Consider the following 144,179-nt stretch of genomic DNA (forward strand, 5'->3'; position numbering starts at 1 on the left):
GGCGTGTGACGTCAGCTGAGCCGGAGCTGGCCAGGTAAGATCAGGACCGGACACTAGTCTGGATCGACTAACGCGTAGGATATCCACAATGTGATAAATTTGCTCCGTGAGCAGTAGCTAGAGTTCATGAAGAGCATAAATGCCAGTGAGCAAGACTAATGTACAGGACTAGACGCGTTTCAGGGTTTCAGGTAAACGTGTCTAGTCCTGTACATTAGTCTTGCTCACTGGCATTTATGCTCTTCATGAACTCTAGCTACTGCTCACGGAGCAAGTTTATCACATTGTGGATCTCCTACGCATTAGTCGATCCAGACTAGTGTCCGGTCCTGATCTTACCTGGCCAGCTCCGGCTCAGCTGACGTCACACGCCATATACACGAGGCAAGTTCCATCTACCCAGCGTGTGGTCTCCGGCTTCTTCCAAGTCCAGCGGTGAGGAGATCGATATCATCAGCGCCTGCCAGCGCTTGGTCTCCTGACAAACATACCATCGGCGCTTGCCAACGCACGGTCTCCCGGCGACTCTACCATCGGCGCCTGACAGCGCCACCAGCCTGGGACGATCATCACCGCGTAACACCTGGACCTTGAGGGTTAAAGTCACAGCACCATCTAAGACCGCTGACTGTGATATCTAGGCACAGGAACAACTATATTGCCTCAGCGGGAGCTGACAGAGTCACACCATCCAGGACCGGTAACAAAGTATCCAATTTGATATACAATTGTCACACAAAAGGACATTTATACTGCATCTTTATAATACCGTAAAGACATCATATGAATTTGTCTATACAGAGCTATCTTATATGCCAGTGTCACTTTTTAATATTTGCCTATTTTTACATTTACTATATGTGTTTTTTCTCACAAGGGCCCTGTGAGGAGTAATGCACTATACATTTTAAATAAATAATTATTGAATTATTATTGGAGTACGACCCAGTTATCCATTGTTTATTTAATCAATCACACTACCTTGGAAGGTCCGGGCAATATTTTTCTAATTTACAAATATGTTTAACTTTCTGCCACCAGTTGATTTAAAAGAAAAAAGGTTTTCACCGGAGTACCCCTTTAAGGCGAAAATGGGCTTGGCCCTTAAGGGGTTAATGCTTAATGTGATAGTGGTCAGATGTGCAAAAGATGCTCTGGTCCATAAAGGGGAAGTCCAGTGGTGAAAAACGTATTCCCTATCCTAGATATCTCTGTATGGGGCCCCGGCTCGCTGGCCAGATAGCGCATGTTGACCACCTCACGAAGCGGCGCCGACACGCCCCCTCAATACAACTCTACGGCAGAGATGGAGATTGCCAAAGGCAGCGCTTCGGGTCTGCCATAGAGTTGTATTGAGGGGGCGTGTCAGCCACCGCTTCATGCGGTGGTCAACATGCCCCCTTCCCGCGGGCTGTCAGGGCCTCGTACAGGAGATCGCGGGGGCCCCAGCGGTCGGACCCCCAGTGATCTGAAACTTATCCCCTATCCTTAGGGTAGGGGATAAGTTTTTCACCAATGGATATCTCTTTTAACCCCTACAGGACCCATGACGTAACGGTACGTCCCGACACCCTGGGTCTTAAGGACCAAGGACATACATTTACGTCATGGGCAGTTCTGGTCCCCGCCGGGCGGGGATTGGACCGGGATGCCTGCTGAAATCATTCAGCAGGCATCCCGTGCAAATGCCCAGGGGGGTCATTAGACCCCCCCATGTCAGCGATCGCCGCAAATCGCATGTGAATTCACACATGCGATTTGCAGCTACTCCGGCGATGCGGGTCACGTGGGACCCGCTGACCCGGAGATACAAGGTGATCACCCACTGTATCTATGGGGAGGTGGCGATTTCGCCAACCCCCCCCCCCCCCCCCCCCCCCCCAGGATCGCTGCTATTGGCTGGACAATCGTCCAGCCAATAGCAGACGGCAGGGGAGGGGTTAACAGCATCTTCCCGCAGCTCCCGCCGCTGGCTGAGTTCAGTCAGCGGTCAGAGCTGCTGGAGGAAGACCAGGGACCCCCCCCCCTCTGCCAAGATCGGAGCCCCCAGAGAAGAAAAGAAGCCCCCCATAGATCAGGGAAAGCATACAGCCCAGGGAAAGGTAGGGTAAATAGTAAAAAATTAAGTTAAAAAAAGTTTTTAAAAAATTTCCCCCCCTGACCCCCTAATAGGTCCCCAAGGGTCTTCTGCAGTTTTTCAGTGTGACCCAGGCCCTATTAGGGGTTCAGGGCGCTGCATTAGCCCCCCCCCCCCCCCATTTTTTTTTGGGCTGCAGCATTTTTCTCCCCCCATATAACAATGTGTGATTTCTAATCACACACCGTTATATATAGTATACACCAAGCACACACACAGTGCATAATCCCCCACACACATGCTACCCCCCCCGCAAAAAGCCAAATATGACTCCTTCTCTTCTGAGCATTGTAGTTTTCCCATAGTGCACTTCAGGTCAACTTATGGGGTACCTCCATACTCAGAAGAGATGGCGTTACAAATTTGGGGGGGGGGGGGGGGTATTTTCTGCTATTAACCCTTGCAAAAATGTGAAATTTGGGGGGGAAACATACATTTTAGTGAAATTTATTTTTATTTTTTTACATATGCAAAAGTCGTGAAACCCCTGTGGGGTATTAAGGCTCACTTTATTCCTTGTTACATTCCTCAAGGGGTCTAGTTTCCAAAATGGTAGGCCATGTGTTTTTTTTTTTTTTTTGCTGTTCTGGCACCATAGGGGCTTCCTAAATGCGACATGCCCCCCAAAAACCATTTCAGAAAAACGTACTCTCCAAAATCCCCTTGTCGCTCCTTCGCTTCTGAGCCCTCTACTGCGCCCGCCGAACACTTTACATATGAGGTATGTACTTACTCGAGAGAAATTGGGCTACAAATATAAGTATAAATTTTCTCCTTTCACCCCTTGTAAAAATTCAAAAATTGGGTCTACAAGAACATGCGAGTGTAAAAAATGAAGATTGTGAATTTTCTCCTTCACTTTGCTGCTATTCCTGTGAAACACCTAAAGGGTTAAAACGCTGACTGATTGTCATTTTGAATACTTTGGGTGGTGCAGTTTTTCATAATGGGGTCTTTTATGGGGTATTTCTATATGAAGACCCTTCAAATCCACTTCAAACCTGAACTGGTCCCTGAAAAATAGTGAGTTTTAAAATGTTGTGAAAAATTGGAAAATTGCTGCGGAACTTTGAAGCCCTCTGGTGTCTTCCAAAAGTAAAAACATGCAAATTTTATGATGCAAACATAAAGTAGACATATTGGAAATGTGAATACATTTTTTTTTTTATTTGGAATATCCATTTACCTTACAAGCAGAGAGCTTCAAAGTTAGAAAAATAAAAATTTTGGGATTTTTCACCAAGAAAGGATGCAAGTTACCATAAAATGTTATCACTATGTTAAAGTAGAATATGTCACGAAAAAACAATCTCGGAATCAGAATGATAACTAAAAGCATTCCAGAGTTATTAATATTTAAAGTGACAGTGGTCAGATGTGCAAAAAACGCTCTGGTCCTGAGGTGTAAAATGGCCTGGTCCTTAAGGGGTTAAAGGTCATAATGGGCTGTGTCATTAAGGGGTTAAAAAAAAACCTGTTGACACGTTGTAGAGACATGGCAAAAGTTTCCATTGTTAAAGGTTTGAACCCTCAGACCCCATCCCGGTGTTTCTCAACCAGGGTGCCTCCAGCTGTTGCAAAACTACAACTCCTAGCATGCTGGGAGTTGTAGTTTAGCAACAGCCGGAAGCACCCTACTTCGGAAACACCGACCCATCCGATTAAAACTTTTGACTCGTTTATAGGACACGTATAGTAGCTGAGTGATCTGAAACTGCCATACACACTTTGAAGGTAAAGTAAGGCGCCTCATGATACATGTGGGCACTACACTGCTCTGCCTGGGTAAAAGTCTGTATACATGTATCGCGATACATACGCTCCAGACCGCACACATATTGCAACTCACACGTGACTGGAATACTCTTTACATTTTGCTCCAAGTTTAAACCACGCCCAGTGCATTAGCCACACCCGGTTTTAATTGCGGATCGTAGGGAACTTTCACGTATCGCGTTGTCTATCGTCAGTCTGCGTCTCACGTTTCGTGTCGCGTCCCGCCCTAGCGCCTGATAGGCTAAATCTGAGCACGCTCTAGAACGGAGCTCCGCCTAGCCTGGTAACCAAGGTGACGAGACGCTGAGACTACAGCAGGTGATTTCGGGGATCTGTATATAGATATATCTGTATATATATGGAATCTTAGGGAACATACAGAAGGAAATTATAATAGTGGCTATGTATTATACTCCTATTAATGCTTCGAGGCAGTGTTTCCCAACCAGTGCACCTCCAGCTATCGCAAAACTACAACTCCCAGCATGCCAGGACAGTGTTTGCCTGTCCGGGAATGCTGAGAGTTGTAGTCTTGCAATAGCTGGGACCAACCTGACCTAAAAAATGGGGTTTGTTATTCCTATGGAACTGCAAGTCCCAGCATGTTGACATTCTATTATCAGTAGGTTCCAAGCTTTCCTGGCATTAGAGCTGATACTTCTTCTATTCCTTTCAGCATCATTAGGATTGTCACTATGGGAAAGAAGACAGATAAGAAAGACAAGACATTGAAAGACATCAACGATGATGATGCCAGGAGCACAGGTAACTGCAGGGGAGACATGGAGGTAGCAGCATGTGCTTGTCTGCTGTACTGTAAGCAGTTGTCTCTCTCTCTCTCTCTCTCTCTCTCTCTCATATTTATATATATATATATTCATATATATATATATATATATATATATATATATATATATATATACAGCCCTTACATGAATCACTCCCTGTATGTAAGGGAAGCAGCTTCTTGGATGTCTCTAGAAATGGCTCTTGGTTCTTGGAGGGCAGTGACAGAGAGCTTGATCCACCCGTCACAACTCTTATTTGTTGACGGATATTTTTATGCTTTTAATGGGAGCAATTCAGCCAAAACAGGGCACAGAGACCTTTGGGCTAACTCTGGTCCCAGTAGAAGGAGGAGATTCCGGCTCCCAAGCTGGGTAAAATATCAGGCTTTATTCTTTACATGTTAAAATCCAGTGCACGAAAAATATAAAAACATGGAAAAGAAGCAAGACACAAACGCACCGACGTGTTTTGACTTAACAGTAAGTATTAGTCACCTACAACAGGAGTCCACTTGACGGACATTTTTATGCTTGTAATGGGAGCAATTCAGCCAGGTGAAGTGTTACAGTGTAGGTACTGCATATGTTTGCACACTGTATGCGGTGGTCAATAGCTGTGCAATTTATCTGGGAAAATGTTAGAATCAACCGCAAAATCATTAGCCCATTTGCCCCCTGTAATCGGACATATTTTACTTACTAAGGTTAAAGGGGTACTCCCCTGGAAAACATATATTTTTTTTTATGAACCAGTGCCAGAAAGTTAAACAGATTTGTAAATTACTTCTATTTAAAAATCTTAACCCTTCCAGTACTTATGAGCTGCTTTATCCTCTACGTTTAGAGGGGGCATCCTCTACGTTTAGAGGAAAGAAGGTTTCTACACCAGCACAGATTGGGGTTCTTTACTGTAAGAGCAGTGTGACTGTGGAATTCTCTGCCTGAGGAGGTGATCATGGTGAACTCTGTAAAAGAGTTCAAAAGGGGTCTGGATGCATTTTTTGAGAATAATAACATTGCTGGTCATGTATATTAGATTTATAGGGACAAAATGTTGATCCAGGGATTTATTGTGACTGCCATATTTGGAGTCGGGAAGGAATTTTTACCTCTAGTATGAGGGTTTTTTGCCTTCATCTGGATCAACTCAGTAGGGACTCATTAGGGTTATAGGTTGAACTTGATGGAGTCTGATCTTTTTTCAACCTTATGAACTATGTTACTATGTTTCACAGGAAGTTCTTTTCTTTTTTAACCCTTTAATGACACAGGACGTATATTTACGTCCTGCGCCGGCTCCCGCGATATGAAGCGGGGTCGCGGTGCGACCCCGCATCACATCGCTTCGGTCCCGGCGCTCATCAACGGCCGGGACCTGCGGCTAATACCACACATTGCCGATCGCGGCGATGTGCGGTATTAACCCTTTAGAAGCGGCGGTCAAAGCTGACTGCCGCTTCTAAAGCGAAAGTGAAAGTATCCCGGCTAGTCAGTCGGGCTGTTCGGGACCGCCGCGGTGAATTCGCGGCGTCCCGAACAGCTTGCAGGACACCGGGAGGGCCCTTACCTGCCTCCTCGGTGTCCGATCGGTGAATGAGAGATCAGTGTGTGCAGTGCAGGATGAGAGATCAGTGTGTGCAGTGCAGGATGAGAGATCAGTGTGTGCAGTGTTAAAGGGCCCTATGGGACCTATAACACTGCAAAAAAAATGTTAAAAAAAAGTGTTAATAAAGGTCATTTAACCCCTTCCTTAATAAAAGTTTGAATCACCCCCTTTTCCCATAAAAAAATAAAACAGTGTAAATAAAAATAAACATATGTGGTATCGCCGTGTGCGTAAATGTCCAAACTATAAAAATATATCATTAATTAAACGGCACGGTCAATGGCGTACGCGCAAAAAAATTCCAAAGTCCAAAAAAGCGTACTTTGGTCACTTTTTATACCATTAAAAAATGAATAAAAAGTGATCAAAAAGTCAGATGAAAACAAAAATCATACCGATAAAAACTTCAGATCACGGCACAAAAAATTAGCCCTCATACTGCCCTGTACGTGGAAAAATAAAAAAGTTATAGGGGTCAGAAGAGGACATTTTTAAACGTATACATTTTCCTGCATGTAGTTATGATTTTTTGCAGAAGTACGACAATATCCAACCTATATAAGTAAGGTACCATTTTAACCGTATGGACCTACAGAATAATAATAAGGTGTAATTTTTACCGAAATATGCACTGCGTAGAAACGGAAGCCCCCAAAAGCTACAAAATGGCATTTTTTCTTCGATTTTGTCCCACAATGATTTTTTTTTCCGTTTCGTCATGAATTTTTGGGTAAAATGACTGATGTCACTGCAAAGTAGAATTGGTGACTCATTAAATAAGCCATAATATGGATTTTTAGGTGGAAAATTGAAAGGGTTATGATTTTTAAAAGGTAAGGAGGAAAAAGCAAAAGTGCAAAAACGGAAACGGAGTCCTTAAGGGGTTAATTTCCTTTCTGTCTTACCACAGTGCTCTCTGCTGACACCTCTGTCCCTTTTAAGAGCTGTCTGGAGCAGGCTATAATATAGACTATTGTCCTGTGGATTCTGCAGGACATTAGTAAGACCTACCATACTAAGGGCAAGGGCAAGCCCCCTCCACTTAACCACTCACTCCACAAAAGCTTTGTGTGCCACACGGCATTGAGCATCTGTCGAAAAGGTGTAAAGGCCAGTTACTTGGTCCTCTCATTACACATTTTACAGGGTGCATCTGTAGATGCCTCAATGGGTCGTCAGGTCTTGGAAGTCGCAGTGCCCTAGCTGTTTTTGATTTGTAAAGAATAGCAAATAGGGTCTGCACTGAACTACACTTATGGAGCACTATGCAGACTTCTGATTAATTCCAGCAGGCGGTATGGACAGGGTGTTACGGATATACTGCACAAATAGTGCGGTGCTCTTTTCGTTGAAGTAAGACAAATGCAGGTCTATGATATATAAAGTGAAAGGCACTCACGATTAGTAGTTCTGTGCAGATTTCTTTATTTTCAAGGGCTTAAGTCAATAGCGGCACAAAAAAAGAGAAAGAGATACGCAATATAATGCACACCCACAGTAACTGTAATCCAAAAAGTATATCTTTATTACATATAAATAGTACAAAAAGCAGACAATACAGTTAAAACCAATTAAAAAAGGCCCAATTGGCCACTGCACAAACGAGGGGGGGGGGGAAACCCCCTACCAAAAACAAGGGGAGAAACCCCACCCAGGGCACCTGCCTCCACAAATACACAGGTTATCAACCTATCATACAACAAGAATGTTAAATCAATACAGTCTTGTCCCCACAACACCAATAATATGTATACAACCTGAGTGTCCTTAACCTCTTCAGGACCCATGACGTATGCATACGTCATCACACCCTGGGTCTTAAGGACCCATGACGTATGCATACGTCATGTCTTTTCCTGGTCTCCGCCGCTCACCCGGCGGAGATCGGAAGCGGATCCCTGCTGAAATCCTTCAGCAGGGATCCAGGGCAAACGCCGAGGAGGGCCCTGTAGGCCCCCCATGTCGGCGTTCGCCGCAAATCGCAAGGGAAATCGCCCTTGCGATCTGCGGCGATACCGGGCTGATCGGGTCTCTGGGATCCGCCCGCCCGGTAATTTCGCATGATCCCAGCTGTCACAGACAGCCAGGACCATGCTAAAGCATAGGAGCGAGGTGGCAAGCCTGCCACCTCCTCCGATCCCCTGCGATTCTTCGGTTAGTTAACCAACCAATCGCAGGTGGGGGGGGGGGGGGGGGCGATTACTTCCTCCCGTCCTGCCCGGCCCCTGGATGTCCGGAGAGGACGGGAGGAAGACCGGAGGACGCGGCGGGGGACGGGGGAGTGCTGGGGACCGGCCCCGGTACTTACCTCGTCCCTGAAGACCCGGAGGAAGATGGCGGCGGTGGCGACAGGTGAGTAGATCTTCAGCCGCGGTCGGGCCCTCTACAGCAATGCACGTCGCCGTAAAGCGACATGCATTGCTGTATTGGGACCCTATATACTACAACTCCCAGCATGCCCAGACAGCCCTTGGCATCTGGGCATGCTGGGAGTTGCAGTTTTGCAACATCTGAAGGTCCACAGTTTGGAGACCACTGTGCCCTTCCAGATGTTGCAAAACTACACATTCTCAGCATGCCCTTACTGTCCAGGCATGCTGGGAGTTGTAGTTCTGTAACATCTGGCCCTTCAGATGTTGCAGAACTACAACTCCCAGCATGCCTGGACAGTTTTGGCATACTGGGAGTTGTAGTTTTGAAACATCTGGAAGGGCACAGATTGGGAACCCCTGTATTAGTGGTCTGCAAACTGTAGTCCTCCAGATGTTGCAAACTACAACTCCAAGCATGCTGGGAGTTGTAGTTCGGCAACATCTGGCTCTAAAGATGTTGCAAAACTACTACTCCCAGCATGCCTGAGAATGTTTGGGAGTTGTGGTTTTGCAACAACTGGAGGCACACTGGTTGGGAAACATTGTCTGTTTCCTAACTCAGTGTTTCCCAACCCGTGTGCCTCCAGCTGTTGCAAAACTATAACTACCAGCATGCACTGATAGACTGTGCATGCTGGGAGTTGTAGTTTTGCAACAGCTGGAGGTCCCCCCCTTGTGAATGTACAGGGTACATTCACATGGGCAGGGGGCTTACAGTGAGTATCAGGCTGCAAGTTTGCGATGCAGCAAATTTTGCGCGGCAGCTCAAACTCGCAGCGGGAAAATCGCTGTAACCCCCCCTGCCCGTGTGACTGTACCCTAAAAACACTACACTTCACTAACACAAAATAAAATAAAAAGTAAAAAACACTACATATACACATACCCCTACACAGCCCCCCCTCCCCTCCCCAATAAAAATGAAAAACGTCTGGTACGCCACTGTTTTCAAAATGGAGCCTCCAGCTGTTGCAAAACAACAACTCCCAGTATTGCCGGACAGCCGTTGACTGTCCAAGCATGCTGGGAGTTTTGCAACAGCTGGAGGCACCCTGTTTGGGAATCACTGGCGTAGAATACCCCTTTGTCCACCCCTATGCAAATCCCTAATTCAGGCCTCAAATGCGCATGGCGCTCTCACTTCGGAGCCCTGTCGTATTTCAAGGCAACAGTTTAGGGTCACATATGGGGTATCGCCGTACTCAGGAGAAATTGCCTTACAAATTTTGGGGGCTTTTTCTCCTTTCACCCCTTATGAAAAGGTGAAGTTGGGGTCTACACCAGCATGTTAGTGTAAAAAAATAAATTTTTTACACTAACATGCTGGTGTTGCCCTATACTTTTCATTTTGACAAGAGGTAAAAGGGAAAAAAGCCCCCCAAAATTTGTAATGCAACTTCTCCCGACTACGGAGATACCCCATATGTGGGCGCAAAGTGCTCTGGGGGCGCACAACAAGGCTCAGAAGGGAGAGTGCACCATGTACATTTGAGGTGATTTGGACAGGGGTGGCTGATTGTTACAGCGGTTTTGACAAACACAAAAAAAAAAAAAAAACACATATGACCCCATTTCGGAAACTACACCCCTCACGGAATGTAATGAGGGGTGCAGTGAGAATTTACACCCCACTGGTGTCTGACAGATCTTTGGAACAGTGGACTGCGCAAATGAAAAATGTTGTACAGCCCACTGTTCCAAAGATCTGACAGACACCAGTGGGGGGGGGGGGGGGGGGTAAATGCTCACTGTACCCCTTGTTACATTCCTCAAGGGGTCTAGTTTCCAAAATGGTATGCCATGTGGGGGTTATTTTTCTGTTCTGGCACCATTGGGGCTTCCTAAATGCGACAAGCCCCCCGAGCAAAATTTTCTCTCAAAAAGACAAATATGACTCCTTCTCTTCTGAGCATTGTAGTTCGCCCGTAGTGCGCTTCAGGTCAACTTATGGGGTACCTCCATACTCGGAAGAGATGGGGTTACAAATTTTGGGGGGTATTTTCTGCTATTAACCCTTGCAAAAATGTGAAATTTGGGGGGGAAACACACATTTTAGTGAAATTTTTTTTTTTTTTACGTATGCAAAAGTCGTGAAACCCCTGTGGGGTATTAAGGCTCACTTTATTCCTTGTTACGTTCCTCAAGGGGTCTAGTTTCCAAAATGGTATGGCATGTGGGTATTTTTTGCTGTCCTGGCACCATAGGGGCTTCCTAAATGCGACATGCCCCCGAGCAAAATTTGCTCTCAAAAAGCCAAATATGACTCCTTCTCTTCTGAGCATTGTAGTTCGCCCATAGTGCACTTCATGTCAACTTATGGGGTACCTACATACTCAGAAGAGATGTGGTTACAAATTTTGGGGGGTATTTTCTGCTATTAACCCTTGCAAAAATGTGAAATTTGGGGGGAAACACACATTTTATTGAAATTTTGTAAAAAAATGTTTACATATGCAAAAGTCGTGAAACACCTGTGGGGTATTGAGGCTCACTTTATTCCTTGTTATGTTCCTCAAGGGGTCTAGTTTCCAAAATGGTATGCCATGTGTTTTTTTTTTTTTCCTGTTCTGGCACCAAAGGGGCTTCCTAAATGCAACATGCCCCCCAAAAACCATTTCAGAAAAACGTACGCTCCAAAATCCCCTTGTCGCTTCTTCCCTTCTGAGCCCTCTACTGTGCCCGCCGAACACTTTACATAGACATATGAGTATGTGCTTACTCGAGAGAAATTGGGCTACAAATATAAGTATACATTTTCTCCTTTTACCCCTTGTAAAAATTCAAAAATTGGGTCTACAAGAACATGCGAGTGTAAAAAATGAAGATTGTGAATTTTCTCCTTCACTTTGCTGCCATTCCTGTGAAACACCTAAAGGGTTAAAATGCTGACTGAATGTCATTTTGAATACTTTGGGGGGTGCAGTTTTTATAATGGGGTCATTTGTGGGGTATTTCTAAGATGAAGACCCTTCAAATCCACTTCAAACCTGAACTGGTCCCTGAAAAATTGTGATTTTGGAAATTTTGTGAAAAATTGGAAAATTGCTGCTGAACTTTGAAGCCCTCTGATGTCTTCCAAAAGTAAAAACTCGTCAATTTTATGATGCAGATATAAAGTAGACATATTGTATATGTGAATAAAATAAAATAATATTTGGAATATCCATTTTCATTACAAGCAGAGAGCTGCAAAGTTAGAAAAATGCAACATTTTCAAATTCTTCATCAAATTTTGGGATTTTTCACCAAGAAAGGATGCCAGTTACCAAAAAATGTTACCACTAAGTTAAAGTAGAATATGTCACGAAAAAACAATCTCGGAATCAGAATGATAACTAAAAGCATTCCAGAGTTATTAATGTTTAAAGTGACAGTGGTCAGATGTGCAAAAAATGGCCGGGTCCTAAGGTGTAAAATGGCTGGGTCCTTAAGGGGTTAATATATAGCACAGGGGACTGGTAGTAGAGAACAATAGATGGAGGAGTAGTACGGCAGGTGCCCCCCTAAAGACCCCACGCGTTCCGTTGCCCATCAGCAACTTCCTCAGAGGTGTAAGTCAATAGCGGGACGCCAGAGCAGGGTCAGGTTTGAGCCATGGTTACAGCCATATCGCGCCTCGTCTCCGGCGCTTCATCAGACCACACCTACCCTCAGGTGAGTAGCCAGGTAAATACCATTTGGCCTCTGATGCTTCAGGGTAGGGGCGTTAACATATTCTTTACAACCAAAACATAAGATGTGAAAGTTAAAATCGATAAAATTCAAAAATAACAAAAACCTCTTACTTTTTATCGTAATAGAGGGCATTAGATTATAATAGAGTGCAAATATTATCTAGTTTGTAAGGAGGTACGTAGGAGTGGATGGGAGCGCTCCTATACAAAAACGCTCATATGTAGGCGGTCGTTCAGACCGAGTCCCCTTTGAGCATCCATTTTTAGTATCCACTTAACTTCTCTTTTTAGGAGCACTCTCCGCCAATCTATTCCTTCAACTCGTGCAACTTTATCCAAACCAAGAAAAGAAAATTCAGCAGTTGAGCCTCCGTGTGTTTCATTAATGTGAGCAATAAATCTGGGGGAGCCTTTTCCAGTTTTTACCGAAGAGACATGCTCCCTAAAGCGGGTATGGAGGGCTCTGATTGTCTAACCGATATATAATCTTTTACAGGTACAGACTATAGCATGCACAATATGATTCCATCTACAACACATTACATCCTTGAAAGTATGTGATACTCCACCAATGTTAATATTTTTATCTGTGCAAATATACTTGCACCATTTACAGGACCCGCAACGGTAATTACCTGGATTAAGAGTTTTACCTAACCAATTCTGTTTTTTCTTAGATTTTAATTTACTAGAAACAAGGTGATCTCTAATAGTTTTAGTTTTTTTTAAAGGTTATAAGTGGGAAGTTTTTTATATATTCCTTTAGGTCATTATCGTTTTGTAATAGAAACCAGTTATTCCTAATAGATTTTTTAATTGTTTCAGCCATCGGGCTATATTGAAAGGAAAAGCAGAGCCTTAGGCTCTCAAAATCTCTACCCTGTGTGCAAGAAGGTAGTTCTCTTTTTTTTTTATATTTTACTATAGTTTTTTTCCCTTTAAAAGCTCAGTACTGCTTTTGCTTTTAGCTCGATCCAGAGCTCTATCCAGTACATCATTAGGGTAGCCCCTCACTCTGAGACGATTTTTTAGCTCATTCGCCTGTATCAAAAAATCTTCTTCTTTACTATTTATTTTTCTCAAGCGCAGAAACTGCCCATACGGAATTGCAGTCTTTACATGATCCGGATGGTAGCTACTATGATGCAGCAGTGCATTGCATGCTATTGGTTTACGATAACCCTGTGTTATAACTTCAGTATCTTTTATCTTGACCAAAATGTCTAGAAAGAAACTCCCGTTCATTCGGGCCTATCTTGTAAGTAAATTTCAAATTCATATTATTTTCTCTGTTAAAAGTAGTGACAAATTCCGTGAACGATGCCTCAGTGTCTGTCCAGACCATAAAAACATTGTCCACAAAACGACGATAACAAGAAATGTATTTAAGATAGGGGTTCTTTTCTGTGAATATGAACCTTTTCTCAAAAATTGCCACGTAGAGGTTGGCAAGGGTACACGCAACAGGTGTACCTATTGCCACTCCTCCTATTTGGGCATACCATTCTTCCCCAAAAACAAATGCATTGCCCGTTAAAACATCTACCATCTCAGTCCTGTCTAAGGGACTTAATTTTTGCCTAACTGACCAATTTGATCCAGTGTCATTCGAAATAGATTTGCATCAGTCACTGCGAAAAGTAAATCTAAAAAAAATTTCCACAATATGTCTGGGAATACTATGCGCACGGAAGGGGAAATACCAGTCAGTATTGGATCACTAGGTTTTTCAGTACTGCAATCAGCCCCTCAGACTGAATTAGAAGCGCTGGATTCCCTTATAGACCTATTGTCCGAAAATGATACATCCTCAAATGTTGTTCATGACGTTATCTCCGTTCCGGAGTTCACTAGGGGAGTAAAATCAAATTTTTGCCCCCAGTGAATCCCGGTAGCAGTATTGATTTATTTTCCCGATGAGTATTGGAAGATATAAAAGCCCTCGGATCCCCCATTGCCCCCTCAAATCTGACACTACAGGAAAAATCTGCCTTAGAAAAATTAAAGATGAGGGAAAATATTATTATAAAAAAGTCAAATAAAGGGGGCAATGTGGTCCTGATGAACAGAGATTATTACTTATCTGAAGCAAAGAGGCAATTAGACTACCCTAGGTACTACTGTAAACTTAGCTCTAATCCAATACTTAAACTTACCAGTCAACTCAGGTCCTTGCTAAGATGTTACGTTGAAAAGAATGTGTTATCTAATAAAACCGCGGAAAAGCTATTACCCTTGCAGCCAAAAATACCAAATTGGTATTTTTTACCCAAAGTGCACAAGACACTTGTGTCCCCACCCGGGAGACCTATTGTCTCTGGGGTGGGGTCACTTACAGAACTTTTGTCAAAGTTTCTGGATTGAATTCTGCATCCCCTGCTTGCAGAGTTACCAGCTTTAGTTAAAGATACAAATTAATTCCTACTTACTCTAGAAGGCTTAAGCTGGCCGGAAAATTGCATACTCGTATCAATTGATATTGAAAGTCTCTTTACTAGTATCCCACAGAGGGGGGCAGTTGAATCTATAAAAGAATGTCTTGCGTTATCTGACAAAAGTCCAGGATACTATCAGTTCATATGCGATGCGCTCAAATTTGTTTTAACGGGCAAAGCATTTGTTTTTGGGGAAGAATGGTATGCCCAAATAGGAGTGGCAATGGGTACACCTGTCTCGTGTACCCTTGCCAACCTCTATGTGGCAATTTTTGAGAAAAGATTCATATTCACAGAAAAGAATCCCTATCGTAAATACATTTCTTGTTATCGTCGTTTTGTGGACAATGTTTTTATGGTCTGGACAGACACTGAGGCATTGTTCACGGAATTTGTCACTACTCCTAACAGAGAAAACAATATGAATTTGAAATTTACTTACAAGATAGGCCCGCACGAACTGGAGTTTCTGGACATTTTGGTCAAGATAAAAGATAATGAAATTATAACACAGGGTTACTGTAAACCAACAGCCTGCAATGCACTGCTGCATCATAGTAGCTACCATCCGGATCATGTAAAGACTGCAATTCCGTATGGGCAGTTTCTGCGCTTGAGAAAAATAAATAGTAAAGAAGAAGATTTTTTGATACAGGCGAATGAGCTAAAAAATCGTCTCAGAGTGAGGGGCTACCCTAATGATGTACTGGATAGAGCTCTGGATCGAGCTAAAAGCAAAAGTAGAACTGAGCTTTTAAAGGGAAAAAAAAACAATAGTAGAATATAAAAATAAGAGAGAACTACCTTCTTGCACACAGGATAGATATTTTGAGAGCCTAAGGCTCTGCTTTTCCTTTCAATATACCCCGATGGCTGAAACAATAAATAAATCTATTAGGAATAACTGGTTTCTATTACAAAACGATAATGACCTAAAGGAATATACAAAAAACTTCTCACTTAAAACCTTAAAAAAAACTAAAACTATTAGAGATCACCTTGTTTCTAGTAAATTAAAATCTAAGAAAAAAGAGAATTGGTTAGGTAAAACTCTTAATCCAGGTAATTACCGTTGCGGGTCTTGTAAATGGTGCAAGTAAATTTGCACAGATAAAAATATTAACATTGGTGGAGTATCACATACTTTCAAGGATGTAATGTGTTGTAGATCGAATCATACTGTGTATGCTATAGTCTGTGCCTGTAAAAGATTCTATATCGGTTGCACAATCAGAGCCCCCATTCCCGCTTTAGGGAGCATGTCTCTTCGGTAAAAACTGGAAAAGGCTCCCCCAGATTTATTGCTCACATTAATGAAACACACGGAGGCTCAACTGCTGAATTTTCTTTTCTTGGTTTGGATAAAGTTGCATGAGTTGAAGGAATAGATTGGCGGAGAGTGCTCCTAAAAAGAGAAGTTAAGTGGATACTAAAAATGGATGCTCAAAGCGGACTCGGTCTGAACGACCGCCTACATATGAACGTTTTTGTATAGGAGCGCTCCCATCCACTCCTACGTACCTCCTTACAAATTAGATAATATTTGCACTCTATTATAGTCTAATGCCCTCTATTACGATAAAAAGTAAGAGGTTTTTGTTATTTTTGAATTTTATCGATTTTAACTTTCACATCTTATGTTTTGGTTGTAAAGAATATGTTAGCGCCCCTACCCTGAAGCATCAGAGGCCAAATGGTATTTACCTGGCTACTCACCTGAGGGTAGGTGTGGTCTGATGAAGCGCCGGAGATGAGGCGCGATACGGCTGTAACCATGGCTCAAACCTGACCCTGCTCTGGCGTCCCACTATTGACTTAAGCACTTGAAAATAAAGAAAACTGCACAGAACTACGAATCGTGTGTGTCTTTCACTTTATCTATCATAGACCTGTTTTTGATTTGTTTTTGTTTTTTTGGGCTACACCTTCTTTTGCATTCCCATTGTGCCTGTGTCCACCATTGACATGAGCGAAAAAAATGGATTTTGTGAGTGCTCACCGTAAAATTATTTTCTTGATGAGTTCATTGGGGGACACATCTTTGTGATTGTGGCTTTTTGCTTCTCATACTTTTTGCATACAGACTAGCTTAGCTAAATGTCTGCATGAGGCAAATAGTCTGGTAGGAGTAGCATTTTTATTAATATAGTGCTTACTGTTGCCTCTGAGTAACTTTTGCCAATACCCATGGGGCCTGTGTACCCCAATGAACTCGGTGAGAAAAGGATTTTTGGTGAGTACAAAATCCAGTTATCTGGTTTCCACAATATACTTTCAGACCATAGTGCACCAGCTGAGTACCCCAGCCCAAAAATTTCACCCCTGCTGGACCCTCTACAGTTACACCACTATGGTGCCTAAGCAATGTATCTAAGTCAGTCGTGTGTGAAACAGTTTACTGCACTGGTGTATCTGAGCTGATCATGTGTGATACTGTCTGCTGAGTTAGTGTATTTAGGCATGTTATGTGTGCTATCGTCTGCTGAGTTAATGTGTTTAAGCCCATCGTGTGGTATTATCTACTTAACCCATGCATCTACACTGAACGATCACTGCATTAAAGGGGTATTACAGGATTTTTTTTTTTTACTTTGACTATGCTACAGGGGCTGTAAAGTTAGTGTAGTTCATAATATAGTGTCTGTACCTGTGTGTGACGGTTTTCTCACAATTCTTCTGTGATTTTCACCCCAATATTTATTTTTACCAGCATACAAAATGACTGTTGTCCCAGCTTGCAATGCGCCCGAGACCTGACTCACTAGTCAGCTGATGACAGGGAGCCTATCTGCTTCAATGGGTGGAGGGATCAATCTGCAACTAATGCAACAGCTGTAGGCACCCTGATTGAAAACCACACTGATTTGAATGGATGCAGCTCATTTATGTTTCAATGGGTGGGGTGGCTGATGTGTGGGAGTGAGGAAGATGGAATTGTGATCCAACTGCGGACCAATATATGGAGGGTTATTTAAACCAATTCACCAAAAGATCACCGAGGTGATCCACTAATTCCCTATATTTCCCATATATTTGTTAAAAGGTATAATCTTTATTAATTTCAAAACACCAACAAAAAAGGAGTTAAAAATTGCAGTGTATCTCTCCTCCTGTATTATTAGTAATTGTCTGTGCCAACCAGGCATCACCTATTATCTACCTGTGTGTACCTGCAGTGTACACACGGTTGGTGGGGGAGTCCGCACTGTATATTAAAAACCTATCCTATGCTCCCCTCGACATGTTTCGCCGCAGGACGCGGCTTTGTCAAGAGGTTTTAGGGCACTGGTGCAGGTACACACAGGTAGATAATAGGTGATGCCTGGTTGGCACAGACAATTACTAATAATACAGGAGGAGAGATACACTGCAATTTTTAACTCCTTTTTTGTTGGTGTTTTAAAATTAATTAAGATTATACCTTTTAACAAATATATGGGAAATATAGGGAATTAGTGGATCACCTCGGTGATCTTTTGGTGAATTGAAGATGGAATTGTGGGATTTGTAGTCAAAAAAAGAAAAGTCAAAACAGGAAATACTAGTTCACAAACTGCTAGCCACAGTGTTATGGTAATCTCACAACATAGCCATTTAGCCCCAAGACAAGCGCATATCCTTCCTAAGCATGTCCATTACTGTCTGCCAGGTACGTACTAAAATCACCTTATGCTGGATAACCCTTTAAGGATAGCTGGCACCTGAAATCTTGTGACCAATAACACAATAACACAGTCAGATAATGTTTTGGCCTCTCCTCTTCACAGCAGAAGGAAACATTTGCCAGACATGGGTACATGTGACTGTTACGCCTAGCGCTCCGGGTCCCCGCTCCTCCCCGGAGCGCTCACGGCGTCTTTCTCCCTGCAGCGCCCCGGTCAGTCCCGCTGACCGGGAGCGCTGCACTCTCATGGCCGTTGGGGAGGCGATTCGCACAGCGGGACGCGCCCGCTCGCGAATCGCATCCCAGGTCACTTACCCGTCCTGGTCCCCTGCTGTCATGTGCTGGCGCGCGCGGCTCCGCTCTCTAGGGCGCGCGCGCGCCAGCTCTCTGAGACTTAAAGGGCCAGTGCACCAATGATTGGTGCCTGGCCCAATTAGCTTAATTGGCTTCCACCTGCTCCCTGGCTATATCTGATCTCCTCCCATGCACTCCCTTGCCAGATCTTGTTGCCTTGTGCCAGTGAAAGCGTTTAGTGTGTCCAAAGCCTGTGTACCTGAACTTCTGCTACCCATCCTGACTACGAACCTTGCCGCCTGCCCCCGACCTTCTGCTACGTCTGACCTTGCCTCTGCCTAGTCCTTCTGTCCCACGCCTTCTCAGCAGTCAGCGAGGTTGAGCCGTTGCTAGTGGATACGACCTGGTTGCTACTGCCGCAGCAAGACCATCCCGCTTTGCGGCGGGCTCTGGTGAAAACCAGTAGCCTCTTAGAACCGGTCCACTAGCACGGTCCACGCCAATCCCTCGCTGACACAGAGGATCCACTACCTGGAAGCCGAATCGTGACAGTAGATCCGGCCATGGATCCCGCTGAGGTGCCGCTGCCAAGTCTCGCTGATCTTCCCACGGTGGTCGCTCAGCAATCGCAGCAGATTGCCCAACAAGGACAGCAGCTGTCGCAGTTGACCGCCATGTTACAGCAACTTCTGCCTCTGCTACAGCAGCAACCATCTCCTCCGCCAGCTCCTGCACCTCCTCCGCAGCGAGTGGCCGCTCCTAACCTACGCTTGTCCCTGCCGGACAAATTTGATGGGGACTCTAAACTCTGCCGTGGATTTTTGTCTCAGTGTTCCCTGCATATGGAGATGTTGTCGGACTTGTTTCCTTCAGAACGGTCTAAGGTGGCGTTCGTAGTAAGCCTTCTTTCAGGAAAGGCCTTGTCTTGGGCCACACCGCTCTGGGACCGCAATGATCCTGCCACAGCCACAGTCCAGGCCTTCTTCGCTGAACTCCGGAGTGTCTTCGAGGAGCCAGCCCGAGCTTCTTCTGCCGAGACTGCCCTGTTGAACCTGGTCCAGGGTAATTCTTCCGTTGGCGAGTACGCCATACAATTCCGTACTTTTGCTTCTGAACTATCCTGGAATAATGAGGCTCTCTGCGCGACCTTTAAAAAAGGCCTATCCAGTCGCATCAAGGATGTGCTGGCCGCACGAGAGATTCCTGCCAACCTCCAAGAACTCATCCATTTGGCTACCCGCATTGACATGCGTTTTTCTGAGCGACACCAAGAGCTCCGCCAGGAAAAAGACTTAGATCTCTGGGCACCTCTCCCACAGCATCCTTTGCAGTCTTCGCCTGGGCCTCCCGCCGAGGAGGCCATGCAAGTGGATCGGTCTCGCCTGACCCAGGAAGAGAGGAATCGCCGTAGAGAAAAAAATCTCTGTCTTTACTGTGCCAGTACCGAGCATTTCTTGGTGGATTGCCCTATCCGTCCTCCACGCCTGGGAAACGCATGCACGCACCCAGCTCACGTGGGTGTGGCGTCTCTTGGTTCCAAGTCTGCTCCTCCACGTCTCACGGTACCCGTGCGGATTTCTTCTTCAGCCAACTCCTCCCTCTCAGCCGTGGCCTGCTTGGACTCCGGTGCCTCTGGAAATTTTATTTTGGAGTCGTTTGTTAATAAATTCAGCATCCCGGTGACCCGTCTCGTCAAGCCGCTCTACATTTCCGCGGTCAACGGAGCCAGATTGGACTGCACCGTGCGTTACCGCACAGAGCCCCTCCTCATGTCTATTGGACCCCACCTTGAGAGGATTGAGTTCTTCGTTCTCCCCAACTGTACCTCTGAGGTCCTTCTCGGTCTGCCTTGGCTCCGGCTTCATTCCCCCACCATTGATTGGACCACCGGGGAGATCAGGAACTGGGACTCTGCCTGCCACAGGAAGTGCCTCTCCCCCCCTCCCAGTCCCGTCAGGCAAGCCTCTGTGCCTCCCCATGGCCCCCGTCCTGGTGTCACACTGCCCCGTGCCAGGCCTCGCCCTCTGCCCTCCCTCCCCATCCCCACTCCTGCTGTACTGCCTGCCGTTGAGGAAACCCTCCATTCTTTCCCGGTGTCCTCATCCCAGGGGAGGCAGTTACCGGACAAAGAGAAGGGGAGACCTAAGGGGGGGGGGGTACTGTTACGCCTAGCGCTCCGGGTCCCCGCTCCTCCCCGGAGCGCTCACGGCGTCTTTCTCCCTGCAGCGCCCCGGTCAGTCCCGCTGACCGGGAGCGCTGCACTCTCATGGCCGTTGGGGAGGCGATTCGCACAGCGGGACGCGCCCGCTCGCGAATCGCATCCCAGGTCACTTACCCGTCCCGGTCCCCTGCTGTCATGTGCTGGCGCGCGCGGCTCCGCTCTCTAGGGCGCGCGCGCGCCAGCTCTCTGAGACTTAAAGGGCCAGTGCACCAATGATTGGTGCCTGGCCCAATTAGCTTAATTGGCTTCCACCTGCTCCCTGGCTATATCTGATCTCCTCCCATGCACTCCCTTGCCGGATCTTGTTGCCTTGTGCCAGTGAAAGCGTTTAGTGTGTCCAAAGCCTGTGTACCTGAACTTCTGCTACCCATCCTGACTACGAACCTTGCCGCCTGCCCCCGACCTTCTGCTACGTCTGACCTTGCCTCTGCCTAGTCCTTCTGTCCCACGCCTTCTCAGCAGTCAGCGAGGTTGAGCCGTTGCTAGTGGATACGACCTGGTTGCTACTGCCGCAGCAAGACCATCCCGCTTTGCGGCGGGCTCTGGTGAAAACCAGTAGCCTCTTAGAACCGGTCCACTAGCACGGTCCACGCCAATCCCTCGCTGACACAGAGGATCCACTACCTGGAAGCCGAATCGTGACAGTGACGTCTTGAATGTCTGTGACTGCAGACAGATTATCGGGGCCCAGGGGTGTGGTGCTACCATTTCTGAAGCAGCCACACTTTTTGGCTGTTCCTTAACCACGGTATCAAGATTGCACCAAAACTGGATGAACTATGAACAGACAGTGGTTGATCCAAGTATTGAGCATCAGTTGATACATTTGATATCTCAGCAACAACATACCAAATTAGACCAACTGACCCAGCAGTGCAGCAGTGGGCAAGTAAGACAAAAACCACTTGGCATACCTTGCCTGAAATGGAATTCAATAGCCGAAGATTGGCAAGGGTGCCTCTCACCACCCCGTATCATTGCTAATAGTGACAGATGAAACATGTCAATGGACCTTGAACACATGACAAAAGGTTGTCTGGAGTGACAAATCCTGTTCCCTTTTAAACCAATACGAATAGCTGGTCCACATCTGGAGGAAACACCTAGCCTTGTCCCGTAGTGCACCATTGATGTTCATCAGGCCAGTGGTGGTGGTGTCAGGGTCCGGGGAGCTTTTCCTGGCATGCCTTAGGAGCATTGAACCACAATCCTTAAAGGATAACTCTGGCAAAAGTAAACTTAATCCCTATCCACAAGATCGGGAGGTCCAATCGATAGGACGGGACCCCGGCTCTCTCAAGGAGGAGCTCGTGTTGTCTACTGATAGACGGCGTGCCCATCAATCATTTCTATGAGAGCGCTGATGATGCCTGAGTGCTGTACTCTGGACTTTTCGTTTGCTTCTATACAATTGAATTGAGCGCATGCCGCCTGCAGCACGTGCTCCTCACTGAGCGCCAGCTCCCATCCCAATGATCATCTACTTTTCTGTGGATAGGGGATACATTTTTTCCAGATTTATCCTTCTTCTTCTATTCCAACAAGAAAAAGAAGTCCAGCTCTTGTCAGATGTGGATAAAATTGTTTCTATATTCCAATTCCAATAAAATTAGCAAAACAATGCACATATACGTACCATGTACTGCTTGGCGCGTTTCATGGTTGCCGACTTTGTTAAAAGTATAACACAATTGTACAATGCTGTTTAAATAGCATACATATGAACAAGCATCATTCGATGCAGCTGACAGATTACTCATTAAAAACATACATCTCACAAGTGCAAACTCCAATGGAGCGGACTGACAAAATTAACCCTTCATTAACTTTCTGAAGAATTGATGCCTAATGCAATTTCTATGCTAACTTACTGCTAATACCATGTATGGATGACAAAAAGACTCTAATGAATAAAATTATAAGTAATTATATGATATAATACATATAATGACAATATAATTTGTAAAGATGTATCCCTAGATAAAAAAGATTACTAGTCCCATAATTAGGAAAAAACACATATTCAACCTATATGTTAGTGTGAATACTGCCTTAACACTGAGAAACGCAATTGATAAGTATCCAACATGTGTGTAGTAATCAATGTAAATACCACCTAAATTACAGAAAAGTCAAAAAGGCAAATAATATCTAATAATTGTACAAAATAAAGAAAACTGCTTAACCACCTAAGGACACATTTTGGCCTTAAAGGGGTACTCTGGTGCTCCGGCGTTCTGAACATTTTGTTCAGAATGCTCGGAGCCGGAGGCCGTGATCGTGATGTCAAGGCCATTCCCCTTGTGCTGTCATGCCACGCCCCCTCCATTCATGTCTATAGGAAGGGGTGTCGGGCGACATGTCCCCTCCTATAGACATGAATGGAGAGGGTGTGGCGTGACGTCACGACCACTCCTCCACGAACCCATCATTTGTTTTGAATGGCGGATGCTGCAGGAGATCGTGGGGATAGGGGATAAAATATCTAGCAGCAGAGTACCCCTTTAAGGACACAGACAATTTCATTTCTGCATATTTTTTCCTCCTCGCCTTCCAAGAGGCATAACTTTTTTATTTTTACATCCCTAGACCCGTACGAGGGCTTGTTTTTTGCGTGACCAGTTGCACTTTTTTAATGACACCTTTCATTTTACCATAAAATGTATGGCACAACCAAAAAAATATAATTTGTGTAGGGAAATTGATAAGAAAACCGCACTTTCACAATTTTTGGAGGTTTTAGTTTTTACTCTGTACACTTGGTACAACTGACATGTTTTATTTACTCTGTGGGTCAATACAATTAAAACTATACCCATGTATACATGCTTTTCTATTATTGTACTGCTTTAAAAAAAAAATTACCCCTTAAGGACTCCCCTTAAGCCCATTTGGGCCTTAAGGACAATTTTTATTTTTAAGTTTTCGTTTTTTCCTCCTCACCTTCAAAAAATCATAACTCTTTTATATTTTCATCCACAGAATAGTATGAGGGCTTGTTTTTTGCTCGACCAGTTGTCCGTTGTAATGCCATCACTCACTTTACCATAAAATGTATGGTGCAACCAAAAAAATACTATTTGTGTGGGAGAATTAAAAAGAAAACCCCAATTTTTCCAAATTTTGGAAAGTTTCCTTTTCATGCCGTACAATTTACGGTAAAAATGTGTTCTTTATTCTTTGGGTCAATACGATTAAAATGATACTCATGATAACATACTTTTCTATTACTGTTGCGCTTAAAAAAAATTGCAAACTGTTAAACCAAATTAGTACATTTAAAATCCCCCTATTTTGAAGACCTATAACTTTTTCATTTTTCCGTATAAGCGGCGGTATGAGGGCTAATTTTTTGCGCCGTGATCTGTACTTTTTATTGATATCATATTTGCCTATAATACATTTTAATACTTTTAATACATTTTTTATCAATTATTTTTAAATAAAATGTTATAAAAAAAAAGCAGCTATTTTGGACTTTTTTTTTTTTTTACGTTCACGCCGTTCACCGTACGATATCATTAACATTTTATTTTAATAGTTGGGATATTTAAGCATGCGGCGATACCAAATATGTATATAAATTTTTTTTACACTTTTTGGGGGTGAAATAGGGAAAATGGAAAATTTACGTCTTTTTGGGGAGGGGGTTTTTCAATTTTTTTTTTACTTTTTTACTTTTATTTTTACACTTTAATAGTCCCCATAGGGGACTATTTATAGCAATCATTCGATTGCTAATACTGTTCAGTGCTGTGCATAGGACAAAGCACTGATCAGTATTATCGGTTATCTTCTGCTCTGGTCTGATCGCAGACCAGAGCAGAAGACCCGTGGAAGGCAGCGAAGGCAGGTGAGGGGATCTCCGACTGCCATGCTGAAGGATCGGATCACCGCGGCAGCGGGCAATCCGATCATCCATTTTAGTGTCCGCAATGCTGCAGATGCCGTGATCTGTATTGATCTGAGGGGTTAGTGGTGGACATCTGCGCGATCGCGGATGTCCGCCATTACCGACGGGTCCCTGGCTGCTATCAGCAGCCGGGACTTGTCGTGCATGACACGAGCATCGCTCCAATGCTCGCGGTTATGCATAGGACGTAATTGTACGTCCTGGTGCATTAAGTACCAGCTCACCAGGAAATACATTTATGTCCGGCATTGTTAAGGGGTTAAAGAGGTACTCCAGTGGAAAAGAGGTTTTTTTAAATCAACTGGTGCCAGAAAGTTAAGCAGATTTGTAAATTACTTCTATTTAAAAATCTTAATCCTTCCAGTATTTATCAGCTGCTGTATGCGAGGAAGTTGAGTTGTTCTTTTCTGCTGAACACAGTGCTCTCTGCTGACACCTCTGTCATGGCAGGAACTGTCCAGAGCAGGATAGATTTGCTATGGGGATTTTTTCCTGTTCTGGACAGTACCTGACATGGACATGGAGGTGTCAGCAGAGAGCACTGTGGTCAGACAGAAGAGAAATTCAAAAAGAAAAGAATGTGGAGCATACAGCAGCTGATAAGTACTGGAAGGATTAAGATTTTTAAATAGAAGTAATTTACAAATCTGTTTAACTTTCTGGCACCAATTGATTTAAAAAAAATGTTTTCCACTGGAGCACCCCTTTAACCCCTTACGACCACGGGCGTAAATGTACGTCCTGGTTTGGAGGTACTATGCACACCAGGACGTACATTTACATCCTGTGTATGACCGCGAGCATCAGAGCGGTGCTCGCATCATACACGGCAGGTTCAGCAGCCGGGGACCTGCCGGTAATGGCCGACATCTGCGATCGCGCGGCAATAACCCCTCAGATGCCGTGATCAGTACAGATCACGGCATCTGCGGCAATGTGCCCGCTAAAATAGATGATCGGATCACCCGCAGCGCTGCCGTGGTGATCCGATCATCTGTAATGGCGGACGGAGGTGCCCTCACCTGCCTCCATCCGTCTCCCAGCGCCTCTTGCTCTGGTCTGAGATCGAGCAGACCAGAGCAGAAGATAGCCGATAATACTGATCAGTGCTATGTCCTATGCATAGCATTGAACAGTATTAGCAATCAAATTATTGGTATAGATAGTCCCCTATGAGGACATAAAAAGTGTTAAAAAAAATAAAAAAGTTGAAAAATGTAAAAATAAAAAGTAAAAAAAAAGTGAAAAATCCCCTCCCCCAATAAAAATTTAAATAGTCTGTTTTTCCCATTTTCTCCCAAAAAGCGTACATTTTTTTTTATAAACATATTTGGTATTGCCACATGTGTAAATGTTTGAACTATCAAAATATAATGTTGATGATCCCGTACGGTGAACGACCTAAACATAATTTTTTTTTTTTTAAAGTCCAATAATGCAGTTTTTTTGTCACATTTTATTCCAAATATTTTTTATAGAAAAATGATCTAAAAGTTTTATATATGCAAATGTGGTATCGATAAAAAGTACAGACTACGGAGCAATCATACCACCCTACAAACAGAAAAATGAAAAAGTTATAGGTGTTCAATATAGGCCAATTTTAGATTACTGATTTTGCACAAAAAGTTTTAGATTTTTTTTAAGCAGTACAAAAATATAAAAGTATCTAGCCATGGGTATCATTTTAATTGTATTGACCCACAGAATAAAGAACACATGTCATTTTTACTGTAAATTATACAGTGTGAAAACAAAACCCTCTAAAATGTGCACAATTGTGGTTTTCATTTAAATTTCCTTCCTTTAAAAAATATATTTTTGGGTTCGCCGTACATTTTATGGTATAATGAGGGGTTTCATTACAAAGTACAATTGGTCATGCAAAAAACAAGCCCTTATATAGGTCTGTAGATGAAAATATAAAAGAGTTATGGATTTTAGAAGACGAGGAGGAAAAAATGAAAACACAAAAATAAAATTGGCCTGATCCTTAACGACGCAGGATGTATATTTACGTCCTGCGCCGGCTCCCGCGATATGAAGCGGGATCGTGCCGTGATCCCACATCATATCGCGTCGGTCCCGGCACTCATCAACGGCCGGGACCCGCAGCTAATACCACACATCGCCGATCGCGGCGATGTGCGGTATTAACCCTTTAGAAGCGGCGGTCAAAGCTGACCGCCGCTTCTAAAGTGAAAGTGACCCGGCTGCTAAGTCGGGCTGTTCGGGACCGCCGCAGTGAAATCGCAGCGTCCCGAACAGCTTACAGGACACCGGGAGGGCCCTTACCTGCCTCCTCGGTGTCCAATCGGCGAATGAGATCCAGGCAGGAGCAGTCAAGCGCCGATAACACTGATCACAGGCGTGTTAATACACGCCAGTGATCTGTGCAAGAGATCAGTGTGTGCAGTGTTATAGGTCCCTATGGGACCCATAACACTGCAAAAAAAAATGTACAAAAAAAGTGTTAATAAAGGTCATTTAACCCCTTCCCTAATAAAAGTTTGAATCACCCCCCTTTTCCCATAAAAAAATAAAACAGTGTAAAAAAAAAGAAAAATAAACATATGTGGTATCGCCGCGTGCGTAAATGTCCGAACTATAAAAATATATCATTAATTAAACCGCACGGTCAATGGCGTACGCGCAAAAAAATTCCAAAGTAAAAAAAAGCGCATTTTTGGTCACTTTTTATACCATTAAAAAATGAATAAAAAGTGATCAAAAAGTCTGATCAAAACAAAAATCATACAGATAAAAACTTCAGATCACAGCGCAAACAATGAGTCCTCAATACCGCCCTGTACGTGGAAAAATAAAAAAGTTATAGGGGTCAGAAGATTACATTTTTAAACGTATAAATTTTTCTGCATGTAGTTATGATTTTTTCCAGAAGTGCGACAAAATCAAACCTATATAAGTAGGGTATCATTTTAACCGTATGGACCTACAGAATATTGATAAGGTGTAATTTTTACCGAAATATGCACTGCATAGAAATGGAAGCCCACAAAAGTTACAAAATTGCGTTTTTTCTTCGATTTTGTCGCACAATTATTATTTTTTTCCGTTTCGCCGTGCATTTTTGGGTAAAATGACTGATGTCACTGCAAAGTAGAATTGACGATGCAAAAAATAAGCCATAATATGGATTTTTAGGTGGAAAATTGAAAGGGTTATAATTTTTAAAAGGTAAGGAGGAAAAAACGAAAGTGCAAAAACTGAAAAACCCTGAGTCCTTAAGGGGTTAAAGGGGTACTCCGGTGAAAACCTTTTTCTTTTAAATCAACTGGTGGCAGAAAGTTAAACATATTTGTAAATTACTTCTATTAAAAAATCTTAATCATTCCATTACTTATTAGCTGCTGAATGCTACAGAGGAAATTCCTTTCTTTTTGGAACACTGATGACATCACGAACATAGTGCTCTCTGCTGACATCTCTGTCCATTTTAGCAACCATGCATAGCAGATGCATAGCAGATGTATAGCAGATGTATGCCAAGGGCAGCATGGTGGCTCAGTGGTTAGCACTGCTGCCTTGCAGTGCTGGGGACTTGGGTTCAAATCCCACTAAGGACAACAATAAATAAAGCGTTATTATTATTATTATGATAACGTCAGCAGTGAGATGTCATCAGAGAGTATTTCAAAAAGAAAATAATTTCCTCTGTAGTATTCAGCAGCCAATAAGTACAGGAAGGATTAAGATTTTTTAATAGAAGTAATTTACAAATATGTTTAACTTTCTGCCACCAGTTGATTTAAAAGAAAAAAGGTTTTCACCGGAGTACCCCTTTGAGGTTAAAATGGGCTTGTTCCTTAAAGTAAAACTGTCATATGTTTTCTCCTGCACTATCCACAGGGACCGATGGATAGTGCGGGAGACGCTGAACATTTTGAGTCCCACCTTGCCCGGATGCGCTGCGCCGTTTGCCCGTTATAGCAGTTTTTCTGTATATTTAAATAAGCTGCTAACTGGCACGGGTGGGGTTACTGCCTTCATCTGGCACTGTGACGTAACCGCCACCCGGCCCGCAGCACCGCCCGACTAATGAATATTCATATAATGTCTTACACTCTCCTTCTCATCCCGGCCGATACTGCGCATGTGCGGGATTTCCTACTATACCCGGAAGCGGTCTTCAGCGCTGCTTCATTATTTGGCTAATAGATGGTAGGCATGTTCATGCCTACAACCTTACTTCAGCTCTGCTCCGGACTAATGAAGCAGCGCTGAAGACCGCTTCCGGGGGTAGTAGGAAATCCCGCACATGCGCAGTATCGGCCGGGATGAGAAGGAGAGTGTAAGACATTATATGAATATTCATTAGCCGGGCAGTGCTGCTGGCCGGGCGGCGGTTACGTCACAGTACCAGATGAAGGCAGTAACCCCGCCCCTTGCCAGTTAGCAGCTAATTTAAATATACAGAAAAACTGCTATAACGGATGAACAGCGCAGCGCATCTGGGCAAGGTAGGACTCAAAATGTTCAGCGTCTCCCGCACTATCCATCGGTACCTGTGGATAGTGCGGGAGAAAAATATGACGGTTTTCCTTTAAGGGGTTAAAATCACTTTACTCTGACCACCTATAACTTCCTAATTTTTCCATTTACAGAGCAGTATGATGGCTCTTTTTTTGCGACGTGATCTGTAGTTTTAATTGGTGCGACATTTGCATATATATGACTTCGTGATCACTTTTTATTTAATATTTTTTCAGGACGTGATGTGACATCTTATTGTTTTACGTTTACGCCGTTCACCGTACAGGACCATTAACATTTTATTTTAATAGTTTTGATATTTACACATGCGTTGATACCAAATATTATATGATATATATATTTTTTTTTTTTTACATCTTGTTTGGTAAAATGGGAAAAGAGGGGAATTCAATTTTTATGGGGGAGGGGCTTATTCACTTTTATTAAAACATTTTTTACCCTTGTTCTTTTTAAACTGTAATGTTTAATAAAGGGTTTTTTCAGTACACAAATCCAAAAACAAGAAAAACAAGGGAATGGCAACAGAAGGGCCATAGCCCAATACAATCTGAGAAATACAGTAGAAATACAGGGGGCTAGCCAAAGAACACATAGCATGAACAAATTATAAGCAGGCAGTAGGTAAGGCCAAGGCAGGATAATAGAGGCATTAAGAATCACAGAAGGCCTCCGTTACCAAAATATAGCGCACCTGGGACTACCACAGTAATCTGTGAAGTGTCTAAGTCTGCGTGGTACCACGCGACACCAGTTTCAGACACAAAGGTCGGAAGAACCACATACAAGGGGGGGAGGGAAAACAAACAGTAGATACACAAAGACATACACACAACAACCACATAGGGCAGGGTAAAAAAGGAGAAAAGAAAAAGGAAGATATAAGGGGAAAAGGGAGAAAAGAGAGAGGAAATCAGGGTGGTTGCCTATCAGTGAAACGATCCCAGGGCTCCCAGACCGAGAGAAATAATGAGACAGAGTTATTGATGGAGGCTGTCAAGAATTCCAGAGAGCGTATCTCCCTAATACGGGCCAACGGGACTGGGGGGGGGGGGGGGGAGTGTTTTCTTCCAATACTTGTCTATAAGGGTCTTGGCAGCTAAGACAATATGTTGGAAGAGTTTGAAGGGTTTCTTAGATAAAGAAGGGTGAGAGAGATGGAGGAGATAAATAAGGGGGTCTAAGGGGACCAGGACACCCAAGACCTTATGCAGTAACCTCTGGACCTTATGCCCATACTCCATTAGAAGGGGGCAAGACCAGAATATATTTAATAGTGTACCCAGTCCCACCCCACAACGCCATCACTGGGGAGGTATATCAGGGTTCAGCCTATTCAACAGCTCAGGAATGTGATACCAGCCCATAATCAATTTATACTGGGATTCTTTATAAGCCGTACAGATGGATGGCTTTAGCCATGATGGCCTCCTTAACTTGGAAATCGTACACACAACAGATGAAATACCCCATGTGTGGACGTCAAATGCAAATGGAAAGCAAATGCAATGGAAAGCAAATTTTGCTGAAATGGTTTTTGGGGGGCATGTCGCATTTAGGAAGCCCCTATGGTGCCAGGACAGCAACAAAACATCACATGGCATACTATTTTGGAAACTACACCCCTCAAGAAACGTAACAAGGGGTACAGTGAGCGTTAAAACCCCAAAGGTGTTTGACGACTTTTCGTTACATTCGGATGTGTAAATGAAAAAAAAAAAATTCTCTGAAATGCAGTTTTTTTCCCAAACTTAACATTTTTACAAGAAGTAATAGGAGAAAATGCCCCCCAAAATTTGTAACCCTGTTTCTTCTGAGTATGGGAATTCCCCATATGTGGATTTAAAGTGCTCTGCGGGCGAACTACAATGCTCAGCAGAGAAGGGGTGCAATTGGGCTTTTGGAGAGAGAATTTGTTTGGAATGGAGGTCGGGGGTCATGTGCGTTTACAAAGCCCCCGTGGTGCCAGAACAGTGGACCCTGACACGTGACCCTATTTTGGAAACTACACCCCTCACGGAATGTAATAAGGGGTGCAGTGAGCATTTACACCCCACTGGCCTTTGATAGATCTTTGGAACAGTGGGCTGTGCAAATGAAAAATTAAATTTTTCATTTTTACGGACGACTGTTCAAAAAATCTGTCAGACACCTGTGGGGCATAAATGCTGACTGTACCCCTTATAACATTCCTTGAGGGGTGTAGTTTCCAAAATGGGGTCACATGTGGGGGGGGGGCATTGTTCTGGCACCATGGGGGCTTTGTAAACACACATGGCCTTCAATTTCAGACACATTCTCTCTCCAAAAGACCAATGGCGCTCCTTCTCTACTGAGCCCTGTAGTTCGCCTGCAGAGCACTTTACATCCAGATATGGGGTATTTATATACTCAGAAGAAATGGGGTTATAAATTTTGGGTGTGCTTTTTTCCTATTACCCCTTGTAAAAATGAAAAATTTGGGATAACACCAGCATTTTAGTGAAAAAATAAAAATTTTTCATTTTCACGTCCAACTTTAACGAAAATTCCTCAAACACCTGTTAAGGCTCATTATACCCCTTTTTATGTTCCATGAGGGGTGTAGTTTCTAAAATGGGGTCACATGTGGATGTTTTTTTTTTTGTCAGAACCGCTGTAACGATCAGCCACCCCTGTGCAAATCTCTTCAAATGTACATGGTGCGCTTTCACTCCTGAGCCTTGTTGTGCACCTGCAGAGCATTTTACGCCCCCCATATGGGGTATTTCCGTACTCAGAAGAAATTGCGTTACAAATTTTGGGGATCCTTTATTCCTTTTACCTCTTGTGAAAATTAAAAGTATGGGGCAACACCAGCATGTTAGTGTAAAAAAATGTTAAACATTTTTACAAGGACATACTGGAGTAGACCCCAACTTGACCTTTTCATAAGGGGTAAAAGGAGAAAAAGCCCCCCCAAAATTTGGTAGGCAATTTCTCCTGAGTACAGAAATACCCCATATGTGGCCCTAAACTGTTGCCTTGAAATACGACAGGGCTCCGAAGTGAGAGAGCGCCATGCGCATTTGAGGGCTAAATAAGGGATTTGCATGCGGCGGACCCGGATGCAAGAATTACACTTGCCTCCAATACCAAAAATACCCTATAGCAGTGTTTCCCAAACACGGTGCCTCCAGCTGTTGCAAAACTTCCAACATGCCTGGACAGTCGAAAGCTGTCCGGCAATACTGGGATTTGACTTGCAACAGCTGGAGGCTCCATTTTGGAAACAGTGTCATACAAGAAAGGTTTTTTATTTGGGGGGGGGGGGGAGGCTGTGTAGGGGTATGTGTATATGTAGTGTTTTACCATTTATTTTGTGTAAGTGTTGTGTAGTGTTTTTAGGGTACACTCACATGGCTGGGGTCTACAGCGAGTTTCCCGCTGGGAGTTTGAGCTGCGGCGGAAAATTTGCATCAACTTGTAGCAAGAAACTTGTAGCAAGAAACTCGCTGTAGATCCCCGTCCGTGTGAATGTACCCTGTACATTCACATGGGGGAGGGGTGGGGAAAACCTCCAGCTGTTGCAAAACTCTTACTACCAGCATGCCCTTTGGCTGTCCGTGCATGCTAGGGGTTGAAGTTATGCAACAGCTGGAGGCACACTGGTTGCAAAACACAGAGTTTGTTACTTAACTCAGTGTTTCCCAACCAGTGTGCCTTCAGCTGTTGCAAAATTACAACTCCCAGAATGTGCGGTCTATTAGTGCATGCTGGGAGTTGTACAGGGTGGGCCATTTATATGGATACACCTTAATAAAATGGGAATGGTTGGTGATAGTAACTTCCTGTTTGTGGCACATTAGTATATGTGAGTGGGGAAACTTTTCAAGATGGGTGGTGACCATGGCGGCCATTTTGAAGTCGGCAATTTTTAATCCAACTTTTGTTTTTTCAATAGGAAGAGGGTCATGTGACATATCAGACTTATTGGGAATTTCACAAGAAAAACAATGATGTGCTTGGTTTTAACGTAACTTTATTCTTTCATGAGTTATTTACAAGTTTCTGACCACTTATAAAATGTGTTCAATGTGCTGCCCATTGTGTTGGATTGTCAATGCAACCCTCTTCTCCCACTCTTCACACACTGATAGCAACACCGCAGGAGAAATGCTAGCACAGGCTTCCAGTATCCGTAGTTTCAGGTGCTGCAGAATGGGCAAAACAAAAATTGGAACGGAACCCTCAGTTTACGCAGAAGATTTTGTTCAGTGATGAGGCAAACTTTTATGTGAGTGGTGAAGTTAACAAACAAAACCACCGCTATTGGTCTGACACTAACCCACATTGGATAGATCCCTCCAAGACTGTTGGAACACAAAAATTGATGGTACAAAGATAGTGGGGCCATTCTTCATCAATGGAAACCTCAAAGCCACTGGATCTGCGAAATTGCTACATGATGATGTGTTTCCCTCTTTATGCACTGAAGCTGGCACGTTCCATGAGTTTTTCTAGCAAGATGGTGCACCACCACATTATGGGTGTCAGGTCCGATCAATCCTAGATGAACAGTTTCCTGGAAAGTGGATTGGTCATCGTGGGCCAGTTGAATGGCCCCAAAGGTCTCCCGATCTGACTCCCTTAGACTTTTATCTTTGGGGTCATCTGAAGGCAATTGTCTATGCTGTGAAGATACGAGATGTGCAGCACCTGAAACTACGGATACTGGAAGCCTGTGCTAGCATTTCTCCTGCGGTGTGTGAAGAGTGGGAGAAGAGGGTGGCATTGACAATCCAACACAATGGGCAGCATTGAACACATTTTATAAGTGGTCAGAAACTTGTAAATAACTCATGAAAGAATAAAATTATGTTAAAACCAAGCACATCATTGTTTTTCTTGTAAAATTCCCAATAAGTCTGATGTGTCGCATGACCCTCTTCCTATTGAAAAAACAAAAGTTGGATTCAAAATGGCCGCCATGGTCACTACCGATCTTGAAAAGTTTCCCCCCTCACATATACTAATGTGCCAAAAACAGGAAGTTAATATCACCAACCATTCCCATTTTACAAAGGTGTATCCATATAAATGGCCCACCCTGTAGTTTGCCACAGCTGGAGGCACACTGGTTGCGAAACACTGAGTTAGGTAACAAACTTCGCAACCAGTGTGCCTTCAGCCATTGCAAAAACTACAACTCTCGGCATGCAGTGACAACTGAAGGGCATGCTGGCTGGGACTTGTAGTTATGCAACAGCTGGAGGCACACTGGTTACAAAACACTGAGAGAGTTTATTACTTAACTCAGTGTTTCCCAACCAGGGTGCCTCCAGCTGTTGCAAAACTACAACTCCCAGCATGCCCAGACAGCCGAAAGACATGTTGGGAGTTGTAGTTTTGCAACATCTGGAGGGTCACAGTTTGGAGACCACTGTGCAGTGGTGTCCAAACTGTAGCCCTCCAGATGTTGCAAAACTTCAACTCCAAGCATGTCCAAACTGTCCAGGCATGCTGGGAGTTGTAGTTCTGCAACATCTGAATGGCCAGATGGTACAGAACTTCAACTCCCAGCATGCCTGGACTGTCTGGGCATGCTGGGAGTTGTAGTTTTGCAACATCTGGAAGGGCTACAGTTTGGACACCACTGCACAGTGGTCTCCAAACTGTGGCCCTCCAGATGTTGCAAAACTACAACTCCCAGCTTGCTCAGAGTTGTAGTTTGGCAACTCCTGGAAGGCAGCAGTGAAGATCACTTACCGCTGATCTTTACTACTGCCTCCGCCGGTCCCGCCGCTGCCTGCCGCCAATCCCGCCTCAATCGCCTGTCCCAGCACCCGCCGCCATCTCCCCCCCCCCCCCCCCCCCCGACTCTGCCCCGACATTCCAGGGGCGGGCAGAGCAAGGATTTCAACTTTAACCTCCCGCCCTCCTCCTGCCATTGGTCGGCTAATCCTAACGACCAATGGCAGGGTATAGGAGCAAAGTGGCAGCTGCCGCCTCGCTCTTATCCCTCAGGATGATCGGAGCTGTTCTGACAGCTCCGATCATCCCTATTTTCTGGGCTATCAGGTCACCAGAGACCCGATCAGCACAGAAACCTGCAAGTCCTTGTCATAAGTCAGTCGCTAACTGACTGACTAATGACAATGATCAGCAGCAGGGGATCATTCTGATTGGTCCCCAGCTGCATAGTGTCATCGGTCAGCTGTTCAGAACAGCTGAGATGGCGTTTCTATCACCATGCCAACGTACATGGTGATAGAAAATGTATTGGACGTTTATGAACGTCCATTTGCCTTAAGTTACAGGAAAAATGGACGTTCATAAACGTCCATTTGCTGGAAGGGGTTAAAGGTAGCCTCCAAAGTAACAAAAAGGTCCTCTTCACGGGTAGCCTCCAGCAGACCTCTCACCCTGATGTTATTAAGCCTCTCTCTATTGTCAAGGTCCTCAACATGGGCATGGAGATCCCCGAGAAAGTCCTTTTGAGAAGCGATTGTAGAGTGCAGCTGAGCAATGTAGGCCCTAGTATGGTCGTGAACATCCTCCAAGCCATCCACCCGGTCAGAAACATGCTGGAGATCTTGGTGCATAGAGGAGATCTCTGCCCGGCAGGCATCCCTAACTTCTGCAATCAGAGAGCGGAAGTCATCCTTGGTTGGAATTTGGGTAAGGAGTTGGCCTAAGTCAGGGAATGCAGAAGAAGGCAGTGACATACCCGAGCAGGGCAGGTCAGATTCAGGAAAAGCATCCCAGGACGTAGAGGCAGGTGCCGATCCAGCGGTCACCAGAGGCCCAGAGGGTGGGCGAGGGGTCCCCGGAGGAGACAGGCGGAGGGCGCCAGAGGGCAACATGGTGCGCTGCCCACTCCTCTGCGGTTTGGGAGAGGAGAAGGGAGCGTAACAGGCAGCGAGGGGATTCAAGCCAGCAGGTAAGGCAGGTGCTGGGGTAACAACAGCAGTCGTCACCTGAGGGGGCCGTCTGGCAGAACTGAGCTCATGGCCCTGGGCTAGAGTCACTGTGGAGGGGGAGGCTGAGCAGTAGGAAACAGCTTGAGAGTGCAGAGAGTCCGCAGGAGGAGACTGCCAGTGCTTCACTATGGAGGCCCAGGATGTAGCCTCAGGTGGCTCACTAGGAGGGGGAGAGGAGGAGGCCACAAATGAGGAGACCAGAGCAGCACTGGAGAAAGCAGCAGGCCCCAAGGATGAGCCCCCTTTGTCACTCACCGCACTGTTCAGCAGCACAGGAGCCGGATGGGAGCCCTCGGCAGAGAGAACAGCAGCAGAGAAAGGCTCCGGTCCCAGCGCAGCAGCGCGATCCACAGATGGCCGGGTTGGGGCTGGAGGTGAAGACGGGGCAGCGGAGGTCTGCGGCGGCAGGTGCAGGGATCCCTCCACAGACACCAGCAGCAGAGGGCAGCAGGAAGGTGAGACCTCAGGGAGCCATGGAGTGCAGCTGCTGGAGCGGGATCGCAGGCCCAGTGCAGGCCCTGTAATGGTGGACAGGGAGGAGAGCGCAGAGGCAGGAGGCATTTGCAGGAAGCGCTGTATGCCTCCGTTGGTAGAGAAACTCAGCTGGGCTGGAGCGGAGGGGTTCTTAGACCAACGGGAGCTCTTTCCCATAAGAAAGCTGAGTCACCAGGGGTTCTTTTAAGCTATTATACGGCCAGTGGAGCAGGAGCTCTCTCAACACGTGGCCATCTTAGTCTGCTTCAAGCCACGCCCCCTTTTTTTTACACTTTTTCTTTACACCATTTTGTCCCCACAGGGGACTATTCATCGCAATATTTGAAATGCAAATACTGAACAGTTCTATACATATGCATAGCACTGATCAGTGTTATCTGAGATCTACTTTGCTGGTCTGAAACTGTCCCCAATTAACTGGATGTTAAGTATGCAGTCCTATGTTAGCCCAACTCCTGCCTAGTAGAACCCAATCACAGTTAAATAATTACAGATTCATTGTAATGATATACAACCTCATAATTGCTGGGGGTCACAAAGTAATAGACATCAGACCAGTAGGGGGGAGTTCAAAAATTACACCAGTAGATAAGCATCCAGCTGAAACCTTCACGCCTTCCGTCGTCCTAACACAACCTCCTCAGTAGTGGTGCGCCATTTTGGAGTGTTTTATTTTTATTTTTTTACTATCCCTATGTTGTTTACAATATTGAATTAGATCTGGTCTTTTTAGGGCAAAAGCTCTATTTTTGTTTTCTTGATTAATACAACCAATATGATAAACCTGATGAAGCAACCTATCTGTAAGTTTATTAGCCTCAACATTAAAAATGAGCTCACTAGCGCTACCTAGGAGTGGGTGGAGATGTAGATCAATGACACGTAGTTATGACAGCGTGTCCAGTTGCTGCCTTGTATAAGTGTGGGTCCCTAGTTTTCCACACGGGGTGTGCAAATAGTCAATAAATAAATAAAATAAATATACTGGCGCAACGATATTTAAGAATAAGAGAATTTTATTGATAACTAATACTAAAAAGTATGAGACAAAGGTCCATAAAAAGTGCACCGTAGCTTGAATATTCTTCAATTACGTGTAGGATAAGATTTAAAAGAGAGATGGTAAAAAATAGATGTGTATGACAATAAATAGATTATTCTGGATAATAGACAAAGTGTTCAGAATTTCATGAACCCACCTAATTAGATTGGCCTGAGTGAAGATCTGATTTTTATGTGCATCTTCAGTGGGTAACTGAGTGGTCCCGTTAGTGGGGTGTTGCAGCTGTTTCTAGTACTAAAAATTGGGGACAGAGTTAGTGCAGTACTTAATGAATACTACGTAGGTTAGCGAAACAGATAATATGTACCTCACGCTATTTTAAGCATATGTATCACTAGATCCGGTCCTTAGGAGGATGACTGGTGTATACAGATAGTGTCCTCCTTTTAGTTAGTAGCATGAAGTTCCTATGGTACACAACGTATACAGGGCCTTTAGTTGATAAGCCTAAGAAATAGCAAGGGCTTAACTCACTGTGTTCCGGATGATCCGATGGTGAGGTTAAGGTACCTGTGATATGATGTCCTGTTATCCTATACTTGTTGTGACTCGGTTTCTGGCAAGGTTGATGCAGTGAGAATCACTGAGTTCCTGGAACCGTACGGGAGACTACCCCGGCCGGTGGCGTCTCTACCGTGTTCGGTTCCTCTACGTGGTCCGTTTAGTGGGTGAATGACCGTGAGTGATGTCACTACGGAGCTAGAATTGGTCCAAGATACTTTCAGACGCCTTTCAGAGGCTGATTCGGCCTCATTTGTCTGGGATGGGTGTTTCTTGGATGTTCCGCTATTTATCAGGTACGTAGAATTTTCATGACATATTGCCAGTGTATGCCTACTTTTTGGGATTGGTCTGTTTTACTCTTGTAGGGATTTATTAGTGTTGGTGATTAAAGGTGTTTTTTTTCTCCAATGATGATTTTTTTTATATATATTTTTGTTTATTAAAAGTATGAGGGTTTCCATGCTTTTACTCTTCAAGGAAGCCAAACATTTCAAAGTCGGTATTTAGACCATGTGGGGCACCTGTGTTAAATTCAAAAATCATTTTTGCCTCTGCCATAGACATGCGGGAGATATAATTGCCAATGGGGTGCAATTAATTCTATTCCGCAAAAAATAGAGCCCTTTGGATTGGAACTATGTTTCTCCCTGTAATGTAGTGACAGGGGGTGGCCCTCGTATCCTATTTTGATGTTATACATGTGTTCCGACATTCTTTGAGATAGCAGTCTTTTGGTACATCCAATGTACCATTTTTCACAAGGACATTTTATTCCATAGATAACCCCCTTGCTTTTACAGTGAATGTGACTGCTTATGATTTTGGTATGATTCTGATTTGTGATGGAAAAAAATGGGTTTTGTATTACAGGCATGACATTTACAGCAGGGAAAAAATCCTTTTAGTTCTTTTAACTGAAAAGCGGTGCTGGTTTGTTCTTTGTTTGTGGGATTTTTATTTTTAACCCTTATCGTTGGTGCTGCTAAATTTCCCAGATTTTTTGCCCGTTTGAAGATGAATTTGGGTTCATCTGGTATTTTTTCCCCTATTACTCTGTCATTTTTTCAAAATATTCCATTGTTTTCGGATTATGCGCTTAAATAGATGGCTCTGACTTGAATATGTGGTTATGATTGGTATCTCCATATGGTTTTAATTTTCCTCTTTATTTTTCTTCTTATTTACTAATAATTTTTCTCTTTCTATGGTGGCCGCATCCTTACTTATTTGATCCATTGTGTCTTTTTCGTATCCTCTATTTTGGAATTTTGTCTTCAGATTTAGCCTCAACATTGAAAGTATAATCATTAGAGCAGTTACTCCTCTCCATATGGGATGTTGTCAACTCCAAGTCTCTGATGGCAGGATTTGTGTAACAAAATAGTATTGTCTGCAATGGATTTTCTATATGGTTTAATTGCTATTATGTTGTGCTTCCTAGTTAATACCACATCTAAAAAGAGATTTCATTAGGACCATAGCAGGATGTAATTTGTAGGTTTAAGATAATCAATGAACTAGTTAAAACTGTTTTTCTTTCCATATGACAACTAAGTGGTTGCTGCACTGCAGAATGGTCGCTGCAAATACAGTGTAGGAGTTTAAACATGCATGGGATAAGCATAAGGCTATCCTTCATATAAGATAGGGCCAGGGACTATTCAGTATTCAGATTATTGGGCAGACTAGATGGACCAAATGGTTCTTATCTGCCGACACATTCTGTGTTGCTATGTAATATAGTGACCTATCCAATGAACATCTGACAAAAAGGATTTAATGTAGAAAAAGTCATATTTTCTTCAAAAACAAACATGCATATATTTGCAAATGAAGGGGAATACTTGGCCCCCACAGAGGCCACCCTTGTCTGCAAATAATACTGGCCATCAGACACATAAAAATTATTAGTAAAAAGAAATTCAACGGCCATATAAAATATGCCTATAAAAATTTAATTTCAACTGCCATGTGTAGTCTCTATGGGTTGAATGGTATCGAGAAAAAAATTCCCCCGAAGAGAGGAGGTAATTTACACAGAAAACTGCTTAAAGGGGTGCTCCTACCCTAGATATCTTATCCCCTATCTAAAGGATAGGGGATAAGATGTCTTATCGCAGGGATCCCGCATCTGGGACCCCCGCAATCTCTGTGCAGCTCCTGGAATTGGTTTACAACGCTGGGTGTGGGCGGCGGGGGTCGTGTTGTCATGGACACGCCCCTCATGATGTCACACATGATGGCTGCCACGACCCCTCCCATAGACTTGCATTGAGAGGGGCATAGCCATGGTGTCACGACCCCCACCGCCTGCTCCAAGCATTCGGAACAAAATGTTTCCAACACTGGGCCAGCGGAGTACCCCTTTAGGGTTAGGTCACACACAGCGAATCCGAAGTTTATTTGAGGCTTTGGATGCGCTGCCACCAGTCTGAGCGACAGTAGAGCAAGCTCCCTGCTCCCTGAAGATCTGTGTGTCCGCTCGTAGCAGCGTATTTCCCTCGGGCAGTCACAAACTAATACGCAGAGCTACCCAGTCACTGCAGGGAGCTCACACTGCGGTCACTCTGTAACTGCTGGCAGTTCATACACAGCATCAACTACACTGTGGATGCGCTGTGTGTGTGTCCATACCCTTACAGAGGGAGTTATTGGATTTTTGTTCTAGCAACGAGACAACCTATGTTGGAGATTTATCAAAACTTGTGCAAAGGAAAAGTTTCCCATAGCAACCAATCAGATCGCTTCTTTCATTTTGCAGAAGCCTTATTAAAAATGAAAGAAGTAATCTGATTGGTTGCTATGGGCAACTGGGCAACTTTTTCTTTGCACAAGTTTTGATAAATCTCCCTCTATGAGTCTGAATTCCCACCATGATTTAATTCTCACCTATTAAGCAGTTTTCTTTATTTTTAACAATCATTATTAGGCCTCTTTCACACTATGAAATATCTCCGTTTAGGAACTTCCGTCAGAAGTTCCGTCACTATATCGGTGAAACCCGGCAGTAATTTTTCCGCCACGAAGTCCCGTCACTATATAACGCCCGTAATGAATTACGGGCATATGCGGGTGCAAACGAGCAGTTACAAAACCCCATAGGCTGCAATGCAATTTAGTCACGGTCGTCAGGGGTTTTGTAACGGCCGGGTTTCGCCGATATAGTGACGGAACCTCTGACGGAAGTTCCTAAATGGAGATATTTCATAGTGTGAAAGAGGCCTTAGGTGTTATTTGACCTTTTCAACTTTTCTGTAGTTTTGGTAGTATTCACATTGATACACATGTTGGATACTTGCTAATTGCGTTTCTCAGTATCCATACTAACGTGTGTGTTTTTTCTCAATTATGGGAGTAGTAATATTTTCCATCTAGGGATACATCTTTACAAATAGTACAGTAATGCCCTCTAATAATGTGTTCTTATATCATATATTCGCATATCATTTTTTATTTGGGTCTTTTTGTCCTCCATATATGGTATTAGCAGTAAGTTAGCATACAAATAGCATTAAGCATGTTGTGATCAATTCTGCAGAAAGGGTTAATTCTTTTAGACCGCTCCATTGCAGTTTGCACTCATTAGATGTATGTTTTTATTGAGTATTCTGTGATTATGTATGCTATTTGAATGGCATTGTTTACATTTGTGCTATGCTTTAAATAAAGTAGGCAAGCACGAAATATGAAGAAATATTTTTATCCACATGTGACAAATGCTGGACTTCTTTTTCTTGTTGGAATTTGCACCACTCGCACTGTGGATCTCTGTGCGCTTGGTCTACTTCCCGGTCTTTGGGTGAGTTGATTACCTTCTACTGTGTTTACGATCCTTAAATGGTGAACTCCGTAGGCACCAGCAAGCTGACAAACTGCACCGATAACTTCAGGAGGTCTTCCCCGACCATAGTGCCATCTTTCAACAGGACAGTGCTTCATGTCATCAGGCTCATATCACAAAAGAGTGATTAGAGGAAAACTACAATGAATTCTCTATACTGCCTTGGTCCCCCAAACTTACCAGAGTATAAACCCTTCGAACATGTTTGGAATATGCTGAAACAGGCTGTGAGATCTGCTCACACTTAAAGGAACACTGTCAGTTTGCTCCCCCCGCACTAACCAGCAGTACTGGTTCGTAGTACTGGGGACACTGATCAATTTGATGCTTACCGTGCTCGGACTCGCCACGCCGTTCAGCCGTTATGTTTCAGTATATGCTAATGAGGTGCTAACTGGCACCGGCTGGGCTAACTGGCACTCTGACGTCAGTGCCGATGGCCGCAGCACCGCCCAGCTCATCAATATTCCTCCCTTCTCTCCATTACAGGGCAGAGAGAAGAGGGAGAGGAGGAATATTGATGAGCTGGGCGGCGCTGCAGCAGGCGGCACTGACGTCAGAGTGCCAGTTAGCACCTCATTAGCATATACCGAAAATAGAAGATTACGGCCGAACAGCATGGCAGATCAAGGCACGGTAAGTATCAAACTCATCAGCTACACACTAATGAGACCAGTGTGTGGAGGGTAAATTTTGCTTTAAAATACTCATAGACCAACTAATAGGTGGTCCAACAGAACCCTATTTTCCCACACCAATTAAAATTGTTTTACTTTATTATTATATAACTCACACACCATGTAATTAAAAAAAAAAACAGGTATAGCCTGAAGTTTCTAAATTTTCATGTAGTTTAAGACAGACCTCCGGTCTGTTAAGTATAGCTATATTCTATACACATTCACTAGCATCTGCAGCTTGCTAGGACATGTCAATATCATGGCTATCCTGCTTGTTAAAAGTTGATTGTTCAGGTCCCCCTCAACAGTCTCGTCACATCCGTGGCTTTATCAAGAGGTCCGGGACTGAATGCCAATGCCGCTGACAGTTTTTTTTTTTTAAAAACCTCCCCTGGATGACCTCACTATGGGAGTTTCAAGTTTGTGTAGCCAATCTGGTGTCAAGATATTAGATTTAGCCTCTTGCTTGACTGATGTGTTCATCCACCTCTTATATGTTAGAGGTAAACACCAATCATGGCATGAAGGAGGGAGTGTTCATATTCCTTATGTCCGCATGATGTCAAACTGGATGGTCTGTAATGATACACCTCGCATGACTGCGCGTGTCTTGCTGCGCAAACAGATGTATTTTTCAGTGGTTTCAGGGGTAGGATCATTGTGAATAGGCATACCAGAGTGATGTTGATATTCCTCCAGTTATATTGATTATAGACTTCTGGGTCACAGCTGTATACTTAAAGGGGTACTCCGGTGGTTAATTTTTTGACTATATGGCATCTTTGTAAGTTTTGTTTTTTTGCAATATACGTGTTATATGTTTTGGCAGCATGTGTGTGTTTTGCTTACCTGTTTGTTGGGCAGGAAGTTCTGTAGTTCAGAGTGTTTTCTTTTACTGTTGTCCACAGTTCTGAGTCTGTTGTGGACAAGATGTCATAGCATTTTTTTTTTCTCTGTCTGCTTGAGAAATAAGCCACGCCCCCTCGTCTCACCCAGCTGAGTACACAGCTCCTCCCCTCCCCCTGCTCTGTATTCCAAGGACGCAGGTCTGCACAGGAGAAAGAACACAGATAAGATGAGTGTGTTATCTGAAGGTGAGGATGACAAGGTGCACGGGCTGGGGATGTATGGACTGCAGGGGAATAAATCTCATACTGGGAATGATCTCTATATGTGAAGGGGGAGGGGGGGACTCCTGAATGACACATGCTGAGAGTTGTAATCCCTGTTGTGTGTGTGTGTATGCTAGTGTTTACAAACCAGTGTGCCTCCAGCTGTTGCAAAACTACAACTCCCAGCATTCCCTGACATACTTTGGGCATGCTGGGAGTTGTAGATTTGCAACAGCTGGAGGCACACTGGTTGGGAAACACTGTTCTAGCCTATTCAGCATACACATCATGTTACACCAGTGTTTCCCAACCAGTGTGCCTCCAGCTGTTGCAAAACTACAATTCCTAGCATGCCCAAAGGCTGTCAGGGCATGCTGGGAGTTGTAGATTTGCAACACCTTGAGGCACCCTGGTTGGGAAACACTGGTGTATGCCCTACAGAGGTGTGATGAACTACAAGCCCCAGGAGACTACAGAGGCAGCATGCTGGTGTTATACCACAGACTGAAGACTCCTGAATGACACATGCTGGGAGTTGTAGTCCCTTTTGTGTGTGTATGCCAGTGTATCCCAACTAAGGCTGATTTATATTAGTGTGCTGTGTATAAGAGGGCCCACACGGGAAAAGGGCGGAACAAACAAACAAAAAAAAAGGAGCTGCCCCAAACCAGCAAGGCATGTGGCATGCTGGGATTTGTAGTTTTCAGCACAGCAAGAAACAGGAAATAGAAGCAAAGATAGGAAAACAAAGTGGGGGATAAAAAGACAAAGAACGGAAATAGTCGCCGAAACAACAAGAATAGAAATGAAACAAAACAAATAGGGTAAGTCACAAACGGAAAAACACGTTGACCACCGGAGTACCCCTTTAAGGACTGTCCAATTGTAAAGGGACTCATGTATAAAGTGTATTAACATTATATTACCGCAGATTATTTTGTATTTGGAAGTTTTAAATTAAGTAATTTAGTTTTAAATTAATTTTTGTACTTTGTTTATTGTTGTTTTTATTTTACAGATTCCCTTATCCTTCTCTCTCCATTGTATCCAGGTAAATATTTTTGTATTAATTTGTGTATAATAATTAATATTCTATTTACATTGTGTTAATTATAATTTTGTCCCATGGTATACATTCTATATCTAGAATTGGGTTAAACTACAGATGTATATTAAATCCAGCCTCTCTTAGCTAATATTACCCATTCCATATGTCTTTCTCTTTTACGCCTTCACCTCCAATTATGTCTCTTACTCTAAAAGACTCCCATCACCCCATTTGAGCGACTGTGTGAGTAATTTTATTCATATTTCTCTGTCTCTTTATTTCCAACTGTCAGTTCAAATAAATGCCACAAAGTTAAAACCTTCATTTAGTCCTTTTCTAGTTAGACTCGGTAGTCTGTAAATCCACTTGGATTCTTCACAAAGCAGCTTCCTATCCAAGTTTCCGCTTCTTGGTCCCAACCTGCATCACACCAGACCCCAAAATTGCAGATCTGATGCATTCCCCCTGTGACAAGCAAAAATATGTCTTGCCAGTGGTGTATCCCCTCCTGTATCAAGTGCTCAAGTGCTTATAGCTGCTGTATTGTCTTGGCTACATATATTTTGGGATATATATTACTCCTGTTGTCTGGCAGTTAATATAGTGCCTGATCTCATATTTCCTGCCATCTACAGGGTTAATGAAATCTTTTCTTTTTGGCATGATCCTACAGAAACTGCAATTTCCACATGGGAAAAATCCCATGGTGGTGGATCTCAACCATGAAGTGGTTGGGCTTTTGACATAGAAGCTTTTTACTACATATTCTTTAATGTTTTTCCCCCTTCTGTACGTTACTGAGGGGTAAGGGGTGAGCACTTCTTTTAGGTCCTCATCTGCTTACAGCAAGGACCAATATTTCCGTAAGATGTTTATCACCTCTTGATTACTTTGGTCAAAAGTACCAATACATTGTACTTGTTTGTTAGATTCCAGAATTATTTTCTCATTGAGTAGAACTTCTCTTTGGGTATCACGAGCTCTCACAAAAGCTCTATGTAGTACTTTCTTGGGATACCCCCATGCTCTAAATCTTTGATATAGAAGACTACTTTCTCTCAAAAAGGATTCCATATTAGAGCAGTTCCGTTTCACCCAAAGGTATTGTCCAACTGGTATTCCTCTTTTAATGTTTAGAATCTGATGGAGGCATCAGTACAGAAATATATAGAAAACCCACCTCTACCAAAAGTTTTTTGGAGTGGAGAAGCTATCACCCTCACCCAGGTCCACTCAAAAGAGGAATACCAGTTGGGCAATACCTTCGGGCGAAACGGAACTGCTCTAATATGGAATCCTTTTTGAGAGAAACTAGTCTTCTATATCAAAGATTTAGAGAATGGAGGTATCCCAAGAAAGTGCTACATAGAGCTTTTGCAAGAGATCGTAATACCCCTAGAGAAGTTCTACTCAATTAGAAAGTAATTCCAGAATCTAAGAAACAAGTACGGTGTATTGGTACTTTCGACCAGAGTAATTAAGAGGTGATAAACATCTTATGGAAATGTTGGTCCCTGCTGTTAGCAGATGAGGACCTAAAAGAAGTGCTCACCCCTTACCCCTCGGTAACGTACAGAAGGGGGAACATTTTTAAAGAATATGTAGTAAAAAGCTTCCATGTCGAAAGCCCAACCACTTCATGGTTAAGATCCACCACCACCACAGGATTTTTCCCATGTTGAAATTGCAGTTTCTGTAGGATCATGCCAAAAAGAAAATATTTCATTAACCCTGTAGATGGTAGGAAATATGAGATCAGGGACTATATTAACTTCCAGACAACAGGAGTAACAGTGTACAACAGTGTAATTGTCCCAAAATATATGTAGGCAAGACAATACAGCAGCTACGTAGAAGGGTGTCAAAGCACTTGAGCACCATACATACAGGAGGGGATACACCACAGGCAAGACATATTTCTGCTTATCACAGGGGGAATGCATCAGATCTGCAATTTTGGGGTCTGGCGCGACCCGGGTAGGGACCAAGAGGCGGAAACTTGGATAGGAAGCTGCTTTGTTAAGAATCCAAGTGGATTCACAGACTACAAAGTCTAAGTCCAAGAGGACTAAATGAAGGTTTTAACTTCGTGGTATTTAGTTGAACTGACAGTTAGAAATAAACGGACAGAGTAATATGAATCAAATTACTCACACAGTCGCTTAAATGGGGTGATGAGAGTTTTTTTTTTAGAGTAAGAGACTTCATTGGAGGTGAAGGTGTAAAAGAGAAAGACATATGGAATGGGAAATATTAGTTGAGAGAGGCTGGATTTCATATACAACTGTAGTTTAACCCAATGCTATATATAGCAAAACAGTGTATAGTAAAAGCAGCTCACCCCTCAAGTGCTGCAAGCTGCTTCAGGGATTCAGCCTGGACAGTGCTGATAAGTAACGTAAAAGAAGGTAAGGAATATCCAGCGCAGCAGAAGCTCGAATGCATACATTTATTTCCGATACAGCAACATACAGGAAGAAAGACAGCAGTGTCGCTTTTCGATCGTCTAAGTGATCTTAGTCTACTGTCAGTATGACTAAGATCGCTTAGAAGATCAAAACGCGTCACTGCTGTCTTCATTCCTGTATGTTGCTGTATCGGAAATAAACTTATGCATTCGAGCTTCTGCTGCGCTGGATATTTCTTACCTTCTTATAAATTCTATATATAGAATGTATACCATGGGACGAAATTATAATTAACACAATGTAAATTGTATATTAATTATTATACACAAATTAATACAAAAATACTTACCTAGATACAATGGAGAGAGAAGGATAAGGGAATCTCTCAAATAAAAACAACAATAAAGTACAAAAATGGATTTAAAACTTCCAAATACAAAATCTGCGGTAATAAAATGAATATAATGTTAATACACTTTATGCATGAGTCCCTTTACAATTGGACAGTCCTTAAGTATACAGATGTGACACAGAAGTCTATAGATAATCAATAGAACTGGAGGAATATTAGCATCACTCTGGTATGCCTATTCACAATGATCCTACCCCTGAAACCTGTGAAAAATACATCTGTTTGCACACCAAGACACGTGCAGTCATGTGCAGTGTATCATTACAGACCGTGGAGAAATTAAGTTTTCGCGCACCGTGTTCTGTGCAGACATACGCGATCACGGCAGTGCGATTCTCCGGCAAAAGCATTAAGAGTTTGCGCAGTGACGGGTGTGCATCCAGTTTGACATCATGCAGACCAATGGAATGTGAACCCTCCCCCCTTCATGCCGTGATTGGTGTTTACCTCTTACATATAAGAGGTGGATGAACACATCCGTTAAGCAAGAGAATGTCTTGATAGGCTAAATCTGATATTTTGACACCAGATTGGCTACACAAACTCGAAACTCCCGTAGTGAGGTCATCCAGGGGAGGTTTTTAAAAAAAAAAACCCTGTCAGTGGCGTTGACATTCAGTCCCGGACCTCTTGATAAAGCCACGAACAGCCACGAAACAGTCGAGGGGGACCTGAACAATCAGCTTTTAACAAGCAGGATAGCAATGGTATAGACATGTCCTAGCGAGCTGCAGACGTTAGTGAATGTGTATAGAATACAGCTATACTTAACAGACCGGAGGTCTGTCTAAAACTACATAAAAAAATTTAAACTTCATGCTATACCTGTTTTTTTTATTTATTACATGGTGTGTGAGTTAAATAATAATAAAGTAAACAATTTTAAGTGGTGTGGGAAAATAGGGTTTTGTTGGACCACCTATTAGTTGGTCAAACTGATCAGCGTTCCCCGCACTACCACTGGTTAGTGTGGGGGGAGCGAGCTGACAACTGCAGCAGGCATGGGTCGAGTTGAGTATAGGGGATGTTCTCAACCATGTGAAATCTGTTCCCTAATGCCTGCAAGCTGTGATCAGAGGATACAAATGAACAAACATGCTACTGAGTAGGTGTTCATAATACAGTGATTATTAAGTGTAAGCCTGTCATGTTTAATACATTCTGCTAAACCTACCTTGTGTGATACAGTCTGCTAAGACGGTGTATGTAAGCCTATCATGTGAGATACAGCCTGCGAATAGTAGCCTAGATTTATTAAGCTGTCGGATGTGTTTAATTTTTGTCTCCAATCATAGATCATTTCTTTAAATGATCTATGGTTGATTGTTTTCTGTCTGAGATGTAAATCACACAAAGCACTCCCTTTTATGACATGATGAAGTTGCTGTTCTCATTTGCCTGTGCTTTCATATAAAGTGACGATACTAGTATGTCTTCTTCTCACTTTAGGCTTTGGTAACCAGGACAAAACAGGATTGACAGCTGGTAAGAACATCTTATTTACTAATCATCTTGGGTTTTGGGGAGCTCCAGTTTTAGGCAACTTTTCAAAAATAGGAACATTAAAGGGGTACTTCGCTACTCACCGGTTGAAACAAACGGTTCTGAACACTGGAGCCGGTGTCAGGAGCTTGTGATGGCATAGCCCCGCCTGCTCGTGATGTCATACCCCGCCCCCTCAATTCAAGTCTATGGGAGGGGGCGTTACACGAGGGGGCGGGGCTATGACGTCACAAGCTCCCGACGCCGGATCCAATGTTCGGAAGACATATATCTGTACTAACCAACCAGTAATTTACACAATTTTTTGAGTATAGGTACACTAGGTTATGCCCTAGCTGCAGCAGAGCTTCTTTTCGAGGAATACTTGGGTGCTTCATATCAAACGCTATTGAGGGATATGAAACTGTGAAGTAATAGTGGATTATGGAGGATTCCCTTATTTTGAGATGGATCTGCTTGTAGGGCTCCTTTATGTATTGCATTCTGATACTGTATAATATTTTTAATACATCTATGTAATACATGTACATGGCACCCAACTGTGCAGATGAATACCAGTGTACTGGTAACCTGGAACAAGATTTCACTGAGCTGTGTGGCCGCCTGGGCTATATAGAGATTCCTAAAGTAATCCCAAGATCACGTCCTCCGAGTACCCCAGCCTCTGATAAAAATGTGTTTGGTAAGTGTTATTCTTTACTAAGTTATGTACAATTTAAAAAATACATTAACTGCATTATGAGCAGATCACTAAATAAATATCCCAATTTTAAAGGGGATTTGACAAGACACAAAGGCTGTGCCAAATTTTTTGATAGGTAAGCAAAAGAAAGTTGTATCCCAAAGAGAGCTGCTTATGATATCCATGTCTGCACAGTAAGTTCCACAGCATTCTCCTGCTGGCCTGGAACAGCCACAACAGCCAGGTCCTCTGATCTTTCTTGCCCTACAAACTCCAAGATTTATTTATTTATTTATATAGCGCCTACAGATTCTGCAGCGCTTACAATTATGGGGTGCACACAAAGACAAGTATCAGACATAAAATTACACAATAACTATTCAAACAAGAGGTGTGGGGATATGTTGGGGATATGTTGGGGATATGTTGAGGATATGTTGAGGCCAATTAGAAACTGTTATAGGCCTGTCTGAAGAGATGTGTTTTTAGGCCACGTTTGAAACTATGGATGTTGTTGTTGAGTCTGAGGGATTGAGGGATAGCATTCCAGAGAACCGGTAGAGCCCGAGTGAAGTCTTGGAGACAGGAGTGAGAAGTTCGGATTATAGAAGATGTTAGTGTGAGGTCATTAGCAGATCGGAGAGAACGTGTAGGATGGTAGACAGAGATGAGAGAGGAGATGTAGGGAGGTGCAGCATTGTGGAGAGCTTTGTGTGTGAGACTGAAAATTTTGTACTGTATTCTGGACTGAATTGGTAACCAGTGTAGTGACTGGCACATGGAGGAGGCATCGGTGTAGCGGCTTGAGAGGAAGATGAGTCTGGCTGCGGCATGAAGGATGGACTGGAGAGGAGAGAGTTTGGAGAAAGGAAGGCCTATTAGTAAAGAGTTACAGTAGTTGAGGCGGGAGTGAATCAAAGCAATAATGAGAGTTTTAGCAGTTTCAGTAGTGAGAAACGGGCAGATTCTTGAAATGTTTTTGAGATGCAGGTGACAAGAACGTGAAAGAGACTGAATATGGGGAGTGAAAGACAGATCAAAGTCAAGTATAACTCCAAGACAGCGAGCCTGCTGCTCGGGAGTTATGGTAGTACCACATACCGAGATGGAAATGTCAGGGTTAGGTACAGTATCAGTTGATGGAGAAAAGACAAGAAGTTCTGTTTTAGAAAGATTTAGTTTCAGATATAAAGAGGACATGATGTCTGAGACGGCAGAGAGACAGTCACTGGTATTCTGTAGGAGTGCAGGGGTGATGTTGGCGGAGGAGGTATAGAGTTGGGTGTCATCAGCGTAGAGGTGGTACTGGAAACCAAATCTACTGATTGTTTTTCCAATGGGGGATGTGTAGAGTGAAAAGAGTAGAGGACCCAGGACCGATCCCTGGGGAACCCCGAAAGCAAGGGGAAGAGGAGAAGAATTAGAGCCAGAAAACGAGACGTTAAGAAGCGGCCAGAGAGATAGGAGGAAAACCAGGCGAGAGCAGAGTCCTTGAGACCGATGGAGCTGAGACTACTGAGGAGGAGTTGGTGATCCACAGTATCAAAAGCCGCAGACCGGTCCAAGAGAATCAGTAAAGAGAAATTGCCATTTGATTTGGCCGTCAGAAGATCGTTAGTGACTTTGGTTAGGGCCGTTTCTGTTGAGAGAAGGGAGCGGAAACCAGACTGTAAGGGGTCAAGGAGAGAGTTCTCGGAGAGATAAGGCGGGAGTTACATAGTTACATAGTTAGTACGGTCGAAAAAAGACATATGTCCATCAAGTTCAACCAGGGAATTAAGGGGTAGGGGTGTGGCGCGATATTGGGGAAGGGATGGGATTTTATATTTCTTCATAAGCATTAATGTTATTTTGTTCCAGGAATGTATCTAATCCTGTTTTAAAGCTGTTAAATTTTCCTGCTGTGACCAGTTCCTGAGGTAGACTGTTCCATAAGTTCACAGTTCTCATGGTAAAGAAGGCGTGTCGCCCCTTGAGACTAAACTTTTTCTTCTCCAGACGGAGGGAGTGCCCCCTCGTCCTTTGGAACAGTTTTTAACCTGGAACAGTTTTTCTCCATATTTTTTGTATGGGCCATTAATATACTTATATACGTTTATCATATCCCCCCTTAAACGTCTCTTCTCAAGACTAAACAATTGTAACTCCTTTAATCGCTCCTCATAGCTAAGATGTTCCATGCCCCATATTAGTTTAGTCACGCGTCTCTGCACCCTTTCCAGCTCCACAGTGTCCCTTTTATGTACAGGCGACCAAAACTGAACAGCATATTCCAGGTGAGGCCGTACCAATGCTTTATAAAGGGGGAGTATTATGTCCCGGTCCCTCGAGTCCATGCCTCTTTTTATACATGACAATATCCTGCCGGCTTTGGAAGCAGCAGCCTGACATTGCATGCTATTCTGTAGTCTGTGATCTACAAGTACACCCAGATCCTTCTCTACCAGTGACTCTGCCAGTTTAATCCCCCCTAAGACATACGACGCATGCAGGTTATTAGTACCCAGATGCATAACTTTACATTTATCCACATTGAACCTCATTTGCCAAGTGGATGCCCAGACACTTAGTCTATCCAAGTCATCTTGTAACTTATGCACATCCTCTATAGACTGTACCATGCTACAAAGCTTGGTGTCATCTGCAAAGATAGAAACAGAGCTGTTAATGCCATCCTCTATATCATTGATATATAAATTAAACAACAGCGGGCCCAGTACTGAACCTTGGGGTACACCACTAATTACCGGGGACCAATCAGAGTACGAATCATTGACCACCACTCTCTGGGTACGATCCATGAGCCAGTGTTCAATCCAGTTACAAACTAAAATTTCCAAACCCAAAGACCTTAACTTACCTGTCAGACGTCTATGAGGGACAGTCTCAAATGCTTTAGCAAAATCCAGAAACACTATATCCACAGCCATTCCTCTGTCAAGGCTTCTACTCACCTCTTCATAAAAGCAAATTAGATTGGTTTGACAACTTCTATCCTTAGTAAACCCATGCTGGTTATCACTTATAATACAGTTATCCCCTATGTATTCCTGTATGTAATCCCTTATAAGTCCTTCAAACAATTTACCCACAATGCACGTTAAACTTACCGGTCTATAGTTTCCTGGGGAAGACCTAGAGCCCTTTTTGAAGATTGGCACCACATTCGCCTTGCGCCAGTCCCTTGGCACAATACCAGACACCAGAGAATCTCTAAATATCATGAACAGGGGTACAGATATTACTGAACTTACCTCTCTAAGAACTCTTGGGTGCAATCCATCTGGCCCTGGAGATTTGCTTACATTTACTTTACTTAACTTACCTTGTACCATCTCTACATTAAGCCAGTTCAGTACATTACATGATGTGTTACCAGCACTGACCTGTCCAATGTCAGCTCCTTCTTCCTTAGTATATACAGAACTAAAGAACCCATTCAGTAGCTCCGCCTTCTCTTGATCGCCAGTGACAACCTCCCCTTTATCATTATTAAGGGGTCCTACATGCTCTGTCCTTGGTTTTTTTGCATTTATATATCTAAAAAAATATTTAGGATTAGTTTTGCTTTCTTTGGCCACCTGTCTCTCGTTTTACATTTTTGCTGTTTTTATTAAGTTTTTACAGATTTTATTAAGCTCCTTGTACTGTGTAAATGTTGTAGCTGACCCATCAGATTTGAATTTTTTGAAGGCTATTTTTTTGTTGTTTATTGCTCTTTTAACATCATTTGTCAGCCATGTAGGATTTAGTTTTAGTCGTTTATATTTGTTCCCCTTTGGTATATATTTAGCTGTATAGTTATTTAGAGTTGATTTAAAGATGTCCCATTTACCTTCTGTATCAGTATTTGAGAACACCTCCCCCAGTCTATGTCCTATAGTGAAGCCCTCAGCCCAGGGAAGTTTGCCTTTTTAAAGTTATATGTTTTTGCCTTCCCCGCCTGTCTTTGTTTTCTACATTTTTAAGTCAAAAGTAACTATATTGTGGTCGCTATTACCAAGGTTTTCCCGCACAGTTACATTACCAACCAGCTCTGCGTTGTTGGAAATGATCAGATCCAACAAGGCATCACTTCTTGTTGGGTCCTCCACAAACTGGCCCATAAAATTATCCTGCAATAAATTTAGGAATTGTCGCCCCTTTGTAGTTTTAGCCAACCCCGGACCCCAATCTATATCTGGATAGTTAAAATCTCCCATTATTACCACTGTACCTGCTCGGGCGGCCCTCTCTATTTGTTTATGAAGCCGAACTTCTATCTCTTCAGTGATAGTAGGGGGTCTGTAGATTACACCAAGTATTATTTTTTCAGTATTTCTCTCCTTTTGTAATTCTACCCACAGTGATTCCACCTCCTCAGAATCATCACACACTATGGCATCGTTCACACTGACTTTCATACCACTTCTTACATACAGACAGACTCCACCACCTTTTCTGTTCATTCTATCCTTGCGAAACAATGTAAACCCCTGCAGATTGACAGCCCAGTCATGCGAGGAGTCCAGCCATGTCTCAGTGACCCCAACTATATCAATATGTTCCTCCAGTATCAAGGCCTCAAGCTCCCCAATTTTATTTGCTAGACTTCTGGCATTTGTGAACATACACTTTACATTTCCATGCTTTATGTTATTGGGGTTAATGGGATTCAAGGGTGTAAGTTTTATTTTCCTATGAAGCCTATTCCTATTAACTATTCTAACCCCTCCCTCCGCTCCACCCCCAGGTACATTTATAATTCCCACCTCTCTATCTACACTATCTTCCCCCTCTTTGCTGTAGGTTCCCTCCAACCAAGTCCCTAGTTTAAACACTCCTCCACCCTTCTAGCCATCTTCTCCCCAAGCAAAGCTGCACCCTCCCCATTGAGGTGCAGCCCGTCCCTATGGTAGAGCCGGTAACCGACAGCGAAGTCAGCCCAGTTCTCCATGAACCCAAACCCTTCCTTCTACACCAGCTTCTGAGCCACTTGTTTACCTCCCTGATCTCCTGCTGCCTCTCTGGTGCGGCTCGTGGTACTGTTAGTATTTCAGAAAATACTACCTTGGAGGTCCTTGCCTTAAGCTTGCGGCCTAAGTCCCTGAAATAATTTTTAAGGACACTCCACCTACCTCTTACTTTGTCATTGGTGCCAATATGTACCATGACTGCTGGGTCCTCTCCAGCCCCGCCCAGCAACCTGTCAACCCGATCCGCGATGTGCCGAACTCGTGCGCCAGGCAGGCAACACACTGTTCGGCGATCCCGGTCTTTGTGACAGATTGCCCTGTCTGTCCCCCTAATAATTGAGTCCCCCACCACTAGTACCTGTCTGGCCTGCCCTGTACTCCTCCCTCCATCCTTACTAGAGCAGACACCCCCCTGGCGGTCAGAGGCGGTATCCTGCTGCAGTTCTGCTTGCTCTGTAATGGCATCCCCCTCATCTGCCAAGCGGGCAAACTTGTTGGGGTGTGCCAGTTCAGACTAGCCTCCCTGACACTTTTTCCCCTACCCCTCTTTCTAACTGTAACCCAGCTAACTGCCTGACTGTCCTGCAACTCCGTCCCACTGTCCTCCCCCACCTCTATTAACGAGAGTGCCTGCTCAGTGAGCACGAGACTCCTCTCCATGTTGTTAATGCTTCTCATTGTTGCCAGTCGCCCCTCTAGATGCAGGATCTGGGCTTCTAAACGGACAACTAGCACACATCTCGCACAACAATATGCACCCTCAAACTGTTGTTCAAGGATTGCATACATTGAACAGGATGTACATTGGACTGCATTTTCCAACATGGAGGCCATCTAGTTATGGGTATTTCACAAATGTATAGGCAAAAACAGACAGTTAAAATTACACTTAAAATTTTTTGTAGACCTTGTGGGTTCAGAGTAGACCAAGCGTTCCAGGAGTTTGGAGATAAAGGGGAGATTTGAGACGGGTCGATAGTTGGCTGCACAGGATGGGTCCAAAGATGGTTTTTTCAATAGTGGGGTTATGATAGAGTGTTTGAAGGAGGAGGGAAAGACCCCAGAAGAGAGGGAGAGGTTAAAGATTTTAGTTAGGTGACAGCTGATAGCAGGAGAGAGAGACTGGATGAGGTGTGAAGGCATGGGGTCACTAGAGCAGGTAGTGGGGCGGACAGAGGAGAGGAGCCTGGAAACCTCATCCTCCATTACAGGCTCAAAAACTGAGAGTGATGAAGAGGAGACGTGGCTGGGAATTGGATCAGAACTTTTAGGGGACTGGGAGAGGATTTCATCACGAATGTCATCGATTTTAGTTTTGAAGTATTTGGCCAGGTCTTCAGCACAGAGATCAGTGATTGGGGTCTGTACTTTAGGCCGAAGGAGAGAATTGAACGAGTCAAAAAGGTGTTTTGGGTTGTTAGACAGAGAGGAGATGAGGGAGGTAAAATATGTTTGTTTGGTGAGATGAAGAGCGGTCCTTGCCTTAAGCTTGCGGCCTAAGTCCCTGAAATAATTTTTAAGGACACTCCACCTACCTCTTACTTTGTCATTGGTGCCAATATGTACCATGACTGCTGGGTCCTCTCCAGCCCCGCCCAGCAACCTGTCAACCCGATCCGCGATGTGCCGAACTCGTGCGCCAGGCAGGCAACACACTGTTCGGCGATCCCGGTCTTTGTGACAGATTGCCCTGTCTGTCCCCCTAATAATTGAGTCCCCCACCACTAGTACCTGTCTGGCCTGCCCTGTACTCCTCCCTCCCTCCTTACTAGAGCAGACACCCCCCTGGCGGTCAGAGGCGGTATCCTGCTGCAGTTCTGCCTTCTCTGTAATGGCATCCCCCTCATCTGCCAAGCGGGCAAACTTGTTGGGGTGTGCCAGTTCAGGACTAGCCTCCCTGACACTTTTTCCCCTACCCCTCTTTCTAACTGTAACCCAGCTAACTGCCTGACTGTCCTGCAACTCCGTCCCACTGTCCTCCCCCACCTCTATTAGCGAGAGTGCCTGCTCAGTGAGCACGAGACTCCTCTCCATGTTGTTAATGCTTCTCATTGTTGCCAGTCGCCCCTCTAGATGCAGGATCTGGGCTTCTAAACGGACAACTAGCACACATCTCGCACAACAATATGCACCCTCAAACTGTTGTTCAAGGATTGCATACATTGAACAGGATGTACATTGGACTGCATTTTCCAACATGGAGGCCATCTAGTTATGGGGATTTCACAAATGTATAGGCAAAAACAGACAGTTAAAATTACACTTAAAATTTTTTGTAGACCTTGTGGGTTCAGAGTAGACCAAGCGTTCCAGGAGTTTGGAGATAAAGGGGAGATTTGAGACGGGTCGATAGTTGGCTGCACAGGATGGGTCCAAAGATGGTTTTTTCAATAGTGGGGTTATGATAGAGTGTTTGAAGGAGGAGGGAAAGACCCCAGAAGAGAGGGAGAGGTTAAAGATTTTAGTTAGGTGACAGCTGATAGCAGGAGAGAGAGACTGGATGAGGTGTGAAGGCATGGGGTCACTAGAGCAGGTAGTGGGGCGGACAGAGGAGAGGAGCCTGGAAACCTCATCCTCCATTACAGGCTCAAAAACTGAGAGTGATGAAGAGGAGACGTGGCTGGGAATTGGATCAGAACTTTTAGGGGACTGGGAGAGGATTTCATCACGAATGTCATCGATTTTAGTTTTGAAGTATTTGGCCAGGTCTTCAGCACAGAGATCAGTGATTGGGGTCTGTACTTTAGGCCGAAGGAGAGAATTGAACGAGTCAAAAAGGCGTTTTGGGTTGTTAGACAGAGAGGAGATGAGGGAGGTAAAATATGTTTGTTTGGTGAGATGAAGAGCGGAGTAATAGGATTTAAGCATGAATTTATAGTGCAGATAGTCTGAAGAAGTCTTAGTTTTCCTCCACAGACGTTCAGCACACCTAGAGCATCTCCTGAGAAAGCGGGTTGTTAGCGTGTGCCAGGGTTGCTGCCATCTGTGTCGAGAGGTTCGTGTTTTAGAGTGGGCCATTTGATCCTGGGTAGATCTATGGTGTCATGGTAATGTTTTGGCTGCTAGATTAGGGCAGGAGAGAGAAGAGATTGGTCAGATTTCCCCTCTTTTGACCCCATTTGCTCCCACTTAGATCAGTGGGAGCTTTGAATGTTTTTTTTTTTTAGAGACACCCTCTCCTTGCAAGAGATTAGTGAACTGTTGATACGTTAATGGGCACACCTCCTTCCTGAGTGTTCTGGCTTACTTGGTTGCTCTTAGGGTGCATACACACCACGTTTTTGAAATACAGTTCCCGTATATGTTTTCAATTTGAAAACCCTTACGGAACCGTATTGAAAACCGTATGCATTAACCTCTTAAGGACACAGGGCGTATGGATACGCCCTGCATCCCGAGTCCTTAAGGACGCAGGGCGTATCCATACGCCCGTGGGAATTCCGGTCCCCACCGCTAGCCGGTTGGGGACCGGAGCCGGATGCCTGCTGAAATCAGCAGGCATCCCGGCATATCGCCCAGGGGGGTCATTATGCCCTCCCATGTCGGCGATCACCGCAGATTGCTGGACAATTCAGTCCAGTGATCTGCGGCGATTCCGGGTCAATCGGGTCTCCAGTGACCCGGAATTACTGGCTGTTCGGGGCCGTCTCTGAAGTGGCACTGGTGCCACCTCACGATCGCCCTGATTCGTCGGCCGGATTACCGGCCGACCAATCAGGGCGCCTGCTGCGGGCGTCACTCCCGCACCCGCTCCCCCCTCTTCCGGAGGGCGTGAGCGGGTGTGGGAAGACGACCCCGGGTGCTGGGGACCCCGATCCCCGGCGTCCATGTTGGGATCGGGGCCCCAGGAGCGACGGCGGCGGCGAGGGACAGACTGTGATGGAGCAGCAGCAGGAGGTGAGTTACAGCCTCCTGCTGTTGCTTAGCAACAGCTCCCAGCATGCAAAAAGAAATTTGAGGAAACAAAAAAAAGAGAGGGCAGCACCTCGTGTGATACCGTACAAACAGAGAAACCCCAGGTGGATCCCCCAGCAGGGTGTACTCTCACCTGGTGACCCTCTTGGGGTTAAGCGTATCTTCCCGTTTTAGGGGTATTAAGTGGAATCCGTGCTGCAGCTGAAGGTGCCTAGACCGGTAACCTGGGAAGGAACCCGTAGAGTACTTGGATGAGGAGAAAAGAGGAGGCCCTTGTGTCCAGCGCTGCTCGGTGCCAAGGATGGTTCAGGCAAGATATACGTTTAAAAGAGGTTTATTTATATGTCAAATAAATAAAACTATTAATTAAAAGTGCATGCAAGCAATAACGCGTTTCGGGATCAGCATATCCCTTCTTCAGATTGCAGATGTAAAAATGATGAAGCTGAACATTTAAATAGGCGCCAGACCGGTATTCCAGGTCAGAGGGCGTGTATCTGACCCGGATCCTGATCGGCGTGACGTCTTAAAAAATTTTTTTACCATTAAGTCGGCACATTAAAAAGAAAAGAAACAAGATACACGGGGCATGTATTGTAGGAATAGGTGTGTATCTAAGAACAAAATATCACAGTGAATTAGCTTTTGGGTGAAGTGTATATGAATGAGTGCTAAAAGCGCATCCCAAAGGGAGGCTTGGAGCGCATCAGTCAGGCAACATAGTCTGGTGTGATTGAAGTCAGGTGAAAGAACTTAATGCGAACTAGTTTTACTGGGGAAATGTAGGTGCGCGGGGTACATTTGAAAAGGCCGGATAGATTGAGAAACGTATGCAGCCAATGGAAGTTGGTGGGAGGGACATAAGTGGAAGAACAACAACCAATCCAGTAGCAATACGACATAATGTCAAGAAAAATGTAAACAAAGGTCACATGTTTGGTGTGTACCAATCAGGGATGAAGTCTATGAAAAAAAAAAAAAAAAACAATTTGAACAAATAGAGGCAGCCAATCCGGAGGTGGATGGAGGCGCTAGCAGCTGGTCGGGATATAAAATGTATAAGATGATGAATAAAGTAGTACAGCGGACATCTGTGTTCTTAATGAGAAAGAAAGAAAAAGTGCGAAGCAAACTATCGTATCGAGGTAAGTAGGAACTATGTAAGGTCTATGATAATGATGATCATGTTACGTGCTCGATGTACTCGTTAAGACCTGTCGGTTGTAAGGTTTGTAGGCGGAATATCCAATAGTTTTCCCGTCGGCGAAGGCAAGTGAATCTTTGATTAGTGTCTTCCGAGATGTGTTCAATTGGCGTAATGTGAAATTCGGAAAATTTGCAGCCATGCGCCGCCGCAGCATGCCTTGACACACTGTGTAAAGTGTATCCATTGGTCACATTTGATCGATGTTTGTTGACTCGACAGCGCAAAGGTTGAATGGTGCGTCCTATATATTGAAAAGAACAGGAACACTCCAGAAGATAAATGATATATGACGTGTTGCAGTTCATAAATGTTTTGATATTGAATACTTCTTGTGTTATGTTGGATTTGAATGTTTTCTTAGCATGGTTAATTGACTGGCAGCATTTACATCTTGTGGTGTTGCATCTATAACTTCCTATTACAGGTGGCATGGATAAAAATGTTGGGATAGTGACTTTCAGATTTTTTAGACGGCTGGGGGCTAGGATATTTTTAAGTGATCGATTTTTCCGATAGGTGACAAGAGGATGGGAGGGAATGACATCTTTCAAATACGGATCCAATTTGAGGGTATCCCAGTGTTTCTTTAGAATCTTTTTAATATTTTTATGGTCACTTGAAAAGTTGGTGATGAAATTGCAAGAGAAACTGGTATTACTGTCTTCTTTTTTGATTGATGATGGAAGTAGGCATATCTGTTGGTCTAGGGCTTTTGCTTTTTGGAAACTATTTTGGATCAGAGATGTTGGGTAGCCTTTAGATTTGAATCTCTTGGTCAGCATTTTACTTTGCGTGGTGTAATCTGAAAGTTGTGTACAGTTTCTTCTTAGCCGTTTAAATTGCCCAAAGGGGATATTGTTTAACCACTTGTGAAAGTGGGAACTGCTATAATCCAGGTAACTATTACTGTCAACAGATTTGAAATAAGTTTTGGTGTTGATATTTTTAGCTGGAGTGTGAAACACAATGACGTCCAAAAATTCTGCATTATTAGGATAAATGTTATGAGTGAAATGGAGGTTCTGGGTATTATTGTTCAGATCTGTAATAAATTTATTGAGAGCATTGAGGTCGGTGTCCCAGATAATAAATATATCATCGATATATATTCTGTAAATTATACAGTGATAAAACAAAGGATGAGTGTAAACAGATTGGTGTTCGAAAAAACTCATAAACAGATTTGCCAGACTTGGTGCGAAGCGCGTGCCCATCGCCGTGCCTCGTTCCTGTTTATAGATGCGGTTATTAAATGAAAAATAATCCTTGAAGCTAACCGTTTATTGTCTGATACCACCTTTTACATACAGCTATCCCATAATCCTACTTCTCTGTACTGTAGTGAGTTTAATGATTTTCTTTTACAAGGTTACAATTCTGGCGTGTTAAACAAAAAGGAATTTGAGTTCATCACCATCACCCAACCCGACACTCCTTTATTTTACTATCTGCCAAAAATCCATAAGGATGCTACGAACCCCCCTGGACGTCCTATCATTTCCGGCATTAATTCTCTCACATCCAATCTCTCCCAGTATATAGACATCTTGCTACAGCAATTTGTCATCACTACACCGGCCTACCTCCGCGATACTGCAGATTTCATAAACTCCGTTATTAATATCCCATGGAAAGATTCATATTGCTTCCTAACAATGGACATAACGTCTCTTTATACAATCATAGACCATGACCAAGGCATACAAGCCGTTTCTTTTTTTCTGGATTCAGACCCTAAGATGCCCACTGCTCAAAAAATGTTCATTTTAGATGGGATCAAATTCATATTACATCACAATTGTTTTTCATTTAATAACCGCATCTATAAACAGGAACGAGGCACGGCGATGGGCACGCGCTTCGCACCAAGTCTGGCAAATCTGTTTATGAGTTTTTTCGAACACCAATCTGTTTACACTCATCCTTTGTTTCATCACTGTATAATTTACAGAATATATATCGATGATATATTTATTATCTGGGACACCGACCTCAATGCTCTCAATAAATTTATTACAGATCTGAACAATAATACCCAGAACCTCCATTTCACTCATAACATTTATCCTAATAATGCAGAATTTTTGGACGTCATTGTGTTTCACACTCCAGCTAAAAATATCAACACCAAAACTTATTTCAAATCTGTTGACAGTAATAGTTACCTGGATTATAGCAGTTCCCACTTTCACAAGTGGTTAAACAATATCCCCTTTGGGCAATTTAAACGGCTAAGAAGAAACTGTACACAACTTTCAGATTACACCACGCAAAGTAAAATGCTGACCAAGAGATTCAAATCTAAAGGCTACCCAACATCTCTGATCCAAAATAGTTTCCAAAAAGCAAAAGCCCTAGACCAACAGATATGCCTACTTCCATCATCAATCAAAAAAGAAGACAGTAATACCAGTTTCTCTTGCAATTTCATCACCAACTTTTCAAGTGACCATAAAAATATTAAAAAGATTCTAAAGAAACACTGGGATACCCTCAAATTGGATCCGTATTTGAAAGATGTCATTCCCTCCCATCCTATTATCACCTGTCGGAAAAATCGATCACTTAAAAATATCCTAGCCCCAGCCGTCTAAAAAATCTGAAAGTCACTATCCCAACATTTTTATCCATGCCACCTGTAATAGGAAGTTATAGATGCAACACCACAAGATGTAAATGCTGCCAGTCAATTAACCATGCTAAGAAAACATTCAAATCCAACATAACACAAGAAGTATTCAATATCAAAACATTTATGAACTGCAACACGTCATATATCATTTATCTTCTGGAGTGTTCCTGTTCTTTTCAATATATAGGACGCACCATTCAACCTTTGCGCTGTCGAGTCAACAAACATCGATCAAATGTGACCAATGGATACACTTTACACAGTGTGTCAAGGCATGCTGCGGCGGCGCATGGCTGCAAATTTTCCGAATTTCACATTACGCCAATTGAACACATCTCGGAAGACACTAATCAAAGATTCACTTGCCTTCGCCGACGGGAAAACTATTGGATATTCCGCCTACAAACCTTACAACCGACAGGTCTTAACGAGTACATCGAGCACGTAACATGATCATCATTATCATAGACCTTACATAGTTCCTACTTACCTCGATACGATAGTTTGCTTCGCATTTTTTCTTTCTTTCTCATTAAGAACACAGATGTCCGCTGTACTACTTTATTCATCATCTTCTACATTTTATATCCCGACCAGTTGCTAGCGCCTCCATCCACCTCCGGATTGGCTGCCTCTATTTGTTCAAATTGTTTTTTGTTTTTTTTTCATAGACTTCATCCCTGATTGGTACACACCAAACATGTGACCTTTGTTTACATTTTTCTTGACATTATGTCGTATTGCTACTGGATTGGTTGTTGTTCTTCCACTTATGTCCCTCCCACCAACTTCCATTGGCTGCATACGTTTCTCAATCTATCCGGCCTTTTCAAATGTACCCCGCGCACCTACATTTCCCCAGTAAAACTAGTTCGCATTAAGTTCTTTCACCTGACTTCAATCACACCAGACTATGTTGCCTGACTGATGCGCTCCAAGCCTCCCTTTGGGATGCGCTTTTAGCACTCATTCATATACACTTCACCCAAAAGCTAATTCACTGTGATATTTTGTTCTTAGATACACACCTATTCCTACAATACATGCCCCGTGTATCTTGTTTCTTTTCTTTTTAATGTGCCGACTTAATGGTAAAAAAAAATTTTAAGACGTCACGCCGATCAGGATCCGGGTCCGATACACGCCCTCTGACCTGGAATACCGGTCTGGCGCCTATTTAAATGTTCAGCTTCATCATTTTTACATCTGCAATCTGAAGAAGGGATATGCTGATCCCGAAACGCGTTATTGCTTGCATGCACTTTTAATTAATAGTTTTATTTATTTGACATATAAATAAACCTCTTTTAAACATATATCTTGCCTGAACCATCCTTGGCACCGAGCAGCGCTGGACACAAGGGCCTCCTCTTTTTTCCTCATCCCAGCATGCAAAGAGGGCATGCTGGGAGCTGTAGTTATGCAACAGCAGGAGGCAGACCACCACAACTCCCAGCATTCCCTTATGGGCATTTTTTCTATGGAAAAGTATACCTTCAGCTGTTGTATAACTACAACTCCCAGCTTGCACAAACAGCTAAAGTGCATGCTGGGAGTTGTAGTGGTGCATCTGCTGGTTGCATAACTACAACTCCCAGCATGCCCGTTGGCTGTCGGTGACTGCTGAGAGTTGTAGTTTTGCAACAGCTGAAGGCACACTGGTTGTGAAACTTAGAGTTTTTTTTTTACCTAACTCAGTGTTTCACAACCGGTGTGCCTCCAGCTGTTGCAAACTACAACTCCCAGCAGTCACCTTACACCATGCACCGTACATGCTGGGAGTTGTAGTTTTGCAACAGCTGGATGCACACTGGTTTTGAAACACTGAGTAAGGTCACAAACTCCGTGATACATAACCAGTGTGCCTACAGCTGTTGCAAAACGAAAACTCTCAGCATGTACAGTCTGTCAGCGCATGCTGGGAGTTGTAGTTTTGCACCAGCTGGATGTCCCCCCCCCCCCCCAATGTGAATGTACAGGGTACACTCACATGGGCGGAGGCTTACAGTAAGTATCTGGCTGCAAGTTTGAGCTGCAGCAAATTTTCTGCAACAGCTCAAACTGCCAGCGAGAAACTACTGTGAACCCCCGCCCGTGCGACTGTACCCTAAAAACACTACACTACACTAACAAAAAAATAAAATAAAAAGTAAAAAACACTACATATACACATACCCCTACACAGCCCCCCTCCCCTCCCCAATAAAAATGAAAAACATCTGGTACGCCACGGTTTCCAAAACGGAGCCTCCAGCTGTTGCAAAACAACAACTCCCAGTATTGTCGGACAGCCGTTGACTGTCCAGGCATGCTGGGAGTTTTGCAACAGCTGGAGGCACCCTGTTTGGGAATCACTGGCGTAGAATACCCCTATGTCCACCCCTATGCAATCCCTAATTTAGGCCTCAAATGCGCATGGCGCTCTCACTTTGGAGCCCTGTCGTATTTCAAGGCAACAGTTAAGGGTCACATATGGGGTATCGCCGTACTCGGGAGAAATTGGGCTTCAAATTTTGGGGGTATTTTCTGCTTTTACCCTTTTTAAAAATGTAAAGTTTTTGGGAAAAGAAGCATTTTAGGTAAAAATGTTTTTATTTTTTTTACATATGCAATAGTCGTGAAACGCCTGTGGGGTATTAAGGTTCACTTAACCCCTTGTTACATTCCCCGAGGGCTCTAGTTTCCAAAATGGTATGCCATGTGGGGTTATTTTGCGGTCCTGGCACCATAGGGGCTTCCTAAATGCGGCATGCCCCCAGAGCAAAATTTCCTTCAAAAAAGCCAAATGTGACTCCTTCTCTTCTGAGACCTGTAGTGCACCAGCAGAGCACTTTTCACCCCCATATGGGGTGTTTTCTGAATCGGGAGAAATTGGGCTTCAAATTTTGGGGGGTATTTTCTGCTATTACCCTTTTTAAAAATGTAAAACTTTAGGGAAACCAAGCATTTTAGGTAAAAAAAAATTTTTTTTTTTTTTACATATGCAAAAGTCGTGAATCACCTGTGGGGTATTAAGGTTCACATTACCCCTTGTTACGTTCCCCGAGGGGTCTAGTTTCCAAAATGGTATGCCATGTGTTTTTTTTTGCTGTTCTGGCACCATAGGGGCTTCCTAAAGGTGACATGCCCCCCAAAAACCATTTGACGCTCCTTCCCTCCTGAGCCCTCTACTGCGCCCACTGAACAATTAACATAGACATATGAGGTATGTGCTTACTCGAGAGAAATTGGGTTTCAAATACAAGTAAAAATTTTCTCCTTTTTACCCCTTGCAAAAATTCAAAAATTGGGTCTACAAGAACATGCGAGTGCAAAAAATGAAGATTGTGAATATTCTCCTTCACTTTGCTGCTATTCCTGTGAAACCCGTAAAGGGTTAAAACGCTTACTGAATGTCATTTTGAATACTTTCGGGGGTGCAGTTTTTATAATGGGGTCATTTATGGGGTATTTCTAATATGAAGACCCTTCAAATCCACTTCAAACCTGAACTGGTCCCTGAAAAAAAGCGAGTTTCAAAATTTTGTGAAAAATTGGAAGATTGCTGCGGAACTTTGAAGCCCTCTGGTGTCTTCCAAAAGTAAAAACTCATCAATTTTATGATGCAAATATGAAGTAGACATATTGTATATGTGAATAAAAAAAAAATTATTTTGAATATCCATTTTCCTTACAAGCAGAGAGCTTCAAAGTTAGAAAAATGCTAAATTTTCAAATTTTTCATAAAATTTTGGGATTTTTCACCAAGAAAGGATGCAAGTTACCAAAAAATGTTACCACTACGTTAAAGTAGAATATGTCACGAAAAAACCCTCTCAGAATCAGAATGATAACTAAAAGCATTCCAGAGTTATTAATGTTTAAAGGGACAGTGGTTAGATTTGCAAAAAATGGCCGAGTCCTTAAGGTGAAAAAGGACTCAGTCCTTAAGGGGTTAACTCTCCATATTGAAAACTGTATGCCAAAAGATGCATTCGGTTGTGTACTTTTTGCATCTTGTATGGTTTTGTCCATTTTTTTCCTGTCCCCAAAACCTGTAGCCTAACACGGTTTTTGGTCCGGGTGAAAAACCGTTTTGAAACCGTATATGGTACTTTTAACATGGGAGTCAATGGGAACCATAGAGAGCTCTATGTGCGTACAGTTCCATCCGGTTTGCACCATACGATTTTTGACTTTGCACATGCACAATGCACGGCAAAAGTTTTTTTTCTTGGAATTTCAATCAAACAAGTGAAACTTTATTAAAAATGGAGTAAAAAGTTTAAAACGTATACGCTTTTTTTCTTTAAAAACAGATGCAACCAGACATCATTTTTCAAACCATATACGGGTTAAAATTTGTACACACGTTTTGATACAGTTTAGTCCGGTTTTGAGGAATCCATTTTTCATCAAAAACCTGATACGGGAACTGTATTGCAGAAACGTGATGTGAAGTAGATTTTAAATAACAATATAAGTGCGCCCAACACCATCTTAAATACATTTAAGAACAATTTTATCTTAATAAATGGCACATTCCAATCATGTTCATAAGTTTTAAACATTCTCTAGTATCCTACCCAGGTGTACCTAATTGAAGATAAAGGATCACGATGTGCCATGCAGTAACAATATGATACATGCAGCCATCGATAGTTATACATTGTATACATTGTATTAACATTATTTGTTGACCCCTGTCCAGAGGAAAAGTTGCCCATAGCAACCAATCAGATTGCTTCTCAAAAATGAAGGAAGCAATCTGATTGGTTGCTATGGGCAACTCATCAACTTTTCCCCTGGACAGGTTTTAAGAAATCTCCCCCACAGTTTTCATTTCCCAAGTCCAGAAAACCCACATGGGTATTTAAAGGGGTACTCCGGTGGAAAACTTTTTTTTTTTTTTTTTTTTTTATTAACTGGTGCCAGAAAGTTAACCAGATTTGTAAATTACTTCTATTAAAAAAATCTTAATGCTTTCAGTACTTTTTAGCAGAAAATTATTTTCTTTTTGAATTTCTTTTTTGTCTTGTGCTCTCTGCTGACACCTGATGCCTGTCTCAGGAACTTTCCAGAGCAGGAGAAAATCCCCATAGCAAACCTATGCTGCTCTGGACAGTTCCTGACACGGACAGAGGTGTCAGCAGAGAGTACTGTGGACAACACAAAAAAGAAATTCAAAAAGAAAAGAATTTCCTCTGTAGCATACAGCTGCTAAGAAGTACTAAAAGGATTGAGATTTTTTAATAGAAGTAATTTACAAATCGGTTTAACTTTCTGGCACCAGTTTATTTAGAAAAAAGTTTTCCTTGTATTTGCCAGCCCTGCTGTCACATGTAATTTGGCTTCTCATGGGAATACTTGAACCTCTTATGGAGGGATGTCTTGGCAATTTTCCCTGTCAGTTAGCAAGATTCCATAGTGAGTGATACTTACACCCAGGGAGTATTAAAGGGGTTATCCAGGAATTTTTTTTTTATATATATATATCAACTGGCTCCAGAAAGTTGAACAGACTTGTAAATTACTTCTATTAAAAAATCTTAATCCTTTCAGTACTTATGAGCTTCTGAAGTTAAGGTGGTTCTTTTCTGTCTAAATTCTCTCTAATGACACCTGTCTCGGGAAACGCCCAGTTTAGAAGCAAATCCCCATAGCAAACCTCTACTAAACTGGGCGGTTCCCGAGACACGTGTCATCAGAGAGCACTTAGACAGAAAAGAACAACCTTAACTTCAGAAGCTCATAAGTACTGAAAGGATTAAGATTTTTTAATAGAAGTAATTTACAAATCTGTTCAACTTTCTGGAGCCAGTTGATATATAAAAAAAGTTTTTTCCTGGAATACCCCTTTAACTGACCAGGTAGCATATTGATGAGCTGCTTTGCATATTCTTCTTAGGCTACTCTAACACTAAAGAAAGTTCCCGCTACTGCCTGTCAGTAGCGAGTCCATTGTTGTGCGCCCACAGAGCATTTTAAGCCCACATATTGTTGTGCGCCCACAGAGCATTTTACGCCCACATATGGGGTATTTCCGTACTCGGGAGAGATTGCACTACAAATTTTGGGGGGCTTTTTCTCCTTTTACCCCTTATGAAAAGGAAAAGTTGGGGCTACACCAGCCTGTTAGTGTAAATAAAAAAAATTTTATGGTGCCCCATACTTTTTATTTTCACAAGCAGTAAAAGGAAAAAAAGACCCCCAAAATTTGAAACGCAATTTGTACGGAAATACCCCATATGTGGGCGTAAAATGCTCTGTGGGCGCACAACAAGGCTCAGGAGTGAGAGCGCACCATGTACATTTGAGGCCTAAATTGGTGATTTGCATAGGGGTGGCTGATTTTACAGCGGTTCTAACATAAATGCAAAAACATAAATACCCACATGTGACCCCATTTTGGAAACTACACCCCTCACAGAACGTGACAAGGGGTATAGTGAGCCTTAACACCCCACAGGTGTTTGACAAATTTTTCATTTTCACAAGGGAAAGTAGGAAAAAAGCCCCCCAAAATTTGTAACCCCATTTCTTCTGAGTAAGATATGTGGATGTAAAGTGCTCTGCTGGCGCACTACAATGCTCAGAAGAGAAGGAGCGCCATTGGGATTTTGAAGAGAAAATGTGTCCGGAATTGAAGGCCACGTGTGTTTACAAAGCCCCCATAGTGCCAGAAAAATGGACCCTCCACATGTTACCCCATTTTGGAAACTACACCCCTCATGTAATGTATTAAGGGGTGCAGTGAGCATTTACGCTCCACAGGTGTCTGACAGATTTTTGGAACAGTGGTCCGTGAAAATGAAAAATAAAATTCCAAAGATCTGTCAAACGCCGGTGGGGTGTTAATACTCACTGCACCCCTTATTAAATTCTATGAGGGGTGTAGTTTCCAAAATGGGGTCACATGTGGGGGATCCACTGTTCTGGCACCACGGGGGGCTTTGTAAACGCACATGGCCCCTGACTACCATTCCAAACGAATTTGCTTTCCAAAACCCAATGGCGCTCCTTCTCTTCTGAGCATTTTACGTCCTAACATGGGGTATTTCCATACTCAGAAGAGCTGGGGTTACAAATTTTGGGGGCATTTCTCCCATTACCTTTTGTAAAAATTGTAAATTTGGGGAAAAAACAGCACTTTAGTGAAATTTTATTTTTTTCTTTTACACATCCGATTTTAACGAAAAGTCGTCAAACACCTGTGAGGTTTTAAGGCTCACTGGACCCCTTGTTACATGCCTTGAGGGGTGTAGTTTCCAAAATGGTATGCCATGTGTTTTTTTTTCTGCTGTTCTGGCACCATAGGGGCTTCCTAAAGGTGACATGCCCCCCAAAAAACATTTCTGCAAAATTCACTCTCCAAAATCCCATTGTTGCTTCTTCCCTTCTGAGCCCTCTACTACACATGAGGTATTTCCTTAATCGAGAGAAATTGGGTTACAAATTTTGGGGGTCTTTTTCTCCTATTACCACTTGTAAAAATTAAAAAACTGGGTCTACAAGAGCATGCGAGTGTAAAAAATGCCGATTTTGAATTTTCTCCTTCACTTTGCTGCTATTCCTGTGAAACACCTAAAGGGTTAACAAACTTACTGAATGTCATTTTGGATACATTGAGGGGTGCAGTTTTTATAATGGGGTCATTTGTGTGGTATTTCTAATTTGAAGGCCCGTCAAATCCACTTTAAAACTGAACTGGTTCCTGAAAAATTCCGATTTAGAAAATTTTGTGAAAAAGTGGAAAATTGCTGCTGAACTTTGAAGCCCTCTGATGTCTTCCAAAAGTAAAAACATGTCAACTTTATGATGCAAACCTAAAGTAGACATATTGTATATGTGAATCAATATATAATTTATTTGGAATGTCTATTTTCCTTACAAGCAGAGAGCTTCAAAGTTAGAAAAATGCTAAATTTTAGAATTTTTCATCAAATTTTAGAATTTTTCACCAAGAAATGATGCAAGTATCGACGAAAATTTACCACTACCATAAAGTAGAATAGGTCACGAAAAAACAATCTCTGAATCAAATTTATAAGTACAAGCATCCCAGAGTTATTAATGCTTAAAGTGACAGTGGTCAGATTTGCAAAAAATGCTCCCGTCCTTAGGGTCATAATGGGCTCCGTCCCCAAGGGGTTAACACATAATCTCAGCCCGGATTTTTCCTCCCCATGTGCATTACTTTACATTTATCAGTGTTGAACCTCATCTGCCACTTCCCAGCCCAAGCTTCCAACCTATCCAGATCCATTTGTAACAGTTCACGGTCCTATTGTTTTTACCGCTTTACAGAGTTTAGTATCATCTGCAAAGATTGCTACTTTACTATTTAACCCCTCTACAAGGCCATTTATGAATATATTAAGTACCATTAATAACCACCCTCTGTTTCCTATCACTGAGCCAGTTACTTACCCACTTACACACATTCTCTCCTAGCCCAATCCCTCTCATTTTATGCACCAACCTTTTATGTGGTGCCAATCTTCAAAAAGGGCTCTAGGTCTACCCCAGGAAACTATAGACCGGTAAGTTTAACGTGCATTGTGGGTAAATTGTTTGAAGGACTTATAAGGGATTACATACAGGAATACATAGGGGATAGTAGTATTATAAGTGATAGCCAGCATGGGTTTACTAAGGATAGAAGTTGTCAAACCAATCTAATTTGCTTTTATGAAGAGGTGAGTAGAAGCCTTGACAGAGGAATGGCTGTGGATATAGTGTTTCTGGATTTTGCTAAAGCTTTTGATACTGTCCCTCATAGACGTCTGACAGGTAAGTTAAGGTCTTTGGGTTTGGAAATTTTAGTTTGTAACTGGATTGAACACTGGCTCATGGATCGTACCCAGAGAGTGGTGGTCAATGATTCGTACTCTGATTGGTCCCCGGTTATAAGTGGTGTACCCCAAGGTTCAGTACTGGGCCCGCTGTTGTTCAATTTATTTATCAATGATATAGAGGATGGTATTAACAGCTCTGTTTCTATCTTTGCAGATGACACCAAGCTTTGTAGCACGGTACAGTCTATAGAGGATGTGCATAAGTTACAAGATGACTTGGATAGACTAAGTGTCTGGGCATCCACTTGGCAAATGAGGCCTCACCTGGAATATGCTGTTCAGTTTTGGGCACCTGTCCATAAAAGGGACACTGCGGAGTTGGAAAGGGTGCAGAGACGCGCGACTAAACTAATATGGGGCATGGAACATCTTAGCTATGAGGAGCGATTAAAGGAGTTACAATTGTTTAGTCTTGAGAAGAGACGTTTAAGGGGGGATATGATAAACATATATAAGTATATTAATGGCCCATACAAAAAATATGGAGAAAAACTGTTCCAGGTTAAACCCCCCCAAAGGACGAGGGGGCACTCCCTCCGTCTGGAGAAGAAAAAGTTTAGTCTCAAGGGGCGACACACCTTCTTTACGGTGAGGACTGTGAATTTATGGAACGGTCTACCTCAGGAACTGGTCACAGCAGGAACAATTAACAGCTTTAAAACAGGATTAGATACATTCCTGGAACAAAATAACATTAATGCTTATGAAGAAATATAAAATCCCATCCCTTCCCCAATATCGCGCCACACCCCTACCCCTTAATTCCCTGGTTGAACTTGATGGACATATGTCTTTTTTCGACCGTACTAACTATGTAACTATGTGGAACCTGAGTTGTAGTTTGGAGCCATCACAATTTTTGTACTTTCTAACTACTTGATAGTGTGTATGTAATGTAATCCTGCCACGCCATCTGTGCTGTTGTTTGATCTGTATTAGGCCTGCACGATATTTCGCAACAGCAATCGTATTGTGATTTTTGCCAATGTTGATATGTCGATTTGGCCGTTGCTAAAAAAAAGTGTGATTATTTACCTGTTCCCTGGCAGTCGCATTGCAGTGGCTCCGGTGACGGCGGCCCAAAGCAGGAGCTCCGGTGAAGGCAGCAGGGGCTCCTGTGGCGGCGTTAGGGGCTTATGTGGCGGCGGGGGTATGGGCTCTTGTGGTGGCAGCGAGGATTGGCGTAGCAAAACCACCTCACTGCACTCCCCTACCTTCATTGGTGGCGAGGAATGGCCCAGCAGTCCATGTGACTGCGCTCTCCTCCTGTGATTGGCGGCGGCATACATCAGGTGAGAAGGTTAACCCCACCACAGCCGTACGCCGTAATTAAACAGTGCAGCAGGTAAATGGAGCGAGCTCAGGAGCTGAGCTCACTTCATACTGGCTAATCACCGGGTGATGTCCGGCATTAACCCTTTAGACGCCATGATCAAAGTTTACTGCGGTGTCCAAAATGCCAAAATCAAGTGCTGGTAGCTCAGTGGAGCTGACGCGGGGTCCCAATCAGCTGAGAGGATGGGTGAGGTTCCCTACCTGCCTCCGGCTCGTCTGATCGATGCTCTAATAATGCTGGCAGCGTCGATCTATGAGCTCCTATGGCACAACATTGTTCAGTGCCTGCAATCACAAGATTGCATCTAATAGTCCCCATGGCAGTGTTTTCCTAACAGTTTGCCTCCAGCTATTGCAAAACTACAACTGCCAGCATGCCTGGACAGCGTTCGGCTGTCCTGGCATGCTGGGAGGTGTAGTTATGCAACAACTGGAGACACACTGTTTTGAAAAATACTTCCTTATGGGGACTAATAAAATTGTGAGAAAAAAAATGTAAAAACAAAAAGGTATTAAATGTTAATATGTCCCTCCCCTAATAAAAGTTCGAATCGCCCCCCTTTATCCCCATTTAGAAATAAATTAATGTAAACAAAAATAAGCATAACCATACGTGATATTACCACGTACATAAATGTCAGAACTATTAACTAATGAAACCGCATGGTCAGTGGTGTAAATAAAAAAAAAAATTTAAAAAAATAACAGGATTGCAAATTTTTGGTCACTTCATATACCAGAAAAAAATTACATGTATTAAAAAATGACCAAAAAGTCAAAACAATAATGGTACCGATAAAAACTACAGATCACAGCAGAAAAAATTAGCCTCATACAGCCCGGTATATGGAAAAATACGAGATATAGGGGTCAGAAGAGGACAATTTTAATCATAAGAAGAAAAAAACAAAAACCCTTCCCGACAAACCCCCTCTCGGTCCTTAAGGGAATACACATACTCCCAGTGTTCCCAGGTGATATTGCCTGGGAATACAATGTAAGCCCCTCTTTTAGTCGTTGTGTTTATCCATTAAATGTATCTGTATCATGTTTAAATTAATCAAAAATAGTATTTTGCATATTACGGTAGTCCCATGTACGTTTTTCTATGCCAGTGTACAACACATTGTTTTAGAGTAGTTTGCCTGACTGCTCCAGTAGTTGCACTGGTATATTTGCAGGAGTGCCTGAAGAACAATTTTTTTTTCATTGAGGACTATAATTATCGCATACATAATTCAGCTGTAGGTAAAATTCTTTTTTACAAATGTTTCTCCATTACTACACAATATTACTGTTACGATTTCAAACAGATGAATCAGTGTACACAAGTGATAAGGATAGCCAGAGTGGCACGGGCCCAACCAAAGACCGCTACTCTTACTTCAAGCCAAGTATCCGGGTAGAGCTGGAGAGTGAAGATGGACGATCTGTCCGAGAAATCTCCATCAGAGGTGATTGATATAATCTTTAGTTACATCTTGCTTCCAGCGTTGTCTAAATTTTCCTGCTTTCCTTCCTTGGTTCTAATAAGAAATGTACAATGATGTCCTCCTGAAACCCTATCAGTTTGTGGAGCCAACATAACTGCATAATATGCTATGAGATGTATCCAGATTAGAAAATATTCGACTACCAGAGTCTCCTACCAGATGCACTGATTTCTGCAAGTTATTAGCATATTTCTCTTATTTTAGAAAATAAACAAGATATATAGGACTGCTTCATATACTATTGAAGCAGCTTGGTAATATGATTGGATAGATGAATGTTGAGGAATCTAGACCAACCAGAGTTTATCCCCCATCAGGCACCACAAGAGTTGTGTCTGAGGCACATACTCCTTTGGCTAGAGTAGAATCAGTAATGCTTTTCACTGGAGATTTAGACATCATGTTGGTGACCTTCTACAAGGCTGTGGTGAATATTTATCATGCTATCTTATAATATTGTCTTTGTTGCCCATAGCAACTATGTAGAGCTCAGCTTTCATTTTACCAGAGCTCATTAATATATGAAAGTTGAGCTCTGACTTATCTTCTATGACCCCATAAACCTAATAATTACTGTCTTATGCTACAGGTTGGAAGATTGATGAGAAAATGATGGGGATCTTTGCTAAGTGTCTTCCAGCACTTCCCATCCTACACAAGATCAAGTGAGGAAACTATAAGTATTTCTGATGACCTCTGAGTGCACTTCAGATAGTGGGCTGTTATTCTGAGTCTTTTATGTCTTTTTTTCAGCTTGTGGAACGTCGGCCTTACAGACAAAACCTTCACCTTATTTGTGAACATTCTACGGCATTGTCCAAGCGTTAAGTAAGGGAGTGGTATTATAGTTTTCCAGTGTGGGGTTATGTACTACTTTATATGCTCATAGGTGGCCCTCCTATGCCATGAAAAAGTTGAAGATAACTAGAGTAAAATCCTGATGACGGAATCCCATCTGTTATATCAGATTGACATTAAAAAGGGAATTGTCTGAAGCAGTAAATATATATACAGGGATGTGGAAATTGTAACGCCCGACGCCCGGGACATGCAGTTCCAGGCGCCGGGCAGGTGAATTCTTCAGGCATTTAGCCCTGCTTCGGGCAAGCAGGGCTAAATGCCTAAAGAATTCACATATAACAGGACAATCAGTTTTGCCCTGTAACTAAACTCCTATAGACTGCATAGGGCATATAATGCATATAATGACACAGGGGGCATCAGAGGGGGGGAATATAATGACACAGGGGGCATCAGAGGGGGGGGGGTATAATGACACGGGGCATCAGGGGGAATATAATGACACAGGGGGCATCAGGGGCGGGGGGATATAATGACACAGGGGGCATCAAGGGGGGAATATAATGACACAGGGGGCATCAGAGGGGGGGAATATGACACGGGGCATCAGGGGAGGGGGGAAATTTAAGGGCGCAGGGGGCATCAGAGGGGGGGGGGAATATATTGACACAGGAAGCATCAGAGGGAGGGGGTAATATAATGGCACAGGGGGCATCAGAAGGGGAGATATAATGACACAGGGAATATAGAGGGGGGGAATATAATGACACAGGGAGCATCAGAGGGGGGTAATATAATGACACAGGGAGCATCAGAGGGGGGGAGAATATAATGGCGCAGGGGGCATCAGAGAGGGGGGATATAATGGCGCAGGGGGCATCAGAGGGGGGAATGTAATGATGCAGGGAGCATCAGAGGGGGGGAATATATTGATGCAGGGAGCATCAGTGGGGGGGGTAACATAATGGCGCAGGGAGCCCTACTTGATCCCCAAATGATATAAGGGACATACCTACCTGAAGGGGGACTACCTACTTAAAGGAATACTGTAGTGCAAAATAACTTATCCCAATAAGTGATCGTGGGGGTCTGACCGCTTTGACAACACCCCCCCCCTTCCCCATCTCTTGTATGAGGTCCCAGCAGACAGCATGAAGGGAATGTTCCATCCCTGCATGACACAGCTGCTGAAATGCCCCCTCCATGTATCTATGGGATACATGGGGAGGGGGGGGGGCGTGTCGGTCGCTGGGTCATGTGGACAAGCCCCCATTCCAGCCGGGGTCCCTTACAAGAGATTGGTGGAGGGGTTTCCCAGCGTTCAGGATACGTTATTTTGCACTGCAGTATTCCATTAATGGAGCGGACTTACTTATCAGGGACCCTATACACCTAATGGGGTGACATCCTGGTCTGCCTATCAAGTTTTTATCGATAAAAGACCTTATTTACATACTATTTGGGTTAAAATTATTTTGTACCGGGACAGATGGATTTTTATGAGGGACAAGTAGATTCTGCTCTGTTTTAGTCCCTGTAGTAGTTTTTTTTAAGATGTCCACACCCCTGTATATATTTACCAGGCAAACCCATTTAATTAGCAGGTTTTTGTCCATAGCTAAAAATATTTTTCTTTCCGAAATTCGCCAAGATCTGACTAGACGGGAAACCTATTAGGCCTAACATACACCTACATTCCTGACATAGTAACTAATGTGCAGGTTGGAGAACACCTAGATAATAGTAACCACAATATAATACATTTTAACTGTCCTTCAATATGGTGTTTTGTGGAGGAGCCACAAAAATACAACTTCAGGCAAAGCTAAACCTGTTGGGGACACTGGATGTACCTGTACGCCTCCTGGCTGCTTGGTACTTGGTGCATCAGGACTACATGTACGTCCACAGTTCCTACACGGCTATGAAGTAAGTGATGCAAGTGAGCAATCCCACTGATTCCCGCCATTAACCCTTCAGATGCTGTGATCAATACTGATTACGGCATCTGAAGTATGTACAAGATGTACAGACACTTATTGGACCACTCATGGTGCAGTCTTGGGGGTCCGATGAGTAAAGATTGCAGACCAGAGAAGCAGATCGCAGATAACACTGATCAGTGCTATGCCTATGCAATAGATCAAAATATTGCAATACTTAGTCCTTAAATGTGATTAAGCCCCGGCCCCCAATAAAAAATGTAATTCCCCTCTTTTTCCATTTTACAAAATAGTGAAAAAAAGTAAATCAACATATTTGGGATCTCCACATGCAGGAAAGGTCTGATTTAATAAAATATAAAGTTAATGATCCTGTGAGGTGAAAGGCGTAAACAAAAATAACCAATAAGTCCAAAATTGCTGATACAGATACAAAACTACAGTGCACTGCGCACAATAAAATGAGTCCTCATACAGCTCTGTGTACAGAAAAATAAGAACGTTTATTAAACACTTTTGTAAATTTTTAAGAAAGTCTGTGTTTTTTTTTTAAAGTAGTACAATAAAATAAATAACATATTTGGAATCTCCGCATGCGGGAAATGTCGGATTTAATAAAGTATTATGTTTATGATCCTGTAAGGTGAAAGGCGTAAACATAAAAAAAAATTCCAAAAAGTCCAAAATTGCTGATACAGATACAAAACTTCAGTTATAGGGTGTCAGAATTCAGCAATATTAAGCAAACAGTACTTTAGTTAAAAAAAAAGTTTGTATTCTAAAAGTAGTACAATAATAGAAAAGCATGTAAACATGGGTATCATTTTAATTGTTTTGACCCACAGAATAAATATAACATGTCAGTTTTACCATAAATGCACTGCCTAAAAGCCAAACATCCCAAATTGCTAAATTGCTTTAAAAAATGTATTTTCAGTTTCCCACCGTAAATAACGTTTTTGGTTGCATCGCACATTTTATGGTAAAAGGAAAGGTGTCATTACAAAGTACTATTGGTCTTACAAAAACAAGCTCTTAGGCCCCTTTCACACTATAAAAACACTTCCGTTATGAACGCCCGTTAGGAAATCGGCAGTTCTACGGCTGGTACAAAAACACTACGGCCTTTAGAAAATCCCATTATAGTCTATGGGATTTTTCTAATAGCCGTTTTAACCCGTTATCGCTCATTATCAATAACGGACGTTATTTTGTGACGGGCGATAGTAATGGGAGAATTAGTGCATGCACTATTTCTCCCATTCATTCACCCGTCACAAAATAACAGCCATTATTAAAATGGGCGAGAATGCAGATCCTTCCTAAACATGTCCATTACTGTCTGCCAAGTATATACTAATATGACCTTATGATGGATAATCCCTTTAATGACCTTGTGAGGGATTGTATAGTAAAGTATTAATATTTACAGATGGTACTAAGTGCTGTAAGGTGTTTAACACAATAGAGGACAGTTCACTGTCACAAGTGGATCTAGATAGGTTGGAGGCTTGGGCTTTGAAGTGGCAGATGAGATTCAACACTGATAAATGTAAGGTTATACACTTGGGAATAAAAAAAATCCAGACTGGGATTATGTACTAAATTGAAACACACTGGGGGCTACTAACATGCTGCCAATGCACATAAAATCATAGGCTGCATCAAAAGGGTATAGGTGCGTATGAAAAATAAATTCTACCACTGTATAAATCATTGGTCAGACCACACATGGAATACTGTGTACAGTTTTGGGCACCAGCGTACAGCTGGAGAGGGTTCAAAGATGGGCAACCAGAGTAATAAATTGAATATAGATAGGTTGGAGGCTTGGGCTGGGAAGTGGTAGCTTAGGGGTTATCTAATAACTGTATAAATATATCAGTGGGCAGTACAGAAATCTCTCCCATGATCAATTTATACCCAGGACTGTGTCAATAACAAGGGGGGTATCCTGTACGCCTAGAGGAAAAAAAGTTCCTGTAACAGCAGTGGGACTATGGGAATGCTCTGCCAGAGGTAGTGGTCATGGTAAACTCAATAAAATGGACCTGGATGTTCAAAATGGACCTGGATGCATTTAAGGAAAGAAATAATATTACAAGTTATTGTCACTAGATTCTGGACAAAGGTTGTTGATGCAGGGATTTATTCTTATTGCCAGATTTTAAGTCAGGAAGGAATTTTTCTCCCTAAAATGATAAAAATTACCTCATGGAGTTTGCCTTCCTCTAGATCAACACAATAGAGTAATAGGCTGGACCTGAATGGACATATTTCTTTTTTTATCCTTAAAAACTATGTAACCTCATTGGATTGTTATACATATGTTTGACTTTATGCTTCCTCTAATACACATATTGATATACCTGTGTGCTTTTCTATAATCACCAGGGTTATTTCACTAGAAGGGAACCCGCTGCCTGACCAGTCATATTATAAGTTAATCTCAGATGATTTAGGGTAAGTAACGTGATCATTAAATCTACCCTTCTGCCACAATACTCCTGGAAAATCGACAGAGGCAAAGCAGCAAGGAATACATATCAATGAGCTAATACCATGAAGAGGATTGAGCTGTGGTTATCATTAAAACCTCCGCTGTTTCTTCTGATGCATATAATCTTTCCGTCCACACAGGTTGGTCCATATATCACTCAGAAATAACCAAATCATTGATGAAGGAGCCAGACTCATCAGCCAAATTCTGCAGAGCCTTAAAATGACCAACAAAAACCTGGCTACTCTTGTCCTCAGCTACAATCACATCACAGACCTGGGAGCAGCTTACATTGCAGAGGTATGGAAAAATTATAAGTCTTTTAATTGCTCTGAAGCTCTGTAGGAGTTACTAGATTTCCTGGAAAATATAATGGTCTATGGATAGTGGTAAGGGGTGCAGTTAGACTTTCCCCCCCACCTGTCATAGGAATGTACAAGTCATTATACACAACATAACTTGCATTTTTTAGGCCTTAAGATTCAACCGATCATTGCTCTCCCTCAATCTTTCCAGTAACCAGATCAGGGATCAAGGGGCACTCGCATTGGCCGAGGTTGGTAAGAAATTTTGCTTCTTTATAGGCCTTAACTGTGTATAATATAACATTTTTGTCATCCTGTGGCCTAGGTTTTGGGGCGTTTTGCATTAACACATACAGAAACTGTCGAGAGGCGTCGGCTCCTACTGGAGAAGGAGGCTCAGGAACAGCCACGATCGGTGAGAACCATGACCATGATGCTATCTGCTTATATCTTTAAAGTCAGGATTCACAGTTGCATTTTCTTTAAAGCCAACCACATCACGTCATGCTGATGCCAAGAGTGAACGACCCCTGAGCCACCACAGCAGCTCAGCTATGGATAAAGCAGAGAAATCACAAGTGCAGAAGGCTAAATCAAGCATCTCAAAGAAGAAGGAGAAGGTGAGCCGAATGGTCCCAATATTAAGACTTCCCTGATACATGCCGTGCCCTTACTATACTTAATAGCAGTAAACCATATTACTCAGATGGCTCTATGTATGAATGGAGTTTGTCAACTATGGCACAAAGCGGTGACCAACATGCCCCCTCCAATGCATCTCTATGACAGAGCTGGAGATACCTGAACACTGTATCTCTGACTATCCCATATAGATACATGGAGGGGCGTGTTGGGCACCGCTTTGTGCCGTGAGTTATTTATCGAACATTAGCATAAATTGGTTATTGTCACTTTGGTTCAGGATCCCCAAAAGAAAGAAGACAAATCTGTCAGTAGCATGGTAACTGGAACCTCGACTGTGGCAACGCAGCCTGGACTAACTAAGAAAGAAGACCCTAAAGCATCAAAAAAACGTAAGATTTGTGGTGTGGGATTTCATTCTGTCTATTAACAGAGAACTAAAAATGCATAAGCTGAAATAATGAAATGGTACATATTATGTTGTAACAGTGATATTTTACAGAAACGTCCAACTCTGATCAAAAAAACACACGAGGAAAAGCAGTTAAGTCTGCCACCAAGAGAGCAGCATTACCTGAGCAAGAGGTAAGATAAAATTACCAGAGGGTACTCTATTTAGCCCTGTCTAGTTTATGTAGAAGTGGTCAAATGCAACTCCCCAAACACTATGCCTCCTATGAGGCATTACTTCACAGGCATACTTAAATTTTTAGAGCATTATAACATAGCCACCACCACTAGACTATTCTTTGAGGAGACAGACCATTTTCATTTTTGCTTTTTAGTTTTTTCCTCATCTTCACCCCCTTTTAAAAGCCATAACTCTTTTATTTTTCCATCTACAGATCCATATGAGGGCTTGTTTTTTTGCATGACCAATTTTTCTTTCTAATGTGTTTTTTCACCATAAAATGTACAGCCAAACAAAAAAAAAAATCTTATTTTGGGGAGGAAGATTGAAAAGAAAACTGCAGTTTTGGGAGGTTTTTGTTTTTACGCAGTCCACTTTATGGTAAAACTGACATATTAACCTGTAGTCGATATAATTAAAACGATACCTATATTTACATATCTTTTATCTTATCTTATATCTTTTATTATTGTACTACTTAAAAAAGTCCAACTTTTTTTTTTTTACAAAATCAGTATGCTTAAAGGGAACCCGTCACTAAGTTTTACCCTATACAACGAGTGGCAACACATAATAGAGGTTAATATCAAGTGTCCTACCATGCCTGGATGTCTGCTGGTACGTCTCTAAATGTGGAGAAAACAACTTTTATAACTGTCACACGCAGTATGTAAATTAGGCTCAGTCAGGCGTGCGGCTGCTAAAGTAGTCATGGCTACCAGAGCAGTAATCATGCCTATTACTCAAATTATACCTATCTAGGTATGATTCAGCAGCTCAGTCAGGGTCTGATGTCATTTCTCAGAGGTAGGCTGTCAATCATGTCTAAATAGGAGTGATTAGAGCTTGAATGAGCGTGAGTTCAGCGTGGCGAGCCGTGACTTCTTCAGCAGGCCGCATGCCTGGTGACTACTTGAGCATGCCTGGTGACTACTTAAGCCTCATTTACATACTGCATGTGACAGTTATTAAAGTTGTTTTTGCCACATTTACAGACGTGCCAGCAGACATCCAAACATGGTAGGACACATGATATTAACCTCTATTACGTGTTGCCACTTGTTATATATGGTAAAACTTAATGACGGGTTCCCTTTAACCCCTTAAGGACGCAGGACGTAAATGTACGTCCTGGTGAGGTGGTACTTAACGCACCAGGACGTACATTTACGTCCTAAGCATAACCGCGGGCATCGGAGCGATGCCCGTGTCATGCGCGGCTGATCCCGGCTGCTGATCGCAGCCAGGGACCCGCCGGCAATGGCCGACGCCCGCGATCTCGCGGGCGTCTGCCATTAACCCCTCAGGTGCCGGGATCAATACAGATCCCGGCATCTGCAGCAGTTCGCCATTTAAATGAACGATCGGATCGCCCGCAGCGCTGCTGCGGGGATCCGATCATTCATAACGCCGCACGGAGGTCCCCTCTCCTTCCTCCGTGCGTTTCCCGGCGTCTCCTGCTCTGGTCTGTGATCGAGCAGACCAGAGCAGGAGATGACCGATAATACTGATCTGTTCTATGTCCTATACATAGAACAGATCAGTATTAGCAATCATGGTATTGCTATGAATAGTCCCCTATGGGGACTATTCAAGTGTAAAAAAAAATGTAAAAAAATTTAAAAGTAAAAGTAAAAAAAAAGTGAAAAATCCCCTCCCCCAATAAAAAAGTAAAACGTCCGTTTTTTCCTATTTTACCCCCAAAAAGCGTAAAAAACATTTTTTATAGACATATTTGGTATCGCCGCGTGCGTAAATGTCCGAACTATTAAAATAAAATGTTAATGATCCCGTACGGTGAACGCCGTGAACGAAAAAAAATAAGTCCGAAAAAAAAAGTAAAAAATTCCTACTTTTTTAATACATTTTATTAAAAAAAAATTATAAAAAATGTATTAAAAGTTTTTTATATGCAAATGTGGTATTAAAAAAAAGTACAGATCATGGTGCAAAAAATGAGCCCCCATACCGCCACTTATACGGAATAAAATAAAAAAGTTAGAGGTCATCAAAATAAAGGGATTATAAACGTACTAATTTGGTTAAAAAGTTTGTGATTTTTTTTAAGCGCAACAATAATATAAAAGTATATAATAATGGGTATCATTTTAATTGTATTGACCCTCAGAATAAAGAACACATGTCATTTTTACCATAAATTGTACGGCGTGAAAACAAAACCTTCCAAAATTAGCAAAATTGCGTTTTTCGTTTTTTCGTTTTTTCGTTTTAATTTCCCCACAAAAATAGTGTTTTTTGGTTGCGCCATCCATTTTATGATATAATGAGTGATGTCATTACAAAGGACAACTGGTCGCGCAAAAAACAAGCCCTCATACTAGTCTGTGGATGAAAATATAAAAGAGTTATGATTTTTAGAAGGCGAGGAGGAAAAAATGAAAACGTAAAAATTAAATTGTCTGAGTCCTTAAGGCCAAAATGGGCTGAGTCCTTAAGGGGTTAAAATTGCCCTATTCTGACCCTTATTCTTTTTATATTTTTCTGTATACGGAGCTGTATTAGGGCACATTTATTGCGCATGATCTGTAGTTTTTGTTTAGACTTTTTGATCATTTTTATTCATGTTTTTTTGTTATCTGCCGTTCGGTATTTATTTACATTTACACTACATTTTACCAGTTCAGACATTGCTGCACGCAACAATACCAAATTTTTTTTTTTTTTTATGAGAAAAAGAGGGGAATTTTTATTAGGAGAGGGACTTTTATATCATTTAAAGAATTTTTTTTATTGTTTATTTAATAATTTTTTATCATTAGATTACATTCACTGTACAATGCTTTGCCAATTGCATAGCATTGTACAGTCTGACCAGCGCTCTAGTTATACAGCCTGTATCACAAACTGTATCAGAGGAGAGAAGATCCGGCAGCAGGAGGATGGTAAGTGACCTCTGGCAGCCATTTTAGCACATCGAACCCCTGCAATTGCCATCTAGGCGTTCATTCCGCGCACTGCAAACAGGACTATAAATATTTTTATATTGCCCCCTATTTGCAAGTACTTTAACCCTTTAAGGACTATGGGTTTTTCCATTTTTGCATTTTCATTTTTTCCTCATTACCTTCTAAAAATCATAATGCTTTAAATTTTGCACCTTAAATTTAATATTATGGCTTATTTTTTGCGCCACTAACTCTAGCAGTGACAGTCATTTTACCAAAATATCCACGGCGAAAAGGAAAAAAAATTCATTGTGCGACAAAATTGAAAAAAAATTAAATTTTGTAACTTTTGGGGCTTCCGTTTCTACGCAGTGCATTTTTTTTCTGTAAAAATGACACCTTAACTTTATTCTGTAGGTCCATATGATTAAAATGATACCCTACTTAAATTGGTTTGATTTTGTATTGCAGGAAAATTAATACGTTTAATAATTTATTAATAATTTATTAATAAAATTGTCATCTTCTGACCCCTATAATTTTTTTATTTTTCTGCTTACGGCATCGTGATCTGAAGTTTTTATCGGTACGATTGTATTGATCAGACTTTTTGATAGCTTTTTATTCATTTTTTTCATGGTATAAAAAGTGACCAAAAATACGCTATTTTGGACTTTGTTTTTTTTTGCGTGTACGCCATTGACATGCGGTTTAATTAACAATATATTTTTATAGTTTGGACATTTCCGCACACGCACAGTTTTTTTTTTTTTTTTTTTAAAGGGAAAAGGGGGATGATTCTTACTTTAATTAGGGAATGCGGTTAAATGATCTTGTTAACTTTTTTCACACTTTTTTTTTTGCAGTGGTTATAGCACTGCACATACTGATCTTATACACAGATCAACACCATGCATTAACATGAGATGATCAGTGTTATCGGCGGTTGATTGCTCAAGCCTGGATTTCAGGCTTGGAGCAATCAATCGATGATCGGACGCGACGGTGGCAAGTAAGGCACCCTCCACTCACGTTCTAGCTGATCGTGACATCACGATTTCACCACGCTGCCGGGAGTGTATTTTTGTTACTGTAGACACAGCGATCAACTTTGAATGCCATGTCTAAAGGGTTAATAGCATGCGGCACAACGATTGGTGCCACACGCTATTAGCCCAGGGTCCCGGCTTTCATTAACCGCCGGGACCGACCCGCTATGACGTGGGGTCATGGCGTGACCCCGCATTATATACCGGGACAGGGCGCAGGGCGTACAGGTACGCTCTGTGTCCTTAAGAGGTTAAAGGGGTACTCCGATGGGTTTTAAATCAACTTGTGCCAGAAAGTTAAACAGATTTGTAAATTACTTTTATTTAATAAAAATTATCCTTCCAGTACTTATCAGCTGCTGTATACTACAGAGGAAGTTGTATATATATTTCCAGACTGACCACAGTGCTCTCTGCTGACAACTCTGTCTATGTCAGGAACTGTCAAGAACAGGAGCAAATCCCCATAGGAAACCTCTCCTGCTTCAGACAGTTCCTGACATGGACAGAGGTGTCAGCAGAGAGCACTGTGGTCAGACAGAAAATACATTCACAAATAAAAGAACTTCCTCTGGAGCATACAGCAGCTGATAAGTACTGGAAGGATTAATATTTAAAAATAAAAGTAACTTACAAATCTGTGTAACTTTCTGGCACCATTTGATTTAAAAAAAAACTGTTTTCCACCGGAGTACCCCTTTAAAATTCTAAAATCACTTCTGTAATCCCGCAGGTGGAGCAAACTGAAGACATCAACCCTTTGCTGGAACAAGCTGAATTTAAAGATGGGAAAGTTTATCTCTCTGGTAACAAAGTTCTGATCAGCCTAAATCTTTCAAGTAAGAAAAATATTTGCCCTGTGTATGAGTAATATACACCCTGGAGAGGAATGTAAATCTAGGCACACATCATCCTTAAAGTGATCTTAATCCTTCCAGTACTTATCAGCTTCTGTATACTACAGTGGAAGTTGTATAGTTATTTTCTGTCTGACCACAGTGCTCTCTGCTACCACCTCTATCTGTGTCAGAAACTATCCAGAGCAGGAGAGGTTTGCTTTTTAAATAGAAGTAATTTACAAATCTGTTTAACTTTTTGGCACCAGTTGATTAGAAAAAAAAATGTGTTTTCCACTGAAGAACCTCTTTAAACATTGTTCCTCCGCAATACACTGTTGTCATAGAAAGAATTGCCAGTTTCCTACTCAGTAAAATAATGACTGACAACACTCCATCTCTCCAGCATGAGAGCTATGTACAGAGTGGTTAATTTCACACTGCAATTTACTGTATGTTTACTGTACATGCCAAAAAAGGTTTGAGCCTATAAAGTAAATGTATCTATAGACTTCCATTATCATACATAGGCCAAAAGCGTCACTTTTGCCTCTGGGTGTTATATATTTGGGTTTGCTAGATAGAATAGAGCCAGATATAGTGAAAAAGACAAAAATAAAAAGCATACCACTCTGTGTAGGTTTTATTTTTGGAGGGGGAAGTCTACCTTAGAGGGACACTATATACCTTCTAATATAAAACCAACACCATTAGAAAAATGTGTAACTTGTATAACTATGCAGCTAATCAGTGTATGGACTAGCCTATATCATTTTTTCTTAGGAAGGGACAGAGATGAACAAGGAGGGCAAAGCTGGAAGGGAAGGCGTCTGAGCTGCCAGGAGAGATCTAATAGGTGAAGATGTAGTTATAGTTCACAGGAAGTCAATAACATGAGAGAGACATCCTGTTTACAAACATATAGTTATCAGACTGGGTGATCACATGAGTTGAGATGGAACAGATGACATTGCGGGGAATACTGTGGATGAGCTGGCACTGTGTGGGCAACAAAATGGGAGTGCTTCTTTAATGCATTTTTCACTTCTACATTACAGGAAACAAGATAACCGAGAAGGGTCTGAAAAGCTTTTTGGCAGCAGTAGAGACCCAAGTACAGGAGACTAAACCTGCATCTGCTGTCAGAACTCAGACAGGATTATTAAGGCTATCCTTGGGGGTGAGATTTACACATTTTTGAATCAATGGGTGTAATGTCCAATCCAAATTATAAGGAATGTCCAGATTATAAAATCCATTTTTATATACCTCACTGGGGAATTATGTGAAAATATTGGGTCTACTTTGATCAGGCTCCTCATCTCTTGTTCAGAGAGGAGAGCCACTAGGAGGGATGCCTATCTTTCTCTCCTTAACCCTTTAAGGACCCAGCCAATTTTCACTGTAGGACCTGGCCATTTTTTGAACATCTGACCACTTTCACTCTAAGCATTAATTACTCTATGATGTTTTTACCTTTCATTCTGACTCCGAGATAGTTTTTTAGTGACATTCTACTTTATGTTAGTGGTAAAATTTTGTCGATACTTGCATCGCTTCTTGGTGAAAAATTCCAAAATTTGATGAAAAAATTTGAAGCTCTCTGCTTACAAGGAAAATGAATATTCCAAATAAATTATATATTGATTCACATATTCAACATGTCTACTTTATGATTGCATCATAAAGTTGAGATGTTTTTACTTTTGGAAGACATCAGAGGGCATCAAAGTATAGCAGCAATTTTCCAATTTTTCACAAAATTTTCAAAATCGAAAATTTTCAGGGACCAATTCTGTTTGAAGTGGATTTGAAGGGTCTTCTTATTAGAAATACCCCACAAATGACCCCATTATGAAAACTGCACCCCTCAAAGTATTCAAAATGACATTCAAAAGGTTTGTTAACCCTTTAGGTGTTTCACAGGAATAACAGCAAATTGAAGGAGAAAATTCAAAATCATTTTTTTACAATCGCATGTTCTTGTACACCCAGTTTTTGAATTTTTACAAGGGGTAAAAGGAGAGAAATCTTCCTAAAATGTGTAACCCAATTTCTCTCGAGTAAGGAAATACCTCATATGTGTATGTCAAGCGTTCGGCGGGCGCAGTAGAGGGCTCAAAAGGGAAGGAGCGACAGAGGGATTTTGGAGAGTGAGTTTTTCTGAAATGGTTTTTGTGGGGCATGGCGCACTTAGGAAGCCCCTATGGTGCCAGAACAGCAAAAAAAAAACAAAAACACATGGCATACTATTTTGGAAACTACACCCCTCAAGGCACGTAACAATGGGTCCAGTGAGCCTTAACACCCCACAGGTGTTTCACAACTTTTTGTTAAAGTTGGATGTGTAAATTATTATATATTTTTTTTCACTAAAATGCTAGTCTTCCCCCAAATGTAACATTTTTACAAGGGATAATAGGACAAAATGCCCCCCAAAATTTGTAACCCCATCTCTTCTGAGTATGGAAATACCCCATGTGTGGACGTCAAGTGCTCTGCTGGCACACTACAATACCCAGAAGAGAAGGAGTCACATTTGGCTTTTGAAAAGCAAATTTCGCTGAAATGGTTTCTGGAGGGCATGTCGCATTTAGGAAGCCCCCATGGTGCCAGGACAGCAAAAAAAAAAAAAACACATGGCATACTATTTTGGAAACTACACCCCTCAAGGAACGCAACAAGGGTGACAGTGAGCCTTAACACCTCACAGGTGTTTGACGACTTTTTGTTAAAGTCGGATGTGTAAAGGAAAAAAAATGCTGGTTTCCCCCCAAATTTTAAATTTTTACAAGAGGTAATAGGAGAAAATGACCCCCAAAATGTGTAACCCCATTTCTTTTGAGTATGGAAATACCCAATGTGTGGATGTCAAGTGCTCTGCTGGCGCACTAAAATGCTCAGAAGAGGAGGAGCGCCATTGATCTTTTGGAGACAGAATTTGGTTGGAATAGAAGTCGGGGGCCATGTGCGTTTACAAAGCCCCCCGGGGTGCCAGAACAGTGGAACCACCCCCCCCATGTGACCCCATTTTGGAAACTACACCCCTCACAGAATTTAATAAGGGGTGCAGTGAATATTTACACCCCACTGGCGTTTGACAGATCTTTGGAACAGTGGGCTGTGCAAATGAAAAATTACATTTTTCATTTTCACGGACCACTGTTCCAAAAATCTGTCAGACACTTGTGGGGCGTAAATGCTCATTGTACCCCTTATTACATTACGTGAGGGGTGTAGTTTCCAAAATGGGTCACATGTGGGGGGGGGGGTACATTGTTCTGGCACTATGGGGGCTTTGTAAACACACGTGGCCTTCAATTCCGGACAAATTTTCTCTTCAAAATCCCATTGACGCTCCTTCTCTTCTGAGCATTGTAATGCGCCATCAGAGCACTTTACATCCGCATATGGGGTATGTTCTTACTCAGAAGAAATGGGGTCACAAATTTTGGGGGGCTTTTCTCCTATTTTTTCGTGTGAAAATGAAAAATTTTGGGTAACACCAGCATTTTAGTAATTTTTCTTTCATTTTTCCATCCATCTTTGAAGAATTTTCATTAAACACCTGTGGGGTGTTCAGGCTCACTATACCCCTTGTTACATTCCGTGAGGGGTGTAGTTTCCAAAATGGGGTCACATGTGGGTATTTCTTTTTTTGCGTTTATGGCAGAACCGCTGTACAATCAGTCACCCCTGTGCAAATCACCAATTTAGGATTCAAATGTACATCATGTGCTCTCACTCCTGATCCTTATTGTGCGCCCGCAGAAAATTTTATGCCCACATCTGGGGTATTTCCGTACTCAGGAGAAATTGTGTTGCAAATTTTGGGGGTCTTTTTTTCCTTTTAACACTTGTGAAAATAAAAAGTATGGGGCAACACCAGCATGTCAGTGTAAATTTTTTTTTTTTTTACACTAACAGGCTGGTGTAGCCCCCAACTTTTCCTTTTCATAAGGGTTAAAAGGAGAAAAAGCCCCCCCAAAATTTGTAGTGCAATTTCTCCTGAGTACGGAAATAACCCATATGTGGCCCTAAACTGTTTCCTTGAAATGCGACAGGGCTCCAAAGTGAGAGAGCGCCATGCACATTTGAAGACTAAATCAGGGGTTGCATAGGGGTGTACATAGGGGTATTCTACGCCAGTGATTCACAAACAGGGTGCCTCCAGCTGTTGCTAAACTCCCAGCATGCCTGGACAGTCATTGGCTGTCCGGAAATGCTGGGAGTTGTTGTTTTGCAACAGCTGGAGGCTCCGTTTTGGAAAAACTGCTGTACAATAAGTTTTTCATTTTTATTGGGGGGACAGTGTAAGGGGGTGTATAAGTTGTGTTTTACCCTTTATTTTGTGTTAGTGTAGTGTTTTTAGGGTACGTTCGCACTGGCAGAGGTTTACAGTGAGCTTCCCGCTTGAAATTTGCGCTGCGGCAAAAAATTTGCCACAGCTCACACTTGAAGCAGGAAACTTACTGTAAACCTGCCCGTGTGAATGTACCCTGTAAGTTCACATGGGGGGGACAAACCTTCAGCTGTTTCAAAAAGTTTTGCCAGAAGTGGAGGCACACTGGTTGGAAAACCTTCAGTTAGGTTCTGTTACCTAACTCAGTATTTTCCAACCAGCGTGCCTCCAGCTGTTGCAAAACTTCAACTCCCAGCATGTACTGATGCTGGGATATGTAGTTATGCAATAGCTGGAGGTACGCAACTACAACTCCCAGCATGCCGAGACAGCTGTTTGCTGTTTGGGCATGCTGGGATTTGCAGTTTTGCAACAACTGGAGGGCTACAGTTAGAGACCAGTGCACAGTGATCTCCAAACTGTGGACCTCCAGATGTTGCAAAACTACAAATCCCAGCATGCACATACAGAAAACTGCTGTGTGGGCATGCTAGGAGTTGTAGTTTTGCAAGATCTAGAGTGCTACAGTATAGAGATCACTGTGCAGTGGTCTCTAAACTGTAGACTTCCAGCTGTTGCAAAACTGCAAGTCCCAGCATGCCCAAACAGCTGTCTGGGCATGCTGAGAGTTGTAGTTTTGCAACATCTGGAGGGCTACAGTCTCAGACTGTAACCCTCTAGATGTTGCTAGGCAACTTACCGGTTCCGTCGGATCCAGGAAGCCGTCCTCTTCTGCCGCACGACATTGCCACCCGCGCCGATCACCGCAGACAATCCTGTCCCGCAGCCTCCACCAACGGGTAAGTGGATCTTCGGCGCCCGGTCCCCTTCGGTTCCCCGTTCTGCCCCGCCTATTGTGGGTGGGCAGAACGGGGAAAACTAAAGTTAACCCCCCCGCCCCCGATCTGCTATTGGTGGTCGCGTCTAGACCACCAATAGCAGGGATAGGAGGGGTGGCACCCCTGCCACCTCACTCCTATCCCTTCATGGGGATCGTAGGTGTCTTAAACAACCGCGATCCCTCTTATATTCCGGGTCACCATAGACCCGTATGACCCGGAATCGGCGCAAATCGCAAGTGTGAATTCACTTGCGATTTGCGCCGATCGCCGACATGGGGGTCTGATGACCCCCCTGGGCATTTGCACGGGGTGCCTGCTGATCTATATCAGCAGTGACCCCGGTCCGGTCCCCGCAGGGACCGAAATTCCCACGGGCGTACAGGTACGCACTGGGTCTTTAAGACCAGGTACACAGGGCGTATCCATGCGCCCTGGGTCCTGTACGGGTTAAGGCTTGTTGCAATACACAGACAATCCATTGATTTGAGTGGGGGCACGGAGTCTCTTGAAACTGAAACATCGCAATGGGGGTTTAAGACACAGAATACTTTGTTTCCATATGGCTCAGAGAATGGGTTACATAACACAGCAAACAACCAAATGGTTAATTAATGTCCCATTTTTCTAAGAGCCACAGATTTTATTTAAATCATTCTTATTCAAATGCTCATAATCATAACACAGTTACAATATTACATTATAAAACCTCTACTTCTCCTTATCCTCTACCCCCCCCCCCGCCACCAGTAAGAAAAAAACAGACAAAAAAACCCACAAAAAACTAACCACATTTATTCCACTGTTTCTCCGCCTTATTATAGGTTCTTTTCCCTTGCTATGGGCTACTGCACCACTCTTTCTCTACACAGGCTTTGATAAATCTCCCTTTGTATCCCTATTTTCTATTCTTTCTATCCCAGTACTCAGTATGCCTAATCTCCCACACCAAGGTAACTTGACCCCAAAATCTTGCTCCAATTTTTCTATTGCCTTATACCAAAAATGTTGCAATTACATTCCTATGAAATATGAACTAAACCCGCTCTTTATTATTACACCTAGGCCATTTTGAATCCACCCTACATCCCATTTTTTGCAATGATAACAGCAAATAGTGCAATCTGGGAATCATTAACCCCTTAAAGACAATGGACGTAAATGTACGTCATGGTGACGTGGTTCTTAACGCACCATGGCGTACATTTATGTGCCGCCATGATCGCAAGCACTGGAGCGGTGCTCGCGTCATGCGCAGCAGGTCCCGGCTGCTATCAGCAGCCTGGGCCCGCCGGTAATGGCGGACATCCGTGATCGCGCAGATGTCCGCCACTAACCCCTCAGATGCCGTGATCAATACAGATCACGGCATCTGTGTCAGTGCGGTACTTTGAATGGATGATCATCCAGCATGGTGGCCGGAGTTCCCCTCACCGGGCTCCGGCCGTCTCCCGGGGTCTTATATATGTATATGTCCTATACTGTTACGCCGAGCGCTCCAGGTCCCTGCTCCTCCCCGGAGCGCTCGCGGCGTTCTCCTCTCTGCAGCGCCCCTGTCAGACCCGCTGACCGGGAGCGCTGCACTGACACTGCCGACGGGGATGCGATTCGCATAGCGGGACGCGCCCGCTCGCGAATCGCATCCCAAGCTACTTGCCTGTCCCGGTCCCCGGCTGTCACGTTCTGGCGCGCGCGGCTCCGCTCTCTAGGGCGCGCGCGCACCAGCTCTCTAAGATTTAAAGGGCCAGTGCACCAATGATTGGTGCCTGGCCCAATCAGTCTATTAGCTTCCACCTGCTCCACGTCCTTATAACCTCACTTCTCCTTCCCTGCTTTGCCGGATCTTGTTGCCTTGTGCCAGAGAAAGCGTTTTGTGTATGTCCCAAGCCTGTGTTCTAGACCTTCTGCTGTTGCCCCTGACGACGACCCTTGCTGCCTGCCCTGACCTTCTGCTACGTCCGACCTTGCTCTTGCCTTGTCCTTCTGTACCGCGCCTGTCTCAGCAGTCAGAGAGGTTGAGCCGTTACCGGTGGATACGACCTGGTTGCTACCGCCGCTGCAAGACCATCCCGCTTTGCGGCGGGCTCTGGTGAATACCAGTAGCAACTTAGAACCGGTCCACCGGTACGGTCCACGCCAATCCCTCTCTGACACAGAGGATCCACCTCCAGCCTGCCGAATCATAACAGTAGATCCTGCCATAACAGTAGATCCCGCTGAGGTGCCGCTGCCAAGTCTCGCTGACCTACCCACAGTGGTCGCCCAGCAATCCCAACAAATCGCCCAACAAGGACCGCAGCTGTCGCAGTTGACCGCCATGCTACAGCAACTTCTGCCACTGCTACAGCAGCAACCATCTCCTCCGCCAGCTCCTGCACCTCCTCCGCAGCGAGTGGCCGCTCCTAGCCTCCGCTTGTCTATGCCGAACAAATTTGATGGGGACTCTAATCTCTGCCGTGGTTTCCTGTCTCAATGTTCCCTACATTTGGAGATGTTGTCGGACCAATTTCCTACAGAACGGTCTAAGGTGGCTTTCGTAGTTAGTCTTCTGTCTGGAAAGGCCTTGTCTTGGGCCACACCGCTCTGGGACCGCAATGATCCAGCCACAGTCCAGTCCTTCTTCGCTGAAGTCCGTAGTGTCTTCGAGGAGCCAGCCCGGGCCTCCTCTGCCGAGACTGCTTTGCTGAACCTAGTCCAAGGAACTTCCGTAGGCGAATACTCCATCCAGTTTCGTACCCTTGCCTCAGAGCTAGCCTGGAACAATGAGGCCCTGTGCGCGACCTTCAAGAAAGGCTTATCCAGCAACATCAAAGATGTACTGGCCGTACGAGAAATTCCAGCTAACCTGTCTGAACTTATCCTTTTGGCCACCCGCATCGACAAGCGTTTTTCTGAAAGACACCAGGAGCTCCGCCAGGAAAAGGACCTTGATCTCTGGGCACCTCTCTCCCAGTATCCTTTGCAATCTACCCCTGTGCCTCCCCCCGAGGAGGCTATGCAAGTGGATCGGTCTCGCCTGACCCATGAAGAGAGGTCTCGTCGCAGAGATAAAAACTCATGCCTGTACTGCGCTAGTACTGAACATTTCCTAGTGGACTGCCCTATTCGTCCTCCGCGTCTGGGAAACGCACGCACGCACCCTGTTCAAATGGGAGTGGAGTCCCTTGGTGTGAATTCTGCTTCTCCACGTCTCACTGTGCCCGTGCGGATTGCTCCTTCTGCCAACTCCTCCTTCTCAGCTGTGGCCTTCTTGGACTCTGGTTCTGCTGGAAATTTTATTCTGGCCTCTTTTGTTAATAGGTTCTGCATCCCAGTGACCCGTCTCATCAAGCAGCTCTACATTTCTTCGGTCAACGGAGTAAAATTGGACTGCACTGTTACCGCACAGAACCCCTGCTTATGAGCATTGGACTGCATCACGAGAAAATTGAATTTTTTGTTCTGCCCAACTGCACCTCTGAAGTCCTCCTTGGTCTGCCATGGCTCCAACGTCATTCTCCCACCCTTGACTGGACCACCGGGGTGATCAAGAATTGGGGTCCTGCTTGTCACAAACGATGCCTCACATCTGCTCCTCATAGCCCCCTTCCTGGTAACACTCTGCCCCGTGACAAGCTTCACCCTCTGGCCCCCCTCCCCATTCCCACTTCTTCTGGATTGCCTGCCGCTGATGTAGCTTCCCAGGACTTCTCTTTTTTCCGTAAGGAAACTCAAGAGTCGCCCCCAATGTTCTCGTCTCATTTGAAGGAACAAACAGACAAAAAGAGGGGGAGACCTAAGGGGGGGGGTACTGTTACGCCGAGCGCTCCGGGTCCCTGCTCCTCCCCGGAGTGCTCACGGCGTTCTCCTCTCTGCAGCGCCCCGGTCAGACCCGCTGACCGGGAGTGCTGCACTGACACTGCCGACGGGGATGCGATTCGCATAGCGGGACGCGCCCGCTCGCAAATCGCATCCCAAGCTACTTGCCTGTCCTGGTCCCCGGCTGTCGCGTTCTGGCCCGCGCGCGCCAGCTCTCTAAGATTTAAAGGGCCAGTGCACCAATGATTGGTGCCTGGCCCAGTCAGTCTATTAGCTTCCACCTGCTCCACGTCCTTATGACCTCACTTCCCCTTCCCTGCTTTGCCGGATCTTGTTGCCTTGTGCCAGAGAAAGCGTTTTGTGTATGTCCCAAGCCTGTGTTCTAGACCTTCTGCTGTTGCCCCTGACTACGACCCTTGCTGCCTGCCCTGACCTTCTGCTATGTCCGACCTTGCTCTTGCCTTGTCCTTCTGTACCGCGCCTGTCTCAGCAGTCAGAGAGGTTGAGCCGTTACCGGTGGATACGACCTGGTTGCTACCGCCGCTGCAAGACCATCCCACTTTGCGGCGGCTCTGGTGAATACCAGTAGCAACTTAGAACCGGTCCACCAGTACGGTCCACGCCAATCCCTCTCTGACACAGAGGATCCACCTCCAGCCTACCGAATCATAACATATACATAGCACTGAACAGTATTAGCAAATGATTGCTATGAATAGTCCCCAATGGGGATTTAAAAAGTGTAAAAAAAAAAAAGTTAAAAAATGTAAAATAAAAAAAGTTTAAAAATGTGAAAAATCCCCTCCCCCAATAAATAAAACGTCCGTTTTTTTCCCATTTTACCCCCAAAAAAGTGTAAAAAAAAAAATTAATACACATACTTGGTATCGCCGCATGTGTAAAAGTCTGAACCAATATATTGTTAATTATCCCATACAGTGAACGGCGTAAACGTAAAAAAATATAAATAGTCCAAAATTGCTGCTTTTTTGTCACATTTTGTTCCATAGAAAATTAATAAAAAATGTATAAAATGTAAAACCTAAGCAAAAGTGGTACTGATAAAAACTACAGATCATGGCACAAAGAATGAGCCCTCATATCGCCCCATATATGGAAAAATGAGAAAGTTATAGGTGGTCAAAATAGGGCAATTTCAAGCATTCTAATTTTGTTAAAATGGTTTGAGATTTTTTTTAAGCGGTGCAATTATAGAAAAGCATATAACATGGGTATCATTTTAATAGTATTGACCCACAGAATAAAGAAAACATGTCATTTTTACCAGAAAGTGTACAGTATGAAAACAAAACCTTTCAAAATTTGCTAAATTTCGGGTTTCTTTTCAATTTTCCCACATAAATAATATTTGTTTGGTTGCGGTGTACATTTCATGGTAAAATAAATGATGAAATTACAAAGTACAATTGGTGACGCAAAAAACAAGCCCTCATATGGGTCTGTGGATGGAAGTATAAGAGAGTTATGATTTTTAGAAGGCTAGGAGGAAAAAACGAAAATGCAAAAATAAAATTGGTCTGGTCCTTAAGGCCTAATTGACATTATACAATAAAAAGAGAGGGGACACTTTCCTCAAATCTGGTCTTTCATAAGCTAACTAATAGGAGCATAAGCAGGATTATGATATTGAATGTTCACAGTCAGATATACAACAATTAAAAGATGCAATTTAGATAAGAAAAAGGTATTGTTTATTATAAAAATAAATATATATGGCATTATCTGCAGGGCCCTTGCAGAAATGCCAATGGATATATAAGGATAAAATACAATAAAATCTTTATGTAAAAGTACTTATAATGCAATCTATATTGTTCAGCCTCTAAAGAGAAATAGTGTGCAGGCAATGTGCACACATTGAATGCGATGAGCAATGTAAAGTGTCCATAGCATACAAGTCTATGTTGGTATATAACAGTGGAGAGCTTATTGTCCGTGAAGTAGTCACTATGTAACTATAGAAATACTTGTAGTCCGTGCAGTCGCTAGGTAACTAGTTGTAATATTTCAGGACAGTTTGTCTCACCCGTCCTGGCGTGGTCCCGCAGAGCTCTCTCTACTTACCCGCTGTGGCTTCCAGCATGGACACCTAGTCGCTTCCTGGGTTTAGCCAGGGGTCTCCCACGAGGAAACACTAGAACCAGACGTAAGACCAGAACAAAAAATAGACAGACTTCAATAGAATCATACTCGGCCATAATCAATCTAAATAGTAAGAAACTATCACCACAACATGTTACATTACTTAAAGGGGTACTCCGCTGCTCAGCGTTTGGAACAAACTGTTCTGAATGTTGGAGCCGGTGACAGGAGCTTGTGATGTCATAGCCCTGCCCCCTCATGATGTCACGCCCCGCCCCCTCAATGCAAGTCTATGGGAGGAGGCGTGGCGGCTGTCCAGTTTGTTCCAAATGCTGAGCAGCAGGGTATCCCATTAATAAAGTATTGAAATTTGCAACCCCAGTGAACCCATGGACAAATTCAAAATATATATTGGAATAGAGAAACATATACGTAAGCTTTGTTTGAAAAAATATTACCAAAAATATCCTATAGAATATCAACATTCAACCCAAAAGTATTCACACACTAATTTAAAACCACAATCCAAAGCATACCCTAGACAGGAGATGAGTGACAAACATCTCAGAAATGTAATCTCACCAAAAGAGAAGTACAAGCCATGAAAGGCTTACAGAAAAACAACGATATTGTTAGATGGCCCGCCGACAAAGGCGGGGGCATAGTAATTATGGACACACACATGTACAATACATAATGCATCAACCAACTATCAGAAACCAACACGTACAAAACTCTATCACATAATCCTACAGAACCATATCATCAACACCTACAGACTATATGTGAAAGAGCAATTCAACAAAATATACTTAAACCAAACAAGAATATGAATATATTATTAACACTGAAAAACATATACCTATCTTCTACTGTATTCCTAAAATTCATAAAAATCCAACACAACCACCAGGTAGACCAATTATTTCTGGAATCCAATCACTCACTTCACACCTATCAGAGTACTTCGATATCCTATTATAACCATTCGTTAAATTAATAAAAGCATACATCAAAGACACTACACAAATTATCAAACTCCAGGAATCCCTACAGTGGCAACTTAACTGGTGCCTTGCTACCCTTGACATCAGTTCACTATACACCTGTATAGATCATCAACAAGGCATCAAAGCAATACAACACTTCATGCAAAATAGTACTATACCAACAGATCAAACACAATTTGTACTAGAAGGCATTTACTACATCCTTTCTCATAATTACTCAATTGATCAATTCTACCTACAGTTAGTCGGAACCACGATGGGGACCAGGTTTGCGCAAATGTATTCATGGCCTACTTGGAGGAACTCACTCTCACTCCGGAATTTGGGGCAAACCTGGTCCTCTGGAAAAGATACATTGATGATATCACTATAATCTGGAATGGTACACCACAACAATTATCCACATTCACTCAACAATTTACCTTGCTCATCGCATGCAATGTGTGCACATTGGCTGCACACTATTTCTCTATAGAGGCTGAACAATATAGATTGCATAATACGTACTTTTACATAAAGATTTTATTGTATTTTATCCTTATATATCTATCAGCATTTCTGCAAGGGCCCTGCAGATAATGCCATATATATTTATATTTTTATAATAAATAATACCTTTTTCCTATCTAAATTGCATCTTTTAATTTTTGTATATCCGACTGTAAACATTCAATATCATAATCCTGCTTATGCTCCTATTAGTGAGCTTATGAAAGACCATTTTGAGGAAAGTGTCCCCTCTCTTTTTATTTTATACTAGCTGAGTACCCGGCGTTGCCCGGTTTTTCCTTCCTAATCCTTGTTGTGGAGGAAAATCATCAGAGGAAGCTTTTGACTTCATATCCCATCCTCATATATTGTTGTCATATCCCGACCTCATATCCTGACTTCCTATCCCGACCTCCTATCCCGTCCTCCTATCTCGACCCCCTTTCTTAACCCCCTATCCCGACCTCCTATCCCATCCTCCTATCCCGTCCCTCTATCCCGTCTTTCTATCCCGACCTCCTATCCCTTCCTCCTATCTCGACCTTCTATCTCGACCTCCTATGCCGACCTCCTATCCTGACCTCCTATGCCGACTTCCTATCCCGTTCTCCTATCTCGTCTTCCTATCTCGACCTCCTATCCCTTCTTCCTATCTCGACCTCCTAATCTGACCTCCTATCCTGACCTTCTATCTTGACCTCCTATCTCGACCTCCTATCTCAACCGCATATCCTGTCCTCATATCCCGACCCGTAATATGTGTACCAGGTATTGAATTATCTCCAGCCGTACGGAAGTTATATGGGAGCATACATTTCCCATTGATTTCCATTCCCCCCCCCCCCCCCGACCCTCACAAATGGGTGTAGTTAAGGGTTAAATTAACTATCCTATATTTTAAGTGGACATATAAGTAACATGTGACCAAGTATTATTGAAATATCTCCAGCTGTTTGGAAGTTATGCAGTAACATATTTCCCATAGACTTGTATGAGATTTTAAACAAAAACCCTGACCCTGGCAAATGGGGGTGAGTAAGGGTTAAATTACCTATCCTATGTTTGTAGTTGACATATAAGTAACATGTGTGCCAAGTTTCATGTTAATATCTTTTGCCGTTTGGATGTGATGCTGGAACATACACACACACACACACACATACATACACACACACACATCGAGTTTTTTAAATATATATAGATTTGCTCTACAGGTTGCATAGGGTACGCAACTTTATACACTAGTACTCATCTGGCATATTTATTTATATCAACTTTTTCCTGTGGTTTGAGTTACCGTATATACTCGAGTATAGGCCGAGTTTTTCAGCACGATTTTTCGTGCTGAAAACACCCCCCTCGGCTTATACTCGAGTGAACTCCCCCACCCGCAGTGGTCTTCAACCTGCGGACCTCCAGAGGTTTCAAAACTACAACTCCCAGCAAGCCCGGGCAGCCATCGGCTGTCCGGGCTTGCTGGGAGTTGTAGTTTTGAAACCTCCGGAGTCCCGCAGGTTGAAGACCACTGCGGCCTTCAACATCATCCAGCCCCCTCTCACCCCCTTTAGTTCTGAGTACTCACCTCCGCTCGGCGCTGGTCCGGTCCTGCAGGGCTGTCCGGTGAGGAGGTGGTCCGGTGGGATACTGGTTCCGGGCTGCTATCTTCACCGGGGAGGCCTCTTCTAAGCGCTTCGGGCCCGGCCTCAGAATAGTCACGTTGCCGTGACAACGACGCAGAGGTGCGTTCATTGCCAACGTAATTCTGCGTCATTGTCAAGGCAACGGCTCTATTCCGGGCCGGAAGCGCGGAGAAGAGGCGCCCCCGGTGAAGATAGCAGCCCGGACCACCTCCCCACCGGACCACCTCCTCTCCGGACAGCCCTGCAGGACCGGACCAGCGCCGAGCGGAGGTGAGTACTCAGAACTAAAGGGGGTGAGAGGGGGGCTGGATGATGTTGAAGGCCGCAGTGGTCTTCAACCTGCGGACCTCCGGAGGTTTCAAAACTACAACTCCCAGCAAGCCCGGACAGCCGATGGCTGCCCGGGCTTGCTGGGAGTTGTAGTTTTGAAACCTCTGGAGGTCCGCAGGTTGAAGACCACTGAGGGCGAATGATGAGAAGAGGATGATGAAGGGGGGGGGTGTGGGATGATAAGGGGATGATGAAGGGGGGATGTGTGGGATGATAAGGGGATGATGAAGGGGGGATGTGCGGGATGATAAGGGGATGATGAAGGGGGGATGTGTGGGATGATAAGGGGATGATGAAGGGGGGATGTGTGGGATGATAAGGGGATGATGAAGGGGGGATGTGTGGGATGATAAGGGGATGATGAAGGGGGGATGTGTGGGATGATGACAAGGGGATGATGATGAGGATGTTAATGACGGGTCTGGATGATGACAGGGGGGGGGATGAGGTATTTCCCACCCTAGGCTTATACTCGAGTCAATAACTTTTCCTGGGATTTTGGGTTGAAATTAGGGGTCTCGGCTTATACTCGGGTCGGCTTATACTCGAGTATATACGGTACCTTCCTTCCATATTTCTCTATGATTGACATCAAGTGATGATTTATTCAAATCTTTTATCACCCCTTTCCATTCTTCAGTTGGAATTTTTCCCAAATACATTTTCCCGACTTTTTGGTGAATTTTGTGTACTTGTACGATTCATAAATTTTTTTTATAAAATATTGCCTACCATCTTCACTCCCCTTTCTCCTTGTAAAAATTCCAATATTAAGAGCCACTGAATTAATACAGAACCTTTGTTCTTCTACTTCACATAAAAAATAGAAGCGGCTATGTTATAGAACAAAGTAAATTTAAAAACCCAACCATATGATGCTTGTCAATAATAGTTTCTTAAAGAGTGGGAATTTATGTGCTGTATTGTGCTATATTGCTTATTTGTATGCTAGCAAGGTAAACTTTCATTTTTTTAAATACAAAAGCATATGACAATGACTACACATAGCCACTAGTTGTAACCAACGTGCTATGAGTTGAGTTCTTCATCTTTATAGCTTGTTGTTAGGACTCCCAACATTGCAGGTATTTAACTTGATGCGCCTCCACCTAATAGACTAAGATGGTTTATTGAAGAAGTGGTATTAATTATTCAGACAAATCAACAGGTGCTGCTGCATTTATTGTTTTGTATCAAGAGTATATAGACTGATTGTAGGGGTTCTCCATGGTCAAGTTTTAACCTGTAGTGTTCACATCCCATTGGCAATAATGTAACTTGGCATCATATGAGCTCTTGCATAGTTTTGCATATAAATATAGCCTAACACACTGAATACATAGTAAAAATCTTTTACATGTAGCAGGAAGGCATGGCCAGGCTCTCCAGACAATTTTATCAACAGTCTGTGTACATGTAGATACATAATGCTGAATCTCTTCATATCTCTAGAGAAACAAGTTTCCAGCAGAATGCTCGACCTTTACCCAGATCCAGGAGATTATGCTTTCTCGGGACCCTATTCACAAATCCTCCCGATCTTCCGTAGATGAGCAAATGATGTGACTTAGACGAAGGACTCCCATGAAGAGCCCATGCCGAAGCTTCAGTAACAAAAATGTGTCATAAAATAACAACTATTAATTGTTAGTAAATAATAACAATGTATGCTATAGATAATTCATTATGGGGGAAATTTAGGAGTTTGCAAGGGATAAACAATGACATCAAACAAAGTGATATCATTATGTGAATATATTACTCTGGTCACCACTGGCTATATAGTAAAAACTTTGAAATTATATTCTCTTCAACTTTGCAATTTTTATTAGGCTCGGTGCACATATAGTGGGTGAAATAAGTATTAAACGCATTGCCATTTTTCTCACTAAATATATTTCCAAAGTTGCTATTGACATGAATGTTTCACCGGATGTGGGTAACACAAATAAAAAAGCTCAGAAAAGAATACCTTTCACACTAGAAAAATTCATCCGTTTCAAACGCCCGTCAGAAAACCAATGTTAAATGGACGTGAAACAATCCCATTCAAGTCTATGGGATTTTTTTTATTACCCGTTATGATCCGTTATAGACCATCGTGAATAGCGGCCATTAGTCGTGACAGGAGAAATAACGGGACATGCACTAATTTTTCGCCGGTCACGGATAAATTAACAGCTGTTATTTTTAACATTTAAGTCTATGGCAAACAGATGAGCCTTTATGTCATCCCTTTACACCCGGTTTATAATATCCGTTATTACTTCTGAGCATGCTCAGAAGAGGTGACATCAGCAGACTCCTGCAGTGCTGAGGGACTACTACTCCCATCATGGAACAGACTTGTTTCCATGATGGGAGTAGTAATTCCCTGGCTGCGGGAGACTGCAGACAGCTGGGGAGGCTACATTAGTTTGTACTACTACCCCCATCTTGGAACAGAGTCTGTTCCATTATTGTAGTACAGGGCTGAGGGATTCATCACACCGGGTTTCACTTCTGAGACCCGATTTGATCAGAAGTTATTAAGCAGGGGAGCAGGCGGCATGGTCCGCTCCCCTGCGATGTATGGTGTGTATCTAGCCCCCCAGCCATTTATAAAATGCCCCCTGCAGCGCATTTATATATATATAAATATATATCCCCCACCGGCACATTAATAAATGTGTACCCCCCGCCGGTGCAGTAATAAATATATTCCCCCTGTCAGCGCATTAATAAATGTATACCCCCCACCGGCGCATTAATAAATATATACCCCCCACAGCGCATGTACTGTGTGCCCTCGCAGTGCAGCCATCTATATATATATGTCACAGCTGCGCTATGAAAGAAAAGCATTATAGCAGCAGCATCGTCCGGCCCGATGCTGCTGATAGAAATACTTTTCATTCATAGTGCAGCGCCAGCATATGTATATGGAAGCGCTGTGGGGTGCAGATAACACTATATTTCTGCACCCCCCCCCAGCGCTTCTATTTACATATACCCCTGCAGCACTATGAATGAAAAGTATTTCTATTAGCAGCGCATAGTGCCAGCAGACATCTGCTGGCACTATGCGCTGCCAATAGAAATACTTTTCATTCATAACGCTGCAGGGGTATATGTATATAGAATCGCTGGGTGGGGGGTGCAGACATATAGCATTATCTGCACCCCACAGCGCTTCTATATACATATGCCTACACTGCGCTATGAAGGAAAATTATTTCTATCAGCAGCATCAGGCCGATGCTGCTGCTAGAATGCTTTTCATTCATAGCGCAGTGGTGACATATGTATATAGATGTCTGCGCTACGAGGGGACATTATACATGCGATGCGGGGGTATATATTTATTAATGCACTGGCAGGGGGTATTGCCACCACAGCGCTTTTAATATACATGTGGCCCCCTGCTACTCAAAATCTTCATTTTTAAATCTCCCGCTGAGAGCCCTGAATGGCTCCTTGTTACCGGACATTCAGGGCTCCCCGCGGGGAATTTAAAAATTAAAGTTAAAACACACCATACATTGCAGGGGAGAGGACCATGCCGCCCGCTCCCCTTCTTAATAACTTCTGATCCATGATGGGGGTAGTAGTACAAACACTAATGTAGCCTCCCCAGATGTCTGCAGACTACCACAGCCAGGGAATTACTAGTCCCATCATGGAAAGAAGTCTGTTCCATGATGGGAGTAGTAGTAGTCCTGGCTGTGGGAGTCTGTAGGCAGAGTTGTAATGGCCATACATGAGGGATGTTATAACGGGTCTTAACGGATGAATATTTATTCATCCATTAGCACCCGTTATTTCATCCGTTATTATGCATCCGTTTTCACACAGAAAACGGATGTTTACTAATGGATGAAGGCTCATAGTGTGAAAGCAGCCTTAGGACGCAGTGCATAAATGTATGCCCCTGTGCCCACTCCTGTTCTATGACGCGTCATAGTGGTATGGTCTCGACTGCAGCCAGGACCCGTGGCTAAGCCTGGACATCACTGATCCGGGTGATGTCTGGCTTTAACTCAAATCAAAGTTGATTGCAGCATCTAAAAAAAATCGCAAAGTGATCGCAAAGTCCAATCACAACATATATGTATAATTTATAGATTACAGTGGACAAAATAATAAAAGTATAGGGGTCAGAAGAGATTAGCTAAATTCCACAAAAGATAGGGTGCTGTACACGACAGATTTATTATATCCTCTTTGCTTAAATAGTCCAAATAGAACACCAGCTGACCATAACCAGTGTAAAGAAGTGCTTAAAATTTACTTTTAATATTTCACTTAAAATATGAAGCAAACTAGTTAAGATAATATATAATACACCTAGGCGCTTGTCAAATGGAGAGTGCTTTGCTCACTTAGCTGGCTCTATCCTGTATGTTTCCCCGAAAAGCATACAGTATTAAGTGATAGAAAAAATTCTAAATTAGACTATACTGCATCACCATCCTGCCGGACTACTGTACTATCATCCTACCGGACTTCTGCAGAACGTTGCACCCGGACTCCGCAGAGCAGTGAGTCTTGCAGAGAGACCCGAGGAAACATCAGCAGAGCCACGGACTTCAACGGTTCCATTCATGGAGATACTGGTATCAATGTGAGTTAAACACAGAGAATACTTAATAACTTTGTTGCCAATAATAAGTTATACATTGTTGCAATATTCTGATACAACACAACACTACATAGTCTCACTGAGCGCTCATCCATACTGTACTTCTAGGTATATCAAGTGTTGTACATATGGTTGCATTTATGGATTATAGAACTGTTATAGGTTATAGTCTATTCAGGAAGGATCCGACAAAACGGAAAGGGGAGGAGTTTGTCTGTATGTGAAATCAAGTCTGAAGGCCGCACTGTGGGAGGATATATGGGAGGGGAACGATAATGTGGAGGCATTATGGGTAGAAATATATGGAGATAAAAATAAAAAAAATTCTGATAGGGGTTTGTTATAAGCCACCAAATATAATGGAAGAGGCAGAAGATCAATTACTGAGGCATTATGATGTGATAATAATGGGGGACTTTAACTATCCTGATATAAACTGGGAGACTGAGACCTGTCAATCTCATAAAAGAAACAGATTTCTGACTAACTAAAGACAATTATCTGTCCCAAATGGTGCAGGGCCCTACCAGAGGGGGCACCCTACTAGACTTAATATTAACCAACAGACTTGACAGAGTAACTAATGTGCAGGTAAAAGGACACCTGGAAAATAGTGATCATAATATAACACATAACTTGTTCTTCAATAAGGGAATCTCTCGAGGGTCCACAAAAACAATGAACTTTAGGAAGGGAATGTTTGATCAGCTCAGAGAAGCCCTTAAAATATAAAATGGGATATTGTCCTCAAAAACAGGAATACTGACACTAAATGGGAGACTTTTAAAGATATGTTAAATTATCACCGTAATAAATATATACCTTATGGGAATAAAAGGGTCAGAAATAAAAGAAAACCAATATGGATGAATAAAAACATTAAAGGGGCAATAAATGACAAAAATAAAGCATTTAAAATACTAAAACAGGACAGCAGTGAAGAAGCATTAAAAAGCTAAAGAGAAAAATGTTAAATATGTAAAAAAAAACAAATAAAAGCCGCAAAAATAAATACAGAAATACTCATTGCCAAAGAGAGTAAAACTAACCCCAAAATGTTCTTTAACTATATTAATAGCAAAAAGGTCAAAAATGAAAGTGTGGGCCCCTTAAAAAATGATGAGGAAGAAATTATAAACGGTGATCAGGAAAAAGCAAATATATTAAACAAATTCTTCTCCACTGTATTCACCGAGGAAAATGAAATGCCAGGTGAAATACAGTGTGATAAGGTAAAATCCCCAGTACAGGTCACCTGTCTAACCCAGGAAGAAGTACAGTGCCGCCTACAAAAAATCTAAACAGACAAATCACCAGGTCCGGATGGCATTCACCCCCGTGTTCTAAAGGAATTAAGTAATGTTATAGACAGACCCCTATTTATATTCCGGGACTCTATAACAACAGGGACTGTTCCCCTGGACTGGCGCATAGCAAATGTGGTACCAATATTTAAAAAGGGAACAAAAGGTGACCCCTGGAATTATAGACATGTTAGTTTAACCTCTGTTGTATGTAAATTGTTTGAGGGGTTTCTAAGAGATGCTATTTTGGAATATCTTGATACAAATAAATGTATGACTCCATATCAGCATGGCTTCATGAGGGATCGATCCTGTCAAACTAACCTGATAAGCTTCTATGAGGAGGTGAGCTCCAGACTGGACCAGGGGGAATCGCTGGATGTCGTATATCTGGATTTTTCCAAAGCATTTGAGACGGTGCCACATAAAAGGTTGGTGCATAAAATGAGAAGGATCGGGCTGGGTGACAATGTGTGCAAGTGGGTAAGTAACTGGCTCAGTGATCGGAAACAGAGGGTGGTTATTAACCCCTTAACGACGAAGGACGTATATTTACGTCCTCCGTCGGCTCCCCCGATATGCCCCGGGTTCACGCGGTGTCCCCGTGTCATATCGGGTCGGTCCCAGCGGCTATCAACGGCCGGGACCCGCGGCTGATACAGGACATCACCGATCGAAGTGATGCCCTGTATTAACCCTTCAGACGTGGCGATCAAAGCTGACCGACGCGTCTGAAGTGAAAGTAACCCGGCTGCTCAGTCGAGCTGTTCGGGACCCCTGCGGGGAACTCGGGGCGTCCCGAACAGCTTACAGGACACTTGGAGGGCCCTTACCTGCCTAAATTTTCCTGCATGCAGTTATGATTTTTTTTCCAGAAGTACGACAAAATGAAACCTATATAAGTAGGGTACCATTTTAACTGTATGGACCTACAGAATAATGATAAGGTGTAATTTTTACCGAAATATGCACTGCGTAGAAACAGAAGCCCCCAAAAGTTATAAAATGGCGTTTTTTCTTCGTTTTTGTCTCACCAAGATTTTTTTTTTCCGTTTCGCCGTGAATTTTTGGGTAAAATGACTAATGTCATTACAAAGTAGAATTGGTGACGCAAAAAATAAGCCATAATATGGATTTTTAGGTGGAAAATTGAAAGGGTTATGATTTTTAAAAGGTAAGGAGGAAAAAACAAAAATGCAAAAACTGTAAAACCCTGCGTCCTTAAGGGGTTAATGGTACTTATTCTGATTGGGTGACTGTTACTAGTGGGGTACCACAGTGGTCCGTCTTGGGTCCTGTTCTGTTTAATATACTTATTAATGACCTTGTAGAGGGGTTGGATAGTAAAGTAACAATCTTTGCAGATGATACTAAACTCTGTAAAGTGGTAAACACAATAGAGGACAGTGCACTGTTACAACTGGATCTGGATAGGTTAGAGGTTTGGGCTGGGAAGTGGCAAATGAAGTTCAACACTGATAAATGTAAGGTAATGCACATGGGGAGGAAAAATCTGGGCTGGGGTTATGTATTAAATGGGAGAGCACTTGGGATGACTGACATAGAAAAGGACTTAGGAGTCTTAGTTAACAGTAAATTTAGCTGTAGTGACCAGTGTCGGGCAGCTGCTGCCAAGGCGAATAAAATCATGGGGTGCATCAATAGGGGCCTAGATGCCCACGACAAGGAAATAATTATACCGCTGTACAAATCACTAGTCAGACCACACATGGAATACTGTGTACAGTACTGGGCACTAGTGTACAAGAAAGATATAGTGGAGCTGGAGAGGGTTCAAAGACGGGCAACCAGAGTAATACGGGGAATGCGAGGACTACAGTACACAGAAAGATTATCAGAATTAGGGTTATTTGGTTTAGAAAAAAGAAGGCTTAGGGGCGACCTAATAACTATGTATAAATATATCGGGGGGTCTTACAGAGATCTCTCCCATGATCTATTTATACCCAGGACTGTATCTATAAACAAGGGGGCATTCTCTACGTTTAGAGAAAAGACGATTTCTACACCAGCACAGACGGGTGTTCTTTACTGTAAGAGCATGGAGAAACAAAAAAACAAAAATAGGAGAGCGGACAGGATCGATATTCATATACAACCAATTTCCTGCGTCAAGGGAGCAACCCTACTTACTTCGGCGAGAGGTTTTTTTTCGTCCTTAAACCCCCCTCAATCCGGCCAGCCTGCGAACGAGTTAGTCTTTCACCATGCCAGCCAGGTACTTGACACACCGTTATTCATTCGCTCCTTTTTTCGGATCCGTCAGAAAATTTTCTTTATAATCACTGCAATGCACTGAACTTCATTCTAAAGAATAATTTATTTAATAATACATATAATACGACGCGTTGCGGGGAGAAAATTCCCCTTCCTCAGGGATACCTATTCCTAACACAATTACTACTTTTATATGGTTCTGTGACCCCATATTCACCCGGAAACAATTGCCCATTGGCCGGGACATTAAAATAACAAGATTTCTATTTCATCTATACTCGCTCTATACATTCATTAAAACCATTCGGAACCAATGTATTTAGCTTAAAAATATAGAAGCTTTCTCTCCTACATAAAGTGGAGAATCTACGTAAACCTTCCGCTATTTTCTCCACGGGAATTACCCGTAGCAACCCTGGATCTCATTATGATGTATTGAAAAATGACGGGAAACACTATGCTTTAAATATTTATGCTTAATATTAAATCTATGTGAATTTATTCTTTTTCAAAGTGTTTGTGATGTGCGGCCCACATATTGGGTCCCACACGGACATTCGAGCACATAAATGACAAAATTACTAGCACAATTTAATTAAGATTTTATAGGAATTTCCTCACCAGTGGACGCACTTTTTATTTTCTGTTTACCGTTTTCTATATGTGAACAGGTACCACTTCTCTTTTCATTACATCTGAAAGATCCTTTCAATATTTCTTGTTCTTTTTTTGTTTTTTTATTCTTTATATTTGTATTTAGTTTAGGATACGAAGGTGCAATTTCTTGTGCTACTGTTCTTGCTCGCCGATAAATAAACTTTGGTCTAAAATCATTAGTTCCTAAAGCTTCTTTTAGAAAGGGGTCTTGTTGTAATATATCCCATTTTTTTTTTTTTATGTTTTCTATTTTTTTGGCATCTTTGGAAAAACGGGGTACAAATGCTGTGCAATAATTTATTTTTTTATAATTATTATCTTTTTTCTTATAATTTAGACTTAGTTTTTTTATTTGATCTGTTCTCACGATAAGATCTGCTTTCTTTCTAGCACCTTCAACAATTGATAATGGATAACCTTTATCTAAAAATCTATTCTCTATTAATTTAGCTTGATTTTCATAGCATTTATTTTCAGAACAGTTTCTTTTTATTCTGTTTAGTTGTCCGAACGGAATATTAACCTTCCAATTTTTTTTATGACAACTTTTAAAGTGCAGATAGCCATTTGAGTCAATTGATTTAAAGTGCGTTTGTGTATTAATTTTATTCTCTTTTAAATATATTTCCAAATCCAAAAAAGTAATATTTTCTTTATCTATATGTTCAATACATTTTAGACCCCATTGATTATTCAAATCATTAAAAAAAACTCATAAAAACAATTTTTACTCCCTTCCCAAATTAAAATCAAATCGTCTATTTATCTTTTATAAAATTGTATATGTTTATAATAAGGACTATTCTCTATGCACATTTCTTCTACTTTTCCCATATAGAGATTTGCGAAAACAGGTGCGCATTTTGCGCCCATCGCAGTCCCGTGATGTTGTATAAAAAACTGATCCTCAAATATAAAATAATTATGACTTAAAATGAAACTCAAACATTTTACAATAAAATCCTTCTGACAGTCTGGCATTAAAATATCATAGTTAGTACGGTCGAAAAAAGACATATGTCCATCAAGTTCAACCAGGGAATTAAGGGGTAGGGGTGTGGCGCGATATTGGGGAAGGGATGGGATTTTATATTTCTTCATAAGCATTAATGTTATTTTGTTCCAGGAATGTATCTAATCCTGTTTTAAAGCTGTTAATTGTTCCTGCTGTGACCAGTTCCTGAGGTAGACCTTTCCATAAATTCACAGTCACAGGTAAAGAAGGCATGTCGCCCCTTGAGACTAAACTTTTTCTTCTCCAGACGGAGGGAGTGCCCCCTCGTCCTTTGGGGGGGTTTAACCTGGAACAGTTTTTCTCCATATTTTTTGTATGGGCCATTAATATACTTATATACGTTTATCATATCCCCCCTTAAACGTCTCTTCTCAAGACTAAACAATTGTAACTCCTTTAATCGCTCCTCATAGCTAAGATGATCCATGCCCCATATTAGTTTAGTCGCGCGTCTCTGCACCCTTTCCAACTCCGCAGTGTCCCTTTTATGGACAGGTGCCCAAAACTGAACAGCATATTCCAGGTGAGGCCGTACCAAAGCTTTATAAAGGGGGAGTATTATGTCCCTGTCCCTCGAGTCCATGCCTCTTTTTATACATGACAATATCCTGCCGGCTTTGGAAGCAGCAGCCTGACATTGCATGCTATTCTGTAGTCTGTGATCTACAAGTACACCCAGATCCTTCTCTACCAGTGACTCTGACAGTTTAATCCCCCCTAAGACATACGATGCATGCAGGTTATTAGTACCCAGATGCATAACTTTACATTTTTCCCCATTGAACCTCATTTGCCAAGTGGATGCCCAGACACTTAGTCTATCCAAGTCATCCTGTAACTTATGCACATCCTCTATAGACTGTACCGTGCTACAAAGCTTGGTGTCATCTGCAAAGATAGAAACAGAGCTGTTAATACCATCCTCTATATCATTGATAAATAAATTAAACAACAGCGGGCCCAGTACTGAACCTTGGGGTACACCACTAATAACCGGGGACCAATCAGAGTACGAATCATTGACCACCACTCTCTGGGTACGATCCATGAGCCAGTGTTCAATCCAGTTACAAACTAAAATTTCCAAACCCAAAGACCTTAACTTACCTGTCAGACGTCTGTGAGGGACAGTATCAAACGCTTTAGCAAAATCGAGAAACACTATATCCACAGCCATTCCTCTGTCAAGGCTTCTACTCACCTCTTCATAAAATTAGATTGGTTTGACAACTTCTATCCTTAGTAAACCCATGCTGGCTATCACTTATAATACAATTATCCCCTATGTATTCCTGTATGTAATCCCTTATAAGTCCTTCAAACAATTTACCCACAATGCACGTTAAACTTAACGGTCTATAGTTTCCTGGGGAAGACCTAGAGCCCTTTTTGAAGATTGGCACCACATTCGCCTTGCGCCAGTCCCTTGGCACAATACCAGACACCAGAGAATCTCTAAATATCATGAACAGGGGTACAGATATTACTGAACTTACCTCTCTAAGAACTCTTGGGTGCAATCCATCTGGCCCTGGAGATTTGCTTACATTTATATCACTTAACTTACCTTGTACCATCTCTACATTAAGCCAGTTCAGTACATTACATGATGTGTTACCAGCACTGACCTGGCCAATGTCAGCTCCTTTTTCCATAGTGTATACAGAACTAAAGAACCCATTCAGTAGCTCCACTTTCTCTTGATCGCCTGTGACAACCTCCCCATTATCATTATTAAGGGGTCCTACATGCTCTGTCCTTGGTTTTTTTGCATTTATATATCTAAAAAAATATTTAGGATTAGTTTTGCTTTCTTTGGCCACCTGTCTCTCGTTTTGAATTTTTGCTGTTTTTATTACATTTTTACAGATTTTATTAAGCTCTTTGTACTGTTTAAATGTTATCGCTGACCCATCAGATTTGTATTTTTAGAAGGTTATTTTTTTGTTGTTTATTGCTCTTTTAACATCATTTGTCAGCCATGTAGGATTTAGTTTTAATCGTTTATATTTGTTCCCCTTTGGTATATATTTAGCTGTATAGTTATTTAGAGTTGATTTAAAGATGTCCCATTTACCTTCTGTATCAGTATTTGACAACACCTCCCCCCAGTCTATGTCCTGTAGTGCAGCCCTCAGCCCAGGGAAGTTTGCCTTTTTAAAGTTATATGTTTTTGCCTTCCCCGCCTGTCTTTGTTTTCTACATTTTAAGTCAAAAGTAACTATATTGTGGTCGCTATTACCAAGGTTTTCCCGCACAGTTACATTACCAACCAGCTCTGCGTTGTTGGAAATGATCAGATCCAACAAGGCATCACTTCTTGTTGGGTCCTCCACAAACTGGCCCATAAAATTATCCTGCAATAAATTTAGGAATTGTCGCCCCTTTGTAGTTTTAGCCAACCCCGGACCCCAATCTATATCTGGATAGTTAAAATCTTCCATTATTACCACTGTACCTGCCCGGGCAGCCCTCTCTATTTGTTTATGAAGCCGAACTTCTATCTCTTCAGTGATATTAGGGGGTCTGTAGATTACCCCAAATATTATTTTTTCAGTATTTCCCTCCTTTTGTAATTCTACCCACAGTGATTCCACCTCCTCAGAATCATCACACACTATGGCATCGTTCACACTGACTTTCATACCACTTCTTACATACAGACAGACTCCACCACCTTTTCTGTTCATTCTATCCTTGCGAAACAATGTAAACCCCTGCAGATTGACAGCCCAGTCATGCGAGGAGTCCAGCCATGTCTCAGTGACCCCAACTATATCAATATGTTCCTCCAGTATCAAGGCCTCAAGCTCCCCCATTTTATTTGCCAGGCTTCTGGCATTTGTGAACATACACTTTACATTTCCATCCTTTATGTTATTGGGGTTAATGGGATTCAAGGGTGTAAGTTTTATTTTCCTATGAAGCCTATTCCTATTAACTATTCTAACCCCTCCCTCCGCTCCACCCCCAGGTACATTTATAATTCCCACCTCTCTATCTACACTATCTTCCCCCTCTTTGCTGTAGGTTCCCTCCCCCCAAGTCCCTAGTTTAAACACTCCTCCACCCTTCTAGCCATCTTCTCCCCAAGCAAAGCTGCACCCTCCCCATTGAGGTGCAGCCCGTCCCTACGGTAGAGCCGGTAACCGACAGCGAAGACAGCCCAGTTCTCCATGAACCCAAACCCTTTCTTCCTACACCAGCTTCTGAGCCACTTGTTTACCTCCCTGATCTCCCGCTGCCTCTCTGGTGTGGCTCGTGGTACTGGTAGTATTTCAGAAAATACTACCTTGGAGGTCCTTGCCTTAAGCTTGCGGCCTAAGTCCCTGAAATCATTTTTAAGGACACTCCACCTACCTCTTACTTTGTCATTGGTGCCAATATGTACCATGACTGCTGGGTCCTCTCCAGCCCCGCCCAGCAACCTGTCAACCCGATCCGCAATGTGCCGAACTCGTGCGCCAGGCAGACAACACACTGTTCGGCGATCCCGGTCTTTGTGACAGATTGCCCTGTCTGTCCCCCTAATAATTGAGTCCCCCACCACTAGTACCTGTCTGGCCTGCCCTGTACTCCTCCCTCCCTCCTTACTGGAGCAGACACCCCCCTGGCAGTCAGAGGCGGTATCCTGCTGCAGTTCTGCTAGCTCTGTAATGGCATCCCCCTCATCTGCCAAGCGGGCAAACTTGTTGGGGTGTGCCAGTTCAGGACTAGCCTCCCTGACACTTTTTCCCCTACCCCTCTTTCTAACTGTAACCCAGCTAACTGCCTGACTGTCCTGCAACTCCGTCCCACTGTCCTCCCCCACCTCTATTCCCGAGAGTGCCTGCTCAGTGAGCACGAGACTCCTCTCCATGTTGTTAATGCTTCTCATTGTTGCCAGTCGCCCCTCTAGATGCAGGATCTGGGCTTCCAAACGGACAACTAGCACACATCTCGCACAACAATATGCACCCTCAAACTGTTGTTCAAGGATTGCATACATTGAACAGGATGTACATTGGACTGCATTTTCCAACATGGAGGCCATCTAGTTATGGGGATTTCACAAATGTATAGGAAAAAACAGACAGTCAAAATTACACTTAAAATTTTTTGTAGACCTTGTGGGTTCAGAAATTAACACTCACAGCGATCTCAACCTCCTGCTTTCAAACTCCTGTTTTTGTAACTCCTCTTTCACGCCCCCTCTTACACAGCAACACTCAGAAAAGCAAGCTCTCAATAAGAGTCCCAAGCTAAGATTTATACACCTGTGCCCAATCTACTCCTCCTCCCCCTAGAGGTGGAACAGAGAAAAAAAAAATGAAAAAGGGTGTTTAAACTCTAAGTTATCCCACTATGTGCAAAAGAGAAAGACTTACCCAAAATATGAATGTGGACTATAGGCAGTCACACTCACTCCACAGATTCACTCCGCACAACAGATAATCACAGTTTTTGTAACTCCTCTTTCACGCCCCCTCTTACACAGCAACACTCAGAAGAGCAAGCTTCCGTATCTAAAATTTCTTTTATGACTCTCACTTCTTGTTCCTGTGGAATATTCGAATAAAGAGATACTACATCCATTGTAATTAACCACAAATTTTCATTCCAATTATATTCCTGTAAATATCCCAATAATTGTCCTGAATCTCTCAGGTATGATGGGAGAGATGTGACATAATTTTGTGGGATACGATCCACATATTCTCAAAATCTACTTGTAAGGGGATTATTGGTCTCCCAGGAGGACAAAGGGGATTTTTTTGCAACTTTGGGAGAAAATAAAAGTAGGGGGTGGCTGGATTTTGAATCAATATATAGTCTTTTTCATTTTATTCAATACCCCCTTCTCTGACCCTTCCTGTATTAATAATTCTTTTTTAAATTTTGGTAACGGGTCTGTGGGTAATTTTTTATAATACATTTCATCCTCTATGATTCTCAGAGATTCATCTTTTATCACTATTTCTCGATTTTCTTTGAGCGATCTCATTGTTTTTCTCTCTTTTTCTAACATTTTGTGTTCTTCCTCCCATCTAATAGTTGCACGAGAACCCTCATTTTCTACCTCCAATCTCCTTAGATCATTAAGTACCATCTCATAAAAAGTTTCAATAAAATTCCCTCTACTCTGGGTGGGAAAAAAGTTTGATCTATTTTTTAATCCAGACTCTAAAGGTTCATTAAGAAGAGATTCTGTCAGAATCTCATAATCTTCTTTATACTGTCCTGGGAATTTTTTCTCCTGGTCCACTGAAAAAATTGGTACTTGGTCCTTATTTCCTCTATTTTTTATTTGAAAAAACCTTTAAAGTCAACTTTCTTATAAATTCATTTAAATCCAAATAAACTTCAAATAAGTTCATTTTTTCTCAGGGACAGTAACTTAGTCCTTTATTTAGCATATCTAATTCTTCCCACGTAACTATATGCGTTGATAAATTAAAAACTCCACCTTTTTGTAAAATATCATTATCCGGAACTAATAGTTCCTCTCGTTGTTTTCTCCTCTTAATCTTTTGGACTCGTTTCCCTCCTCGTTTTCTTCTTCTTCCTCGTCTAACTGTAATCTCTTCTTGGTTCTCATTCTCCCCACTGGAGTGAAAAAAATCGGTCACTCTCAGATTGGGTGATCTCTGAATGAATTCTTGGTTTGTTTTCGTTATTGATTTGGAGTTCAAGGCTTGCGCTATTTGAACTCCTTCCATAATGATCCTTGGGGTTTTTATTATTTTTATTTCTTCTTCCATTATTTGTTTTATTCGGGGTTTTGACAGAATCCGAGGAAGCCCTAAAAAAACTGGGGATTGGGACAAAAAATCTTCCCCTCCTAGGGTTTCCTCGGCACTGTTTTCAGACCACCGTTTTTCTTGTTCTTGACTATTGCGATTTTCTATTTTATTATTTTTTAGATAATTTGAATTGTAAAAAATTCTTGTGTAATTAAATCCAATGTTTACATTTTTTATGTATGTTTTTGTTTATTATATTTATATTTATTATTATAATTCTCAGTATTTTTATACGTTGACAATTGGATTTTTGTTGTTCCTTTATTACTTTTCAGATTTTCTTGTGTTTAAAAAAAAAAATAAAAAATTTCTCTATATTTTTAATAATTGGAATATTTATATCAATATCCCTTGGGGTATTTTCTCTAATTATTTCTTTTACATTCGTTTTCACTGTTGAGGACCTATCCCATCCTATGAAATCTCTTTGGATTTTACCTAACTTTTTCTTACAGAGAGCTTTTTCTGTGCGATAGATTCTATCTTTCCCTTCCTGACTAAGCTTTATTCCTATACAATTAATTATAATATTTTTCATCAGTTTTTTACACAGACTGTCTTTTTTCTATCAACATATCCATCAACTGTGTTGAAAAAAATACTAGCTTGATTTGCCAATTATTCACAAATAATTCATCATTAGCAAAACTTGGTTTCTGTTTGATTTGTAAACCCTTGGGGACTATACCACACTTTTTACAATATTCCAAATATTTCACATCAATATCATGTCACATATAGTCTTCCATTGTTCTTATTAATTGTGCTTCTTTTTCTCCATTATGCATTACACCTTCTGGGGTATTTTTAATAATACCCTCTATACAATTCAAACTTAATTTTTTCACATTACACATTGAATGTTCCAAGCCTCCCATATAGTTCAAAAACTGTTGGAAACGAGCCCCTGCACCAAAACATACTCTCAACGATTCCATCTTTTTTTCTTCCTCTGACCTCTATCAACGAGACTTGAACCAGTCCAAAAGAAGTCACACCTGTGAAGAATCTTCTACCGCTACACACCACAAAGTCCACACCTTCACCACATAATATGGTTCCTATCCAGGGGGGTGGAAATTACCTATGTAGAGAGTAGTACAAGAAAAAACTTTTTTTGGGAGCGGTGTACAGATCCTTCAGTTGGCAAAACACTTTTGAATGAATAAAATTCACACTTACACTTGGTGAGTGGTTACTCGAACCACTCACACACTTTAGAAAACCCGTAGATACAACCAGTGATCTCTCAAATCAGTCCTTTCTCCACATCAATCCTCCTCAGCAAGTGACTCGTCACTCCGAATAATATAATGGAGAAACAAGAAAACAAAAATAGGAGAGCGGACAGGATCGATATTCATATACAACCAATTTCCTGCGTCAAGGGAGCAACCCTACTTACTTCGGCGAGAGGGTTTTTTCGTCCTTAAACCCCCCAGCCTGTGAACGAGTTCGTCTTTCACCACACCATCCAGGTACTTGACACACCGTTAATCATTCGCTCCTTTTTTCGGATCCGTCCGAAAATTTTCTTTATAATCACTGCAATGCACTGAACTTCATTCAAAAGAATAATTTATTTAATAATACATATAATCTGACGCGTTGCGGGGAGAAAATTCCCCTTCCTCAGAGATACCTATTCCTAACACAATTACTACTTTACAAAGTCTAAATTATAAGAAAAAAGATAAAAATTATAAAAAAAATAAATTATTGCACAGCATTTGTATCCCGTTTTTCCAAAGATGCCAAAAAAATAGAAAACATTTTCAAAAAAAAATTTGGGATATATTACAATAAGACCCCTTTCTAAAAGAAGCTTTAGGAACTAATGATTTTAGACCAAAGTTTATTTATCGGCGAGCAAGAACAGTAGCACAAGAAATTGCACCTTCGTATCCTAAACTAAATACAAATATAAAGAATAAAAAAACAAAAAAAGAACAAGAAATATTGAAAGGATCTTTCAGATGTAATGAAGAGATGTGGTACCTGTTCACATGTCCACTGGTGAGGAAATTCCTATAAAATCTAAATTAAATTGTGCTAGAAATTTTGTCATTTATGTGCTCGAATGTCCATGTGGGACCCAATATGTGGGCTGCACATCACAAACACTTCGAAAAAGAATAAATTCACATAGATTTAATATTAAGCATAAATATTTAAAGCATAGTGTTTCCCGTCATTTTTCAATACATCATAATGCAGATCCAGGGTTGCGACGGGTAATTCCTGTGGAGCAAATAGCGGAAGGTTTACGTAGATTCTCCACTTTATGTAGGAGAGAAAGCTTCTATATTTTTAAGCTAAATACATTGGTTCCGAATGGTTTTAATGAATGTATAGAGCGAGTATAGATGAAATAGAAATTTTGTTATTTTAATGTCCTGGCCAATGGGCAATTGTTTCCGGGTGAATATGGGGTCACAGAACCATATAAAAGTAGTAATTGCGTTAGGAATAGGTATCCCTGAGGAAGGGGAATTTTCTCCCCGCAACGCGTCGTATTATATGTATTATTAAATAAATTATTCTTTTGAATGAAGTTCAGTGCATTGCAGTGATTATAAAGAAAATTTTCGGACGGATCCGAAAAAAGGAGCGAATGAATAACGGTGTGTCAAGTACCTGGATGGCGTGGTGAAAGACGAACTTGTTCGCAGGCTGGCCGGATTGAGGGGGGTTTAAGGACGAAAAAAACCCTCTCGCCGAAGTAAGTAGGGTTGCTCCCTTGACGCAGGAAATTGGTTGTATATGAATATCGATCCTGTCCGCTCTCCTATTTTTGCTTTTTTGTTTCTCCATTATATTATTCGGAGTGACGAGTCACTTGCCGAGGAGGATTGATGCGGAGAAAGGACTGATATGAGAGATCACTGGTTGTATCTACGGGTTTTCTAAAGTGTGTGAGTGGTTCGAGTAACCACTCACCAAGTGTAAGTGTGAATTTTATTCATTCAAAAGGGTTTTGCCAACTGAAGGATCTGTACACCGCTCCCAAAAAAAGTTTTTTCTTGTACTACTCTCTACTTACTGTAAGAGCAGTGAGCCTGTGGAATTCTCTGCCCGAGGAGGTGGTCATGGTGAACTCTGTAAAAGAATTCAAAACGGGTCTGGATGCATTTTTGGAGAGTAATAACATCGCCGGTTATGTATACTAGATTTATAGGGACAGAACGTTGATCCAGGGATTTATTCTGACTGCCATATTTGGAGTCGGGAAGGAATTTTTTCCTCTAGTATGAAGTTTTTTTGCCTTCTCTGGATCAACTCAGTAGGGACTCAGTAGGGATATAGGTTGAACTTGATGGACTCTGGTCTTTTTTCAACCTCATGAACTATGTTACTATGTTAAGAAAGTTAAAAATCAGTACGCTAACCCGGAGTGCCGGTAATTTATAAAAGCACCTCACGCGTAGCATAGGTTATCCTCTGGGGACAGCCAACTAGAAATCACTCCCACAGTCATCTGGGGTGGACGACTATATCTCCCAACGCGTTTCTTTCACCTCGTTTTGCAACATCCTCAGGGGAGTTTAGAGCATTAGGAGTATGTCATAAAATACAGTATAAGGGTTTGTGGTTAAGCACCCTTAATAAACCTAGAACCAAATATATAATTCAAGCAAAGTTGTACTCAAGATAACTTATTGGCCCTCATTTACTAAAGGAGAACCGACCGTTTTTCTTGGTTATTGCACCCAAAATTTGGTCACATTCCGCGTGCGACCAAATCTTAGGCGCACAACCTACATTTTCAAAAACACTCGGAGAGTAAAATTTAACCTACAAAATGGGCGTGGTTTACTCAAAAATGGGCGTTAACCCGACAAAATGGAAAAATCACTCGGAGTAATTGTGAAATCACTCTGTTTTTCAGAGTTAAATCACACTTTTTTCAGACAGCCCAGGGGTCGAGTGAAAATGGAAAAATGGAGTGTTTTTGAGGAAAGGACAGCTGACCATTGTGGTTCATGATTAAATTACTTGTTTTATACGTTAAAAGCATTTTTAACCCCTCAACGCCTTTATGATTAAATTATGTAATAGATTTTTTAAATTTATATATATATATATATATATATATATATATATATATATATATATAATCCCAAGCAGAACAGCACAGCTACAAATTAAGAAAAAATGAAAAAATATGAAGAGGTGCTCGCAGAGGTCAGAGTCTAGGTAAAGGACTCCTTCAGTATATTTATTTTGTAACACTGGGAATGGAATAAACCACCTTCTCTTTTTTGGAAAAAACTCCTGTGTGCTGTGGAATTATTGGATGTTTGGATATATTTTTTTTTTTTTTTACTTTTGGGTTGTTAACCCATTAACAATCATGAATGTAAAGTTACATCCTTGTGCAGAGTAACTTTACTTTATTTATTTGGTTTAATTTTAATTTTTCCAGTACGACACTTTTTATTCCCGTGCGACAGAATTTTATATCATGCGACACAAAAAAAAAACGACACATGCGACAGATTAGTAAATCACAAGTAAAAAAAAAGACGAGTACACTGAAATAAAAACCTAACCGACATTCCAGTCTTTGTAAATGAGGGCCATTGTGTATAAATGCCTAGTTAACTAATAAATGAAATGTAAAAAAAAACTTATGGGTCTGTTGTTAGAGTCAGCTCCCAGCAAGGGTCAGTCCTGTAAATAAAAAGCATACAGAGGAGCAGCGACATGAATTTGCCCAATCTCCAGGTCATTTAAATCCATGCATTAAAGCATCTCTGCTCTCATGCAATGCAAAAAAGAAACAATAGCCCACTCAGAAAGTGTTGCAGAGTGAGGTTGCCTGTGGAGAAAAAAAAATCTACTCCTGCCGGAGTGTACTTACGGTTCCGTGACTCCTAACATAGATGACCGGCGGTGCGCATTCTCGCAGTGGCAGAGAGGCCGGTTGACTTCCAGCCCAGCGTGCTGCTGTAGAAGCCTGCGTCTGACGTAATATCCGCCCGGAAACGTTGCATCACATCCGACATGCCTACCTCTATGGGTGGCACGTCTATGGGCAAAGCATAGTTTCATGTACTGGCCGGATGCCTGTTATGTTCCGTGGATACCGACAGGTATATCTAAACAATGGTCACATTGATTATTTCGCTGGTCTCTGATAATATCAATAGGGCTGGGCGGTATGACCAAATGTGTGTATCACAGTATTTTTGTAACTTTCTGCGCTTCCACAGTATATAGCAGTATTTCCTCCTCCTCCCCCTCCCCCCAAAAAAAATTAATTATCAGTACTGCGCTGTTCTGCCCCCCCCCCCCCTAATTAATTATCAGCCCAGCGCTGCCCCCTTCGGGGTAAATACTCACATGTCACCTGCTAGCGCTGCCCTCCTCGTGCTGTTTGTTGCGGCCACCAGCGCTGACACAAGGTAAACAAAATTAACTAACGGCATGTTCCAACGTCAGCCTTACACTGGGGACGGGAACGTCGGACAGCCGTAAGCCTATCACCGGCCGCAGCAATGTTCCGCCTCGGCCGCTGATAGGCTGAGCCCACTGTCATGTGAGGAGCTCTGGACAGCTTCTTACATGACAGTGGGCTCAGCCTATCAGCGGCCGAGGCAGCACATCGCTGCAGCCGGTGATAGGCTGACGGCTTTCCGACGTTCCATTCCTTAGGAAGCAGATGAGGCCGGTACCTGACCAACAGTAGGTAAGATAAAGTTTATTTTGTTTATTTTTTGCAGCCTGGGCATAGGGATACCACACAGCATAGAGCAGTGGTCTTTCAACCTGCCGACTTCCAGATGTTGCAAAACTACATGCAACAACATGCATGCTGAGAGTTGTAGTTTGGCAACATCTGGAGATCCGCAGGTTGAAGACCACTGGTATAGAGTGTCAATGCCGGCGGCCACAACAAACAGGAGGCTGGGGATGGGGACAGCGCTAGGCTCATAATTAAATAGGGGGCAGAACAGCACTCAAGGGCAACATATGATTGGTTCCCCGATGTGGGGACAGCGCAGCGCTGGGCTAATTCATTCATTTCCGAGGGGGAGGGGTCAAACCGGTATTGTGGTATGGGTTAAAATTCATATCGTGCAGCACAAAAATGTCAGTATTCGGTATGAATCGGTATACCGCCCAGCCCTAAATATCAATATGTAGAACTGGTGTTTTTTACTGGCCATATATTCAGCAGAATACTAATAGAAAAAATTGTTAGGAGCATACAGTAGCAGCGGACATGGGGAGAGCCTAATGTTTTTTAAAGAGGAAAATAATAGTCCAATGGCGATTAAAGAAGACAGGGGATTAGAGGGGAGCATGATGGAGAATTGGATTGGTATTGTAGTTTTTCCTACTTGCAAAAATAAAAATAAAACTTTCCCCCCAATATCAGATACCTCTGTGGTTGATCAATATGTAGAAAAGAAATCCAGCTCACCACTCCAGTGTAGTGCACGGATCTGTGCCCGGGAAGGCACACAGTGTCCAGAAAAGAACGATGATCCAGCACTTGAACTTGAACTACAGCTTTATTGAAGATCACTTGACACTGTTAAAACCGACCATACCATAAGACGCGTTTTGAGCGCATGCGCTCTTCATCCGTGACCGTGTCAAGTGATCTTCAATAAAGCTGTCATTTTCAAGTGCTGGACCATCGTTCTTTTCTGCACTCTATGGTTGATGTCATTTTAAATCTGGTGTTAAAGGGGTACTCCGCTGTTAGACATCTTATCCCCTATCCAAAGGATAGGGGATAAGATGTCTGACAGCAGGGGGCCTGCCGCTGGGGACCCCCGTGACCCCCGCTGCAGCAGCCCGGTACCTCAGAAGCCCAGAGCTACGTTTTCTCCAAGGCTGATGACGTGTGGTGCAGGGGACGGGGCATCGTGATGTCACAGCCCCGCCCCGTCATGATGTCATGTCTGCCCCCTCAATGCAAGTTTATGGAGGGGCGTCACCTATCATCAGCCTCGAGGTGTAGGGCTGCTGCAGGGGGGATTACAGGGGTCCCCATTGGTGGGCCCACCCGCGATCAGACATCTTATCCCATAAGATGTGTAACCCCTTTAAGGTATCTCGAAGATCTCTCGGCAGAGACATATGAATTTGATATTGTTACTCGACAAGAGAGGGAACTCAGAGAGAACCCAGATGTGATCATCAAACCCTCGGATAAAGGGAGGAATATTTTCCTGATGAATCACCTACAATACACTGAAATGTGATTCAGATTATTGAAAGATAAAGAGACCTATGAAGAACTAGACTTGGACCCCACGCCACAATATCTCAATGAATGAATGAAGATTCTTAAGTCCGCACATGCAAAAAAATTGCTAGATGACAACGCGACTGCATTTCTCACACCAAAGGCTCCAATAATCCCCACATTCTATTCCCTCCCCAAAATACATAAAGGTACATCTCCACTTAAAGGGCATCCAATCGTGGCAGGGATTGGGAGCATGGGACAGAATGTGGGGATTTATGTGGACCAGGTCCTACGGCAATTTGTTTTCTCTCCCCTCGTATCTGAGGGATACTATGGACCTTCTCAATAAAAACGAGGGACAATCTGGATGATAATACTATCATGGCAAGCATTGATGTGGAGGCTATGTACTCTTCTATACCCCTCACCATAGGTTTACAAGCAGTATCGTATTATTCATCCTTTAGGGGAGCATTTTTGGAAGAGCACAATAGACTAATTCTTGAATTACTGAACTTTGTATTAACTAGGAACGAATTTCTCTTCAACGGCCGGGTGTACCACCAGCTCAGGGGTACCGTAATGGGGAGCTACTGTGCCCCCCCCTATGCCAACTTGCTCCTGAGTTGGTGGGAGGCCACCCAAGTGTTTATCGAAGAGAGAGAAAGGTTCAGTGACCAAGCATTGCTTTGGTCTAGATTCATCGACTGTTACACTCTGCGCTCCGGCCGTGAGCGCAGAGTCCCTGCCCGTCACTCACCATGCTCCGTTGCCGCCTCCTCCTCTGTGTCTCAGCTCCAGCATGCACGTCCCCGTCTCCTGGGGCGCTCTGAAATTTAAAGGGCCAGTACGCCCATAATTACTTTCACACCTGTCACTACATTATAAAGTTCCTGCACCTCCCCCTCTTCCCTGCCGGATCTTCAGTGCCCCTAGCCTGAGATTAAGCATTCCATATTGCCTGTTTGCCTTATCCGTGTATCCAGACCTTACCACTATGTTATTTGACTTTGCACTTTAGCCGCCTGTCTTGACCTTCTACTACGTCTGACTACGCTACAGCTTTATCCTTCGGTACCTCTCCTTGCCCGTCTTTGAGCTACCTTCAAGATAGGGTTATCAAGTCATATCAAGGATTTCCTCTCTGCCCGGGAATTGCTATCTAACCTGAATAAATGTATATACTTGAGATCCGTTTCTCTGAGCGACGTGAGGAACTACGCCAAGGTCTGCATGACGTGAGGAACTACTGCGCCTTCCTCATCTGGCACCTGTCTTTCAGCAACCACTGCAAACTTCTACGTTGCCTCCCGCAGTGGAGGTTATGCAAGTGGATCGGTCTCGCCTGACCCTGCAGGAAAGAACTCGCCAACGAAATGAGAATCTATGCCTATACTTTGCCAGTGCAGATCACTTCCTCAAGGAAAACAGTGAAGACAAGAGTGTTATCTGAAGGGGAGAATAACAAAGTGCATGGGCTGGGGATGTATAGACTGTAGGGGAATAAATCTTGGACGGGGGATGATTTCTAAGTGTTAAGGGGGGGGGGGGGGACTCCTGAATGACACATGCTGGGAGCTGTAGTCCCTGTTATATGTGTGTATGCTAGTGTTTCCAAACCAGCGTGCCTCAAGCTGTTGTAAAACTACAACTCCCAGCATGCCCTGACAGCCTTTGGGCATGCTGGGAGTTGTCGTCTTGCAACACCTGGAGGCACCCTGGTTGGGAAACACTGGTTTATGCCCTATATAGGTGTGGTGAACTATAACCCCCAGGAGACTACAGAGGCGGCATGCTGGTGTTATACCACAGAATGAAGACTCCTGAATGACACATGCTGGGAGTTGTAGTCCCTTTTGTGTGTGTATGCCAGTGTATCCCAACCAGGGCCTGTTTTATTAGTGTGCTGTGTATAATGGGGCCGACCCGGGAAAATAGTAGGGTGAGTAAAGGGCGAAACAAACAAACAAACAAAATAAAGGAGCCGCCACAAACCAGCAAGGCATGTGGCATGCTAGGAATTGTAGTTTTCAGCACAGCAAGAAACAGGAAATAGAAGCAAAGATAGAAAAACAAAATGGGGGATAAAAAGACAACAAAGAACGGAAATAGAGTAGCCTAAACAACAAGAATAGAAATGAAACAAAACAAATAGGGTAAGTCCAAAACAGAAAAACACGTTGACCACCGGAGTACCCCTTTAAAACAAAAACCCATCTTTTTTATAAGGGTGTAGGTAAGGGTTAAGTTAACTTTTATATATTTTTATTTGACATATAAGTAATATGTGTACCAGGTATTATTGAAATATCTCCAGCCGTACGGAAGTTATGTGGGAACATACATTTCCTATTGATTTGCATGTAAAGAGAAAAGAAGAAAGGCGCTCCCTGTGGAGTAAAGCCAGCACGAGGGCGGGGAAAAAGAAAAGGAAAAATTTCCGTGCTCACCCTGCTAAGTTGTGTAGTGGCATACACAACAATGCTGATCGCATGTGATTTTAGGATCACAATCCTGTAGTCTGCAGCCTTCCTGAGAGATGTGGAATAAATACAGGACTTCAAAAGACCAGGATTTTCGCCGCTGACCACGGAGAAATGAACAAAGCCCAGGTAAAGGAATGGCGGTTTAATAACAACGCGTTTCACCGCTTGCACGGCTTCATCAGGCTTAACATACCACAGTTGTTGAGGGTTTTTATACCCACACAGAGTTAACCCATTAAGACCAAATCAATACAAAAAAGAAAGAAACTTCCCACCTTAATAACACTATAGTTGAGGAACATTTATCTGAAGTTCCCTCATCGTCCTCCTCTTCATCTTCTTTTTTAGTCTTGTGCCCTTCTTCTGCAAATGTTGTTCACAAAACGCCCGAGGTGAACACTCCTCCACTGTTACTAAACACTGTGACACAAACATCCAGTCTGAACACAATCCAATCCTCAGTCCAGCAAAATCCCCACCACACCCTATTTACACAATATTTCCCACCACTACTGAACCGAGTACTTCACAAAAAAACACAAAAAAAGAAAAATAGATTTAGGGGATGTAGAGGCGGCAGATCCGCCAAATAAGGGAGATCTTCCAACACTCTCCCCTCCTCAGAAACAGGAGTTGAAAAATAAAAAATAAAAATATCTAAAAAATCTAAACAGATCTTATCAGACAGTGAAATCAGTCTGTTATCCAGAGGTTTATCATTCTGTCCAGTCACTCGTCCTAATGACTTTCAGTTGTTTCTTGACCTGAATAATTACGTACGGAAATTAACTCTTAATCGGCATTTTTCTTTGGTAGATAAAACTAAAATAAGTGAAGAACAACAACTCTGCATTAATATTGATTCAGCAACAGTAGCTATTAATACTGTGTCTAGTGCCCCGGGGGTGAAACATGTCCAGGTAAAACCTGTTTCAAATTTCTATCCCTTACACCACAGGGGAAGTTATTTAGAAACATTTTACTCTATGGTAAATAAGGATTTTAATTCTCTATGCGAGAGGTCTATTATATATAAAGATAAAGATAACCTCTCGACAATAGAGAGAAATGCTATCAGAACACTGCAAAACAATAGTGATTTAGTTGTTCGCCCCGCTGCCAAGGGGGGCTGCACTGTATTACTTGAACGCAATGATTATATAGCTGAAGCTATGAACATTCTTTCAGACACAAGTTATTATTCTGTTTTATTGAATGACCCTTCTACCATTTATTTTAATTTGTATTCTTCATTAATACAGAAAGCTGCAGACCTTAACCTGTTGAATAAGAAGGAGCATGCATTTTTAAATATTAAACACTACAATATTCCCAATTTTTATTACTTACCTAACTTACATAAGAACCCAAAAAAAAAACCCCGGTCGCCCTATTATTTCGGGTGTTTGCTCTCTCACAGCCAACCTCTCACATTTTATCGATCTTTTTTTACAACCTCATGTTTTACAGTTACCATCATATTTACATGACTCGACACAATTGATTTATGAATTAAACAATATTACTTTACCCCCCCCCCACTTTTTCTTTTTGAACCATTGTTGTTTGCTCCCTGTACTCAAATATTCAAACAGATTTGGGTCTATCCGCTATACACGACACATTTTCTAATGATACAACACTCAATATTGACCAATCTGTTTTTTTGTTAGACTCCATTCGTTTTATTTTAGAACATAACATTTTTACGTTTAATGAGGTTTTATACAGACAGATCAGGGGCTGTGCCATGGGGTCTCGTTTCACCCTTAGTTACGCAAATTTGTTTATGGGGTGATTCGAGTCCCTGGTTATGGCACAGTCCCCTGCTTTTATTCAGTTTGTTTATTTCGCAGATTTATCGATGATTTCTTTATAATTTGGAGTGGTTCCTTTCTACAGGCGGAGCAGTATGTTAGTGAATTGAATCAAAATTCCAGGGGCATCAATTTTACAATGCATTACTCTACTGATGTAATCCAGTTTCTAGATCTGGAAATTTCCAGATCGGACCTTGGACATATCAATACAAAAACCTTTTTAAAAAAGGTGGATATTAATAGTTTTTTGAATTATGAAAGTGCACATTACCCCAGTTGGCTCCGTGGTGTCCCCTATGGCCAGTACCTGCGCATTAGAAAGAACTTCACCTCTGATGTCAGTTTTGATGCGCAGGCCACTGTCCTTAGGGGCCGCTTTCAAGAAAAGGGTTATCCTAAGAAATTGTTGTCGGATGCTTATAATAAAGTAAGAAGTAAAACCCAATTGGAATTAGTCACCCCAAAATCACCATCCATCAATAATAAATCTTTTACGAATACATTTAATCATAAATATAATTTCATTACTAATTTTGATAATGAAGCCACCAACATGGAAAATATTATCAAAACATTGGCCCATCTTGAATAGTGATCCGATATTAAGGAAGCTTCTCCCCACCACCCCTAAAATTACATTTAGAAAATCACGAAACTTACATAATTTGATTGCTCCAGGTAGACTCAGGTCTAGTTCTAAGGATGTAGATCAGACGCCATCTAAGTGCTCTACATGCGGTAGGTCGTGTTGTCTATGCTGCGATCTTATCAAACCCACGACCTCTTTTAAATCGGCACAGACACAAATGGAATATAAAGATAAAGGCAATCTCACTTGTGACACCAGTTTTGCTATATACTTATTATCTTGTCAGTGCGGTTTACAATACGTGGGCCGCACTGTACAAACAGTGCTGGCACCTATGAACCGACACAGATGGAACATCAGACACGGCTATATGCTGCATAGCATATCAAAGCTTTTTTTTTTAAAGCACAATAATTGTATTGATTCTTTGAATTTAATTATTTTGTATTCTGCTCCTATAAGCCCTTCAAATAGGTTTCAATGTTTGATTAACCGGGAGAGCTTTTGGATCCATAAGTTAGCTACTTTATTTCCGTATGGTTTAAATAAGACAATTGAAAATGTTCGCTAATTCTGTTTTTATATTATTACTAGCTGAGTACCCGGCATTGCCCGTTTTTTCCTTCCTAATCCTTGTTGGTGAAAGAAATCAACAAAGGAGGAAGCTTTTGACTTCAAATCCCATCCCCATATATTGTTGTCATATCCCAACCCCATATCCCATCCTCATATCCTGTCCTCATACCCCGACCTCCTATCCCGACCTCTTATCCAGTCCTCCTATCCCGTCCTCCTATCTCGACCTCCTATCCCGTCCTCCTATCTTGACCTCCTATCCCGTCCACCTATCTCGACCTCCTATCCCGTCCTCCTATCTCGACCTCCTATCCCGTCCTCCTATCTCGACCTCCTATCCCGCCCTCCTATCTCGACCTCCTATCCCGTCCTCCTATCTCAAAATCCTATCCCGTCCTCCTATCTCGAAATCCTATCCCGTCCTCCTATCTCGAAATCCTATCCCGTCCTCCTATCTCGAAATCCTATCCCGTCCTCCTATCTCGAAATCCTATCCCGTCCTCCTATCTCGAAATCCTATCCCGTCCTCCTATCTCGAAATCCTATCCCGTCCTCCTATCTCAACCCCCTATCCTGTCCTCCTATCTCCACCTCCTATCCTGGCCTCCTATCTCGTCCTCCTATCCTGGCCTCCTATCCCGTCCTCCTATCTCGACCTCCTATCCCGTCCTCCTATCCCGACCTCCTATCTTGACCTCCTATATTGACCTCCTATCTCGACCTCCCATCCCGGCCTCATATCCCGACCCGTAATATGTGTACCAGTTATTGAAATATCTCCAGCCGTATGGAAGTTATGTGAGAACATACATTTCCCATTGATTTGCATGGGACTTTAACCCCTTAAGGACCAGGCCATTTTACACCTCAGGACCAGAGCGTTTTTTGCACATTTGACCACTGTCACTTTAAACATTAATAACTCTGGAATGCTTTTAGTTATCATTCCGATTCCGAGATTGTTTTTTTGTGACATATTCTACTTTAACATAGTGGTAAAATTTTATGGTAACTTGCATACTTTCTTGGTGAAAAATCCCAAAATTTGATGAAAAATTAGCATTTTTCTAACTTTGAAGCTCTCTGCTTGTAAGGAAAATGGATATTCCAAATAAAAAAAATTTGATTCACATATACAATGTGTCTACTTTATGTTTGCATCATAAAATTGACATGTTTTTACTTTTGGAAGACACCAGAGGGCTTCAAAGTTCAGTAGCAATTTTCCAATTTTTCACAAAATTTTCAAACTCACTATTTTTCAGGGACCAGTTCAGGTTTGAAGTGGATTTGAAGGGTCTACATATTAGAAATACCCCACAAATGACCCCATGAAAAAAACTGCACCCCCCAAAGTATTAAAAATGACATTCAGTCAGCGTTTTAACCCTTTAGGTGTTTCACAGGAATAGCAGCAAAGTGAAGGAGAAAATTCACAATCTTCATTTTTTACACTCGCATGTTCTTGTAGACCCAATTTTTTTATTTTGACAAGGGGTAAAAGGAGAAAATTTATACTTGTATTTGTAGCCCAATTTCTCTCGAGTAAGCACATACCTCATATGTCTATGTAAATTGTTCGGCGGGCGCAGTAGAGGGCTCAGAAGCTAAGGAGCGACAAGGGGATTTTGGAGAGTACGTTTTTCTGAAATGGTTTTTGGGGGGCATGTTGCATTTAGGAAGCCCCTATGGTGCCAGAACAGCAAAAAAAAAAACACATGCCATACCATTTTGGAAACTAGACCCCTTGAGGAACGTAACAAGGAATTAAGTGAGCCTTAATACCCCACAGGTGTTTCACGACTTTTGCATATGTAAAAAAATATATATTTTTTTCACTAAAATGTGTGTTTCCCCCCAAATTTCAAATTTTTGCAAGGGTTAATAGCAGAAAAGACCCCCCAAAATTTGTAACCCCATCTCTTCTGAGTATGGAAATACCCCATGTGTGGACGTCAAGTGCTCTGCTGGCGCACTACAATGCTCAGAAGAGTAGGAGCGCCATTGAGCTTTTGGAAAGAGAATTCGTTTGGAATGGTAGTCAGGGGCCATGTGCGTTTACAAAACCCCCGTGGTGTCAGAACAGTGGAACCCCCCACATGTGACCCTATTTTGGAAACTACACCCCTCACAGAATTTAATAAGGGGTGCAGTGAGTATTTACACCCCACTGGCATTTGACAGATCTTTGGAACAGTGGGCTGTGCAAATGAAAAATACAATTTTTCATTTTCACGGACCACTGTTCCAAAAGTCTGTCAGACACCTGTGGGGCGTAAATGCTCACTGTACCCCTTATTACATTATGTGAGGGGTGTAGTTTCCAAAATGGGATCACATGTGGGTATTTTTTGGGGGGGGTTTATGTCAGAACCGCTGTAAAATCAGCCACCCCTGTGCAAATCACCAATTTAGGCCTCAAATGTACATAGTGCGCTCTCACTCCTGAGCCTTGTTGTGCGCCCACAGAGTATTTTACGCCTACATATGGGGTATTTCTGTACTCAGGAGAAATTGCGTTACAAATTTTGGGGGTCTTTTTTTTCCTTTTAACGCTTGTGAAAATAAAAAGTAAAGGGCAACACCAGCATGTTAGTGTAAATTTTTTTATTTTTTTACACTAACAAGCTGGTGTAACCCCAACTTTTCCTTTTCATAAGGGGTAAAAGGAGAAAAAGCCCCCCAATATTTGTAGTGCGATTTCTCCCGAGTACGGTGATACCCCATATGTGGCCCTAAACTGTTTCCTTGAAATACGACAGGGCTCCGAAGTTAGAGAGCACCATGCGCATTTGAGGACTAAATTAGGGATTGCATAGGGGTGGACATAGGGGTATTCTATGCCAGTGATTCCCAAACAGGGTGCCTCCAGCTGTTGCTAAATTCCCAGCATGCCTGGACAGTCAGTGGCTGTCCGGAAATGCTGGGAGTTGTTGCTTAGCAACAGCTGGAGGCTCCGTTTTGGAAACACTGCCATACAATACGTTTTTCATTTTTATTGGGGGGACAGTGTAAGGGGGTGTATATGTTGTGTTTTACTCTTTATTATGTATTAGTGTAGTGTAGTGTTTTTAGGGTACATTCACACTGGCGGGTTACGGTGAGTTTCTCACTAGAAGTTTGAGCTGCGGCGAAAAATTTACCGCAGCCCAAACTTGAAGCAGGAAACTTACTGTAAGCCTGCCCGTGTGAATGTACCCTGTACGTTCACATGGGGGGGCAAACCTCCAGCTGTTTCAAAACTACAACTCCCAGCATGTACTGACAGACCGTGCATGCTGGGAGTTGTACTTTTGCAACAGCTGGAGGCACACTGGTTGGAAAACCTTCAGTTAGGTTCTGTTACCTAACTCAGTATTTTCTAACCAGTGTGCCTCCAGCTGTTGCAAAACTACAACTCCCAGCATGTACTGATCGCCGAAGGGCATGCTGGGAGATGTAGTTATGCAATAGCTGGAGGTACGCAACTACAACTCCCAGCATGCCGAGACAGCTGATTGCTGTTTGGACATGCTGGGATTTGCAGTTTTGCAACATCTGGAGGGCTACAGTTTTAGAGAACACTGCAAAGTGACTGCAAACTACAATTTCCAGCATGCCCTGACAGCAAACAGTTGTTTGAGCATGCTAGGAGTTGTAGTTTTGCAAGATCTGGAGGGCTACAGTTTAGGGACCACTATATAGTGGTCTCAAACTGTAGCCCACCAGCTGTTGCAAAACTACATATTCCAGCATGCCCAAACAGCTGTGTGGGCATGCTGGGAGTTGTAGTTTTGCAACATCTGGAGGGCTACAGTTAGAGACCACTGTATAATGGTCTCAAACTGTACCCTCCAGATGTTGCTAGGCAACTCACCGGCTTCCGTAGGATCCAGCCGCATGTCATCGCCGCCCGCCGATCTCCGTCGCCCGCAGCCTCCGTTGCCCGCCCGGATCGGTAAGTGGATCTTCGGCGCCGGTCCCCGTCGTTTCCCCGTCCCGCCCCGCCTATTGTGGGTGGGCAGGACGGGGAAAACGAAAGTAAACCCCCCCGATCTGCTATTGGTGATCGCGTCTAGACCACCAATAGCAGGGATAGGAGGGGTGGCACCCGTGCCACCTCACTCCTATGCCTTCAGGGGGATCGTGGGTGTCTTAGACACCCGCAATCCCCCTCACATTCCGGGTCACTATAGACCCGTAATGACCCCGAATCGCGCAAATCGCAAGTGTGAATTCACTTGCGATTTGCCGCGATCGCCGACATGGGGGGGTCTGATGACCCCCCTGGGCATTTGCACGGGATGCCTGCTGAATGATTTCAGCAGGCATCCCGCTCCGATCCCCGCCCGGCGCACGGCGGGGACTAGAACTGCCCATGACGTAAATGTACGTCCCTGGTCCTTAAAACCCAGGGTGTCGGGACGTACCGTTACGTCATGGGTCCTGTAGGGGTTAAACAAAAACCCCGACACTCACAAATGGGGGTAGTTAAGGGTTAAATTAACTATCCTATATTTTAAGTGGACATATAAGTAACATGTGACCAAGTATTATCGAAATATCTCCAGCCGTTTGGAAGTTATGCAGTAACATATATTTCCCATAGACTTGTATGGGACTTTAACCCCTTAACGACGCAGGACGTATATTTACGTCCTGCGCCGGCTCCCGCGATATGAAGCGGGATCGCGCCGCGATCCTGCATCATATCGCGTCGGTCCCGGCGCTCATCAACGGCCGGGACCCGCGGCTAATACCACATATCGCCGATCGCGGCGATGTGCGGTATTAACCCTTTAGAAGCGGCGGTCAAAGCTGACCGCCGCTTCTAAAGTGAAAGTGACCCGGCTCAGTCGGGCTGTTCGGGACCGCCGTGGTGAAATCACGGCGTCCCGAACAGCTGATCGGACACCGGGAGGGCCCTTACCTGCCTCCTCGGTGTCCGATCGACGAATGACTGCTCCGTGTCTGAGATCCAGGCAGGAGCAGTCAAGCGCCGATAACACTGATCACAGGCGTGTTAATACACGCCAGTGATCAGCATAGGAGATCAGTGTGTGCAGTGTTATAGGTCCCTATGGGACCTATAACACTGCAAAAAAAATGTACAAAAAAAGTGTTAATAAAGGTCATTTAACCCCTTCCCTAATAAAAGTTTGAATCACCCCCCTTTTCCCATAAAAAAATAAAAGTGTAAAAAAAATAAACATATGTGGTATCGCCGCATGCGTAAATGTCCGAACTATAAAAATATATCATTAATTAAACCGCACGGTCAATGGCGTACGCGCAAAAAAATTCCAAAGTCCAAAAAAGCGTATTTTGGTCACTTTTTATACCATTAAAAAAATGAATAAAAAGTGATCAAAAATTCCGATCAAAACAAAAACCATACCGATAAAAACTTCAGATCTCGGCGCAAAAAATGAGCCCTCATACCGCCCTGTACGTGGAAAAATAAAAAAGTTATAGGGGTCAGAAAATGACATTTTTAAACGTATAAATTTTCCTGCATGTAGTTATGATTTTTTCCAGAAGTGCGACAAAATCAAACCTATATAAGTAGGGTATCATTTTAACCGTATGGACCTACAGAATAATGATAAGGTGTAATTTTTACCGAAATATGCACTGCGTAGAAACGGAAGCCCCCAAAATTTACAAAATGGCGTTTTTTTTTTCGATTTTGTCGCACAATGATTTCGCCGTTTCGCCGTGCATTTTTGGGTAAAATGACTAATGTCACTGCAAAGTAGAATTGGCGACGCAAAAAATAAGCCATAATATGGATTTTTAGGTGGAAAATTGAAAGGGTTATGATTTTTAAAAGGTAAGGAGGAAAAAACGAAAGTGCAAAAACGGAAAAACCCTGAGTCCTTAAGGGGTTAAACAAAAAACCCGACCCTGGCAAATGGGGTTGAGTAAGGGTTAAATCACCTATGCTATGTTTGTTGTTGACATATAAGTAACATGTGTGCCAAGTTTCATGTTAATATCTTTAGCCGTTTGGACGTGATGCTGGAACATACACACACACACACACACACACACACACAAACACAGTGGGGGAGATTTATCAAAGTTGTCTTTGTCCCGCATCGATATAGACCAAATTACAGAGGGTTAGGCCGGTCTATTGTGCGCCAAATTTATCAAAAGTCGCATGGCTCTTGATAAATTCTGTGCACGGACTTCGGGATCTATGCTTTAGACTGTATTTAAACCTGATCCAGCATGGTCTGACATTTCGGCATACTTTCAGCCGATGCAATTTGTCGCTGAAAAGGCGCTTTTGATAAATTTGGCCCCAATGCATTTTTCCGTCTAAAATAGACTAGAATGCATCATGTTCTAAAAATTCTCTATAGCAAAAGTCGCAGAAAAGTCTCACATATGTAGACTGCGACTGTGCAGTCTGTGCCACAAATTTAGACAGGAAAAAACAGTCTAAATCCTTTGATAAATCTCTCCCATTGAGTTTTATATAGATGTATTTGTATCACACAGTACTTTTCAATTTTTATGTATCTTTTCACTCACTTGTGTTTTAAGTCACTGGAAGGGGAGTGTACTTAAATAATTAGTGCACAGGTCAGAGGAAATGGTCTGTTGAAGTTCCAAAAGGAAAGAAACCGCTGTCAACAATCAGTGCGCACTGGCATCTCACTCTCGTAGCGGTAGGGACGGGCACAGACATTTTAAGGGGCAGGGCCTGAAATGAAAAAAGGGCACCTCTTGTAATTTTTTACTTAAATGTCCACATAATGATGCCTCACTCCCCAGTGTCACTCCCTTTCTTGTCAATGCATGCATGTCCCTGCGTAGCGGCATGCTGTCGCCTTTACCTGCTTATATGGTTTTCACTAAATAATGAAGAAATCACAAAGTACCCGCTGAGTGCCTTTGCAATTCTTGTAGTCTTGGATCGAATGTATATGCTGCTGTTTCTACAAATGAGCAACACCTTTATATTACTTTGTGCATCGATGTTCACCGCAACGCACTGTTTACCCCATTAGACATTTACCCATGGTAGACTAGCAGTGCCTGTACTCTCTGTATCTTGTTTTTCGGGGTAATCCAGTCATGGTATGGTGGTATTGTTCAGCCCTGTTACAATATTATTTAAGGTAGGGTAAATCTCTGTATACAGATTGGGGTATTGTGGCACAGTTCACACTAATGACCACCAGGAGGGGGTTGTGTGCTAATAAGCAGCATATATATTTATCAATCATGCCGCTGAAAATGATATAGTATAAATTTATATATGTGGTCAGTGTTTAGTATAAATTCAATACAGGGGTCAGTATATAATACAAATTCATATATTGGGTCAGTATATAGTATAAATTGATAAATGGGGGGTAAGTATATACAATAAATTGATATATGGGGGTCAGTATATAGTATAAATTCCTTTGTAGGGACCAGTATATAGTACATTTATACGTGGGATCAGTATGTAGTAAACATTCATATGTGGAGGTATTAAAAGATTTATTTAAAAAAAGAAGAAACATTTTATTGTATGTGGGTAGTGCACCTATATAGGTGTGGCTCACACAAGGATGAGCAGTGCATGGGGCTCACGACCTATGATCCACTGTTGCCCGGGGTCCCCATGAGTTATCAATCCACCGCTGCACCCCACTGTGGACCTCACTGCCAGACTCCAAAGTGTGAGGGGCTAATTTGGCAATGGTGGGCTGGTACGTGACTAAACATGGGCAGAGCTTCCTGTTACGCATATATAATTAAGTATGCAAATTAGCATGGCTGGTATTATTTTTGCAAGAAAGGTGGCAACCCTAGTCACATAGCTCAGTGGTTTTGACCCGAAGTCCCTCTGTGTCCCCACACACCTTCCACATGATAGGGCATACGTGTCTGAACGCACGCGGGGGGCGTTAAAAACAGGGATTGGCTGAGAGGGCCGTCACTCCCAAACTTCTCTGAGGGTAGGGGGTGCTCTGTTCCAAGGACAAGGGAGTAGCCAAGCCCCATTCCAGAGATTGTGGGGGGGCCCCAGCAGCAAATTTTTAAATGTATGAATATATACCACTGTTTTGTGACATAGTGGGAGATTCATCAAGTCTTGAGTAGAAGTAAAGTTTACCAGTTACCCATAGCAACCAATCAGATAGCTTCTTTTATTCTTCAGAGGCCTTTTTAAAAAAGAAGGAAGCGAGGTGATTGGTTGCTATGGGCAACTGGTCGACTATGCCTCTGCACAAGTTTTGATGAATCTTCTTCTTAGGCTGGGTTCACACCACGTTTTTGCAATACAGTTCCCGTATAAGTTTTCAATTTGAAAACCGTATGGAACTGTATTGAAAACTGTCTGCATTGACTCTCCATTGAAAACCGTATGCCAAAAGATGCCTACCACAGTTTTTGGTCTGGGTGAAAAACCGCATTGAAACGTAGATTACCTCCAAGGTAATATTTTCTGAAATATTATCTATACCACGAGACACACCAGAGAGGCAGCGGGAGATCAGGGAGGTAAACAAGTGGCTCCGAAGCTGGTGCAGAAAGGAGGGGTTTGGGTTCATGGAGAACTGAGGTAATCCTCAGATTTCATGATGCCTTGTACACATTCAAGACCCCCCAGTGCCAAACATCACTGACCTCCACCATATTTCACTCTAGGAACTGTGTTCTTTTCTTTGTAGGCCTCATTCTGTTTTCGGTAAACAGTAGAATGATGTGCTTACCAAAAAGCTCTATCTTGGTCTCATCTGTCCACAAGACGTTTTCCCAGAAGGATTTTGGCTCACTCAAGTTCATTTTGGCAAAATGTAGTCTTGCTTTTTTATGTCTCTGTGTCAGCAGTGGGGTCCTCCTGGGTCTCCTCCTCCTCAGTAGTCTCCGCTCCATCGGTCTCAAGGACTCTGCTCTCGCCTGGTTTTCCTCTTATCTCTCTGGCCGCTCCTTTAGCGTCTTGTTTCCTGGCTCTACTTCTTCTCCTCTTCCCCTTGCTGTCGGGGTTCCCCATGGATCGGTCCTGGGTCCTCTACTCTTTTCACTCTACACATCCCCCATTGGAAAAACAATCAGTAGATTTGGTTTCCAGTACCACCTCTACGCTGATGACACCCAACTCTCTACCTCCTCCGCCAACATCACCCCTGCACTCCTACAGAATACCAGTGACTGTCTCTCTGCCGTCTCAGACATCATTTCCTCTTTATATCACACCCCTACCCCTTAATTCACACCCCTACCCCTTAATTCCCTGGTTGAACTTGATGGACATATGTCTTTTTTCGACCGTACTAACTATGTAACTATGTAACTAAATCTTTCTAAAACAGAACTTCTTGTCTTTTCTCCATCAACTGATACTATATCTAACCCTGACATTTCCATCTCGGTATGTGGTACTACCATAACTCCCGGGCAGCAGGCTCGCTGTCTTGGAGATATACTTGACTCTGATCTGTTTTCACTCCCCATATTCAGTCTCTTTCACATTCTTGTCACCTGCATCTCAAAAACATTTCCAAGATCCGCCCGTTTCTCACTACTGAAACTGCTAAAACTCTCATTATTGCTTTGATTCACTCCCGCCTCAACTACTGTAACTCTTTACTAATAGGCCTTCCTTTCTCCAAACTCTCTCCTCTCCAGTCCATCCTTAATGCCGCAGCCAGACTCATCTTCCTCTCCAGCCACTACACCGACGCCTCTTCCCTGTGCCAGTCACTTTACTGGTTACCAATTCAGTCCAGAATACAGTACAAAATCCTCAGTCTCACACACAAAGCTCTCCACAATGCTGCACCTCATCTCTGTCTACCATCCTACACGTTCTCTCCAATCTGCTAATGATCTCACACTAACACCTTCTATAATCCGAACTGCTTATTCCCGTCTCCAAGACTTCACTCGTGCTGCACCAGTTCTCTGGAATGCTAACCCTCAATCCCTCAGACTCAACAACAACATCCATAGTTTCAAACGTGGCCTAAAAACACATCTCTTCAGACAGGCCTATAACATTCTCTAATTGGCCTCAACATATCCCCACACCTCATGTTTGAATAGTTATTGTGTAATATTATGTCTGATACTTGTCTTTGTTTGTACCCCATAATTGTAAGCGCTGCGGAATCTGTAGGCGCTATATAAAATAAATAAATAAAATAAATAAACTGGGCTGACTTCGCAGTCAGATACCGGCTCTACCGTAGGTACGGGCTGCACCTCAATGGGGAGGGTGCAGCTGTGCTTGGGGAGAAGATGGCTAGAAGGGCAGAGGAGTGTTTAAACTAGGGACTGGGGGGGGGGAGGGAACCTACAATGTAGAGGGGGAAGATAGTGTACATAGAGAGGGGGGACTTAGTAATATACCTGGGGGTGGAGCGGAGGGATGGGTTAAAATAGTTAATAGAGATATGCTTCATAGGAAGAAAAATCATACACCATTGTATTGCATGTTGACTAATGCCAGAAATCTGTCCAATAAAACAGAGGAACTGGAGTGGTTGATGTCTGAAGAAAATTATGACATAGTGGGTATAAAAGAGACTTGGTTGGACGATAGCTGTGACTGGGCGGTCAACATACAGGGATATAGTCTATTCAGGAAGAACCGGACAAAATGGAAAGGGGGAGGAGTTTGTCTTTATGTGAAATCAAGTCTATAGGCAGCACTGCGGGAGGATATACGGGAGAGAAACGATAATGTAGAGACATTTGGGGACATTTATCATCGTTGCTTTGGTAAGCAAGTTCTGTAGTCATTTTTTTCTTGCTATTTTTTTGCTTATGTATGACATATTTATCATACTATCATAGGGGGTTAATAAATTTGGCTTACATGAGCAAAAACCAAGAAATCACTTTTAAATACCATTTTTTAAGCACACATAAGCAAAAACCAAATAATGACTACAGAACATCACTATACTTTTTATATCTGTTGTGTTTTTTTTTTTTACTTACTGGACAGGCTTAGTAGTGGAAGCTGTCTTACAGATGGAGTCCATTACTAAGCCGGGCTTAGCGTTAGCCACAAAAACAGCTAGCGCTAACCCCCAATTATTACCCGGTACTCAACACCACAGGGGTGCCGGGAAGAGCCGGTACCAACAGGCCTGGAGAGTCAAAAATGGCGCACCTGGGCCTAGGCGGTAACAGGCTGGCGTTATTTAGGCTGGGGAGGGCCATTAACAATGGTCCTCGCCCATTCTGGTAACGTCAGGCTGTTACTATTTGGTTGGTATTTGGCTGAGAATAAAAATAGGAGGGACCCTATGTGTATTTTTTTTATATTTAATTATTTATTTAAAAAAAAACTCATAGGGTCCCCCCTATTTTTATTCTCAGCCAAATACCAACCAAACAGTAACAGCCTGACATTACCAGGGTGGGCGAGGACCATTGTTACTGGCCCTCCCCAGCCTAAATAACACCAGCCTGTTACCGCCTAGGCCCAGGAGCGCCATTTTTGACGCTCCGGGGCTGTTGGTACCGGCTCTTCCCGGCACCCCTGTGGCGTTGGGTACCGGGGTAATAATTGGGGGTTAGCGCTAGCTGTTTTTGTGGCTAACGCTAAGCCCAGCTCAGTAATGGACTCCGTCTATAAGACAGCTTCCACAACTAAGCCTGTCAAGTAAAGTAAGGAAAAAACACAACAGGTTTAAAAAAAAATTTATTACAAAAAATACTCCCCCACAAGCCCTCGTTAACCATTTTATTAAAATCAAACAAAGAAAAACACTACATGTGCAATGATACAAATTAAATGGAGATTCTGCTCCAAATACAAAAATTCAGCACAGTAGCTGCACTCAGATATTTAGATGTTCTTTAACCATATTGTACCAGCCTAGCTGATTCTGTCCCTTTCCCCATGATTCGGGAGGGGTCTCAGGGTGGGACAACAGGAGGGGGTTGATAGGTTGCCTGTTATACACTATGCTACCCCTAGATAACCTACCCCTATGCGGGGTGGGCGTCCTAAGAAGGACGGTCCCGCACAGGAACCTATTCCCTGTTGTACTATCACCACCCTGCAATAAACTCACTTGCTAGCTACTCAATACAACTGACTGCCTGCGGGGCCAATACCCTAATGCTGATCTATATATAATTATGATCAGTCAAAGCAGGGGAGTCAGAGCTGCAAGGAGATGGTCAACCTCAGTGTAGTCAGAGTCAGTGACAGTATATACCCCTTTCTCCTATAAGGCTGATATGACAACAAAGTTCCCTAGTGATATAAGGATATCATTTGTATATATGCATAACAGCAAGAGGATACAGCACTATCACCACTCCATATTGAACATAAGGTATACATCAGACCATTTAGCTGGGATACTTATGGTTTGTAGTCAGGAAGATGCATGGTTAACGTCTTGACGCGTTTCTTACTGTCCCGTTCATCAGGAGACCGATAGGGATACAGATAGAAGATAAGGAGCACACCATCTATGTGCACCCTGCAGCGATGTCAGAGGGTTCTGTGAGGCTACCGATCTGGCGTGCGACGTGCCCTTAAGTGTCAGGTGAACCGCACGCCAGCACACCCATTGCAATTCACGGTGGAGCGTAGATTCGCGTCATTTCTGGTTGGGACCGGAAATGACATATCGTATTATGTGCAAGCTTACACAGGTAATCTTCTTTTAAGTATATTAAATATAATTCAGAACTGGTCTTAAGTTACCCGGCTATTCCAATATTAGTTCATATTAGTTCCGGTGCATTATGAAGTAGCTGTGGTCATATAGTCTTTAGATAGATGATGGTCATTTCAGGTCATCATTCTATTATCCTGCCGCCCATTCAGATCAGCTTTAGTATGGATATTAACTACAAAGTAACTAGGACCAGACCCCAGGTTTTTAGTACTTTTACCCTAAATCCTAGGTGTCAGGTGTGCTTTCCTTCAATAGTACCTATATTTTTGTATTTGGATGCCAGCAACATTGCTGACACATTTTTTCATATATACTACTGTGCTGAATTTTTGTATTTGGAGCAGAATCTCCATTTAATTTGTATCATTGCACATGTGGTGTTTTTCTGTCCAGGTTTTTGAGGACAGTTTTAGTCGTACCTATTAAACGTTAAATTTTAGTCTACATTCTCAGATCATATATTTGTTGGTAGACCATATGTCCCAATTTTTGTTAATTTAGTCGGATTATAGCAGGATTCCTAGACAAAGTGGACACTGAGTCATGGGTAGCCCAAGCTAAGGAGGTATTTTCAGAAAAAGAGCACCTCTCAAGTTCAACATTAGTACCATCCATCAAATCCTCCTTTAACCCCTTAAGGACACATGACGTTCTCATACGTCTCCATTTCCGAGTCCTTAAGAACACATGACATATGAGAACGTCATGTGATTTACCGGCCCCCCGCAACCAACTGGAGCGGAGCCGGTGCCCGATGCCTGCTGAAATCGTTCAGCAGGCATCGGGGCATATCGCCCAGGGGGGTCATGATGACCCCCCATGTCGGCGATGGCCGCAGATCGCTGGACAATTCAGTCCAGTGATCTGCGGCGGATTCTGGGTCAATCGGGTCTCCAGTGACCCGGAATTATTGGCTGATCGGGGCCGTCAGAGACGGCCCCGAACAGCCAGAGCCAGCAGGGGTGAGGTGGCACTGGTGCCACCTCACGATCACCCTGATTCGTCGGCCGGATTACCGGCCGACCAATCAGGGCGCCTGCTGCGGGTGTCACTCCCGCAACCCGCTCCGCCCCTCTTCCGGAGGACGTTAGCGGGTGCGGGACGTGCACCCCGGGTGCTGGGGACCCCGATCCCCGGCGTCCCTGTTGGGATCGGGGCCCCAGGAGTAGCGGCGGCAGCGGCGACGACGAGGGACTGACCTCATGCGGCTGGATCGTTGGAGGTGAGTGACAGCCTCCTGCTGTTGCTTAGCAACAGCTCCCAGCATGCAAAAAGGGCATGCTGGGAGCTGTAGTTATGCAACAGCAGGAGGCAGACCACCACAACTCCCAGCATTCCCTTATGGGCATGCTGGGACTTGTAGTTTTGCAACAGCTGGAGGCACATTCTTTCTATGGAAAAGTGTACCTTCAGCTGTTGTATAACTACAACTCCCAGCTTGCACAATCAGCTAAAGTGCATGCTGGGAGTTGTAGTGGTGCATCTGGTGGTTGCATAACTACAACTCCCAGCATGCCCGTTGGCTGTCGGTGACTGCTGAGAGTTGTAGTTTTGCAACAGCTGAAGGCACACTGAGGTAAGTAGCAAACCAGTGTGTCTCCAGCTGTTGCATAACTACAATCCCCAGCATCCCCAGCCAAAGTAGTATGCCTCCAGCTGTTGCATAACTACAAGACCCAGCATGCCCTTCCGCTGTCCGTACATGCTGGGGGTTGTAGCTTTTGCAACAGCTGAAGGCACACTGGTTGCAAAACACTGAGTTTGTTACCAAACTCGGTGTTTCACAACCAGTGTGCCTCCAGCTGTTGCAAAACTACAACTCCCAGCATGCACTGATAGACCGTACATGCTGGGAGTTGTAGTTTTGCAACAGCTGGATGTCCCCCCCCCCCCCCCCCCCCAATGTGAACGTATAGGGTACACTCACATGGGCGGAGGATTACAGTAAGTATCCGGCTGCAAGTTTGAGCTGCGTCAAATTTTCTGCCGCAGCTCAAACTGCCAGCGAGAAACTACTGTGAACCCCCGCCCGTGTGACTGTACCCTAAAAACACTACACTACACTAACACATAATAAAATAAAAAGTAAAAAACACTACATATACACATACCCCTATACAACCCCCCTCCCCTCCCCAATAAAAATGAAAAACGTCTGGTACGCCACTGTTTCCAAAACGGAGCCTCCAGCTGTTGCAAAACAACTACTCCCAGTATTGCCAGATAGCCGTTGACTGTCCAAGCATGCTGGGAGTTTTACAACAGCTGGAGGCACCCTGTTTGGGAATCACTGGCGTAGAATACCCCTATGTCCACCCCTATGCAAGTCCCTAATTTAGGCCTCAAATGCGCATGGCTCTGTCACTTTGGAGCCCTGTCGTATTTCAAGGCAACAGTTTAGGGCCACATATGGGGTATCGCCGTACTCGGGAGAAATTGCCTAACAAATTTTGGGGGGTATTTTCTGCTATTACCCTTTTTAAAAATGTAACATTTTTGGGAAAACAAGCATTTTAGGTAAAAACAATATATTTTTTTTACATATGCAAAAGTCGTGAAACACCTG

The 144,179-nt window shown here is 42.8% G+C and overlaps 1 protein-coding gene across 6 annotated transcripts; it reads left to right on the forward strand.

Moving 5' to 3' along the window:
- Positions 1 to 4,104: 4,104 nt before the first annotated feature.
- LRRC71 (leucine rich repeat containing 71) lies at positions 4,105 to 102,532 on the forward strand. 6 transcript variants are annotated; one of them, XR_008848837.1, is made up of 18 exons: positions 4,105 to 4,231; positions 4,590 to 4,678; positions 49,346 to 49,381; positions 49,947 to 50,081; positions 74,276 to 74,416; positions 75,045 to 75,120; positions 75,209 to 75,283; positions 79,594 to 79,662; positions 79,840 to 79,999; positions 80,172 to 80,255; positions 80,330 to 80,419; positions 80,493 to 80,624; positions 80,927 to 81,038; positions 81,149 to 81,231; positions 85,966 to 86,071; positions 86,852 to 86,924; positions 87,127 to 87,248; positions 102,132 to 102,270. XR_008848837.1 is itself a non-coding variant. In XM_056546249.1 (17 exons), the coding sequence occupies exons 2-17, from the start codon at positions 4,609 to 4,611 to the stop codon at positions 102,243 to 102,245; spliced, it is 1,575 nt and encodes a 524-aa protein (XP_056402224.1). In that variant the 5' UTR covers positions 4,105 to 4,231; positions 4,590 to 4,608; the 3' UTR covers positions 102,246 to 102,532. The 6 variants fall into 6 exon arrangements, 5 of the variants coding, with proteins under 5 accessions (XP_056402224.1, XP_056402222.1, XP_056402225.1 ...); XM_056546249.1 differs by lacking the exon at positions 86,852 to 86,924 and having other exon boundaries at positions 80,523 to 80,624; positions 102,132 to 102,532; XM_056546247.1 differs by lacking the exon at positions 86,852 to 86,924 and having other exon boundaries at positions 102,132 to 102,526.
- Positions 102,533 to 144,179: the final 41,647 nt, after the last annotated feature.

Source organism: Hyla sarda, chromosome 11, assembly GCF_029499605.1.
Source record: "Hyla sarda isolate aHylSar1 chromosome 11, aHylSar1.hap1, whole genome shotgun sequence".
NCBI lineage: Eukaryota > Metazoa > Chordata > Amphibia > Anura > Hylidae > Hyla > Hyla sarda.

What these genes read in the sequence shown, in the direction of transcription:
- LRRC71 (XM_056546247.1), top strand. Translation starts at nt 4,609, where the DNA reads ATGGGAAAGAAGACAGATAAGAAAGACAAGACATTGAAAGACATCAAC. An exon ending in GGGCACTCGCATTGGCCGAG is followed by an intron (nt 80,256 to 80,329) that starts GTTGGTAAGAAA and finishes CCTGTGGCCTAG; the next exon opens with GTTTTGGGGCGTTTTGCATT. An exon ending in CTCAGGAACAGCCACGATCG is followed by an intron (nt 80,420 to 80,492) that starts GTGAGAACCATG and finishes TTTTCTTTAAAG; the next exon opens with CCAACCACATCACGTCATGC.